The sequence below is a fragment of the Chelmon rostratus genome, chromosome 1 (genome assembly GCF_017976325.1).
Source record: "Chelmon rostratus isolate fCheRos1 chromosome 1, fCheRos1.pri, whole genome shotgun sequence".
NCBI lineage: Eukaryota > Metazoa > Chordata > Actinopteri > Chaetodontiformes > Chaetodontidae > Chelmon > Chelmon rostratus.
The window spans coordinates 16,658,599-16,802,777 of NC_055658.1; the positions used below are offsets into that span (position 1 = coordinate 16,658,599).

General features: G+C 41.8%; 5 protein-coding genes across 6 annotated transcripts; 2 read left to right on the forward strand and 3 right to left on the reverse strand.

The window, feature by feature from the left end:
* Positions 1 to 28,830: 28,830 nt before the first annotated feature.
* hnf4b (hepatic nuclear factor 4, beta) lies at positions 28,831 to 37,062 on the forward strand. The gene is made up of 10 exons (XM_041938039.1): positions 28,831 to 28,936; positions 30,360 to 30,531; positions 31,544 to 31,638; positions 33,288 to 33,394; positions 34,028 to 34,183; positions 34,326 to 34,413; positions 34,556 to 34,708; positions 36,319 to 36,576; positions 36,701 to 36,784; positions 37,019 to 37,062. The coding sequence occupies exons 1-10, from the start codon at positions 28,831 to 28,833 to the stop codon at positions 37,060 to 37,062; spliced, it is 1,263 nt and encodes a 420-aa protein (XP_041793973.1).
* Positions 37,063 to 56,355: 19,293 nt separating this feature from the next.
* crispld2 (cysteine-rich secretory protein LCCL domain containing 2) lies at positions 56,356 to 72,053 on the reverse strand. The gene is made up of 15 exons (XM_041935166.1): positions 71,886 to 72,053; positions 69,286 to 69,639; positions 68,046 to 68,164; positions 66,282 to 66,414; positions 64,395 to 64,510; positions 63,843 to 63,943; positions 63,562 to 63,756; positions 63,419 to 63,479; positions 63,259 to 63,325; positions 63,042 to 63,172; positions 62,821 to 62,864; positions 62,637 to 62,709; positions 62,180 to 62,255; positions 61,115 to 61,245; positions 56,356 to 58,197 (listed from the first exon to the last, which is right to left on the reverse strand). Exons 2-15 carry the CDS (start codon positions 69,553 to 69,555, stop codon positions 58,146 to 58,148), a joined length of 1,569 nt encoding a protein of 522 aa, XP_041791100.1. The 5' UTR covers positions 69,556 to 69,639; positions 71,886 to 72,053; the 3' UTR covers positions 56,356 to 58,145.
* A 5,415-nt stretch (positions 72,054 to 77,468) lies between these two features.
* On the reverse strand, positions 77,469 to 101,741 carry usp10 (ubiquitin specific peptidase 10). Of its 2 annotated transcripts, none has more exons than XM_041934339.1 (15): positions 101,510 to 101,741; positions 93,586 to 93,654; positions 93,178 to 93,223; positions 92,715 to 92,774; positions 89,365 to 90,612; positions 86,353 to 86,444; positions 85,812 to 85,921; positions 85,667 to 85,725; positions 85,480 to 85,583; positions 84,914 to 85,013; positions 84,155 to 84,335; positions 82,952 to 83,117; positions 82,209 to 82,353; positions 81,289 to 81,354; positions 77,469 to 80,675 (listed from the first exon to the last, which is right to left on the reverse strand). In XM_041934339.1, exons 1-15 carry the CDS (start codon positions 101,528 to 101,530, stop codon positions 80,488 to 80,490), a joined length of 2,655 nt encoding a protein of 884 aa, XP_041790273.1. In that variant the 5' UTR covers positions 101,531 to 101,741; the 3' UTR covers positions 77,469 to 80,487. The 2 variants fall into 2 exon arrangements, with proteins under 2 accessions (XP_041790273.1, XP_041790265.1); XM_041934331.1 differs by having other exon boundaries at positions 89,365 to 90,615.
* A 1,307-nt stretch (positions 101,742 to 103,048) lies between these two features.
* Positions 103,049 to 105,320, forward strand: marveld3 (MARVEL domain containing 3). The gene is made up of 4 exons (XM_041941111.1): positions 103,049 to 103,121; positions 103,531 to 103,734; positions 103,894 to 103,991; positions 104,462 to 105,320. The coding sequence occupies exons 2-4, from the start codon at positions 103,541 to 103,543 to the stop codon at positions 105,070 to 105,072; spliced, it is 903 nt and encodes a 300-aa protein (XP_041797045.1). The 5' UTR covers positions 103,049 to 103,121; positions 103,531 to 103,540; the 3' UTR covers positions 105,073 to 105,320.
* A 5,489-nt stretch (positions 105,321 to 110,809) lies between these two features.
* phlpp2 (PH domain and leucine rich repeat protein phosphatase 2) lies at positions 110,810 to 141,369 on the reverse strand. The gene is made up of 18 exons (XM_041939466.1): positions 141,089 to 141,369; positions 136,596 to 136,729; positions 127,585 to 127,775; positions 126,858 to 126,983; positions 123,332 to 123,486; positions 120,784 to 120,930; positions 119,384 to 119,614; positions 117,835 to 118,037; positions 117,614 to 117,674; positions 116,805 to 116,900; positions 116,067 to 116,222; positions 114,396 to 114,596; positions 113,949 to 114,111; positions 113,727 to 113,857; positions 113,415 to 113,528; positions 112,625 to 112,819; positions 112,257 to 112,488; positions 110,810 to 112,096 (listed from the first exon to the last, which is right to left on the reverse strand). The coding sequence occupies exons 1-18, from the start codon at positions 141,361 to 141,363 to the stop codon at positions 110,810 to 110,812; spliced, it is 4,098 nt and encodes a 1,365-aa protein (XP_041795400.1). The 5' UTR covers positions 141,364 to 141,369.
* Between the last annotated feature and the right edge of the window lie 2,810 nt (positions 141,370 to 144,179).

Sequence of the window (144,179 nt, forward strand, 5' to 3'; positions counted from 1 at the left end):
ATTTACAATAACTTCTCAGTCTAAAATACAGTATTAATGCAGTAAGAGAAGATCCTTGCTTGCTGGAGGTGTTATTGGAATAGCTGAGTACAGTAAGGGACCTTACTCATAGGTTGTTGTTCTGCCATGTTAAAACTAAAAGCCAGTGCCTCTCCTCTCCTCTCCTCTCTGAAGTATTACTGGTTCCCATTAAGCCTCAGCTGTGATATCTTCTCTTCCACAATCACAGCAGGACTTGGTAGCCCAGGATGCCCACCCACACCTCTACTTTCTCGGCAGCCCTTGATTCTAATTGGCTCAGACCAGTCGTATGCCTCTGTAATCCCTGCATGTTAATACTCCCATGGTAGCAATCTCTCACCTAATGGACGCACAGTGAGAGGCCTTTTCAACCACATTACTTCTTATTGAGTTACGGAGCCCCATCGTTCCAAATAAGACAAATTTAATTGAGCGAGTCTATAAAAATCTCTGTGCTGCTGTGAAAGACCTGTTTCTTGGGTTTATTTATTTATTTATTCACTGTGTTTTCCCGCCTTGGAGAGCGAAGCCCTGCATGAGGTACAAGGAAATTAGGTTTATTCGACTCCATACAAAAAAAAAGGATGCAGAGGAGAAATTCAAAGGTTCCAAAATTAGATCAATGGTCTCAACAATCAATCAAAGGCAGGGTTCCTCAGGTATCAGCACTGGTTGTAAGTTCAAAATGAACCTTTAGAACAGCAGGTACGGAGCCCACTCTTCAGTGAGCTACGCAGGGTGTGGGCCCAAGCTGTGGAAAAAGCAAATAAAAAAATACAAGCACAGAAAAACAGGCACGACAAAGATGTGATATTACATTAATCTTATTTTTTGTGTCTTTTTTAACACACTCTTTCCATATTCAGTAAGGTACTTGTAATGGTTTAAAGGAAGAAAAAAGGCAAGCAAATTTCCATTTCTTTTATGGGTGCAAGTGCAAAAGACGTATTCAAAATTTATGCCAGACAGAGTTGGTGAAATGGACAGACTGTCAGCCAAGGGTGTTTTAAAGTAAAAAAAAAAATTACTTTGGAAACTTTTTAATGCAGTATCTGTAAAAAGTATGTTTGTGCCCTGACTTTCACCCATAATACACATAATCCTGTTATGACTACTGAAGATATTGAGCTCAGCGTGATACTTCAGTGATTAACCAAATAAATATTTCATCCAGTGTAAAAGCTCGGGATTGAATAGAGCTGAACATTAAAACACTGGCCTTAAACTCGACTGACGAGAAAAAAGTGTGATAATAAGAAGAGAAATGGCTGGCGTACACTAAGGTAATCCTACCAACAGAGTGCTTCCCCCGTGAAGGATTTAACTTTTCCCAGCAACTAGATAAACCAGATATTATATTGCAGAGCAGAATATGTGTTGGCGTGTGTGTGTATGCATTTTGCAGTACAGGTAAAGTGTGCGTATGTGTGTGCTTGAAGGGGCATAACCTCTGTCTCCCGTTAGAAATGCTGTGATGATGGTGGAGAAGTCTATAATTTGCCCAGGAGGATTTTGCCGCCTTACCATATTTTGAAAGAAGCTGAATTAACTTTCTGTCCATTAAATCCTGTATCAGGACATATAATTCCTTTTCTATTCCCTTTTCTCAACCTTTTAGAAAAATTTCTATCAATCTCATTTTACGCATGATTACAGTTTTAATGAATGATGGTCAGTGTTATTGCTGGGGTTAATGTCAGCTTTCTCTTCTTAAATGCTGGTAACTGGGCTAAACACTGCTGATAAAGCTCAAGGCTAGTGACTGAGAAAAGACCTCAAAAAAAGCAATTTGCTTTCTCTTAAAAGCATTCTTACATTATTAACATATATGAATCATGAAAATTTAACAGTTAATTGCCTATTACATACTCCGATTTATCTAAACTTCAGATCAAATCCCCCTGATGGATTTCATTAAATGTTAAATCAATCCACGATTGATCTCAAAATTCTTCTTATTAAGTCACTTGCTCAAAACGGTCAGTTAATAAACAACCAGTGCAGAACCAGTGCTTCCCCCTTTTAGTTTTTTCCACAATATCAAAGGGAGAGAGAATCCCTAAAAAGATTTCATGGAGTGCAAAACCTTATCATCACATTTTATCAGATCTAGGTCTCTCTGCCTCTCCTCTCTATCACTGTAGTGCTATAACTCTCCATATCCTAAAATGCCTTGTTACTTTCTCAAACATCAGCTGGGAGCTTTTTAATAGCTAGTAAGTTAATCAGCACAGTCAATTACTGAGCTCATCAGGTAAGCTAAAGTGACTTCAGCTGCCACATTTAAAATGGGAGGACAAATTTTGCAGTGGAGCTATTAGAAATGTATCCAGCATGCATTTAGGCAGAAAGAAGATTAGGCTAAGAGTTAGGAAAAGAGTTTGAAGTATAGTGAAGTAAAATATCCTTGAAATCAACATTCAAATGCTCGTGCAAGATGAATACTAATGAACTTTAGAGAAGGGACTGCTGGAAGAAATTGGGAATGGGGCAATTAAAGAATGCCTGGAGCAACTTTACAGAGGACAAAGCATCCAGTCTTTCTAATTAAATTCTGTGGCAGACACCTGGCCTTTCACCTCCTCCTCCATTTTCCCTGTGCTCCCAAGTGGCAGTCACGAAGAGGGGCGTCTCAGAAGCTTCACACTCATCTTCTCCACTCATGCTGCAAGAAAAGCCCATCTTATTCATGGACAAACGCTCCCAACAGATCTAATCAGCGATGGTGGACTGGGTCATGGAATAGATAGGTATCACAGTTACTATTTACCCCACATCCCTGGCACCCGCAGGATTATTTCAGCACAATAAGTCTAAGTCAAAAGTCAGCAGCTATAGTGACAATTCAAACTAAGCTGAGAGACCTGTTTTGAACCTTCAACAGCACCTCACTCATGTTTCGATGGAATTTCTCTATACAGCTGTTCAGAAATCCACAGGGGGTAAACTATAGTTTTGGCCAGAGCCTTGTGTCAAGTGTGGATGTCACAGAGGTTCATGCAAAACCTCAAATCTGAGACTGACACACACCACACACTTTTGGCACAAGGCTGGAGAGGGCTGAGGCACAGTGCCTGGTGATTAAAGGGAACACAGAGTCCAGGATAAGTGAGGTTTCACAACCTTGCTCCCGCAGGGATCTCTTAGAAGTACAAGACAGTGAGGAGGAACAACTGTCAAAGGGAAGCGCCCTGGTAATGGTACGGAAGTTAATAAAATGAGGGAAGGTAATGGAAATTGGTTTTAAACCACTGGCCACATTCCTTCTGAGATAGAGATGGCTTGGGCTAATGAACCCTGACAGCCTATTCCACAGCAGTTCCACACTTACAGCACATTCACCTCCAACACGGTCTCCTCCCACCAGCAGGACAAGCTAAGGTAGAGGGGATAAAGTTACATCTTCACACCGATTAACTACTCCCTGTTATCTAGTTATTTAACACTCAATCGAACTTGGAAGGATGCAGTGGCAGCTAAGTCCCTCTCACATCAAATACAATGACAATGCCCTCATTCTGCACTATTAACTAAGTGTTGGTTGCCCTAAATGGCAACCTTTACTTAACATCAAATGCAAGACAACAAGGCAAGTCACCGTGAACATCCCAAGATCTCAGCCATGTTCGCTTTGTAAACTTAAAGAAAGCTAACATTGCCACACACCACCAAACCTGTACAGCAAAGGTTTTTAAACTACTACCTGCTCTAATTTCTTACTTGCAGAACATCGTACAAAAAGGCTGATTTGTGTTTTCCCTTGTTCGACTGAGGTTAGGTGGAGGGGTGGGAATCACAGAGCAACTAATGATATGATACCATCATGATGGGTTGACCACGATAATGATGGTATCACAATGCAGAGACACTGCAATACTTGATACATTGCAAGACAATCACGTGTAACTAAAGAAGAAAAAATACCATTAAAAAAGATAAAAAGCAGGAATTATGTATATATTCTCTGCACTGTGGTGTCAGTTTTATAGAATTTGACCAATGAGATGAAACAAAGGAGAACGAAAAAGGGCACAGAATCTTAAAAATTAAAAATTAAAAATAAAACAATAAAAATATCAATAACTGGCTCCAGTGTATCACTTGCATATCGTAAGAAGAAGTAATATGATATATTCCTGCATCAATGTTTTGTCCCAACCCTAGTTAGGAATGATGCACTGATCTGATATAGTGGATAGAATGTAAGTCGTATCCAGCCTTATCAAAAGGATTAGGCATCGGTCAGATTTGACTTGATTCACATGACATACTGTGTTTTTGTCAAGATGGAACAGAAATTTAAAAACCTCCGCTCCACACAGAGAGAAAAAAAAAAACAAGAAAAAGAAAACTGGCACCACATCTGTAGTATAAGACACTGCTCTGATTTTAGGGATGAAAATCAGTATCAGGAGACTAAAACTGATATATATATATCAAAAAAAAAGAAACTCATCTTGTTCATTGTAGATATGATCACTCTCAGACATTTGGGTACTAGATTAGAATTTCCACTGTTCATTAGTGATTGGTTCAGACCTTAGGTGATCTATTTACCGCAGAGATAACTATTTTTAGAAAATTAACTTAAGGCTTACCTAATTTTTTTTAATGAACATTCTTCGGGTTAATTGCGTTGGTGCTACTGTGTGAATGAATAAGAGCAACTGTGTCAAGGAAGAGGAAAAGACACAAACCCAGAAGTGAATCTGAAGTTTTGCAATGATTTTATACTGCAGGTTCTGGAGCTGGACAGTGGATTACCCAACTCCTCCAAATTCAACAACTAAATACGTTGTTTGTCCAAGCGGCAAGATGAGATCATTTTTATGTGCCTTCCAAAACTGATAAAAATCACTGCTGAAAAAGACATTTTATTTTCCGATGCAAATAATTATTGTCTTCCCCAAGGTACACAATTTTGTAAACTTCGTTGTAATGTTACTATTTAAGTTTAAGTCAAAATACAGCCATAACTACTGCAACAAATCCAGTTTTTAGGAAACTGAATGGATCATATTAGAAGTCAAGCCCTGTATCACTAACTAAGGTCATACTGACTCCACTTTTTTTTTTTTTCAGAAAGAGCTGAAATGCTTGTCCCACATTAAAACATACTGGCCAGGCTTTGTAGTTGGTAAAATTGAACACAGAGCTGGAATGAATATAAAATGGGAAGGACAAGACAGAAGGGAGGGGCAGATGAGGTGCAGTTAATCTATATCATATGGCAAAAAGCGCAAAAAATTTTGGAGGACAGAAAAAAAAGAGAGCGAGGTGCTTGAGCACACTCATGTGCCTGCCCACTAATACTGCCCAGCTTCCCTCCTGCAGTGCACTTCCTCTAACCTCTCTTCTTCCGTCTTCTGTTTTTGTTCCAAGGCAATGTGGAACTAATGCATTGTTTATGTCCCCCCAAAGACAACGTCTGAGGTGTTCTGCTCACGCAACCCATCTTTATTTGTAGACACCTAGACCCAAGAGTGATGGGAGAAAGCTGTATGCAGGGCAAGGGCTATGAAAGAGTGTTTCACAGTGTTTCCAACCAATTTGAACAACTGATAACTTATAAAATAAGTATTCATTTTTTCCAGATTGAATATCAATGAATTTGATATATTGATACACAACATTGGCTCTTCTGCAGGACAGCCTCCATATGCAACGCGAACACATGGTGTAACTAGCCTTTTCACTTATTCCATCAGAACACCTGACTCCTCGCTACAGCCACCAAGTCTTCAACAAACTCACGTCTTACATCTGCCAATGTGGTTGCACTTCTGAGACCATTGAAGTGATGAGCTCTTGCTGGCGCGCTGCCTTGCTCGCCCTCTCTCAGAGGACCACTTCAACATGCTTATAATGGTGGGAAAAACACTGATTTTTATAAACTGCATCCACATTTTTGGCAATTTCCACGATATTCCGCATTTTACAGTTGAATATGATGAAAAAAAAATTTACATCATGATGATGGCAATCTGGCTTGTTGACGTAATGATGTCATACCATTATGCATTGCAAAAACAAGCATGACTGAAAGCAAAAGGTAACATTGCTACAAGCTCCACTGTGAAGGAGTTAGTTCCAATAACCGGAGCAACTTCAGTAGGGTTGGTTACAAAATATCAGATAAGACTGTAACAACAAAAGGAGGCAACGCAACAGACTTATGTCACCACCTCAAGCAGAAGCTATTCTGACAGCTATTGTGAGTTCTACACCAAGCAGACAACAGACATTAGCTCAGCATTGTATCAGCAAATCTGTGGTAAACTGTACGCTGTAATTTTCTGTTATCATCATGAATATCATTATCACAGAAATATCCTGAAATATCATGATAATATTTTAGGGCCACATCGCCAGTTTTTTAATTTTTTGTTTATTTTTTAACAGGCAAATCTGTTGAAATCAGACATATTGAAGTCTCACTCCTGTTTATTTTGCAATGTGTAGGTATGTAGATATTTTAAAAGACGTTTATGTTAAAATAATATACAGACAGCATGTCTCTCGCCAAAACTGACATTCAAATGGTTCAAACCCATGTGGTTTTTTAGAGGGAATATTAGCTACAACACAGAATCCATCCACAATTCTACACACATCTTGTAACAAAACAAAAAAAATCATTAACATCAATTCAATAACATTCAGTACTTCTGTCTCATCCTTCTGTGGTTCAGAGAGCAGCTGTGCCTTTGTTTTAGTTGATGGAGGGAAGCTGAACATTTTTGAGAAAGGTCTAGTCAGTTGCTTTGGGCACAGACAGCTTCTTTCACGGGACGTAATGCATGCTCTTTCATGATTCTCTTTGTGATAAGACATAATCTAAGATTGCATACACTGATAGGTCCTCCTGCATGTTTGATATGAAGACATTGGGGATACAGCAGTTCCCTGATACTCAGAGCATCAAAACATAATCTTGTCCCAAGTCCCTTGAACATTCATAAATAAAATATTGACTAACTGAGACCCAAAGACAATCCCTACCACACCACAGTGGCAGGAGAAGCAAGCATGGCTAGTCATGAGGAGGGCAGCCAAGAGAGAATTTGAATCCAAGTGGTGTTAGATAGTTATACTTAATGAATTGGAAGCAGGAGCAGTTTTGCTGGGTGGTTGTGCCTCAGGTTGGCCCTGACTCAACCAGACCCAGCCTTCAGAGAAAGGTGCTCTGTCTAATCTGGCCTCATTTTATGCCTCTTTAACCATGACCAATGTATTTTAATGGCTGTTTCTTTGACAGATGCTCAGTTCAAATTATTCCTAACTGGAAATTTGTAGGAGTGATATTAAATATCCTTCAGGCCAGGCTGCCTAAAGAGAACATAGGAACATCAAAAGGCCAAACACTTCAAAAACTAAAACTAATGATCCTAGCCCACCTCCAGGGAGAAGGAGGGCTTCAACTTTGTCCAACATCCCCCTGGCGACAAAAAACATCACTCCTTTTAATGGAGATTTGACCATTGCCCCAACCCTGCTGCATTTACAAGTGATTTAACATGAGATACATAATGTGTATCTCCTTATCACTGAATCCAGAGGGGAGCAGTTAGGCTGAATATGTACCATCTTATCTGGCACATCTATCCTTGTCTTTGCAAAATAAAATCTACAATGCAACTATACAAAATGAGACACTATAGAATTTCCTTCTCTCCAGCTGTGCTGTAGCGTGCAACTTTTTGACAGCATCTTCAGATAACGTTTTGGAACTTCTTTGCTAAATCCACAGTCTGGGTCTACTGTAAAGTACTCACCAGTGAAGGAGCTCCACTACCACTATGAAGCCACTGCATGTGGAGCATATATGACGAGGTGAGAGAGCAAAAGATGCAGTCAGAAAAGGAGTGAAATAATGAGAGCAGGGGAAACAGCTGGCAACATTCATCTTAAACCCTGATGGGAGCCGACGGCAGCGATTAAGCAATAATAAACTACCCAACCAGCAGTCATGAGTGGGGTGACTGAATAGACACACCTGGTCAGACAGTGCAGAGGTGTGAGGGCTGAGAGACGTGAAAGTGGTTAGACTGGATTGTACTGGACTCCACACAGTACAAGAGGGTAACCATCAAAACTTTTGTTTTTGGTATCCATTGTATTTTGTGTTCAAGTATTATACATGGCACTAATAAAGGTAACTCACCGGGGTTTTACTGTAACATGCACTTTTAAAATCAGACAACAAATGCTACTTAATTTCAGAAATGCATGTATAAAAGTACAAATAACATATATTGTATTTACTAAATGTTTTCAGGCAGGAAATGGGAAATGGTTTTCTCACATTTTTGTACCCCCAGAATATAAAACACCAGACTCTGCTAACACATAAAGACCATTTCCTTTGATGGATTCCCAGAATGTGCCATATAGTACAAAGACAGAAAAACTGAAGCATTGCTGTAAAGAATAAACTATGCACATTAGTGACATTTTGAAATATTGAGTGAGTCAGTGAAATGAATGGGCACCGTAAGCTTTGCTGAGTTTTTTTTTTTTTTTTTAATGAAGTGCTTTCTTTCACAGTGAAAAGCCATATTTCCTTTCCATAGGCAGTGGGGCTAAACAAAAAGCAAATGTTAAAACTCTATTCCTGTGAAGCTGTGCCGGGCTTTGAAAAACAAAACCTACACTCTCCAGCCTAGAATCACCCACTGCTTCATGAGTCAGAACAAATACCTACAAAGATTAGTACAAATAATTTATGGCACTACTACTTTAAACACTACTGACATGTTTTTGTTGCACCAGCCGCACAGCCAAGAGAGGCAGAGCGCCTGACAGTAAACTTTCAGGCACCGATTTCGAATAAACAGAGTTTGGTTATTCCAGTGGAAGCTGGTGAGGGAAGAACCACACTCAGGCTGTCCAGCCAGTGTGCTAATATTTAGTTAAAGGGATGCTATACAGAGACAGACTTAACACAATGCATTCCATCTGGTAACTCCCAGCCATTTTTTTGCTTACCAATGCCATTGCTATACTAATTCCAAAGATCAGAAACACAAATACATAAAATGACAATATGTTTAGCTTCAAGACTTTTCATGGTGTAAGTCAAAGAGGACAAACAATGTTTTGTTCCATGGCAAAGTAAAGATAGACATCTACTGCCAGATGTCACCACAAAACTTAGATGCCAAAAAACAAATTTCTTCTATGTTTCAAGTTATTTCATATTTTCCAATTAAAGTCCACCCAATGTCTGCTGGCCATAAAGAAGACAAAATACTACCGTGTTACTTGTCATGGAACAACATTTCAGAATGTACTCGCCTCATGATACTTTTCTTAATGCTGGCCACTTAAATATGTTTGCTTGTTTGTTTGTTTATTTGACAGGACAGAAAGAAGTCTCCATAATGCTGGCATTGTGTGTTACTGAGAACTTCGCAATCACCAACTGAGGGTGCACAAAGCCACAAGTGAACATCATGCTGCCAGTCATCTATAATTCAAGTCTTTTCAGCAATTTCAAGTAGAACCAGTTGGCGCTCAGAGACTAAAATGTTTCAGGACTATGCCAGAGAGAATCTGAGCCCTCTGGGGCCATGAGTCTATAAGAGTTTGGTTTCATCCAGCCTTTTAAAGTCAATCAATTCAACAGCCAATTGTGCTGTGTGACCAATTTTAAGGATTTCAGACAAAATCTGTACTATTGCAAACAACAGCAGCAGGCCATATTTATGTAACAAAACTAAAGTCAGCTTCCCCTGAAGGAAATTTTCAAAAATCTTAGCTATGGCTGCCTGGATGTAAACCTGTAAGTATTAACCCGGAACAGCTGTCCTTTAGCCCTCGAGAACTCCAGGGTCCACCATCAGAAGAATAAGCTCACAGTCCTGTTAGCCACATGCCGCATGTATTTAATTTTCAACATCTGCTGCCTTCATGCTTCTATGCTTTCCATTCCCACTGCACATTCTTCACAAATTCAGTAGCTTCCTTCTTCTGCATTTGTAAATGTTGTTGATCGTGGAAACCATCCATGTTTACTTTAAATCCCTGGCCATTCCTGGGCCGGCTGTAATTACCTGCAGCTGTTCACTTTGCTGCTTTCATTGGCTACATCATTTAAACAGTGTTTTCAGTGTGAGTTATACATTTCTAACACATTGCATAAAAAAGTCTGATTGTTACAAGCACTCACAAGATGCATCACAGCATTTCACATTATTTTTTGACAATTGTCACAATATTAGCACCCATTCACAAATGGCAGCATAAATGTTCCTATCATTTGATTTTACACCCAGCTGTAGCTATTTGGTTGACCTCTCATAAATCAGTATAATGGCCGAGTGAACTAACACACTGTCAGATTCAATATACAGCATGCACACTACACATGCTTTTATTGCCAACACGATGTCAACATCACTATTCTCCACAGTACAGAAAATTCCACCCTGGAGACATCATCTGTATGAAAACTTTGGCATTTTTCTTTGATTGTCGGACTGTTGAATAACATGTTAACTTATCCTCTCATGCCTCTAATGTTTGACTGCAAAGAGGGACGAGAGGGGTGAAATAGTGGGAGAGAGACAGAGAGAGAGAGAGACAGACAGACAGACAGACAGACAGACAGACACATAGAAGGAGAGAGACAGACAGACAGAGACAGACAGACAGACAGAGAAAGAGATAGAGACAGACACATAGAAGGAGAGAGAGAGAGACAGACAAAGAGAGAAAGAGAGAGGGAGAATCTCTTAAGGAGCAGTCAGCTGCTCTTTGCCTGAGGACCTTGTCTGCTCTCACCTGCTCTGTTTGGCGGCAGTGTAACAGCAAATTTTACACCGTCTGGGACACAAATTGGCATTCTGAACACTGGTTATTCCTCCAGTATAATCTAATTAAAAGACACTGCCAGTGGGGCAGGAATCAGAGCATTATAAAGTTTGACAGACAGACAGACATAAAAGTATTTGCAATTTCACAACATACTGGGCACAAGTCTAAAACTTCAGAGCCTTGGCTGGAAGAGGTTTGGGCTAACTGAATTAGTCCAACTACACGCTCAGTGGTGAGTGTAAGCACAATATTAGGTGCTGAAATATGATTTAACCATATTTTCAGCTTTGAAGTCCAGCCAAAGATTTTGTGACTGACATTAGCTATCATGCCATGGAAAGATGAGTGCTCCAAAGGTGTTTTTATTTTCTTTAAAAGCATGGCTAAGTACAGGGTTTCCTGGTCACATTCCAGGTTTGATGTTTTTAAGTAGAGGCACAATGGAAAAGCAATAGAGAAATGCACAACACGACAACTATACTGAAGGAAAAAGCTGTAAAAGTAAAAGTTGATATAATGTCTTTTCGAAATCTACTGCAGATACTACAGTCTATTTTTCATTTGAAATCCATTATAGATGCATTCTTGCAAAAGTACATTCTTTAGTGTTTTTACCCCGTATTTCTGTTCACAGGGTCACAGCATGCATTGTGCAGAAGACAGGAATATAAGCTGCATCTGACAAAAATAGGCACTCACTCAAAACATTTGAACGATTTCTTTAGGTGAGCTGACCGGACTGAGATGATGTTAGACTGTGGTAGGATATTAGATTCAAGAGACAGAAACATGGTCAAACTCCACATGGATACAGTTGGGGCTCTGGTGTTAGGGTATCACCAGCCACAAAATGATATGTAGTATGAGTTTTTCCATTTTAACTGATTGAGAAACTCTATAACAGTCCTAATAAAACACAGTGATGGTCAACGCAGGCTGATTCACTGATGTCTATTGTTGAGAGAAGCCTCCCACTGGCAAACTGCCATTGTCCATTCTAGTGTGCAGTGCCATTTTCAATGAGGAAAGTGGTCACCGTAGCAAGCTCAATACTAATCATAGAAATGATTAAAAAACTGTTAACCATTAACTAATTATGAAAATGCAGGTATCAGCAGGTATTAGCCAAAAGCTTGCCCCAGGATTATGTTTAGCCAGACGACCAGCCAGCTTTCTACAGCTAAGGCCTCCCTTTCATTATCCAACCCAACATTTTTTTATCCATCACAGAAAAGTAGTGGATTCAGCCAGACTGTCTCCTGCGCTGGCACAGAACAAAGAGGGTGTGGAGATAATGTGAGACTAGGGTCAGTCATTCTATTTTTTCTTGTTAATTCACTATCAAGCTTGACATAAGTGAAGTGCGGAACAAGCTCTCTTGTCTCTGGCCATAGAAAATATCAGTGAATACTGTACAATGAAAGAGACAGTCAAAATCAAGCTAAGTGGTAATAAAAACATCTTTAAAATGTCTTATAAGGCAGGTTTGTAGTGTCTTATCACATCTACCCTGCAGTTTAAACTCCACAGGCAAAAATACTGCATGCTTTGACAACAACCAATAAAACAATATAAACCACTTTAAGGACAATTGTACTTTTAGAACAGGAGAGTGTGTGCATTTTTCCCTCAAATCCCTCATCAGTTGAGTCTCTGAGAATTAAAAACAGTGAGGGTAAAAAAAACATAAAAAAACACACTTCTAAATGAGACAACATATAGCAACAGCTCATAGCACAATGTGGGACCTCCTAAGAGACTATAAATAATTATTAGGCTCCCCAAAATGTCAAGCAGTTATGTGAAATCTTAAAGGCAATAGTAAAACAAGGCAAGTAGGCCAAAGACATTTTATGTAGTGGATAAAATACAAAACATTTCAGCAAGGGAGATGCTTCACGGAGCAGCATACAGTAAATCCTACTACTCTGGAAGCATGAGACAAAAGCTGTCAACATAAAGACGAAATACACATCTCATATTTTGCCACTGGAGACAAATGTGACCCCTGTGATTGTCCAAACAATGACAATACATCACTATAGGCTGAAGGTGGAGCTGTTCAATTGAACAGTTGTCCTGTAGTTACGGATCTGCACACTATTCCCTTAATCCTGAGGTTTGTGATAGATGAAGACGTCTGACCACCCTGGTGTAGTGTGAGGCAAGACCAAAATGAGGAAGCACCAGAAAAACAAAGTGAGGGATGGCAAATGTTAATATTTTAACTACACAGCTACTAACTTGTAGTTCTAAAAGATACTATTATCGGATGATGTAGCCTCTCAAGGCAAGACTGCAACTTGTATAATACGACCAGTCAATGTTTTGACCCCATATCAATGAAACACAGGTTGACTGAAAATCACAGGCTGGAGGGAGTCAGGTTGAGGCCAAAAGCAATCCACTTGCATCTCTTCCCAAGAGATCCCTTGAGAAATCCACAAGACATTTATTTCCAGAGAAACCACCTTCAAGACGCATACCACTGCACCAGTCTAATTTGGTGGCACAACAACAATGCCTTGAGCCAATGCAGAGTACACCACTCTGAGTAAAGCCAAAGTCAGAAAAAAAAATGCAAAAACTGATTTCTTAGTGGTACAATGCAAACAGAACACTGATGTATATGCATGTTGGAAAAAAAGAATCAACTGTGAGACAACATGTGCCTTTTTATGCCGTTTTGTGCAGTGTATGCACATTTACCCAAAGTAGGTTGGCATTTTTAAATGGCTACTTTTTTAATTTGTGCAATGTATATGTATATGCAGTAGTGCTGGGGTTGGATTTCTTAATCTCTGTTATTTTTGCTCTATCAAGGTCTCTTCACATTGGTGTCTAACTTTTTGCCAGAGGAGACATTATAGAAAAGATTCCTCTTTTTCCAAATGGTCTGGAGTCCACATTTCCTGAAGCCTTTTACCCTGGTCACCTGTCATTCAAGTCAAATGCTCTGGACAGATATAGTCCATCATTGGAAGGACGTACAGGGATTCAGACAGAAAACAGCCCTGTGTTTAAACAGCACAGGGGGCTGCATTGGAGGGGGCATGTTGTTGAAGGTACTGGTGAGACAATGACATATGATCCAGGAAGTCCAGCTGGAGTTAAAGGATTCACGAGTTCAAAGACTTATCAGGTTATGAAACTGTGCACAATGGTTATAATACTGAGACACAGCATTGTACAATTCTGGAAAGTTATACAGTCCAGCTTTTCTATGTTTCGTCACAATGATTGTGAGGTAAAAAGAAGAAATAAAAGAAAATTGCCACGATCCCTGCATTGGCACCAAACTTAAAGGCTCAGTCACTCTGAACGCAACCTTACAATCTACTTAGTTCAAGCACTGATAATTAACAAAGTCATGAGAGGACTGGAGAAAGGACTGTTAATTTGAGTTAATTTGAGTTAGGTTCTGTGTGTGTGCAATGATAAAAAGTTTAGTCAATGACTGAAGACCCTGCGATAACAACCGAAGCATACCGTAGATTAGGGCTGAACAATTATTGAAATCGTTTTATGGCAAGGTGCAATATCCAAATCAGAGGAGCTGCAATTTTTTGATAAAAGTGTGTCACAACATACTTAATAAATGAAGCATTGTAGTGCTTGTTGCTGTTGTTCCAAAGCCTCAGAGCCATAACGATAATAGTCACTATCTTCAGTCTTAAACCAGGATACAAGAAGTTCCAACACCATGCGGCATACAAGCAGATTTTTACGTTGGAAAAGATAATCTGCCCTGCTCTCAACTGTGACAGAATACGTTAATAGCATACTGCGAGTTAGACAAAGAACTCTACTAAATCCTTAATCATTGATCACCTTTGTCGAGCTGTTAAGGTTGATGATGTAGTTTGCATTCTTGGAAATTCATGTATCACCAAATCTGCCAAAGCTTCATCAAATGTGATCAGATCTCCTTTCTCTGGCAGAGCAGAAACAATAAGCACAATTAATTTCTTCGTACACTGTGCGTGAAAATGAGTGTGAAAAAACCTGAATGTAATTGTGTCTCCATTTACTATCCATCAATATCTTGTAGGCATTGTATCCCTTTCTTCTTTTCATAATTCCACATGGTAAATTTCCTGAGACCCTAATGAGAAAGAATGAAAGAAAACCAGAGCATGAAAATGGCTACTGGGTTTCCTCTCTATCCCATTCTCCTCAGTCTGTGCTACGGGAGGGTTTTTTATTAATTTTATTTAATTATCCCACAAAGCTCTTTTTTACACTGGGCCATCTCTGCCTGTGTCCTACTCCCAGTGTGTGAGCTTTGTAATTTAATAAAGCTTCATTTAAAAGAGAAGTTGATTAAAAAATTAAGCTCCAGTGATCTCCACAGCCTCGGCCCTCCCCATTTTATGAAAAGATCCAATATTTCATATTATGAACATGTCGGGCAGAAATTATCACCGCAGGACAAGTTAATGCTTTCCATACAATCATACGACAATGACAGCAAACCCCACTACGGAGAATGTCCCATTAAAATGTGAAGAATTACAGGAGTTGAAACAATTTCACTCCTTTACTGTAGGTCAGGCTTTTTTTTTCTTTTCCCCTTGTCCCTGCTGTCTGCCTATCACTCACGTGTTAATTTTTTCATTCATAATTCATATTTTCCTACTTCTTCTGACAGCAGGCAGCTGCCAAAACTTGCCTTACACGGCTGTGGAGGAGATTTCTTATATTTCTACCTCTTTAGAGCGAATGATGACACTGTACTGCAACACTGGATTGAGGAGAAAGAGAAATTCCAGCCTACTGCCCTCTGCTTGGTTTCACTGTAGAAAATTGCACCAACAGCATAATTACTTATACTCACACAGACTCTTTGAAATACAATCTCCCTAAGTTATCCCATCTGTGCAGCAAAGAGTACACAGGCACACAAAGTCAGTAATACAGAAAATGTGCACACTGTCAATTCCTATTGTAGAAAAAAAAAGAGGAAGAAAAAAGAAAAAGATTTTGATGATAAATGTAATATCTACACTGCAGCTTAGAGTTAAATACCTTCTCACTGCTGGAGAAACATAATCCACACAATTAATGCTTGAAAATTATAGCCTGGATCTAGTGGCAGTTTTGAACCATAAGTTATTGATTTGGAAATGAAAACCTGTACTCTTCAAGGTTAAATCCAGTCCACCCTCATTACTGCTCTGTCCTTGAGAGGCCCGCACCAGGGCTGCTGCAAGGAGCAGAGAGGACTGCTTTAATGAAGGTGAATTTAATGGGATTTAATGTAGCTGGGGGCAATGGAGCAGCAGAGATATGGTTTTAACAAAGAGCAAGGGACCAAGGGTACAGCCAAGAGAGCAGCCATTTTCCTTTCTTTTTATTTATTTTACATTTGGCCGAGCAGAGTAAAAGCACACCACATTTTCGTCTGACTCATCCCAAGAGTCAGTGGTTACACTTCTGTAGTCAGGACAACACAGGCCTCTAGCTTTCCATCTTTGCATTCACACAGATATTGTATAACAAGGCATCATTTTAACGGACTTGATGTTAGAACTACGATGTTTAACGGTTATCCAGGATATTTAAATGTTTATTTTTGCAAGGTGCTATTTTTGTTTTTTATATCGCATTTGAGTTTTAGATATTCAAAAAAAGTTTTGCTTTTTTTTCCCAGACATCTAATATCTGATCTTCAGTAGTGCTATCAGCATTAAAGCACTTGTGGTAGAGTGTTTAAACCCTGCATGAAGAAAAAGCACACTATTGACTGAGTGTTGAAGATAATGTGATTCAAGACAATGTGATGATGCAGGCAATATTCCATATTCACAATCATGCGTAAAACATCTTGAGGGAGTCCTGCAGGGATCAGTTACAATTTTGCTACATAAACTTACTAAGATTTGTTCTCTCCTCTCACTGAGTAAGTATTTTTGATAGACTAAGCAGTTGCATCACATCATGCCTCTCCAGTTCAGCACTGTGCAGGTGCCTTAGGCTGCTTAACACAAAGCTTTAGGACAAGTCCTACTTTTTTTTTATTTTCATAACCTGGTTCTATTATTAATTGTGCAGAGCTCTCACAAATGCTGAATCCCATTTGCCTCATGCAGCTTGGCCCTTCAGCTGCGGGGTCATGATCACATGGCTGTGCCTTCAGCCTTTGTAAGCTTGATGTGAACAATGTGTGCTTTCTGCAAATAACATTAAATGGCCCGCTCCTACAGTAATGGCCAATAAATATGCCAAACTCTTGAAAAGCAAAAAAAAAAAAAATTACTTTCATACCTGGTTTCGAAACCCTTGCACATTCATTTCTCTTCTTTTTTCTCTCCCTTCTCTCCCCGCTCTGAAGATCTGCTGGAGAGCTGACAGGGTGCTAATTCACAAACAGAGAGGGGGGAAAGCAAAGATGTGATTACAAATGCCAATGCCACGATATAATTCATACACTGTGTTGTTATCAGTAGCAATTCTTAATAATCATACTGGGCCAACGGCCAAACTCATTACTGATCATTGCCTCCCCTTCCTCTAGAGCTGAATGTGGTATAAAAACAAACTGCTTCTCCATCTCTCATCTTCTTCCACAGTCTCTCATCAAGACACAAGAAAAATGTTTTTATCTTCTGCTTTAAATAATACGCTTTACTGCATTTTAAATGCTGAATCACACTGCTGATACACCATTGTAGGTGGCAGCTTAAAAAAAAAAAAAGAAAAAGAAACATCCCTGAAATAAGAAGCACATACTTTAAGATATATACCTAGGGTACATGACCACCTAATCAAGGCATGCTTTTCAAAGACACTAACCCTCTGCTAGGTCCAGCATGTGTGAATATGATATTAGAGCGGAGGGCACTAGGAAATGAGTAAAGGGCAGAGGCTATCCGGTCTGCACTTTTTTCTGCCCTGAGACATTTGAGGAACAAGCTAAGAGGCTTGAATAACAGGGGTACTAACCCCGGATCAAGGGTCACTTACAATTCACAGTGCATACAAACAAGCTGCTGCATATTAAGTCTGATAACAAGGCAATTACTTGTGCACTTGCATCCCGTATGAAAGTTATTCCCTAACTAGATGGTGAATTTAAGGTTCTGCTTAGCATCCTTCTGCCTGCATGATCATGGTGACACTCAATTTATGCTTCAAACTAAATGGTTGCAAAAGAAAATCATGCTATCTTCCACTATAATAATGTTAACACAAAATCATATATAAAATACATGGATTAGTTCATTACCAGTTTCAGGTTTTACTGGGCGAGTGCTAATTATGTGATTGAGAAGCATAAAATGTTTTCTGAGAAACTTTTAAACTTTCTTAAAGAGCTCCCCCACTGCCCCGCAACCAGGAAACCCCTTCCAGATTTTTCTTTTTCTGAATGTCATCTTCATTTTTAAGTGGACTTAGGGAACCTTGTCAATGCCAGTTAATTTTTCTAAATTACTAAAAAGCTGTGATAGCTATAAAACAAGCCACATTGTTCACACATCTGCATTTTCCATTTAATCTTGGACTTTCATTGGTGCTGTCTGTAATCCCTCAAACATGACTAATGGGAAACATTAAGTACAGGTTTGGGAACAAGTGGTTTTAATTAAAATGCTGGTTCACAGAGGACCCTGGAAAAAGGATTTTTTTTTTTAATCATTCTTCACAGTACATTGTATGTTTTGTTTTATTTGCAGTCGTGGACACACTCAGACCTCAAAAAGAAAAACAAATTACAAGCATGAAGAAAATGATTGGGATTCATCCACAGTTCAGTAATCAAACCACATTTTCTCCAACAACACTTTGGAAACAGCAAAAATGCAAAGACAGCTTCAAACTGTTCAAAACCTGACACTCACAGCCCCAACACTTTTGTTGATGTGGGGTTTCCTGTTTACATAAGAAAAAAAGCCTTTAAAACAGATGGATGGCATATGAAAGCATCTTGAGAAAGCCACACAAAGATTTGCTTTATTAATTCTGACAAGTAAATAGGCAGAAAGGGTTCTCCACTTGAGCCATCCCTTAACGTCTGTTAGCAGTAGGCAACCCACATCTCAATTTACTTATTCAACAGCACTTGAAGAAATTCAGTCTCAAGGTCATGGTGACACCATGATCTTAAGACTTAAAATAAAGGATGTTATGTAAGGGCATAATCACCATAATCACCAACAGCTCTGACTAGAGCCACTAGACCAAAAGCGCTGAGCTTTGATGTCACCAACTTGTTTCATCACTATCAAAGAGTGGGAAAAAAAACAACTTATTTATATCCCAAGAGGATAAACAATTTCAGACGGTGCAGGGCCACACACAGCTCTTCTGTGGGATAGGGACTCTAGTTAATATTTCTACATTTTTGGAAATATGCTTATTTTGCTTTCTTGACGAGAATTAGGTCAGAGGATCCATACCACTATCATATTTGTGTGGTAAATATGAAGCCACAGCCAACAGCCAGTTATCTTAGCTTTGGATAGAGACTGGAAGTACTGTAGGTAGCAACAGTCAGTAAGGAAAATATTTACATAAAACAAAACCATTGTCACAGAGTGCTTTAAAAAGGATAAAAGGGCACAAGATGAGAACAGCATAAACATTACAACAGGGGAAAACAAACAAAAAAACAATTAGTAGCATCACACTGAGACTTAAAACACCCACGAGATTTTGCTGACCTGACTCCCAGGAGGAGACTATTCCACAGTCTGGAACCCAGGACAGCAAACACACAGTCCCCTTGTGTTTTCAGTCTTAATCAAGGTACAACTAGCAGGCCTTGTTCAGACGACATGAGGAGCCTAACAGAGGCATATACCATTAGTAGTTCACCAATATACTCTGGGGCAAGATGATTCAAAGCCTTATAGATGAGTAGGCGAATCTTGAATTGAATCCCAAATTGAAATAGAAGCCAGTGAAGTGGCATCTGAACAGGGGTGATGTGAGAGCCATATGAGGTCATAGTGAGTAGTCTTGCAGCAGAGTTTAGGACTAACTCTAACTGCCTAAGACAAGCGACTCTTGTCTTAGGCAGGAATAAAGAGCATTGCAGTAGCCTCAGCAAAAGGAGACAAAAGCATTGAGAAGCATTTTCAACTGCTAAAAAGATAACAGTGGACATTTTTGAAACATTCCTCAGAAGGTCACAGGACTGAAAAACTGTCTTGAAGTGTTTCAGCTCGTAGTCAATAGTGAAGACTAGGTTTTTGGCAAGCGATGTTCAATCAGTGGCCAATGAACTGAGATGTGGGAGTATGTTAGTAGAGACCTGTTCTGGGGTGAAAACCAGAACTTCAGTTTTACTGTGATTTAACTGAAGAAAAATGTTGAGATATTGAGTTACTGATCTCGGCCAGACACTTGTGAAGAGTAGAAAAAATTTGAGAGGTCACCAGGCTTAATGGGTAAGTAGAGTTGTGTATCATCAGCGTAGCAATGCTAGAACACACAACCAAACTGACGGATCAAATGCCCTGAGGGGAGCATATATAATAACAATAAAATGGGTCAGAGAACTCACACTGAGAAACCACCACAAGTTAAAGAAGAACAAATGGATACCTTGTTATCAGTCGATAGAAAAAGTTTCCCGTTTCCTATCCCATTTTTCTAGCCAATCGATTACAATAGGGTGATCGATTGTGTCAAAAGTCGCAGACAAATCTAAAAGAACTAAAGTGGCAATGGCAACTGGGGTCTAGCTAAATGAGAATACCTTTCATGACTCTCTGAACTGTGTTTTGACAAAAGCCTGATTGGTATTTATCATAGATATAATTTTCTTCAACCAGCTGCAGAAGTTGCTTACATTTTTGAAAATCTTGTCTGCAAAAAAGTTGGCTATAGTTGATTTAGTTTAGTTTACTTATAGATGTTGATATGCTAGGATCGGTTTCTTTGGAAGGGGCTGAACTTTCATTTTAAAGGATCATGGAACATGACCTGAGGGACGGGTTTAAAATAGCAAGCAGAAATGGTCCAATAATGTTAATGGCTTCTTCCAAGTAATCTGGGAGGGACAACGTCAAGGGGGCACACGGTGGAGCAAAGGTAAAATCCCTCAGGAAAATGGGAGAAAACTGATCAAGTATGACAGAACAGGTGTGAGATGGCTCAGTAGGGGTGTTGGGATGGGACTGAGGGACATAACAAATGCTCTTATTCTTTTGATTTTGGAACAAAAAAAGGGTAATAATTTTTCAGTCTTTCACCAAAGGTGAGGACATGATAGAGGATGAGTTGTTTAAGAAGCGGTCAACAAATTTAAAGAGAGGCCAAGGATTGTGTTTGTGTGTCATGAGGAGATGAGTGAAGTAAGCAGTTTGTGCATTCTTAATTTTTTGATTCAGCAATATCAAGTATTTCCTTTGAGTATAGTGGACAAGTAGTCATGTGGTTTTCCACCTACACTTGTCTACAGTCTCCTTTCACAGAACGGTAGTCATCATTTATCCAGGGAAATGAATTGGCTTTAAAAACTGATTTGGTCTTGAGAAGGACAGAAGATTTTAGAGCAGGCACACATGCATTATTAGAACGGTTAACTGTGTCATCAATATGCGAAGATGAGGACCCACCTTGATCCAACATAGAAAATGTGGCTATAGACTCTCTGTTACAACATTTTACGGTGCGCATCTGGGTTAAAATGGATGAAAAACAGTATCAAACGTAATACATTTATAATCAGAGATAGAAATCTTTCAGTTTTAGCGGGATAAGCATCATCCCCAAGGCAAAAACTTGGTCAAGGGTATGCACACTGTTCTGGGTGACCATTTACATGTTGTAAAAAATGAAAAGAGTCAGCTGCACAAATAAAATCACTTTGTTGTATCATCATCATACATGGAAAGTAAAATCACCAACCACAATCACTTTATCATATTTCACAACCACAACAGGAATAAAATTTAGAAAATTCAGACAAGTTACTGTTTGGTTTTCTGTGGACAGTAAATGACAATGCAACATAAAAGTTGCACCAAAAGTTTCATACATATCCTTCCTTCAGCCAGGTTTCACTTAGGAAAATGAAATCTAATTTCTGGGACAAAATGAAGTTATCTAAGAAGAATGTCTTATTACAGAGGGACCTGACATTTAACAGACCAAAGCTGATAGTGGGGACTTCAAAGTCAGGAATGTTCAGGAGTTAGAATTGTGGGCCTAACCAGATTAGAATGGGTTTTAGGTACTGAAATATAGTGTTTGTCTATTATTGATTATGACTGGGATGACAAAGAGGCTCTCTTGTTTGTCACAATTATTTGGGCTGTAGGGGGAGCTGGTGGTACAAACAGGAGGTGAAGAGGTCACTGGGGACAAAGAAGAGTACTCACTGACCGGCGTGTATTCCAGAGCTGTTGTGGAGCAAACAACAGTCAGTCAGTGACGTGAGGCTGAAATAACTGCATGAAAAAATTTTGCTGAAAGTGCATGTAAGCCATGGAAACTGGGGTGGATACCATCTCTGCTGAAAAAGGGAGCTTGTTCCCAAAAAGATTAAAAGAGAGATGAAACCCACTGGTAGCTCAGCCCAATGTGGGAACAGGGTCTGAGATGAAGACAGGCTTTCCACAGTTTGTGAGTTTGTTACAAAGAAAACTAAAATCCTGGTTGAAAACTTTAGAATGATGCTTGGTGGTGTCATTTGTGCCAACATGGATAATAATATTCTGAACATATGGGTATTTTCTGAGAAGACACAAGATCGGATGTATAATGTCTAAAATCTTTACACTGGTAGGCAATTGGCCACTGCAGTTTTTGATTTAATATGTCTGATGATCAGGGACGTAGGAGTGTGCAGTGGGGGCTTGCAGCAAAACGACATGGTCACAGGCTGGGGGGCAGCATGTCCGCCAGCTGGTTCTGAGGGTGTAATAACCAGCTATAATCAGTGACCGAGCAGCCGAACAGTGCCGCCGGAGCAGGGGGCACTGGCTGCAGGGAGCAAGGTTGGATGGAAGTCTTCTGTCAGCGGGGGGAAATCCTCCTTGTCCTGAATGCCTTGCTGGTTAGTGAGCGGAACTTCACAAGGAGAAGGACATGTCGGTGCCATTCCTTCGTACTGTAGACCAAGGCATCTGGCTAGGTGTGGACTTTACAGTTTCTTTACTTTAGCTCCCAGCTCTGACCAGAGGTCCTCAGCAAAGAACTGGGCAGCCAGAATAGTGGGGTCCGGCTCAGCTTTAGCTGAGGCAGTAGCAGCACCCAATGTAACCAGGGAAACAAGGAACCATTCTGCTTCCATGATTTGGTAGAAACTGGAGAAATGTCCTTGCAGCTCAGCGATGGTTTGGGTGAAGCAAAGGCAGCAGTCACACCCGGATTGACAGGTAACTGGTTAAATGTTAAAGTCAGAAAAAGGCTGAGAAAACACAGAAAACAGCTACGACAGCAAAGGCTTTGTTTGTGTTGAAGTTATGAGTTGAGCTACTTTAGGTGACGGTACAGAGCAAGACTTACAGGCTAGGATTCCACAACAGGAGTTCAGAGCGATGCTCGTGCAAAGGTAAGCTGACTCTGTAACATACTGGTACAGGCCAAAAAACTGGGCTCACTGAGCTGACTGAGATTCTGGCAGGTTCAGTAAAATCTGACTGTTGTCCTCAAAGGTAGAGGGAGAGTCCGGTTAAAAGATGACTGTCAGTAGCTCACAATTTGGCAAGATCTTAGCAGTGCCAATAAAACTGATAAAGAGCTGATTTAAAACAAGGGGTTAAAATTAATAAAAATGGCAAAATTACCTAGAGTGTCTCAGTGAAGAGAGAGAGAGACATATTGCGTGTGCATGAAGTCAACTGTGAAGAAAAAAAAAAAACCTACCTATAATCACCTCCAAAGCTCACTACTTTAGTTAAGTGTAAAAGCTCTGTTTTGTGGTTTTACAGGGGGTTATGTGCCAGACTATTTCCTAACTGGGTGCAGTGACTTCCTGGAGTTACCACTGGCTGCCTGGCAACCTATGTCGTATCGCCCAACCACACTCCCAGTAGTACACAGCCCATACTTTCCTCTGTTCATCAGCGCGCTCAGTGGCCGACAAAGCCATTATTTGGTGATTTGCAATTCAAACAAAATCTGCAGCATTCCAATTACTATATTTGTGTCTTCATATTTTATGGTAGGACATGATTTACATGAAACAAGATTAATACAATGGACAAATTTAAAGTTATGGAGGAGCACAGCAAACCAACTGTTTGTGACTAACTACTCATTTTGATTTCCCTTTATTGACCTTTTAACTCATTGTTTATTCTTTTTGTTCCACAGTAGTTTCAGAATGTTTTTTAAGTCATAAAACCTGCAATACCCAGGTATTGTTAACTGGATGCCAAAAACATAAAAACACAGGAATGCAGCCACTGGTATGATACGGGCTTGTCAGAGTCATATAGCTAACCACAAGTTAGCTTGAAATCAACAGCCTAACTATCAAACAGACACAAAACGCAGCATTAGCAGTTACAGTGTCATCCAAAGGGTGTTGAGTTTGTGGCACACCAGATGAATGGAAGCCTGGTCCACTTACCTAGCTTCAGACAGGTTTCCTAACTCCTCAGACAGACCTGTTGGACTGGACTGTTAGCTCGCCAGATATCAGCAGGACCTTCAGGGGTTTCGCTGCCTGTTGACCGGCAGGTGTCTCACCGTTCTGCTTGTCCTCACCTGTCTGATTTAACAGCTGGTTATAGCTCAGTTTCTTGGCCTTCAGTCTCATGTAAAGTAACGTTAAACAGGTTTTTCTTTTCTAACATCGGATAATTTGCATCGACGAACAGGCATAGCTAGAGCTAGCTAGTTGAGCTTAAGCAATTTTTTTTCTAAAAGTAACGTTAAAACGTAAATTTGAAAAAATAACAGCGGGTGACAACACTTACCGGTGTTTTAAAGACACTTTCCGGTTTTCTCAGAGACTTTGCTTTCCACCTCTAACAAAAACTTGTCCGTCTGCGGCACAATAAGGAAGGTTTTTTTACTTCTTAGCAAACTTGCGACTATTTCAATTAAGCCAAAGACGGCGACCGGAAGTGACGTTTTGTTTGGCCGTTGAAAATGAAGCAAAAAAAAAAAAATATGGACGTACGTACAAAATAATGTTAATTCGTATCTTAAATGATCTGGTAAACTCATTCTGTGTAGATCTTTCACTGTTATTGTTTGGCTAAACAAAATAATCTGGATAACCGTAGAAGTCCTTACTGTGCAACCCACCAGCAATGTTTTGTTTCATCTTGATAACAGGGTCAAAGTTTGCCTTTTCATCTTCAATCTGTGATTCTGTAATCATCAATGCAAAGCTGTGAAGTGTCAAATTTAGGATTATATTCAACTGGGACCAGAAAACCAAGACACTGATCTGAGAGAAGCCACCAAACAAGAAATGTTGATGTGAAAAGTAAAATTGAAATAGCTTTTTCTCAGGAACCTTGTCTGACTTGTCACACTGGCTAGATGTGTACCTGAGTGAAAAGAGAGACATATGACATTCATGAGAGAGGTGCACAGTTTTGCTTCTGTGGTTCTTATTAGTTACTTAAGCACAAATAACCAGTAACACTGTAAGTGCAAGCCAAATTTGGGTCCCTTTTTAGAGACATTTGCAATTCGTTGATGAGGGTCGGTGTTTCCATTATATTCCCCGGTGTTGTTACAGTGTAGTGTTACCACAAAAAAGCTTTTTTCTGTTTCCATCATCTGGTTCTGCAGCTCTAAGCTTCCTCAAGTCTGGTCCTGTACTTTGCTGTTAACAACATCCATCCCTCAACACTGCTGTGACAATAGGAGTTGCAGAGCGGCAAAGACAAAGCACTCGTCACCCTTCTATGGTCTGTATGTGTCCATCTGGAAAAGACATTGGAATAAACAGATTGTAGACTCTCTCTCTCTCTCTCCCTCTCTCTCTTTCTCTCTCTCTCTCAATGCCTCCCAGACCTGGTGGTGTCTGTGACAGGTCCTCTCCTGGTGAGCAAGCCTCCATGATGAATGGCCACCTTTCCACTCTTTATCGCCCCACTAAATCATGCGCTTACCATGCTTTTATGACCAATTTTTGCTGCTTTGTTTTACTTCCCCCCCCCGTTTTTTGAATGAAACTCCACAGGCTGTGGTTTCATTTTTTCGTACTGTTTCGTACATCATATTAATCTGTGAGGGTTTATCATTGCATTGGTATTCAGGTGGAGATTTGAGATCTAGCTTTATTAATCAAATTCACAGAGACAAACGTGTCAGGCTTTGTTTGGCCTGGAGAAATGCTCCATAGAAAATGCTCTTAAGAGCAAATATTTCCAGAATATTTTATTTAATTCATTTAGTGTTTTTTAACATGTATCTGTTATGCAGCACTCCTGTCTTTTATTTCTATTGTGAATTCAGGAAAAGCATAAATTATTTATGTGAGTGAGGGTCACACTTGGAGTTAGTCAGAGCCCAGAGATTGACAGGCAGACTGTATACCAGGGCAGGGGAGAGGGCCTGAGACTAGACAGAATATTCTTCCTCCTGCGGGTGTGATAAATTACTAGACAATGGAGTTTGCTCTGTCTTTATGGATGTCCTGTACCTGCTTCTGTCTTATGAATTCCTAAAACAGCTAATGGTGTAATTTTGCATGTATTGGGATTGGGATTGCAATGGATGACAACATTTTCATCACGGTTAGAGGGGTTTTTTTTTCTTTTCATTTTTAGTATAGAGAGAGACCTGCTATTCATGTAATATATATGTATGAAAGATGAATAAGAAGTCTACATCATGTAACTTGAGACAAACCAATGAAAAGAGGGCTTAGAGAGTTTCCAGCCAAATACAGGGCATGCTGGGAAGTAAGATTATAAGATAATAATGTTTCATTTAAGAAAAAGAATCATGGTTATGTCAATACAGCTTGTTACGTTTAATCAATTAAAAAATGCATCAATTAATATTACCTAAAGATTGCCTTCATTTATGTAAAGATAAATAGTTGAATGAATGCTGAGACTTTTCCATTACGCAGTATAGTAGTAACTGTGTGTAGGAACACACAATAAATATGAAGTTGATCAAACCTCTAAAAGTGTTTTGTAACTATCTCTGCTCCTGCAGAGATTCAAATTGTGGCTGTTTGGTCAGATATGGTGTACTCTTTCCCCCCCTAGTGGACAGAGAAAATCCTGAAAGATGTTCATCTCTATGATTGATTTCATTATCCACGAGCATTAACCAATTAATACAGATGGACAGAATTAAATCTAGCACTTTTTTATTGTAATTGATTAATATCATATTCAGTCATAACAAATTGTTAAGAGTTTAGAAGGAGAACTGTGTCGTTATAGTATGCAGTTCATAACCTATTTTCTTATTTTGAAGGTGATGTTTTTAGTTTCACAAGCCAGACAATCAACAATCATCTGTCATTTTTAACCCTTTCCTGATGGAATATCACAGACCATAGAAGCCTACTCTGCAGTCCTCTTACGACTTTGAGGTTTTGATGATCTATCAATCACCTAAACAAAGCTTGAGTGTGCGAGCCACTGCCAGGGGAGGTCTGACCTGCGGCCTAGCGTGACATTCAAGGAAGGAGTGCTATTCACCCTGGAAATCCTATTACACCAAAGTATGATGGATATCAGTACTGAGAAACCTCATATGTGGTCTGACATATAATTTGTTATAATTTGTATAAAAAAAAAATGGTATGACCACTTTCACCCCTTTATCCCTGTCTTTCACTTTTTCAAAACTGTCCCAACACGCACACACTAACTCATATTCATAAGATCAAGATCTGTCTTGTATTTGAGATCACACAGGCTACCGAGATGTTGATTTGGCCATTTTAATGAAATAAAATTGATGGTACAACACTAGATTATAACACAGAACATAAACATGTAGAGTTGCATAAAATAATTTCACTTCCTGAAGCGTAGCATGATTTTGCCATGGAGCTCATTCTTTTTACCTCAAAAGCCAACAAATACAAACTATTTCTTCAAGTTTTCAGTGGATGAGTAATGAATGCACCGTGGTGATTTATCTGTTTTCTGGGTGACAAATGTATCTTGGCATTTGTAACAATACAGAGCAAAGTTTTGCTAAGCCATAATGACTTTTCTGAAGTTTCAATAGTGAATCAAAGAAGTATGGATTCACTTCATTTGTAAACATGTTGTGGGACTCCAAGTGCTGATCAATAACACCCAAGATATGATGACATGCTACTTATGGGCAAAGGTGAACAACAGAGCGAAGTCTCTCTCTGTCATAAAATTAAAATACTCTTTATCAATGCTATGGAGACGGCGACACACTGTAAGCAAATGTCACCCCCTGCGATGAGGCCTGGGGTTGTACAATATCACTTACCTCAAAACTAAAAGCAAAGATTATTCAGGCACCGTCTGTACTCTTATCAAACGTCTCCCACTCTGTGCTGCATCATTCTTCTGGGTCATATTGATTGTGCAAGGTAAGAGAATACCATGTAAATCTTCAGCTAAAATAAAATAAAAGACATCCCAGCAGGCAACCTTTGGACTTGTCTTTGACTTCATTGACTTTTGTGATGACATTTATCTTCCTGATAGTCATGAATATACTGTATTGTAACATGTAATTCACATGTCTTTCTCACAGGTCTTGTCTGTTTTCAGTCCTCACAGTGAATTTGGTTTATCTGTCTCTGAACTCTCCCCTTTATATGTTTTACTGATAAGAAACCAGCAAACAGAAAGCGGGACAAATTTCAGTCACTGGAGTGGACCATCACAGAGCAGCTTTTTAACTCCCCGCAAAAATGTTAAACGTGACATTGTGAAGAAGTTCAACACACAGGGAGCGGATCAAGACGACATAAACAAAAGCTGCCAAAAACTGGAAGGAAGGGAAGGTTTTCGGTCCATAGATGGGATACCTGTGATGAAGAGGGACTGAATTCATGATCTGGAAGTTCTGCATATCAACCAGTCTCAAAGCCCTCCAAACCATAGAGCCTCATGAACCATGAAGCTCACTGGGACTATGATTAAAGTGGAGTACACCCATGGCAGCACAGACAGCGAACATTTAAACAACACGATGGTGAGACCACTGCAAACACATACAACAGGTATGACAATTATGACGAACTTCAGTTCAGAGTTGCAGCTAACACTTATTTTTATTGATTAGTCTGCTGATGATATTCTTGATTAATTGTTTGATGTAAAAGAATATCCACCTGTGGCCCCTCACAATTTTCCAGAGTCCAAGGTCTTTAAAATTGTCAGTGGTCCAAAACCAACGGACACTTTACAATGATATAAAACAGAGAAAAGCAGCAGCTAATTACAATGGAGAAGCTGGAAGAAGGTAGTGTTTGGCATTCATGCTTAAGAAAAGATGTAAACAGTAAATCAGTGATCAAAATAGTTGCAGATTAATTTTCTGTCCTTCAACTAAACGTTTCAGTATTCCACATTAGTTTACGTTCTGATCTAATTTCCTTCATAATCTTATCCTCTGTCATCATTATAATTGGGGCTCTGCTGAGTTGAATTAGGCCCTTTCCTTGCCACTTTAAATGGAGAAGCTTTACCAACAGGCCGCTCTTCAAATCCAGATAACTGCGAGGCAAATGTATTCTAATCTCTTAATTCAATCTAACTGATCTTTGACCACAGAAAGCATTTTCCTTGTTAAATTGTAATCCCTAGCTGCTTCATCTCCCTAAACTAAATATGCAATTTACATACATTATAGCCTGCGGTCTGTACAGTGCAGGAGCACACACTGCACCATAAATGTGCATTTGTCAGTGCTTTTAAGAAAGACAGTCCTGCGGCAATCAAACACCGGCAGGATGCGATTTAGAGCAACATGGAAGGAGACTGAATTTAAACAGAGCGCCCAATGTAAAATTAGCCAGAGGAGAGCAGTGGACTTTGGCTTGCCACTGACCTCTAACTGCTTTAATTAAATGGGGAGTTTCCTCTTCCTCTTGAGTTATAACTAGCAGTGCTCCTCCGAGGCCTATGGCACTGGCAGTCAAATGGAGCAGTGATATCTCTACCTATAACCCTGCTTTTATCATTATCACCACTGCTCCTGCCGGACCAATGAAACAGTGCCCACGTGATTCCTCAGGGGCCGTGGGTACACAATCAACACCTTGCTGCAAAGTTCTGTCCATGTGCAAGGTTATTTCTGTTCACAGAGGTGGAATAAGATTCATTATGTGCCTTCGTTGATGAAAAGGATCGTGAATGATCGTCTCTGTCAAGGTGCCTGTCCGCTCTGAACGAAGCCGATGTTCTCTCAGCCATGTGATCTGTTTCAGATGCTTGTGGGGCTTATTAGTTTAGACTCCAAGATATTTACTTATTCATTAGCAGCCAAATAAAAGGAGTCCATGTCTCAAAGGTCACAGAGAATCCCACTCCCTTACAATGCAAATGTCTATCACTTGTCTCCTAGTTAAACCTTTCCTCAGGCATTTTCACTGTATACTGTAATGCTGTATTTTATCAGGCACGTTGTCTTCTAATTGACAGACTCGCCAGTGTCAGCACCCGCCTCATCGCTCTCGCAGCCTGATGGAGGGAGGACTCAGTGTTCCATCTGTGCAGACAGAGCCACAGGTAAACATTATGGAGCATCCAGCTGTGATGGCTGCAAGGGCTTCTTCAGGAGGAGCATTCGTAACAGCCATGCTTACAACTGTAGGTGAGTAGACCCTCCTCAATGCAACAGATCACCTTTCAAAGACATCGGTTTCATTTTTTATTAAATATTCACAACTGTATTACGATAAACTCTTTGTAACAGGCAATACACAACAGGAGCAATAACAATGACTCTGAATTTTTAAAAATCTTGTTAAAGTGGAAGTGAGCGGTAATTCTATGGTGTCAGTTATCACCCAATGCACAGTATAGGGTGAGATGTATCACAGAAGAAACTTCACCTAGCCATAACAGGAACTAGTCCAGGCATGGAAGCAATAACGTGTACGTAATGAGAGAGGACTCTAAATCCATGGTGAGATATAACTGGGGTGTCTTACTTTCCCATGTGAGCAGTTTATTGAGCAACACTCTGCTGACAACAGATTCTCTCATGTCTTAGCTTGCCTCAAACAGTGTGCCTGAGTGCACAGAGAGTTATCAGGTCACAACGTGTAAATGATAAAGAACAAAAATATGACTTCAATATTCAACATGACTAACTGTGTCTTCCTCTGTTAAAGGGGAAATCCACTGTTTGTTTAAAGGTTGCAGGAAAAAAAAACCTTGTTTCTTTGTGGCTGTGGAGGAAGCTGCACGAAGCCTGATATATGGGCTCAAGTGATGTCACTCGAGTCAGCTTCAGTTGCAGAGTTCAAGTTTGAAAATGAAAAAAATCTGAGGGTGTGAAGTTAGAAAGAAGTGATCACACCAGTCCTCTGCAGCCCGCTCCTCATCCCCTGATAGAGTAGCACACCTGAATATCTGATCAGATGCTTGGTAACTGCACTGTGGGTAATGTAGGCACCAGGATTTAGGAAGGAAGGAAAAAGAATGCATGGACAATCAAAACATAACTCTTGTGCTGCAGCACCAATTTTGCAAATTTTTGAAAAACTGTCCATCGTGAGTCCAACAGTGTTTTAGAAGTGCAATGTTAAATCTGTGTAAAAACTCTTTAAGTATAATGTCGCAGCTGTGAATCTGTGTTTCTACACTGCATATTTTTTCAGGTTCAACAGGCAATGTATTGTGGACAGAGACAAAAGGAACCAGTGTCGCTACTGCAGACTACAAAAGTGCTTCAAGGCTGGAATGAGAAAAGAAGGTCAGAGGAGATATTTCAAATTTTTTACGAAGCTTTCTTTTTTAATTTAATATGGTGTAAAAATGTAATTAATGTCATAAACCACAAGAACATGCATTAATGGTTCAGATATACATTCAAAACTTTCAAATTCACTGTTCACGATTGGCATTGAAAGCATGTCATGTCTTACTTTTAGGGAACAAAACAAGAAGACCAGTGGTGGTTTGATAGAGGAAAAAATATTTTTCTTTCTTTCTAGAGCAACAATGAGTGTGCCGTGGATTAATTTCCATGCATGTGTTTGTGTGCTGTGTGTTTATACCTTTGGCCTTATCTTCCATTGACTCCAACAGATAAGGAGGGACGAAAAGATGTAATCAGAGGAGCGATGAATGGTCTCTACACATGAATAATCACCACGGCTGAGCATAAGCAAATATTTGCTCTGCAGTTTTCTGGAAAGATGCAGCTCACAACCCCCTGAAGGGGGGGCCAGGCACACTAATTTAAATGTTTACATAACTAATTTACCCCGGTTTGCATAAAATGCTGTAATATCACTTTAACATTAGACCAGAGGTACATGCAGTAGAAACACACAAGTAAAGCATTAAACAAGCCTTGTTTTGTAGATTTCCTCTGAGCACACTTCCTGTAACCGTTCCCTCCAAATCCAGACTCAACTGATGTTCCACAGAAGATTAATTTTGGCACATTGTCATGCAGGACCATGTCAGTGAAGCACAGAGGGAGCCTCCCGCGCCTTCTCCTCCTCTAGTTTGATTAATATGCTCCTGATTGGTCGCTGAGAGGACAGCTCTGATGACTGATTACTCTGACACTCGGTCCTGTTGTCTGACTTTGCAGAGCCATATTGGAATCAGTCTGCAGCCACCAAGATTGCTCTGTTTCTAATGACTCTCACAGAGGGGTCATCAACATGTGATGGCATCTCCTGCGCTAAACATAATCCACATCATCAAGCATCCAGGCGTCCACGCCCATTTTTTTTTATTGTCAGTGGCAAATGCAAGAAGCTGTCATCAGCATCGGACTATCAAATCGAGATATATCAAATCAAGATGGGTCTACACAACAGGATTAAAACATTACCTTCTACAACTTTGTTTCAGCGCACTACATACTTCACAGGGTGCATCAGAAAAGACTTTCTCTACATTTGTCATCTTCTCTCTTTACCGCCACCTTTTTTCTTATCAGGGAGAAACAGAAAGAATAAGATGAACAGTATTAAAGGATGAGTAACAATGTGAAATTAAAATTTACGTTTCTTTATATTTTAAACATTTCATTACAATGTACAAAATGGAAATGTCTACCCATTTATATCACATCTCAACATCAACTCCCAAATTATTTCACATTAAAGGCGGTGATGTTTAATTACATCATATTATTTTACATCCTGAAACATGTACACTGAAGATTCTCGAAAACGCTTTGCTAATTTCTGCCACATTTGCAAAGTAGGCACCATTTGGCAGGCTAATGCTGGCCTGAACTGCAGCTTCAGTGTAACAGAGGATAGAGGGACCTTGTGGAGGCAAAGAGTAGGTCTTTTCTTTCAGGAGATGTTTGCAGCAGAGGTTATGTCTGGAGAAGCCAAGAAACTTTTCTGATGGTTCTTGCCTCTCTTTAATCTCCAGCTGTGCAGAATGAGAGAGACTGCATCAGCAATCACAGAGCCAAGGGGCAGACAGTGGGCACTCTGTCTATCAGTGTGCTGCTGCGGGCAGAGGCCAGTGTGCAACAGGTAACACGCCGTTGCTTGAGATCCCACACTTGCATTTCTCATATATGCCAGCCAAAGGATTCCTTCCCTATTTGTGGAAGTCATGCAGATGGAGGCCAGAGAGGGAGATGATATAGGTTACATTTTAGACAAGCAGCCATTCAATTCTGTGGATGTTCTAGCTGTAGGCCGGATTCAGTTACTCCTTAGAAATTACAAAATTGCCGAGGGACCCCATCTAATCATAGCCCATTTAATTGCACCACTAGGTCTGGGATTGTGTGCCGATGTTCAATTACCTTCAAATGCTTAATAACAACCACATATGTGCTTTTGCATGTAAAAGGGAAAGCACAGAAATAATTTATATGATTGGCAAATGAGCTACTATGGCAGATGCAGCTGGGCTGTTTCTTTTTCTCCATCCAGCATTGTTTACTGTTGATCCATTTAAAAAAAAAAACCTCCTCTACCTGCCTCATCTTGATTTAACCTTCACAGCTCTCTCTCACACACCTAGCAGCATCATCACCTTCCTCATCCCCCATTTATCTCTCTCCCCCACATACATGCTCACACACCTCGTGGTTCATTCCCACATTGCAATATCACCTGAGCCCACTGTGAACTCACACTTTACTTTGACGCTCTCAGTTCCCAGCTCCGGTCTCACCCAGGAATCATGACATCAACACCAAGAAGACAGCCTGCATGGGAGTCATGTTTGAGTCTATGAAGCAGCAACTCCTCCTGCTGGTGGAATGGGCGAAACACATCCCAGAGTTTTGTAGCCTATCGATAGATGACAGGGTACGAAGGACTGAATACCTTTTAATTCTTAAAGCTGTTGCTGACTTAATATTTGTTTCATGCTTTGTTTTTACATTTTTCAGTTCGGTTTTTGCATGTTACAGCTGCATGTGACATGAAGCCTGTGTATGTATGTGTGCAGGTAACCCTGCTACAAACCCACTCTGCAGAACATCTTATCCTGGGGGCAGCAAGACGCTCTTTACCGTATTGCAATCTCATCCTTCTAGGTGGGACAGATTAAACCTGCCTCTGGTGCTGTGCTTTTTAATTCCATTATTCAGTTATGTGGCAAGCATTTAATGTATCTACAGTTATCTCCAGGCTGAAATATTTTGCAAATGAATGGATTTGTTTCTGTTTATTGAGCAGGTAACGACTTTGTGATCCCCCTGAGAGGTGCAGAGGTAGCGGTGTCCAGACTGGCTTTCAGAATCCAGGAGGAGCTGGTCAAACCTCTCAGAGAGCTGGGCATCACAGACAATGAGTTTGCTTGCCTCAGAACCATTGTCTTCTTTTCCCCAGGTCAGTCTGTGATCAGGTGGCTGTGGATTGTAATTTCTGTTCTGCCTCTACAAAGAGTAACTTTTTTTGATGTCCCCTTTGGATCTGTTTCTTTTCTTGGCCGTTTGCATCTATAGTTTAGTCTGAGTGGTCTTGCTTCAGTGTGCTTTGGGGAGATTCTCTAATAATATCAGGATGTGGTGAAGGAACTAGTCCTTGGCTGGCAGCAGAGGTGGCGGCCTGCTGAGTTAAATGGCCCATTTACCTGAGGCAGGAGCAGTGGAGGCAGGCTGGAAGACTGACCCGAGGACTGAATTGACAGACTGATTCAGCCCAGCAAAGATACCCACCATAACAGTTATGCCAGAACTTTTCTTAAAATATATTTTCAATCATCCCCTTTAAAAGTTTTTTATTACACTGTTTCTGTAAAAAAAAAATACTAGTGTGTTGTTTTCTTTTATACCATTATACCATGCTGCTCTGTGACAACTTCATACACAAAGTCAGTCTTTAAATAAATAATCAGATCTGTCAGATACATGGCATATCTGACCTGATCAGTGCATAGTTCCAGTATGCAACATACCACAGAACTTATTGTGTATAATGATTTTAAGACCTATAAGGAGATGGCCACATGCAGGGAAACTCCTCTGTTCTAAATACCAAGCAACAAGGCTGTTTCATGTTGTAAAAGTAGCTCTGATGGTAATGATATAAATGATATCAGGGTGACCAAAGAAACATCTTTGTCTGGACATTTAGAGAAGGGTCTTACTTTACTCTTATCAGGAGGTTATTTCTCATTTTTATCTATCATTGGACTCATGGGGCTCCAGGGGCTGAAGCAGTGATTGGTTAAAAGGTGTCCTTGCCTGTCGCATTAGAAACCCAGTAAAAAAATTACAAAAAGGAACATACCATGTTTGATTTGATCAGATCTCCTACTGGCTAAAAAAGCAAAACAAACACTGGTACTTCTGCATTATCAATATTTATCAACCTCGCATAACTGAAGAGCTAAATCCAATTTTTGAAGCAAAACTGTAATGACCATACTACATACAGTCTGCTAGAAAGGAATCTTTCTGCCTTATTTTCTTCTACTCGATAAAAATACTTGGCTTGATTTTTAAAAACAGCTTCCATGAGGACAGTGTTGAGATCTTTTACAGGATTTGTATTTCTCAACTCATTACAACATCATCTGTACTCTGTCTTTCTCTAAGGAGAAAAGGATGCCTTACAGTCAGATACTGGAAACCACAAAGAACTCCTTTAACTTAACTGGCTACCCTGAAACTGTGATTAAACAAAAATGGTGTTCACATATCTCTGAACTTCTGCACCTGCAAAAACTTAAACCTGCTTTTCATTATCATATAAAACTATAATATGGTACAATTAAACCATATCTCTTGACTTCATTCACCTGTCTGTCTCTCATTCAGCAATCTCTGAATCTCTATTCTTGTCTTACTGATCTTATCTCCATAGATAAAATCCTGCCCCGCCCTTCACTCATTGCTAATGTTAACATTTCCCTGGTAAAAACTTTACTTCATAGCCTTTTCTTTACAGTGTACTCTGCACTCTTCAGCATATGTCCTCTTACCTTCATCTAACAGAGTGTCCAGGCCTGAAGCTCCCTCAGGTGGTTCGAGATCTGCGTTTCCAGGCCCAGCTGCTGCTCAAAGAGGCAACATGTGAGCAGAGGGGAAGGTTTGGGGAGCTCCTGCTGATCCTGCCTCCCCTGCAGAGTGTGGCCTGGCAGATGGTGGAGACTCTCCAGTTAGCACAGCTATTGGGTGAAGCCAGAATGGACAGCCTGCTGCAGGAGATGCTGCTGGGAGAGGGAGCCAAAACTCAACAGGGTAGGAGATCCTGCTACAGGATTTACCTTGACTTAAATTAGACGGCATATTAAACATTGAACTGTACTGAACTTGAACAACAGTCATGACTGAGACATTATTATGTCGTCTGCCTCAGTTTCTCCTCTTCCTTCAGGTGATGGCCTGACTCAAGACTGGCAAAATGAGCAAAGACCTTCTACAACAAATGTCACCACTGTCATCTCTCACGTTTCAGCATGTGAGCCCACACAAATGAACCTATCACAACAGTTTTGAACATGCACCTGGCCAGATCAGCTTATATTCAAGCAGCTTTGACTTTTCATTCACTGACAATGTAGATGATTTTATTCCAACTGTGTTTTACCACCAAAACGAGAAATATATTCACCTCAGCACGTAGTGGGTCTCACGTTCCTTGAGAACCCTCATGTGGTAAATGCCATCGTTGATGTCTGTCTCTCTCACACAGCTCTTTCAAACAGCTTGCCTGCTGCCCCCACAGACTGGCACTGAGGTGTACAGACATGGAGATGCTGCCAGTGTGACCACAGCATACAAGAGGCACCTGTCCACACCAAGAAACACCTCAAGAAACAATAACAAGGAGCGGAGGGCTGTTACGAGCTTCAGACAGTACACAAATATATGCACACACAGCACATTCACACTGTGCACACATGCAATTATGCATACATACACGTAAAGCGACCCACTAATTGGAAAAAAAAAAACTTGAGAGTGATGCAAAAATGTGTCTCACAGGTCGAGATTATTTGAAACAGGAACACATGAAACACTGAATTAATGACATCTAGCATGTCACAAAGGCACATTGATGAATAAATGCTTCATCTGGAAAGTGTGTAGAATAAAACCACTGACAAATGCAAATAGGTTAACATTGTACTGAACTATATCTGTTATAGTTTAATCGTTCCTACAGTGTGTTTGACTCTGACATAGAGCTGAAGCAAAGGTGCAGAAACTGTCAGCAGAGGGCGCACAACGCCTGTTCAGAAACACATTTGTTGGTCCCTGTGAGTCAAGCTTCTCTCCACAAATAAAAACCATCACTCATGTTTTTGTGGTTAAAGATTTGTCATGTAAATCTGCCTGGAGAAATGGTTGTATTTCACAGGTGTTGTCACAATAGAGTGGATTTCAATGCAAAGAGAACTAGCTGTGGATAGAGAGTCCACCTTGATGACTGGAAAGTTGTGAATTATGAAGTCACAGTGAGGTGATGAGGGATGAGGGGGCTCAACAGCACAGAAGCTCAGATCAGCTGCAATGACTCAATATGTCTGGATGACAAAAATGTGCTCTTCATAATGAAATCATTTCTCTTTCTGGCTAATCTGTTTGTTTTCATATCTTAATTACTGAGTTTCTATAAAAAGGGAAAAGAAACCCATCCTTGGTTCTGCCCTGAAGCCAATGGAAACCATATCCACAACAGTAGGTATAATCTAAACAACATATTTGTTGTTAATTCCACTATTCTGAAGATCAAAGCAGCATAAAAGATATTCGATGTCTAAATAGTGACGTGGTCTCTTTCCATTCGAGACAGTATCAGGTCTGAGCCCAATCAGTAGAGGAATCTCTGATGCTGAAGTTATATAACATTATATAATGACATAAAGCCAAGTGGTTCAATGTAATGAGAGGAGAAAAGTTCACATTTCACTGACTGACATGTACAGTGTGTGCTTGGCTTGCACTCATCGGCTGCATACAGCACATTAACTCATACAGAACAGTCAGATTCCTCTCAACTGAAGACAAACTGCTGTAGCAACGGGACTCTGTGGAGGACAGCATAGACAGATCACAAGGACATCCACTTACAAGTATGAACACACAAGGGACGCTAATTCATCACAAAGGAAACAAAGTTTGATATATTTTCAGCCTTTTCAGCCTTTTTCTTTTGCCTCTGAATTTGTTTGGTTTTCTCTGGGTGCTTTCCAGTTTACTGCTACAATGCAAAGACATGCAATTCAAGTGGCTTTGACTCTATAAATAGCCCATACTTCAGATACTACACAAATATGAGTGTGTGAGAACATGGGCAGATAACTGAATGCACCTATTGGACACAGGCGCAGACGCCCATTGGGTCAGGGGGCCCCAAAGCCAGTGACTCTCCAGTGCCTGTTATCAGACTTTTTGGAGAGTCAAAGAACTCAGCAGGGACATCACATTTGTTTGCTTATGATCCTTTAATATTGAATATTTGCAGATGGAGAGTCTGATTTATTTTTAGTCATCTATATTTAGTTTAGTTTGGTAGTAGAGCAGCACAGTGCATGCTTGCAGTAAGTCAAAGCTGAAATTAGCGAAGCAGTTTGAACGTGTTTGTCAGCTGAACAGCGCTACTTTAAGAGAATATAACCAGAACCACAGAATTTATATATAATATAGTATTTTGTATAGTACATTATTATTATATCAGCAGCACTTATGATTAACCTTCAAAATGTTCCTGGGGCCAGTACCTTTTATCGTCCGTGGCCAGGGGCTCATCGTCTTAAAATCTATCCATCTGTGTTGGACCGTGTGATTGACCTTTGACCTCTCATGCAGCAGGTGCTTCCCTGCTGCTGTAGGCTCCATCCTGTCAAGAGCCTGATTGCAGCTTGTAAATACACAGTATGACAAGTGGACTAATGGACCAATAAGTGAACAATTAGTCAGCCACAAACAATCTGTAGATCAAAGGAACATCTTTGTTGTACCTGACAGGAGTATTTTTTCATCATGGCTGGTATGCATCACTTCCCCATTATCAGCCACAACAGAGAGCAGAGCTGCCCCCTCCTCCACCCTCAACTGATGTAACCTTCCTGTTCCGTGTGCTACAACTGGCCTTTGCCATCACTTTCATGGATGAAAAGTTAAAAATGAAGACTGATCTGATTTTAACTTGCTAATCACAGCTCTGTCTGAGATTCAGTTTAAGAGATCTGTGTCAGCCTGTACTCACCGTAAGCAGGAAGGGGAGGACTGAGAGGTAAAACCTCTTCACTATATCATCCTGCTGGAGGAAACTTGGAAACAAAAGCATGCCTGGAAGCATGTCCATGATGGGCATTTCTTCTGTAAACAAAGTTGCGCTCCATATAATCTGTTTCTCTCACAGCAGGACGTGACAAGCTAGGCCAGGGTTCCTTTGAAACCAGATTAATAATACCAACAGGGCCACCTCATTGAATACAGTCTAAATATTACACAGGTGAAACCCTCAGTGCCTCAGACTGATGCTGTCAGTGTTATCATTTTGAAGAGGTTAGGGGACTTTAATTGTACAATCATACAGCATCCAGGCTGAGCAGAGGTGACTGTAAATTAAGTCTAAGATCAAAGAAGTCATTGCTTTCCAGCTGACTAAACGTTCCTCAGGTCGCAGAACAAAACATGCCAACTCACATCCACTCAAACAGGTAATTAGGCTTTTAAACAGGAACATGAGAAAGTTGAAAATGGGCTCCTTGTCATACTCAAGTTTCACTGTTTGTCACCGTTAAGAGGTTCAGCAGTGACACCGCTGTGATGTTGGTTTCCTTCCCAGAGGCCTGCTGTGCTGGCAGTCTATTGATCTGTCAGCTCAGCAGAGAACACAGTGATCAGTGTTAAACGCTGAACGCTCGTTCTCAGCTGTCAATGTCATCCCCCCACATCCTGGGTGGAATGAGTCCAGAGGCAGGGCTTCTGTCTCTACTAACGTTGTTCTTTCACTCCACAGTATGCAAACTCTTCAGGAGGCTGCCAAACATCTCGGAGCTCCTTGGGTATCTGCTTCAGTATAAACATTGCGCAATCTCCAAATGCTGGCTGCAGACCTGCTTGATCCTCTCTACTGAAGGGCATGAACGGCTTAACTATGCCACAGTATTATTGGATTATTCTTATGTGGAAAGGCACTGAGGTAAGAGCGGGGAAACAATGACATCATCAAATCAGAGGTTGTTAAAATCAAATTTGCATGTGTCCCAGTTTAGAAGTCTTACATTAAAACCAGGAGAACTTCTGAACCTTGACAGTGTGCACCACATGAAACAAGCGAATGATAAACAGTGCAGATTACTTGAAAACTGTCTTTCTAAACATACTGAGAATGGAATAAAAGATTATTGTGGTCACTCACATTTTCAAAGCACTTTTGTGCAGACACACTCCCACAGCTCACAATAACAATGGAAAATAGTTCACAGACAGCAGCTGAGTACACCTTCTTGCTCTTTTTGAACATTCGAAACCAAAACAAAGTAAGACTCCAAAACTTTCCACCTCATGGCTGATTTCCCTCCTTGACAATGATATTACTTACTAGAAAGCACATGACCTGCAGGTAAATTTCAACATTGTTAAAGTGAAATGATTTGCATTGGATTTTGTTTTATTTCTATAACGAGGACCTTAGAGATAACTGTAGGAACTTCACTGAAGAACTTAGCTTCTATAAACTATTTGGTTTTGATAAAAAAAAAAAAGTTGTCATGATTTACTAAAATGGCAAATGTTGCAACTAGAAGTGAGAACTATTTCAGAAATGGCTCAGTCACTGTACTGCTACAGCCTAAAAATGAGGGGCAAGTCGGCAGAGCAGTGAGAAAAATGAGACCAAACCTGTGAGAGAGAAACAGAAACAGTGGATCAACATTTGCAGCTCGAAGGCTGAAATCCATAAGGTCAGGAGTGAATTAGATGAGTCCACTGCTGTCAGTGCTCGTGGATGAGATGCTGCTGAATCTCTGACACAATTCAATAAGTCAATCAGGGATGTTTCTAAAAAAAAAAAAAAAAACTGTTGTAATCAGTGTTATCCTTTCACATGATCTTATGATGGGTATGGAAGTTAGCATTAATGATCATAAATATTCATCCCATAATAAACACTTCTGTCTGCTGGTATGGAAAGACAGCATGTGTCTTTCTGCCCAGCGAGGCCGGTGAAGTGCACAGTCCCGATGTTTTCTCTGCCCTCTCAGGTAGTAGAGACAGACAGCAGTCTTCTTTGTGTTATGGATTTATGACTGGAAACCGCTCCATCTAAATATAGCTGTGCAGAAAAGCTGCTTTCACCGTGGTCTGAATTTCAAGCAGGGACCCTGTAAGGAGACGCAGCACTTCAAGTTTTAACCTGAATGTTCAACCTTAGGCAAATTAGCTGAAAAACTCTTCAAAAAAGTGATTTTTTGAAGTACAAGTCTTTGCTGCAGCAGAGATATTAGGCAAGATAAGATCTGCTGTCAAACTCTTGCAAATTATCCTTCTCAAGAGAAGATGGGGTCATCTTTCACCCTTCAACCCTGACAGTAAATCCAAACAAAATAAAGGTGCTTTCAACCCTGGAATCATCCTCATAGTTTGCAGACTTGTAGAGTTAACAAAGACGAGAACAGAAGGAGTGTCTGTTTCGAGTGCTATTAGAAACTTAAGTGTACTGTATAAATTTTGTACGACTTGAGTGATGGAGACAGACAAAAACTAGGATGCCAGTGTACATTCAGTCTTCAAACAGTACTCTGCTCAGCAAACTATAAAGTGCAACTATAAAGTGATCCTCACTAAAGCTGCACAAGGTCTGTGGTTCAAATGCAGTTTATAAGCTGGCCTCAAAGCCCCCTTATCTTAAACATAAAGTACCAAAACAAACTTTTAAGCATCCTTTTATGTGAGTATAAAGTTTCATGAGGATCTTTTAATGGCTTGCCTGGCCACATTATACAACAAAGCAAACAAAGAAAAGGGGACTTTTGTGTTCCTGTGACACCACAATACTTCTGGTTTGAAGAGAGAAGACCCACATTTGTACTATAATGGCTATTAGTTGTACAAGTGGTGTTTAAAACATCCCATTTTACTTGAGCTATGATTATGCTGATGACCTGACAGGATAAGAGGGGACATTTTAGACTGCAGACGTTCTGATGCGGTCTTGACACTCCTGACCTCTGACCCCCTGGGGATAAAATTGAAATAACCACACTGATGAATGTCTCACAGCCTTGAGCTTCTGTCTTAGAAAATCAGCCATCTATACAGTTTGTTAGAAAGACAGTTAAGTCATGAATAAAAGTGTTTTCTGATCTCTTGTCTTTGGAGCTGAAACAACTGATGCTGCCGTTCCTATTGGTAGAACCCATCAGATGGAGCTGGAAAGAAAGACTGTTAATCATCTCACTTTCCAATCAGAGTCCTATGCAGTTTTCAAGATTTTCACAGTGCCGTTGTGCAGCTGTGGCTCATGACGCACTGTGTGTGTGTGGAGAAGAAGACGCAAAAGCAGATTTCTCTGTCCACTGAGCATGAAGCATTTCCTTTGATGCAGGTGATGTTTTTCAGTTTAAGGAAGTTGAATGTGAAATAATGGCTGTTGTATGCGTGTCAAAGGTCCCCACTGTGGGCAGTGGTAGTGATAACAATTTGCGCCTGTGTAATTTTGTAATTTTGACCCATCTTTGTTGTTTTGTGTAATGTAGATACTACCAGAAAACAAGCTTTCAGTGTGTATGTCTGCTCCTGTATTATACTGATGAGCTATGACCAAACCACCATTCAAACTGTGCTTTAAGAAAGTCTCACAGATAACAATAAATTATGTCAATGTTTGTTTTTATTCGCAAATTCTGACATACATACATACACTTGAGCATGCATATATTCATGCAAATATTCATGCAATTAGAACACAATACACTCACATATTATAACTAGGAATTAAAAAAAACAAAACAAAACAAATACAAGATACAGAAGCAAAAGAAAATGAGGAAAACACCCCTGACCCCCTGACAAAGACCCTGCAGGTCTCAAATTAGGGACGCAGAGCAAAACTGTGGAGTCTGCTGGAAGGCATCTATCATGCAGGGCAGATCTCATGGTATATTCTGCAACCTAACCTCTCCTTAGAGTGTTGCACACAGTGCAGAAATTTAAATTGGATTAAACAGTGCATTATGAGAACCCTGATGGATGTGCTGCAAGCATCCTTCCCACAGAATGTCCAAGATCTCAGTGCCCATTTATTCATCCCAATAATAATAAAATAAAACTTGACATTCTTTTGAAGCTGCATTTATGTGCACAACTTAACTGTTATGTCATCAAAAAGGAGCATCAATAAACACAGTCATAAACAACGACATGTAAACAATTACAAAGCATGAGGATCTTATCCACTCCGACCTCGCTGTATCGTAAACAGCATAAACAAGAGGTGAAAAGTGGCAAAACTGATTTAATTATGTTGTGATTCAAGGCTGATTCATTCAACGATCCTCCTTTAAGTGTGTTTACAGGCAGTGAATTTCATTACATGACACTGATATCCCTGGCAAAAGCACGTCAGGCACAGAGCTCACAGAAGGCAGCGCTCACCAGAGCAGCCTTTGAGCTCTAAACTAATAACTGTCCAGCACAGTTCAGCATAAGCTGGCTACTGCCGCTGTGTTGACCTACATGGTTTGTTTGGCCGAAGGAATTCTGGGCAAAAGAGACAGAGAGGGGTGACGCAGGGACGGAGGAGCAGCTGTGTTTGCTAGGACGAAGGCAGTTTCTTCCCTGTATACTCTCAAAGATCTCCACGATGTGAGGCGAGGCTATCCACACAAAACACACACAGACACACACAGACACACACAGAAGGCACTGGAGGTGTGTGATGCAGTTTAATAAGTGGAGGTTGGATGAGAGGCAGCAGACTTTCAGGGCTGGTAGCCACTGTGACGCAGAGGAGCCCTGAGAGAGCACCTGCTTATATAGAGACACTCCAGTGGGACCAAACCTCAACACAACTCAACACTGGCGGTTTGGGTTTTTCCACTGCATGAGAAGCATGCAGTGCAAAGCACGGTTTTTGCACAATAAATGGAGCAATTAAGGACAGCACAGATCAACTTTTCTCCATGAGATGTGCCCTTTGGTGTGTCCTTCCAGTGCGTGCATTAGTTTCTCCAACTCAACACATCATGCAAATTTATGTCACGGTTTAGGAGGGCCTCCAATCTGGTCACTGGCAGTGGATTGCTTGAATGTCAGATTTGACGGAGCGGGTATTAAAATGCTGTGGTTTGGGCTCATCGGGAACACAGCTGGAGAACAGACGTGGACTCGAACTAACAGCAGACTTGATGATCTTGTCAGCGCACTGAAACAGAGGACTATAAAGTCCGTGGAAGTACAAATAAAATATGAAATGCTTCCTAACAGTCATCCTCTACGGGCATTTTAAGGTTGTTCTATCCTAGTGAGGACAGGTGAGCGCGCAAACAAAATGTGCAATCCATGTTAACAAACAGATGTGTCGCAATTAGATTAAAGTCAAATGAGTTCCAGTTCCACGTTCGGCCATGTCACAGTTTAAACTCCTCTAGCTCAGCAAATCAGACGACCTGCAGTACCTTTGGATCTGGCTCACCTCTGACAACTCCAGTCTTGAACAAACACACGCTGTGCACAGTCTGATGTGACTACCCGCCTCCTTTCAACACTTACCAATGCCAGCGTTATGTTTCCCATCATTCTTGGATGCTTCACAAGGAAAACAGAAGAAAAGCAAGAATTTATTAGCTACAGCACACTTCACCTCAATCTGGCACTTTTTTTCTTTTTTTGAACTACATCTGACCAAAATCTGGAAACATGCGTCTGACCTTCTGCAAGAGAGTTTTCTGATCACATAAATAATACAAAAAAAAAAAAAAAAAAAGTGTCACATTCTACATTCAGAGGAACACCTTGTGCTCAGATGAGGGGTCATTCTGGAAAGATTTAACAGCTTGGTAATGATTGTGTTGCAGACAAGGAAGACGCTCAACGTACGTCATGTCTTTTTTCAAGCCGTTTCACGCAGAACTTGACTTGACATTTTGTCTCCAGCGTAGAACAAAACTTTCCACCGAGCTGAATCTTAATTGTCAATCAGATGTTTTTCCATACGGGCCTCGAGACTCGGGACCATTCAGGAGCTTAGGCTGTCAGGATGAGTCATCTTCTAGGTCTCATCTTCAAACAGATTTTATGGCTGTATTTTTTTATGCGGTGAAACCAGTTTTTTGTTTTATTACTACTGTATTTGGGTTGGATGTATTATTACTTTTTCATTTTGTTTTGAATCCGTGTCAGCCTTTTTACTGTGTGTCTGATCGGGCTTTCACTTTTTTATTGTTTTAACTGGTCATAGAGGTCTTCCGAGAAGGCAGTCGCACCAGCAGCAGCAGAAGTATCTGAAATGAGAGTGACCCAGAACATGAAGTACCACTTTTATTCTCAGCAGAAAAACAAAACACTGATTTTGGGGGAAACAGTGCGATGTTTTATCTGGATGGCTCGTCGTACGGATTGTTTACTACATTCACTCCTGTGTTACATAATCACTTCAGAGACTCGTTAATTCTTAAACGGGGGCTGATGACGGATGATATTGTGATGGAGAACATCCAGGACAGCAAAATCCACAGAAGTACTGGAGCAGTGCTAAATAAAAGTTACGTTCTTTTTCCTAGGATGGACATACAGCTGTGGCGCAAGGGGAGGACAAATGCAGGAAGACAATGACAGACTGAAAAACAGAGACGTAGTGTAGTGACAGGAGCAGAAGAATGTGTGTGTCAAACTAGCACATGCAGCTAACTAACCGCCTGCCTTTTTAAAGTCTGTATTTCACAGTTTCAAAGATTTCTTTCTGCTATATTTAATGTCAGATGTTTATGCAAATGCTTTGTTTTTTATACCTGAACTTGAATGCAGTCAGACAGGAAAGATGTTTGTCAAAAATGTTTGTCAAACTCCGGCTGCCTCAAGGGTTTGGAGATGAAGCCGATGGATTGGCAGCCTCTGGAAACCTTACAGGTTCATGACCTCCCAGATGTGACCAGGTTCATTTCTACCTCCCTGTTTCTTTACTGGCCTTTCTTTGGTCTTTGGTCTTTTCATCTCCAGTAATGAGTGCTAATGTCCGTCCTGTCACACATAATATGTGATTTCTGCCTCTGGTCTAGTGTCTAGCATCCTGAGTCTTCTGTGTCCTTGATCCTGTGGTTAAACTTCAGCTTGGTTTGTCTTTCAGTGCCAGCCCACCATTGGACCTTTGCATTGGTCCTGTGCCAGTGCCAGGACCAGGACCTGGTTAATTTCCTCTCTGTGGGAGATTTTGCACTCTCTGTTGCAGTGCGACCAGTGCAATGAGAAATATACTGAAGGGGCTTTGAAACTCATTCATTGCTGTTCCAGCTGGATCTAGTGTTTGTTGAGAGAAGAGACAGAAGCTTCTGGCCATGTGCAGACTTTGGTGATCTTAAAAATTAAATCCAACGCAACCTTTTCATTGATCGCTTAGAAACATATTCAACATCTACACCTCGATGGCATTAGAAGGGGGGCAATGAAAAGAACTCCATTCATCACTCCCCATGGCCATGCTCATTGTGCCCTCTGGACCAACCGGATGTGCCGTTTGGTTTGCTCTTGCTGTTTTGCAGGCTAATTGGTCGTCAGAGCTGCCCATTCTCCAAGTCCTGTGGAGAGCATGTTTAGCAGGTATAGCAAGCCCTATATGCTGAATGTCAGGTGGTGGCGTCCAAACAAGCAAGTTAACAAGTCCTTTGCTATTTCAGCTCTGTCAAAGCTCATCTCAAGCCCTGAACTCTGGTTATTTGTCATTTCTGAACACATATTAGTTCGACCAACACACTGCAACCTCTCCAGAACCAGGAGCTTCAGCCCTGTGCCTTCATCTCTTTCCATCTCATCCCCACTGAGAGAAACGACAACATAAGAAACCGGGAAGTGCTGGCTGTGAAGGAGACTGGAGAGGAATGAAAACACTCACTAACCGGGGCAAAGCATCCTTGGATCTACATAAATACACCTAAAAAACTCATTTCTCAGAGGCGTGCATTGGCCATGTGAGGGTATGCACGAAGAAATTACTCCTGTATCACAAAGTGTGGCCACTGATTGTTCTAAATTTTCAGTCAGACAGACGTGGAGGGACATTTGCTGAGGAACGCAGTACTCTGGATGGACCCCTCCACTGTGACAGCCTGTGTGTCAGTCAGACAGAACTAATGAGTTCCAGGAAAGCATCTGAAGCAGCACTCAACGCTCCCCTTGATGTTGATGTGCGTCAGCAGGCCTGTCAGGATGGCTTCACACTCGTGTCAGCAGTCTGATCTCCGGTAACTGCTCACCACTCACTGCAAAGAGACAGTGCCACAACGAGTGAGTAAGTCGGTTAGCTCAGACGTCAAAGTCCAACCGCCACACCCAAAACATAATTTATGGTTCTCGAAGAGACAGAAGCAAGTTTTTTTTCTGTATTCTCTCTCGTCAGACTCATCGTCTGAGCCAGATTTCAAATATAACTGCGCTTGTTCATCCAGTCATCCACCCACCATCATAATTGGTGACTATCAATTACAAATACAAAAAAAGAAACACTCCTGGGTTATGTTTTATACTACGATAACACATTAGGTGGCTCTCTTAACAAGAAACAGTGCATGTCAAATGAAGTCCAGATACAGCTAGAGAAACATTCCTACTGAGTGAAAGCTGTTCACACAAAATCATGCATAATTACACAAAAAAAGCAAACTTGACATACATTCATCACAGCTGTCTGAGCCTCATGTGTAAACCTTGATGCGAGTCACTGTCAGCCTTAAATAGGAAAACTGACAGCTAAATTATTCAACGATGGCCCACATACCCATAAGCTCGGGAGTCTTTCACAGTGTGTGTAAAAGCAAATAAAATGTGGGAATTATTTGATAAATTGTTGATAAAAATGCGAGCAGTTTGTGAGCAGCACCCTTCAGTCAGATGCCCAAATCCCCAGCGGAAAAGCCATCAACAAGTCTAGAAAACCTGTCTCTCACTCAACGTTGGCTTTTCTGTCTGGGAACCCAACCTTTCCCAGAGCCCCAACAGCACTGCTGCGCAACAGGCAACATGCAAGGGACTTTCAAAGTCTGGTATAATAAACTCACGACCACAAGCTGGGACTTGGGCAGGGAGGTCTGGGCTGACATTTGTCTTGGCACGAGCAGTCAGTGCCAGCGTTAGTGCAGATAGCCCGCTGACATCAGTAACATGGGAAAAGTGGCCTCAGGGCATTCATTGAGATGCTGATTCGATTTGGATCTATGAGAACCCATATTAATGACCCAGGACCGGCAATGAGTCTTACTGACAATGCTGCAGCTGCGGAGGATTTGTATGAAGTGATAGCCTGTCTGTCATAACTGACTGATTCCATTAGCAAACATTGCAGCTACTTATGCGCAGTTCTGCTCCACTGAATACACAACACATCCTCCAAATATATAAAGCAGTCGCTGAAGCAAACAACCAAGGAGCAAAAATCTAAATAAATAATGCAAAAACTGCTTATTATCACCACACATGACGTGTTCCACCACAGTGCTCCTCATCAGACTAATTCTAACCCAGACTGATGAAGAGCACCTAACTCAGTCAACAAACATTGTGTTGCACTCAGAGCTTTCACTGTGCAGACTGTATTGGTGTAGTTTATTCTACATGAAAAGATACAAAAAAACATGATTTGAAGAGGTTGTACAATGGAAATATGTTCATTTATTGTCTGAAGCTTCATTAATCCATTTTTTATACAATACATGTTTTGGACGTGCTGACTGACTGCCAGGGGCAAAGGTGTTGGTTTACAGTGTAATATGCTTTTAATACTGTTATGTGTGTTGCTCTATTGTTAAAATGCAATTAATGTTAGAGGGCTGCAGAGGAGTGGCAACAGGGGAAGGACCCAAATGCAGACAGTTGAGACGGCAAGATGATGAGTGGTTCAATAATGGAAAAAGCCTACAGGCTGGTACAGGTAGCCAGGTGAACAGGTAGGTCGGTAGGTGCTGGTGTGTGTTAACATTCAAGCATAATTACAGCAAAGCACAAAACCACAAAGCAAAATATACACAGCAACCAGGACGTACTGACAGAGTCAACGTAGAAATGAGCCGGTTAAGTGTCTGCGAGGTTGACAAGGAAATGAGATGCAGGTGACGAGGTGGGCGGGGAAGGCGATGAGGAGACTGGGACCAGGTGTGTAGATGTGTAGGTGGGTGGGGCAGTCAGGTGATGTGGAAATCTGGAGGAAGGATGGAAAAATGGCAACCGTAAACATGGCTGTGGAGGAGGGACAGAGAGACAACCGTGACCAAAAGCATGTTCCTGGCAGCATTTCCTATATATTCCTATATATAGTCCAGTATTCTGACCATCAGCAAAAATACAGCAGAGCAGTGGAGGTCTAACCGGTTCATTTCTCCCCACCCCAGTTTAAGCCATATCTGGAGTGGAAACTTGGTCTGAATTTACGACCAGATTTGAAATAATATCATGAACCTCCATCTGCCCATTGGAAGAGATTGGATCTGTGTGCACAACACATCTAACCACTGTCAGTTACGTAGTCTGCCCAAACTTCACCGTTTAGAGACCGACTTCTGCAAGTGCAATGGATGCATCACATGTGCTCTGTTGAACATGTTATGAGTAATGGCCACTGCAATGAATTGAGGTTAGAAATTACAGGTAGAGAATCCTTTTTTCTCAGAATTGGGGAAGGTCAAATTTTCGTTGGTTATTTTTTCCATAAGTGATAGAGACGGGGGAAATGTAGATTTTCATTTTCTGAGTGTTTTTTTCTCTTCCATTGGCGAAACAAGATTGACAGAGACAAGCACTGCTGGAGGGGCGATTTATGACCTCTTCCAAGATGCAGCACATATTGTACTCTGCAGTATGTGACACATGGAGAGGGAGGCAGTGGGGTTATGTAACGTAAAGAAAAACAGGAATATGTTATGCGCTCAGTCACTGACAATTTACTGTAAGACCACCTGGAAACAATCAAGTTTTAAATGTGTGGAACATGTCTAGAAACAAATATTATGCAATCTGTATATTATGCAATGTCCTTGAAGTTCTTATTCTTTTATCAGCATTTTCACACTCACTGGAATATTGTCAAAGCGCCACTTGTTTCTCAAAAGGAATAAATTCTTTCAAGTCACAGTCAGATCACGCACCACCGTTACTCGCTGAGGGTAAATGTTTCTAGATTGTTTTGATCATTGCTGTCAGGACATCAGACTGATCGGTTATACTAAGAGCCCATAGAAGGCCGGGGTCAATTTCATCCAAACTCTCAGAGCCTCTGCACAGAGAGAAAACTTCAAGACGCTTGCCAAATTGTCTTCTTTCTTCTTCTTCTGTGGTTCATTGGTTGTGTACAAGCACAAACCCTCTGAGGACAGAGATATTTAAACAGACAATAACACCGGCCCTCAAGGCTTGTTTACCTCACCTTAGCTTTCAGCTTCTCAGTGCTTCACTCGGAGAAAAGTGGTGACAAATTCTTCTGCCACACACTGGAGTCATACATGCATTAAGCAGGGCAATAACTGGCAGGGGAGCTACAAAAGAAGCAGCCAACCATTATCGGCATGTGATTATGTGTCGGCTCCAGCGTGTGATGCCGCAAAACAAAACTGAGCTTTGAGTGTGCTCTTTGTCATGACGTCCATTACGAGGTTCCCTATATTTAGGCTGCTTGACTGTCAGCAGGTTTATGAAACAGTTCTTCATGCACCCATCATTAGCCAAATATTGGACTCATGGGAATCCTTTGAGTCATGTGGAGGAGAGAATGAGGTCTTTTACCAGACCTCATCATTTAGGACCATTATGAAAAGCCACCGTGGAAAAAATGTTAGCTTCCAGGGCGTTTTCTGTCCCCAGGACACATTGAGAGATTTCTACAGGCTTCAGCTTTATGTTTATGTGTTTTCACGTAATATAAACATAAATCACTTTTTTCAGTATACATAAAAGTTCAAGACATGCGAAAACAAACAAGCCTACGAGAACAAAAGACAAGAAATTCTGAAATGCTGTAAGTTATAGATTGCTCACTACTGCATTCTATATGGATGCATATACTGTATTATATGAGTAAACAGTTTAAACACATGTGCAATCAATAGAAATGATGTTTAGCTACAGTAGCAGAGCGGTTCTAGGGATGGCATTGTCGGTCTGTTGGTCAGTCAACCACTTTGGTCCAGACTGAAGTGTCCAACTTTTGGTTGAAAAGAGATTTATGGTCATTCATGGTCCCCAGGGGATGAATCTTAAAACATATTGGCTTATGGATCCTGTAGCTTCACTATGAGGTTGACGTTTTTGTTTTGAAGTGAAATATTTCAATATTATTGGATGGATTGCATTGAAGTTGGTACAGATGATGTCCAGAGGAAGATTTCAGTTTCAGATTTTGTCATCTCCAGATGTGTTCATGTTCATGGTTTTCAAAACGTTGAAAAGTATGAATGAAAAGTCTGGTACACCTAGTGGATGGAGCCAATGTATCAATAATCATCAGATTAAGCTGCAGTTTATGAAAGCTGCATCTCTCTCCTTAACAAACGTAGGATTCTCAAACCAAGGATTAAAGTTGAAATTCTAAGATTAACCTAAAATCGGTTCATGCTCAATGTCAAAATACAAAAAAAATATATAAAAAAACGCTGAACTATCCTTAAGATGAATATTGGATCCAGCATCAGTGATCTCTGTATGAAGACCTTCTATTGGAAGAGAGTTTGATTTTTAGAGCTGAAGAGAGACAACAATCATCTCGTCACTTACTGACGGAAACACTTCAAGATGAGTCTTAATCACATATTCATCTTTGAATAGGGAATAAAAGTATGTCTTCAAAACAACATGGATTATGGTTTAAACCACAAACTGCTGCCTGCTGAGCGAGGCGTGTGTGCACACACTGTTGTGTTTCATCCGTAGGCTGTGAATCTTCATCACACTCTTCCCAGAATGCAAGTGCTTCACTAAGGAGAAAGAAAAACTGTCTGCGTGACTGTATACATCTACCGGGCAGCAAGGCTTTGTTTAACTGTTCCAGTCCACATTGGTCGACTACACACCATCACCGCAGATTCCTCATCATCTCTCTGACAAACAGCCTTTGTTCTCTTGCTTGGGTTTTGCCTCCTTCTGGGACAGAATTCACACCAAGCCCGAGGGAACGCGGCCAAGGACTCACTGCGGTGGCTCTCATGGCGAGAAAAAACAAAGCTGACCAATGGGGGATACATTACTCTGGAAAGCATTGTCGCATGAATTTCCCTGAGTGGTTTGGCGGCATCTGTGCAGGATGTTGTCACTTAAAATTCTGACATAAATTCTTTATGGCTTTGCAGAAGTAATAAAAAGTAAAACATTTGGCATTACCTGACAGAAGAAAATGTTTTATTGCCACATACAGTATGTAAGGCTCTCTATGAACCGATTCTCCTCACCCACTTTGTGCATTTCTGACATTAAATGTATGGATTATGACGGGCAAAGCAGGCAAGAGATAAATGAAGGAGACTGACAGAAGACTTGCTAGTAGCTCTGTGAGGCTGGAATTCTAAATTCCAATTTCAGCCTGCTGACATGCTCACCATGATAATGCTACCATGTTGAAGATATCATATTTACTATGTTTACCATCTTTGCTAAGTGTGCTAACATGCTAACATTTGTATTTTTGGACCTGATGATGGAAGAGAAGTCACCAAGATGAATGTCTGGAATGAACCCAAGCAAAATTGTTTTTGCGGTTTACTCAAAAGCACAAATGTTGACCTGCAGCATGATGAAAAGTCAGGGGACCACCAAAATCATCAGAATTCATCATCCGGGAGCGTCTGTAGAAACTGCGTTTTCACTGGAGAACCGAACACTTCACTGGAGAAGTAAAAACTTTGAGCTGCTGGTGGTAATAGACATAAAATGTAGGCATTTCAAAGTAATTGGCATTCACAATGGACATTTGTACTGATTGCCATGGAAAGATATTTAATTACAAGTCAAAAATATCATCCTCATGGTGCTTAAGTTTTGTACTGACCAACAGTGCAATCCCTGGAAGATGAAGCTAAACTGAAAAATATGATGACGTATATCATCAGTTACGCAGCCAATACAACGCTACATTATTATTTCATGACTCATTTAAAGTAATAATCTCAAAGATTTTCATGCGAATAAATGTCTCTTAAATCACTGTCTACAGAGGGCATGCAAAATATTGCCTGCCCAAAATGCTCCCATGACTGGCTGCAGCTACTTAGCAGTGAAAAATGAGTAGTCAGGATCCCAACCGTTGTCTGCAATCTAACCTTGACAACTAAAAAACAGTATGTTCCAAATGATGTTCCAAGTGCTCCCAGTAGATAGATGGCTCTATCCTCCTTTCATAACTAGAAAACTTATCACATTTTAATGATGAACAAGTGGGCCAGACACAGTTCTGTCATAACAACATCAGCCACATCTCTGCTTTGTCTGTTTTAGAAGGTGGTGCTTCTAATTCTAGGCTCTCTAAATCTAAAATTCCTCCACACAAGCTGGCTCGTACAAACTGGCTTTCTTGAACCCAGGCGCTGTACAATAAGGCCTCTCTGACCTTCAATCATATTATCTGGACCCTGTCCAGTGATAAAGATCCTGCCTGGAGGTCCTGTCTGGACTATATGAACTATACTGCAATAAGCTCTCGTCCTGCCTCGCAAAACTCCAGTAATAAAATTCCCAATATTAAAGTCTGGTAATAATACTGTTAGCACAGCCGCGCACACGGCTGTCCAGCTATAACCATGTTAAACTTCATGAGGGCACGCTGGAGGCTTCTTAGTTGTTCAAACCTGAACAGTGCCTTTGAGTTGTTATTCTGATTTCACCTACGAGATGCAACTCCATTTTCACTCTCAACAAAACGTAATTCCTGATTCTGAGTTATTGTGCAATGCTGCATTTTTCAGTGACTGTCATCTCATATCTGTGTCACCCTGCTGATCTGCATGAGTCAGATTATGCGAGGGTGAGTCAAAGCCATCCCAGAACCACAAACGTCAACCCCTCACTTGAGGAAAAGTATAGGGATAACCATTGTCATTAGAATTCATACAATGTCACGGCAATCTGCTCCTTAGCTGTCGAGATATATCACCAGAAACCAAAACTGTCAAATGCATGGTGACGTGAGAGGAAAATGTCAGAGTAGCATTCATCTTCTGGACCGCGGCCTTAAACGTCTGGTCTGGCAATCCATCTCCTTCCTTATTGTTTCCTTTAAGTGCTACAACATGTTTATCTAACATGCAAATCCATCGAGATACTGAGATGTTCTGTCTCATTTCTGTGTGTTGCAAACAAGCTTCAACCAGACGCAGTGCTTTAGCATCTTTCCCTTTCAACTCAAGACTCTTTACGGGGGCAGCTGGTTGATAAAGTTGTAGCGTTGCACTCTTTATGGTACGACAGAGATGCTGAGGGGGCACTTTCTTCTCTTAAAGCCGTGCATTGGAGCCTCGGTGTCCGGATGACTGGAGACAATTACTTCCATGTTATGTTTCAGTGGATCATTGGGAACACAACACATTCAGTTAATTTCCTGTGATGAACCGACGATGATTATGAAACTATAAGTCATCTTAGAAAATCCTTTAAGTGATGGATCAAGTTGATCAGAAATGAACAAATGTTCCTTCAAGCTGTTTTAATGACTTTTTGACAAAACAGTCGGAATACGCTGCGTCTGTACATCTGAATGAGGAAAATAAAGCATATTGGTGAGCCTTAACAGGCCTTAATGACAATAACAAAACAAAAAGGACAAGAGAATCCAAAGTTGGACTGAGCTCCTGAACTTTTTCTCTGAGCAGTCTGGGGATTTACAGGGTGAATACAAATCTTTATCTCCATTGACAATGGGAGTAAAACAGTCATCCCACAAGCCAACCGCAGCTGTTTATCGGTAAGGTGGCCAGAGTCATGTCCAACCAGGGCTTAACTGAAACTGAACATCTGCCTCTCATAAAAGCCCCGGAGGTATGGAGGATGGATTATTAGTGCTTACAAGGTTGCTCTGGTTTCTCTCTCTCGGCCATTTTCCTTCCTCCCTTCCATGTCTCTCCCCCTCTCTCAGGCTTGAAGCAAACGAGGCATTTATTAATGGCATATATACAGTGATCTTATCATCTCAAACAGCTGTTAGGTGACAAAGGAGAACTTCAGCCTCGAGTTTGAAATGGGAAATTGCAAGGGTCGTGAAATTTAAGCCGAGTCCGCGGAGTTTCTCTCTTTCTACTGAAATCATTCCTCCATAAGCTGAAACCCTATTGGCAGATTGTGGACGTGGTCCTTGAGTGAAAGCGATTGCTTCAATTTATTGTTCCACTTTACTCGGCATTGTGTGTGTCCGCGAGAAGCAGAGCCAGGTTATGAACATGGTCAGTGATATTCTTCCAAAGATAATGGACAAATCCTGGGTGGCCTAGGTCTAAGTTTCATTCATAATGCATGACATACACATCTCAGCCTGATGCTCTGGTCAGCGTAGATTTAATAAAGTTGTGAGATCATATTTCTAGCAGTTTTTCCCATGTTTTTCACTCAGGACCCTGAGGATACAATAATCCTTGTATTTGGAGTTGTTTCAGTTCTACGAAAATAAAAAGGAACTCTTGACTTTTCAAGGTCCATGAAGTCGAAGAGAAACGCTGGATATCCTGGTTAGTTGACTTGTCCAGTTAGGCTACGCTAAACAAGGCGAGGCAGTTCCCAGGGCAGCGTGTGCAAAATGCGCAAAATGCACAAAATGCTCTAACACATTGTCAGCACTGTACACAACACTGGACAATCTTTTACAGAAACAGAAACATGTTGCTTTTTTAAGTCATACTTTATTTCCAAATTGTGCAAAAATATAGAACCCATCCTAAACCTGTATAAAAACAAGACAAATAAAAGAAATTCACACATTTTAATCATATCTTCCTGCATAAAGGATTGTTCAGAAACAAAAAAAATCATTGTATTTACAGTTCCCTTAACTTTACAAAACCCATTTCCCATACAAATTTGCATATAGAAAAGACATAGATGCCTGGCGTAGCGATAGGACTGAGGTAGAATAAGGAGATAAAGTTGAAATATGCTTGAAGGAAGAAATTTTAAAGAGTGATTTTTCTGGCCAGGTATTTGTGACATTTTTTACAATCTTGTCCTTTAGCTCTTTAGCGTGTACTGTTTTTAGGAAACTGACAGATGTGCAACAAGGCTTAATGATGCTACGATGTATGTGGTGTTATTTAGGAACCCAACTCGACACACCAGTCCTGCAGCGCAAACTGGACATTACATTTGTTTTGTTTGTATCCCTGAGGGATGCTTACTATGCTAAAATGTAAGTGACAATTTAGAGACCTAAATCAAGACGTCAAGTGTAAAAAGATCAGAATAACAAACTAAAAAGGCATTGCTAATTCAAATCAGGACAGTACCAACAGCAACGGTGCTTCAGTCCAGTATAGTGATAGACATTACAGGTGTCTGCATCTTGCATGTTCCAAAATGCATGAACAGCAAACACATGCACACATCTCAAAATATGGTCTAGTCTCTTCACATAAAACTCTCTCTTTACCTGAAACACGGGACACATTCATCTGTCAGGTGGGGGCGGGACAAATTTAGCATTTTCATATAACATAGTAAACAGGAGAAATTAGGAAATGAGGAAAGCACGAAGCAATAATAAATATAAAATGACAAAAGACTGCTTGTTATTTTAAACTATCTAGTGTCTGTGATTGTTATATAATACATCCATTATATTCTGAGGACCAATCTGCACCAGCTATCATGTACCACACAGTGAACCTTGCAACGTAACACCATCACTAAATCACCTCCACATGTCTGCCACTGAAGCGACACCAGCCTCCTTAAGGGAAATGCCATCTATCTACAGCAGTGCCTGCTGCTTGTATGCACGCCCATCTACCACACTGTTCCTCTCCTTTTGTTTTCTGCCTAACATGTTCTGGTCTACCCAGCCAACACAACATCTTTAACTTAACCTATAAGAACAATTTAGACCCAGATGTGGCCTAAATCTTCAAGAGCGAAAAGCATAGATTATCCAGGTGAGCAGAAAAAGGCAATAAAACAAATCAGAATAAACATAAAAATGTTAATATATGGTACTCCATTTTTAAAACAAACAAAATATCATATATTCTGTACACAATGATTAAATACAGTGTGATCAGTATACATTCCTGTGTATGAAAACCAATTAAAATTTGTAATAAGAACATCAATGTAAACAAAATACTTCCTGTAAAACATGACTAACTCAAAAACGTCCAGCACCAGCTGTTCAACGCATCATAATATATAAAATCATTCCATATTCACAGATTAAGTAAATATGTCTAAAAAATATCCATATCTGGAGTTAAAAGCTGAGAAAAATAAAGGTCCATCGAGATAAGGGAGAATGAGTTTTACTGGGTGGCTACTGTTTCTGAACTAGGAGGGAAAAGTCTGTCTATCGATCTGCTGGGACGTTCTGTTTCCACTGAGGGCACAGAGACAGATGAACAGCCGTGGTATCCAACCTGCGGGCACTTCCTGCTCTTCAAGAGCAGCTGAGGTGACTCTGTTGGTCTTTGGACTTCTGAACCAAGGTCTCACTCCCTCACGGCAAAGACTCGGAAGGAGGCTCCCTCCGTGTTGCTCTTGCTGCAAACAGACAGAACAGAAAACCCGTTACACTTGGTAACCGCTGCCACAGATGCAACCACTGCCTATTGAATATGTTAAAGGAGCACTGCAGCCATTCAGGGGGATTCTTCTAAACATTGGGGGAACTGCAGGAAATAGATTGGAGAAGAACGGCCATGACTCAGCAGAGGCTATCCTGAATCTTTAAATGCCCGAGCCCTCCCAGCAGCTGACTGCATTAAAAAAGTGCACAATCATGTTATTCACAGCATCTTTGGGGAAAAAAGACATCCACCAAACGTCATGTTGGCAGTATGACTCAGTGTTTCTGAGCTTGACCTTTTCCAGCTACCGCACGTGTTAAACTTGATGACTTTGTAATTACAGTGGTTCATTAGGGGGGAGACCTTGAAGCTCCGCCATGATCAATAATCACGATGGGCCTGCGTGATTGGTATCAGATCGCGGATAATTGTCCGTATAGGAAAACACTGACCAAGTGGCTGACAGCATTTCCATCCTCGAGTAATCAGATAGGCTGTGATTACTTCCCCAGCACCAGAGTGCAGTCCAACCTGCCCACACTGCCATGATGTTGGCACATGGCACCGACTCCCTCTCAGCCGTTTATTGACCTCCTATCCCAGTGCCCTGAGTGGGGCCTTCGCAGTCCTGCATTGGATTTCATAGTAGTCAGACTTGGATTATTTTGGCCACTCAGCACTTTGCACACTCAATTGAAATGCCTGGGTAAAGTAAGCAAAGATCCCATGTGTGGCCCATCCACACACCAAACCACACCATTACTCTTACAACGCCACATGCCAGCAGAAGTGGCCACAAGGGCTTTCTTGCCCGAGCTTAGTCCACTGGAGCTGGCCACAGACATGAGAGTGATGTGAGAAACATGGCGTGCACGCAGGGAACCCACTACATGCAGCATTACAGGAGACATAAATCAAGGTAGGGCGCAGTGAATAAAAGCACCTTTCTCAGCCATATTTTCGATTCCCTTGTCAAATTTACTTGTCTCATGTTACTACAAGCTTCGTGTTTTCATTTGCATCTCAAGGTTTTCTTCACCACACTCCCACCGATCAAACATTAAAGCCTTAGCTGAGCAGATTATCGAAGACAAATATTATTTTGTATCTACACATTATATAACCTCCAACATATAAAATTCAGTTATTCAGTTTCAGTTTCCGAGCACAGTTAAACGTAACAGGGTTGGGGGGTTTTTTTAATCTTTGAGTTTTCAGTATTCTGTGAGGAAGACTTCAATGGAGCGATGCCTCAAGACGGCCATATTGGCTCGGGCTCCAGGCCTCCTAATGCACGTATTAAATCTATCGAGGCAGGACGTCTCTCCACAGTTAAAATAATCACAACTCCCTGAATTTTCAGCCAATTATGACACAGGACACTGTTTCCGTATCAAAATACTTCATCTTATATAGATATTAACACTTTGAAGTGGATAATTAAGGACTACTTGAGCTGTTTGACAAAATCTAATTTTCAGCACCTTACAGATATGTTACTTTAATAAAACTGTTTATCTCTTTGTTCTTTACCTAAGATATCTCAGCATCAGGTCAGTCACTTAACTTTATTTAGCTTTAAAAGAAGAATTACTTATTGTGATATATCAAATAATAAACAATCTTGTAAAACAACTTGTCAACTATTTAACTTAATGTTATTTCCGTTGGTTTGACACTTCTTTCGCCAGAACATCCAAAAGCAGCACAAAAGTATGCCGTTTTCTTTAATTTCGACAGGTCAAGACACACATCGCAAGCCCAAATGCAGCAGCTGCTGTACACATCTGTTCTACTGACCTTCATTAGAAATAGTGACGGACAATATTTGACAAGGAGCATGGCTGTCCAAGTAGCTGTAAACTGACATATAGAACACCAGCTCTGATCAGTGTGAAAAATGTTAGCTGCTCCTGGTAACTGCTGCCACAGCCTCCGTGTCATCAACATGTGACTTTGTGGCAGATGTGATTGGTTAGAAAACAAGTCAGCAACCAGGAATGAAGGCTGAATGTACCCCATGAAACAGAGTGGCAATCACTGCCCGCTCACACAGGTGCTCTCAGTCTTGCTCTCAGACTGTGTGGCTGTGCGCAGACTTAACTGACATTTAGCTTTGATGCAGCTGTTGGTGTGTGACATCTTCTATCTTTACCATGGTTGTTAGTGCAGTCAGTTTGCTGACCTTTAGGTAACTCCCTGCATAATTCTAACCACCCAGAATGAACGAAAACACCTGAGGACGTGCAGGGCCTTTAAACCCCCTCTGGTTGAGAGACTTCACTCCATTTATTGTAAACACCATGTGGCCAGTGGTTCGAGAAAACATTACAACATTATTCAGGAATCCTAACCAAACCATACATAGTACCCAACTCCTCTGAGACACGAGCTGATTACATGTTGTACTCCCCAACATGCAGCAAGTGCTTTCAGAGCAGCCATGTTTTCACAGAATGTGTTTGAGATGTCCCCCAGTGGCAGATTTGTAAAGTGCTTGTACGTGCCTGTGACTAGTGAAAACAAATTCCCTTATTTCCTCAGGCTTTAATACTTAACTGATAGCTTTCATTACAGCTAAGGAGGCTTTGCGGTTTCACGGCTGCCACATGGTTTCTTGCTGATGGAAGCTGTCACACACCACGTCCAAACATGAATGGTTGTTCTCATTTTTAGACAAAGCTTCTCTTAAATACTCTGCAGCTAGACAGCTTGGAGCCAAATCTAAAAATATAGATTTCTGGAACTCACACTATCTGCAATGTCGCTTGATAACCTACAACTATTTGACGTGGTGCCTGATCCCTCTATCTTTGTGCCTTATAGTGCAACAGCCCTCATCTGGGAAAGACACAGTAAAAAATAGTTCACCACAAGAGACTGAGCAGTACCTCTCAGACTGGATGCCATTTTTCAGGACTCCAACGTAGTTCTTTCTCTTGTCCAGTGGCAGAATGTCCACCAAGCCGCCATCTGCACTGATTACCCCTGCATGGATGGCTGCTTTGCAAATACTGGAGCTCTGTGAAGAGAAAGTGTGGCATACAGGAGAAATGCTTTTTACTTTATTGGCAATTACAAAATACATTGCAGTAATTCACAGAAACACTCACACACACACATCCAAGCACTTGTTTCACAGTCTGAGTCAACACAACAGAGCAGCTCTTATCAACAGTCTGGAGCAGGATCATTAATTTCTAGTCCAAACCCAGACCACACTGTCCACACACCCCTCTAACATTTCTAACCAGATGGTTTATGTCTCACATTGAACCACCATCCAGCCTCTGCTCCGCTGGAGAAACATATTTTGGGTGTCTGAGATTGTGAAACATTCTTGCGCACATTTGCCACGAGCTGCTTTATTCTGCGGCTGTCGTAAGATGTAAAAGTTGAACGGACGTCATCAGAGGGCAGTTTCATCCCCGGTAAAAAAACCAAAAACAATTAAACACCTCATTGGCCTCATGTGACTGTGCCAATTTCGCAAACTCCAGAATGATCCACAAGAATCTGATAAGTTTTAGTCTGGAGTCCTGATTTAGGTGAATTTGCAGTGATGATGTAAAGCAGTCTTCCTGAAGCTGTTTCTTTCTGTGCCTCCTACCTATGAGACACAGGCACTTAGTCTGAGATAATGCCTGAAAAAGCCTCTGAGCCGTCAGGCCACATGCAGGGTAATACATCCCTGGCACTCTCTGGCTTACCTCACCATTACTCCCATTCTCCATGAGCCACATTAACACTGTGATTCAATCACTTTCCATAGCTACCAGCACCACAAAGCCACTCTCACTTCACCGTGCTGCAGATCCACGTATCCTTTCTTTTCTGTCTGAGCGACTCGATCATGACCGAGAGACAACAAAGAGCGCAGAACTGGAGGACCTCGGCGTGATCAGTTTGCAAAAGTTCATTCAGAACATGCACATTCAAAACACTGTCTTACTTACGTCTGTGTAAATGTTATTTCCGATCACGGGTGACCAATAGGAAGGCTGAGTCTTGCAGTTGGTTGGGCAGAAGATTCTGAGAAACAAATGGAAACAGATTTTTGTTCACATACTTTAACACCCACTATTCAGTGTTAAATTAGTATAAAAATGGTTTGTAAAACATTATGATAGGTTCGTTAGAAGATATAAAGTGTTTATTAATGTACAATATTTGTCAACAATTTTGGGGGGTTAATGCGAAAACTGTGTTTTACTACACTGTCATTCATTATATACCAGCATCTACCTCTGGGTGCCCACAGGATAAGTTATAGCTATTGACAAATGCATTAACAAACACATATGGCTGCTTATAACTGTAATTTTGACATCTGATATGATAATACTATAAGGCAGAACCTATACTTTTCTCATCATATCATGCTGCAGACAATGAAAAGATGTGAAAAGGCACCTGGGACAGTATGAGTTGGGCTTTTTGAAAGGGCAGATTTCAGCCACTGTGGTGTAGCAGTCAGCGGTCATCTCTGTGGCAGAGAGAGAAGAGAAAAACACTGAACACACCTCCAGCTTGTGTTGGCTGACTGTGTGAATCATGCAATCATGACTCTAAGCTCTTCTTAGAAAGCTTCACTTACCTTCCACTTTTGCCACCACAAAGGCGTTGCCGGGTTTATATTTACTGTAAAGGATGCAATAGTGTTTAGAAATCAGGAAAGCAAATGGTTCTCAGAAAAAAAAAAATCCAGTATTGCACAATATGTGAATCATAGAAGAAGGGAAATGCCTTTCACAACTGTTGCATAAGTAAAGAGATTTCAGCCTATTTGGGAAAATTAGGCAGAGCACATATATCTACCTGAGGGACTCGATGCCATTCTTTGTGCCTCTGACAAAGAATGGATACTTGTCCGTCCTTGTGACGTCGACCAGGCCTCCATTGTTGTCAATGACACCAAAATGGATAGCAGCTCTGCAAATGCTTGATTGCTGAAACAACAGAAAATGAATGCTTATGAATATGCACTTACAGTATAACTTCCTGCATGGTGAAAGATGTTTGCTTCATGACTCACCACATCGTAAAAGAGAGTTCCCCAAACTTTCCCTTTCTTATTCAGACAGTTAGCAGGACAGTTAAATCTGCAAAATGAGTTATAGACAAGGGTGAGTTGATATTGGAGAGGACGTGCATGGTAAATAAATGCGAAATAAACAGTCAGAAAATCACCTGACCTGTTGCAGGTTGCACCTTTGCACTTGTCTCGCAGTCTAGTCTCACACTTGATGTTCTGAGCTGCAAGAACAAGTCACAAAATTAGCAAAGAAATGTGCGAAACATGACGACTAAGCTTATTTTTGATCCCGCCTGTGGCTACCCAGATAGGTGTTGCTGGGAGTCTTTGAAGACGGCGCCCTGGGTGTGGCCGGCTTAGGAGTGGAGGGCTTGGACGCTGGTTTCTTGGGAGCAGACGGTTTAGGTTTGGGGGCAGGTTTGGCGGTGGTACGAGGCGGCAGCGGAACCTGAGGCTTCTCCACCTCATTCATGTCCTCTGTCTCGGAGCGCTGAGAGTCTGCAGATGGACAAGCGGACAGGGTTCAAGTTGGTGACGTGCTTAATGTTGACATCTCTGATTGAAAACCATGTGGGTTTGCTCACCTTTGTAGCACAGGTTGTTCCTACAGCCTCCTCCGTAGCTGGGAGGGCACTGGGAACAAGGGCGGCCCTGCTGGTATGGAGCTTCACCGATCCAGTTGCCCCTGCAGAAGTGAACAGCGGAAAGCTTGACTAAGGTGGAAATAAATCATCAGTCAAGTGTCACTGGGCTTACAGCCTTGTAATTACTTCAGCGCTCTTTGTTCCTGGTCAGGGCTCCTAACAGTCATTAGTCCCACAAACTAATAAAAGCACTCCTCGTTGTCTCTCAGGTAGTTATATCCTGTGGGCTGTCTGGAAAACAAGCGCCTGCTCAGCTCTTATTTTCCTTTCCCCGTTCCTTCATTATTAGTTTTCTATTCTGACTTCTGGGGGGATTTTAATGACCCCAGTATGTCACACAAAAACGTCTCGGACAACTGCGGCAACAGCACAGCGATATTAGGAACACACACCGCAGTGTTCAACAGCATTGTAGGAGGGAAGAATGTGAACTGGAGTCTAGAGAGCAGAGGTGTGGATGAACAGTGAAGCATGGAGGAATGTTGATCTTACTTTGGGGAATAGTTGCACACAAGGTAAACAGCGTTTTCCCATATTTCTCCCCACACGTCCATCCTCGGACACACGTGCACAGCACAGCCCACTCGGCTCGTGGTCGCCCAGACCAGCTGTAAAGAGGGAAATGAAAGAAAGGCTGGATTTAGCACAAGATGGAATCACGGACACATAGACCAGTAAGCTGTAAAGCTTGTGGCCTAGATTCCCTGCCTCACTTTTCCCACTGCCCCGTGGTCCAAAGGAAGCAACTGGATTGGAGGTCGCGATTAATGGGGCTACTGGGACGTGTGCCCCAGTCAGACCCAGTCTGCCCAGCTGTCACACAATCTTGATCATTTTCATCACCCTGTTCAAAGTGGAAACAAATGCAAGTTGGAAACAAATACCTTCACAAAACTGTCCAAGGTCAAATAAAATGCCTCATTTAACACAAAGCTGCTGCAGTGGTGTTACAGACGAATGATGTGCCATTTGACGGCAAATACAACACAGCATGTTCCATGACTCCTCCTCACTTTCCTCCCGAACTCTGAAACATGTGCGCTGTCCCTCCTCAGGAATGTTCATCTTTTTTCCTGGTGCAGTTAGAGGCCACTGGAAGCAGTGAGTCAGCACACACACCGATCAGTGCTGAGTGCTGCTGGTTCGGCCCAGCCCACTCGCTGGCTCCAGCGGGGCTAGGGTCTGCCGGCAGCTATGGAGCAGGACTGCCTGGACTGCAGCAAAAGAAAGGCGGAAACAAGGTGATGATGCTCAGATTTGGCACCGTCTCCTCTCTGCAGCATCTTCAAAAAAATCCAGGTCAAGCAGCTAGGGGTGTCTGGTGCGTCTGGAAATGACTACCAGATGGCGGTGATCAGGTTTCAGGGTGAAGGCAGAGGGAGGAGCCCGGATGTTTCTGTAAACTCATCCCAGCAGCTACAAAGTAAAGTCTGGGGGAAGACGAGGCCAGCTCACCCATTTCTGTTTCCTTTTGATTGATTTCTCCGTTTTCCCATCCACTCTGCAGCTTCTTCGTGTCCCCGCACTCTCCTCCGTTCCATTACTTGCATCTGATTTTTCTTCAAACATGCTTCTTGTCACTGTCTGCCAGTTACTCTATCCATGCCTGTCACTTAACCCCTCAGTCCCTCCACAACTCTGCCCATAAATACTGTGAAATATCATACAGGGTGCACGCCACCTGTTGTGTTCTAACACCGCCCTGCAACACCTGTCAAGTGACACACGTTCTGTATTACAGATAAAAGAAGGCACGACCTGACACAGATTTTTGCATAAATATAACAGAAATTATAGAAGATGGTTTAAAGAGTTGAAGAATATAATTCAACCTAATACGACACTGCACCAAACTGGCTGCCAAACTTTTCATCCAGTTGCAATAAGTGATGAGGTTAAGCTTATAACTAACAGGCAAGAGCTTCGCTGAGGGAGCAGTCCATCGATTTAGCATTAAATTGCCCCATACACGATGCACAGTGCAGCAGAACTAGAGACATTGTCTTTTTTATTTCACGCTTTCTTCATCCTTGTTAAAATCTTCCACCTACATTACCCACAACTCCACCACTGACACTTCAGCTGGAGATTCTGGTGCGATAAGTTAACAGCGGCTTGATTTAGCTTGACTTTAGTTTAGCTAGCCCTGAGACGAGACCCTCAGATTTTTTTAATTTTCAAAAAAATCTCAACTGACGCTGACTCAAGTGACATCACTTGAGGCAATTAATCATCCTTCACAAAGCTTCTTCTGCAGTAACAAAAGGCTTTATACACATTTTTTTCCTCATAAGTAGTAGGACTCCCCAAGACTTGCAAGCAGACTTTGATGTGTAAAACTCTGAACTCTTCCCCCTGTTTTTTTTTTACTCCTCTTACCTGGGTGTAATGGGTGCACATGGGCCCGGAGCAGCGCTCTGGACACCAGGGATTGCACTCGTGAGGGTAGGGATAAGTGTAGTCTTTGACCTCGTCGTACCAGGCCTGGACATGGAAGGCAGGAGAGCGGTATCTATAGGGAACACACACACACACACACACACACACACACACACACACACACACAGATAAACAATAGGCTCAGTCACTGGCCATCCAGGTACCAGGGGCAAAAAGGGAAATATCTGAGGGAGCTGCCAGGTGCTTTGGCCAGACTTGAGAAACACTGCATGAACCTCCCTGCTCCTCCTCCTCCCTTCAGGCCTCAAATGATGAGTCTGAATTTGACCTGGCTCACAAACCAGCAGTAAGCCCCCCTCCATAACAGGGGAAATCAAATCAGGTTGAAAAGAAAGAGGAAAAAAAAAAAGCAGAATCAAAGCAAACCTAAACATGGTCCCAAAGACTAACACATCAGTCCGAGCTCCTATTATAAACATCTCTTTTTACGGTATTGAAAAGTGCTGAGCTTATAAATGGAGAGTGGAGGGGGAGTGGAAAACCTCAGAGTTTGCTGGCACAGGAAGAAAAGAAGGGAACGGGGAGAGAGGAAAGGGCTGTGAGAATGAGAGCAGATTCCTGGAAGGGCACCTGCTGCGATAGCCATACACTGTCATGCACAGAGGCCCACTGTGTCCGTCTGCTCGGACACACACACACACACACACACACAAACATCAGCCTTAAAACATGAGCACTGGCTAGCTCTGCCTTGCTTGTGCTTCACACATAGCAATTGAGCAAGTTTTTTTTGAAAGGAGCAGATGGGTTCAGACTGATTTTGATATTTCCTGCTGCAGGCGAACACTCAGTCACTGTCCCTTGCAGGAAAAGAGGAAGTAACTGCCTTTTGCAACACTGAAAGCTCAGAAAATACTCACAATAATGAAAGAAGAAGAACATCAATCATCATCATCAATAACTCTAAACTACTGTTTGTGCTGCTGCCTGTGAATCAAAGTCTTTTTTTGGTACTGACCAGAATCTGTAGGCTCCATAGGTAGGTATCCAACGGCAGGTCATATCTGTAATCTTTTTGTTATTTGCTAAGCAGGATTTGGTTTATACAGGGGGAAAGGGTTTAAATGTCTGTATCAAATTGCATTGCAATCCATCTACATCAATCCATCAGCCATGCTGAAGAAGTCTATTTCATATACTGGTTGGCAAATAGTCACATGGTCGTGATGCCATGATTAAAGGTTTTTCCCTCTGGAGCGCCGCAGACTTCTTTAGCAGTTCTAAACCAGTAGGATCCCACAGCTGAAGAGCGGAGGGACACAGCTCCTTCCATTGCCATCCCCAGAGCCACGTCGCTAGCATGGCTCAAAACCCCCTTGTCTGATCATAATCACCTTCTGCAAAAAGGTCTGCAGAGGATCTGGACCAGAATCTATTCGTTAACTTAAGCATTTATTAATGGATGTACAACATTTAGAACTGCATTGAAATCAAACAGAAAGGACAAACAAAGGGACTGCGCTCTTAGAAATGTTGTGTGGCTAATCAATATAGAATTACTAAATGGTTTATTAACCAACGCTAAAGCTATTAGCTACAAAAAACATGTTTATATTTCTTGAAAATCTACCTAAAATAATCATGATGCTCAGCCCTATCACTGATAAGTTTTCACCTGTGTTTACAGATTTTTGAGGCTTATGCACAACATGGCTTATGAGTATGTGTGTTACTGCATCTCACCTTCCCCAGTGAACAGCCAGGTTTTGTCCAATAGACATGAGCAGGTCCTGGGGTCCATGGTCCCACTGACACACCTCTGACCAGTGAGTGGCGGATCGCTCCAACTCATCATCCCAAACCTCAAACATAAAAAGTACATCAAGTTTCTCACAAGGAATTCACTTATTTCAGACAACAATGGGAAGACAAGTTATCTTTCACCTGCTGCATCTGCTGCAACATAAATCAGCACATCTTGTTCTGACTCAGTCGACACCCAACCTGTTCGAGGCCTCTGCTCCTGCACTTCCTTCCTTCCCTGTGAGCTGAAACTGAGCTGGATACAAGTACAACATTAACCTTAGACGGTGACATTTGAGTGGAGCAGCTGGCGCCTGGCCCTGAGCCACTACAAATCTCTAGCAATCACAGCTGAATTATCCACATTTCCTGAGTGGGTTTCTTTACAGCGGTGGAAAGCCGAGAAGACACCTGACTCCTGCCATGGAGGGGGGGGGCGCCACGAAGGTGGAGGACTGTGTACAGCATGGCCCCTCAAAGCACATCTCCTCAGTAAATTTCCAGCCTTTTGGTGGTCGCTAAAACATGCACACACAGACACCACTATAACCCCAAGCACCCGAACACTAACACAGACACACAAACTGCCTGTTCGCTGGAATTTGAGCGAGCACTGGGCAGAGTAAATCTTCAGACGCTTTCCTCCCCGGCCATAACCGCACTCCAGAGACACACAGGCCACCACGGCTTCTCTCAACTTTATGGACCTTGTGGTTTTCAATAACCTTCTTTGTGTCTCAACAATAATCCCTCTCCTACTTTACCCACTGATGCGCCACGTGGTCCCAAGATTTTCCCTTTACCTAGCCCTCTTCTCTCTGTCCCGCTTTGACCCAGGCCTCCCTTGCTCGCCTGTCTTCTCCTGCGCTGAGCTGTTTGCAGGTAGGACAGAGTCAGCATTATTATCCTCCTTATAAAAGAGCAGCACAGCAGGCTGGCAATAGCTGGCCATCATTACTGAATGTTTCCAGCAGAGAGAAAAGGTTGTTTTTATTGCAGCAACGCCACTTTTCTAGGTGGAATAAAACCCTAATCACCAGCCTCATTTCAGAGCTCAGTCTGCTGACACATTCAAACAAAGTTGTTTGCGAGGTAAAGCCAAAGGGAAGAGTTGATAATTATCTTTGTTGATTAAGAGTAATAGCGAAACGGGTCCTTGGGGCAATGGGACAGGTCTCACCATGTACTCCATGTTGGAGGCAGTGGGGTAGACGCCGCCCCTCAGCTTGTTGTGCAGCTGGAGGATCTCCTCACGGTCCGACCAGCGGATGGCTCGTCGGGTCCTATTGCCAGCGGTGTTGCTGGTGCTGTTGTAATCCGCTTCCTCCTCGTAGCGGCTCAGCAGCTGCCTGAGCTCCTTGGAGTCAGGCAGGACGAGAGAGGCCGAGTCCCTGACGCAGAGCAGCAGGAGGGAGAGGACAGGGAGCCAGGACATGACAGCGCAGGTCATTCTGAAGCTTCAGAAGTCTGGGGTGGACTTTCAGACGACAGCAAACTGTGTGTGAGCGCCGCTGCTCAGGGTGCCAGACACAACCTGCAGAGAGGAAATGTTTAATGAGTCTTTCCACACTGTGTGAGCCAACGAAGCAGAGTACAGATTACAAAATATGGCTGACAGATTGCTAAACTAATGCAGGAGTCACTTTCTCTGACAATTGTCAATTGCATGCACACACACACACATGGAAACACGCAGTTTTACAACATTTTATAAATATGAAAACGTGCAAAGAATTGCTCAACAACACTTCCCATCAGTACCTGCCTCAGTTGTTTTTCTGACTGGGCTAAATATTGCTATAGAAATGCACCAGGCTTCATTATATTGTTATAACTGATGAAGGCACATGCTGGTGAATAGAAGACTGACTCCCTCAACTCTGGATTTTTTACTCTCAGTGGTTCTGCTCTCTGTCAGTTTGTGGCTGTTGCATAAAAACTGTTTAGTTTTTTAGTAGTTGCTAGTTCATCAGGTACGTGAATAGAATCTGTTGCAACACCAATACAGCTTCCCTGCAGAGTGCTTCCTCGGAGGAGCTTTGCATGTTTAGTTACGATCCATGTGTTTGGTCATATATGAGGCTGCGTGAAAGGTGTTTCTAATATTCTGTCCACCTCCTGTATGGACACCTCTCACTGTAATGCAATCCAATACGAGACTTCCTGCAGCCTCAACACATCGAGTTTACACAGATAGTGTGATGTATCATAAATGATACATGATCTGGCTTCATTATCTTGTGATGTTATATTGTAACTTTATCACTACCACTTTTCTGAGTGTGCAACACTTTACTGCTGTTGTCATTTTTTTAACAGCTTCAATTACTTTCCCATAGACACAAAAAAGCTGTCTGGTTAGCATCATTTTAGTCAAAAGCCCTTTAAAGAGCCTCTCTACCCAGGAATAATATAGCTTTAATAATGCCTGTTATAAAGAGCAATCTAAGGAAATATTACGATGACTTTGCTTTGGACTTGTTGCACCGTGGTTGTATAAAGTGTACTGAGAAATACTATCCACCTCTCCTCAGCTCCTGACTCTCTCTGATTATTTTCTTACCAAACTGAGCAGCAGGGTGGGACACTGAGGAGGCAGACCTGAGCTCAGGTAGACAAGCTTCCACACTGTCTTTGAACAAAACACTGCATTCCTGACACATCCAGGAGCAATACTCTGCAACTGACCCTGGGTCTGACCCCCTTCTGGAACAAGCAAGAGGGATGACGTCCAAGATTGGAGCTAAACTAAACCTTGCAAACTCCCAAACTTTTATAAAGAGCGAAGAGCAGTCGGCCAGTGTGATCAGAGAAGAGAGAGAGAAAAAATAAACCGAGCTCCAGCTCGCACTGGTTGTTCTTATCCTTGATTCCCTTCACCCCTTTCCCTCTGGCTGAAAAGGCAGCTTGAGGTCTGGCACCGGCTCTGTGTCAACATGCTGTGCCAGCTCTGGGCACTGCGAGCCAGCGGGAAGCTCAGGCACCACACCCTTCTCCACTGCCTGCGCCCCCTTTCTCACACTGAACCTCTACCAGCTCCTCTGTCTGGGCCCTTCTCATGGCTCTCATGAATTTTATACCCGAGTGGCAGACAGAGCCTCGGACACACGTGCATATCCACAGCTTGTCTGTGGGAAGTCTCTGCCACTCCTCCTGTCCCATCTGAAGAGGGACTGACCTCCTCTCCACCTCACCACAGGTTGAGTGTCAACACAACGCCTATCACATTATAATCTGTCTGCTTTATATACATTTCCATAGATGCTTGCTCTCTTTTTCATACCAGGGAACCCTTTAAAGACTCGTATCTACATTAGACTGCCCTTCAAAACTCTAAAATCCATGTTTTTGGGGGTAAATGTGTCTTTTCGTTCTATTAAATGAAGCAATACATTTTAAAATACTTTCCCACTTTACTCACAATCTTACTGCCTGCACTGTATGTAGTATTTTCCATCATGGTAGCTCGCTGAAGCTCTCCCATTGACATTTCCTCAGTGAGGCTGCAGACTCACAATGAATGGCAGTGTGTAGCCAGCACCCTCTTTCACACTGGCATGGTTTGTAACCCAAAAGTGACACGATAGACATAAAATAGGCTGAAGAAGAAAGGTCATTCATGCAAAGGTGTGTCAGTCATGAGGCGCATCGTCCACAGGGACGCAGTTTATCCTCTTATTTCTGCAGGGCGACCTGTATTATAAAACATAGGCTCTAACACAGTGCACATGAAAGCTGCAACACGACAGGTCGCAAATAAAAAAGTGTGTAATGTCTCACCTCGGTCTCAGTTAGTGTCCAGTCGCTGGGATACTCGGGAGCCGTTTCCTTTGCGCGCTGGAGAGCTGCGTTATTCCCGTGTGAGAGGACCCGGCTGCGGCTTGTTGGCGCTGTTCCTGAAGCACAGAGGAGCCGTGTGACTCCCGAGCAGCTCGGAGCGCCTTATATAGAGAGGGAGACCCCTCAGGAGGAGAGGGAAAAAGTGAGTGTCTCTCCTCACCCCCCCCCCACTCGCCAGCCTCCCTGAAGTAATCGGCTGTGTCCTTGGCAGAGCGCGCGGAACGGCGCGCACGCTGACGCGCAGCCTGATGTCAGCAAGAAAACTACAAATGCTGTAAATCTGTCAGAGGAGTCAGCGGCCAAGCAGTAAGATCATCACCTCTGAATCACGTTTGGGTGACAGTTATTATCCAGATATGTGTCTTCACATCCAGCTGCGGACACGCAGAGAACAGGGAGACCCTCAACAGGCAGAGCTAAAACCACTACGGTGAAAATGTACAAAATTAGTGGACTCCATGACATTATTATCATTATAATGGGCTCAGTAAGTCGTAACTATTGGCTTTCTTAATCATTCATAAATCATAACGATTATATAGATATAGATTAGTTACAAAGACATCAACAATTTTGGGTTGCCAGGTTGTGAAAAATCCATCGATCGTTTCTATTAACGCGGTCATACATGCTGATGGGTTTCTTGTTTTCTAATATCAAGGTAATATCATATCATGGTTTTTGAGTTGGCTGCAACTACCATTACAGATCAATTACCCACACATCCACCCGTACGGATGGTGAAAAAAAAACAGTGAAAAGATAACACCATGTTACCTGCTATTCTAATCCGTGCACAAAGTTTTGTTTTGATTGGGTGAGATCTCAGCTCATTTTCTAGACTTAACTTCACTGTTTGCAGGATTGCTAATCAAGTGAAATCAGCTTTTCTAGTGAGCGACATCACCGTCATTTGGATATCCATCGCATGAAGGTTTAGATCATGAGTAAATACGCCATTAAAACAATTCACATAACTGCATGACAGGTGTTCGAGAGGATCCAGGGTCTCTTGCTTTGAAAACAGGCTTCATCACGCGTCACTGTCGTACCTCCTCACTCACCCTGCCCAGAGCTCGCTGCGCTCTGACCCAGATAGTTCACATTTTATTCCATCATGAGCCTGATTTCTGTCTGAAACATCTCGGATGTTTACAAGAACACGGCCACTCAGAAGGAATGTCAGCAAGCTGAACCCTCAGACAGATTTTCTTCCCACAAGGGCTCTGCCAGTCTGGGCTCTGCGTTCAGTCGAAATAGATGTTTAACAGGAAGTCTGGCCCATCGTGCATCTGCTCTCTGTCTTAAATGTCCTGCAGAGATGCGAGCGGGGGAGGCTGTGGTCCGGAGTGAGATGTCTGCAGGACAATCACATTTCAGAGACACAAGAAGAGAAGAGCTAAAGATCGAGCTCATGGGATGACCTCATGAGGTTCATTACCAAACACACTGCCTGGAAATACTTCATATACTAGTCCTGGCTTCCCTCAGACAGCTCATCCATTGTGCTGTGTAGTTTTTGGAATATCAGGCAATTCTTCATAGAAGTTAAAGCTGGGATTGTGATGTACCAATTCATATAAATAGCGATTCTCTGATCTAGTGGATGATATTTGCATCCATTCAGATGTCAAATGCACATCAGCTAATTTCCTTCCAAAGAATATAAGACACAGCAGTGCAATCAGACCCTGACAGTCTCTGAATTGGCTGCAGCTTCCTTTACAGATCTAGATAAGTAATAAGTGTGACAGATTCCAGCATATTACATATTGTTTTACACAGTTCAGTTTTTGTGCGTCGACACTGAGTTTTGATCATATTAAGGAGCCATTTACATTGAACATGATTGTAACTCTGTCCACGTTTCTGACAGTCTGCGTGCAGGTGAATACTGATCATTTAATATCTCAGCCACTTCTTCACAGGCGAGTAGTCGAGGATGAGCACAGTTTGGTTTGTGGCTCTCTGAACTCGCCTGCAGGCTGGATTCAGCTTCTCCACATGGTCACTGCTGATGGAAAACAGTGATATTCATCTTGTCATCTTTACCATGATATTCTTTTTGCATTACTAACTACTGAGTGACCTGGGTAGAGAACACACCTGCACACACAGAGAGATCAGACACCTGGATACGCCACATTATCCTGGTTTCTATCAGAGAAAGACGTTCACACGGGAAAGATAACCAGGATACACTGATTGTTTTCCAGGGGGATGTCAAAGGCTGCAGCTTCATATGACACGTTTCTGATTTTAAGAAATGTAAGTTTAACTTTCAACCAGGTTTTCTACCGAGTAGTTTGTGGATGCTTGGTCTGTTGTTTTGTTTCATTGTGCCCCACAAACACATTTATTCTCTTTGTGACTGCAGTAAGACCATCCACAAACACCAGGCACCGATGATCCGTGCTCTGGGAAACTGTCAAATTTTGCAAACTCTTCATTCACAGACCTTTCAAAACACAAATCTGGCATTTGACTGAATGGCTTCCCATCTCGTCTTATTGGCTTTTTACCACACTGTGAATCAGAAGGATGAGTACATCTTTACTGTTAACTTTTCAGAACGCTATTGCTCGACAGCGGCACATGATCTGAATGAGTGGATTTTCAGGATTATGGTTTTTTTGTTGTTGTTTTTCTGTATTTCTCGGCTCCGAGCACTCCCTCGTGACAAACGTAATCATGTGACTCACATTCGCTGTCTGTTCAAATGTCTAACGGGACGAGGGTTCTTCTTCTCAGAAGTGTTATTCACTACTCGGCTGCATCAACCCAGATACATAATTCATACCAGGCCAAATGGAAACTCACAACTCTGTTTCAGTCTCAGCTGAAGACAACCGAAGGATTACACAACTCAACATCCCTGTCTTGCTTATGTTTTGACATTACATAAGCTTGAGCAGGTGAAAACCTAGTTTTTCTTGTTGTGTTCAAGTTCATATATATATATATGAATATATATTGTTGTGTCAAGTTCATATATATATATGTATATATATATTAATACACGTATGTGTGTATATATATATACATGCGTGTTTTAATATATATGTGTATATATATATATATATGTATACGCACACACATATATACACACATATATACGTGTATATATATACAAATATACTGTATATACACATATGTATGTATATTTATTAATTGAGATGACAGGGGATCGTGGAGGTCCTAGAAACCGGTTGCCATATTTACTTTGCTTAGAAACTTTGGAGTGCTGGTGGACCTCTAAACAAGGTGCAAGAAAATTAGATGCGGTTGGAGGAAAACTTTGGGGACTGAATGAAGAGACCATATGGTGTACGAGGCTGATTATAAAAACAAACCAGTTGGTGGATCGCAATGGAACAGGAAATGCACGAAAATCACTCCAAGGATGAAGAGGTGATGGAGGCCCAGATTCATCAAATGTAAGCACACAGAGTCATGAGGCAGTCCAGAGAGCCCTGCATGTAACTGCAGCTTTAGAGGTTTGTAACATCTTGAATGAAGGACCAGCACCAACGGAGCACATGCCGGGCATTCCAGCTTCAAGGCCAGTCGTTTCACCAAGAAACTTCATAAATAAAACAAGATGTCTGAGTAAATGTCTTCTAGAAGGATGAACACAAGTCTTCCAAAAGGTTCTCCGTCATTTGGTGTTTTGATGGTAGTGGAATCTAAGAAGCTGGGCCAAAACCTCCCACGTGTGCTCACTTGGGTTAAGATCGGGTGATTACGAAGCCACAACACAACCTTTATTGCAAAAAAGGTTGCAACACTGTGTAAAACAGAACGTGATCATTTGCCAGCAACACGTTTCAAACAAGTTGGGACAGGAGCAACAAAAGACTGGGAAAGTTGTGGAACGCTCCAAAAACACCTGTTTGGAACATTCCACAGGTAAACTGGTTGATTGGTGACAGGTGATCATCATGATTGGGTATGAAAGGAGCATCCTGGAAAGGCTCCGTCGTTCACAAGCGAGGATGGAGCAAGGTTCAACTCTTTACGAACACATGATTGTATACAGGATGCTACGACGTGAGCTCAGGAACACTTTGTAAAAGTGTTTGCAAATAATTGCATTCAATTTTATGTTGTATACAGCGTCTCAACTTTTTTTGGAATCATGGTTGTGGGATTCACATTATATTCATACTCTAACCATTCTGTGTCCCTTTCTGAGCTTTATGCAAGCATCTGCATTGGTACCCGTCAAGGAAAACATCCATAAATATGCCAGTTGGGGCCTTTTTATCCCCTTAATACAGTAGTTCTTGACCTTTTTTGCTTGTAACCCCCTAAAATAAAGCAACACCATCTTGGGACCCCTCAGTTTGGACATGAGTTCTCAGCAGTAACAGGTCTTAACAAGTTAAAATATGGATCAGTTCACAACATAAAGCAGCAAAAATGAGAATAAAGTCACTCAAATCAAATGTGACCCTTAAGATTTAACTTTGGGATAACTATTTGCCACTCAGACCTCAGAACAAAAAAAAATTGACTAACTTCAATATGAGTGTTGTGAAATCTGCATCCACCAGCCAGATGAGATGAGCTGGATCTCCTGGCTCCACCGCTCCTCTTACTCATTACTGAGCTGTGGTGGTTACTGCTTGGTTAAGTGCAGGCTTTTAATGGCTCTCGCCTGTCTATTAAACATGAGTGACAAACAGTCATAAACTGGTGTTGGCACAGACTGCCACGCAGATGTGACAAGGCCTCACTGTTCTCATCTGCTGCTGCATGTGGTTTGGCTTTGTTGCCCAAAGAGAGTATTCAACTTTGGGTAATTCATCTCCGCTCTGAACGATTATTTTCATCTGTGGTAATTAAATCGTCTAAGTGGCACAACAGCAGGCTCTTAGTAGAGAAACATAACACGTAGTACTCGTCCCAATGTTGTTGCTCTTTGCTCTGTACCCCAGTGGATAATGCAATAATACAACCAGTCAAATTACTGGCTTGTGTTGAAAAACTTGGCTTATATGCATTTTCAACAAACCACTCAGAGCCTTAAAAGGCCCGCGGGGCACAACACACACACAATCATCCCAGGCTGAGGGAGACACTTGTGAGTATAGGTGGTCTATCGGTGGGTGTCCAAACATGTAATTTGCCCTTCAGGCTGCGGGCCTGTATAAAAAAGAAGTTCTTGTAGCTGCCTCCTGACATTAACAAGAAAAATACTGCACTTGATTGTAAGTTTGAGAGCAAAGCCACATTTCAGTGGATGGCCAAGCTATAGAAAGGAGGGAATAAATAGCAAGGAATACTAAAGGGCAGAAAAACCTTACATGGCACATTTTTCAATGATGGGTCTGCTTCCCAATAAAGCAAACAGAGGCGAGCTCGGCCTCGGCCTGAACGAGAGCACCGCGGACACTGAGGCAGCCAGCTAGACCACAGGAGGGGGAGATACAACATGCTGCGAATACTACACATAGCATACGTTGACATACAGGAACAAGAGAGCAATTAGCAGTGTGTGGTAGACCAAGACGCTGTGGATCGTTTTGTTGTTTTGGTTTATTGTGCACATTGTTCTGTAGGCCAGTCCAGAGTGTAGAGACTGCAGATGTTTTCGGTATTTACTGTATTATAAGAAAGCCAAGTAGTCTTCTGACTACACTTCATTAGCAAACTGCTTTTTGCACAATCCTTTATTGAACAATTAACAAAATAGAATGCTGGAGGCTTAAAATTAAAAGACAGTATAGATTTTTTGTTTTTAGGTCAAGATCCCAACAATTCCCAGCAGACAATAGTGTTAGGAGCACATACTGAAAAGAGACATTATTGAAGCATTTCACCAGCACATTTCCTGACCAGCCATGAGAGACTGAGATAAAACTATACAACAGAAAGCTCAAGGTGTCCCAGCTCTCAAAACATTCTTCAAAAGGGGAAAGAAAATATGCAAATCTACAAATGTCACAGTTTGTGCAGAAATGACTACAAAGCCAGTAGCACAACTGAACTATCATTAAAGTTCTACATGAAGATGTTCGCATGCCTGTGTGTCCTGCGTGGAATGAGTCGTGGACTGTGACTGAGACATGGCTACAAGACCTCAGATGGAGAAGGCAAAATAAAGATGGACTATATACTGAGGGGAAGGCAGTCCGGCCTACATAATGTTGTCCTTTGGTTTACTGGGAAAGGTTCCTGACTTTGAAACTCACCAGAAAAAGTCAATTGAGACTGTGCACCACATAATGAGGCTATGTCACATAGAAGCTAAAAATAATTCAAATCTAACGTGAAACTGTAATTTTGATAAAAAATGTGACTTAAATTGAATTTCAAATTGAAGACTGAACCTAATCAGTCTTTGTGAACTTGCAATCAAGTCCTGGACGTGACATGGGACGCATTAAATTGAGTTAAATGCTTAGAGTAGCGGAAAACTGTTTATCCACTGCAACATCTCTGAAGCAGGAAAATGTGGGACAACCACCTTCTCGCCTGTGTACCTTGTTTTAATTGATGGACAACTACGTGTGATTAAGTGAAGCCTGTCAGAGACAAAAAGGAGGATTTTTGTGGATAAAAGTACACAAGCCTAATTCATGTGGAAATACTTGCATTTTGTAAAGTGTTAATACTGTAATTCTGATACTGGTGGTTGGAATGAAATGGGCCTTGAGCGAAAAAAAAAACAATTAGAAAAAGAGAAAATGACAAAATGGAAATAAATATCAAGCAAAGAACTAGTTCAATTTTATTCATAGTTGTGCTTTAGCCTGTGTAATTTCTTTTCAAACACCAATTCAAATGCAAGCATATTTTTCTGAAGGGAGCGAGAGCATGGGGACATCCAATAAATGATCAATGACAAAAAGAAGAAAAAAACAAAACAAAACTAAGATCGTTTAGTAACTCAAACAAAAATCATCACAATCAATGAATGATCCAAAAATCAACATCTTCAACAAAAGCAAACACTATCTCCTTTTGTGCATGTGACCAGGGTCTTTATGCAGAGCTTAGCACAGATGTAGTCCCACGTCCCCTCAACACTCAGGTTCCCTCCACTAGGAGGAAATGCTGAGCCACAAAAAAGAGTAAATACATAGGTGTCAGGTACATTCCCCTAACTCTTCACAGACATTAGACTTGCTGTTGGCGCCTGATTAGGGTTAGACTTGTACACTGAGTGGAAAAACATCACACACTGAACCTAAGGCAGCCCCCGCTTTCTGCTGAGTTGGGGGGTAAGAGGGGTGGTGTGGCTCAAAACTACACTGATAAGCCACCTATACACAGGTGGAACCTTTAGACAAGTAAAGACAAGGAAAAAAATGAATGGATAAAGAAGGAAATGTACAAAGTAAACAAGGGCAGGTTTTGCAGTGGAATCTGTCTTGATTGGTTGCCATCTCTCCAGTGCAAGAACTGAGTTGAAAAACTTGTGCGGTCCTTTAGGACCCAAACAAGTTTTCAGTCAGCTAGATTTTTATATTTTTAGTTGTTTTTTTTACATTTTAATCTAAATATTTGCAAAAGACGCATTTGCCTGTCATATTGTAATCAATCAGTTTATACTCTGTGCACAGAAGCTTATTTGTTATTAAATTCTAAAGCGCATTAATATTTTTTAGATAGTCTCTCTAACTCTAAACCCAGATACCATAACAAGGATCTCTCAAACAAGGAAGCTGTTGAGTTCTTAATTCAATGTACCACCTATCTTTTTTTTTCCCCTCGTTTTTGATGGCTCAAGTTGTACCTAGATTTAAAGCATCATAAAGGTGAGGAAATGGAGGAGGAGTTGTTGGTGGTAGAGAAGAAGGCGATCTGGCCTTGGGAGGAGAGACTCATGATAATGCTGGTGCTGGGCCTTTTCAATGCACTAGGGCAAATTCAAAATAGGCTTTTAAATTGCTGCAAACTCATTAGGCCAACAGTTCTCCTTTACTAAAAGGCAAACAATGAGATTTCTGGGTTATTTCCTTAAAAAGGTCATTCAAATGAGAGAAATAACCCCCGCAGTCCACTTGCAGCCTGTGGTAGATAGTTCTTCCTGTGTGCGAGTCCGCTGTTTGCCACCTGAGCTGAGCTGTGGGCTCAGCCAGAGGTGAGTCTCAGGTCCTAACCTGTAACCCCAACCCCACCTCAGTCTATTCAACAGTTCTTCCTTGTTGCTTTAAAAGTAAAAAAAAAAGAAAAAAGAAAAAAAAAAGAGGAAAAAAAACAGCAGTGATGCACAGAGAAGAGAGAGCAGTCACAGGGAAATCTTTATGAATGCAGCTTGTTTTCTCTTCTTCCAAAAAGAAAAAAGATACAAGGAAAAAGGTGTTGGAAAAGCTGGTTCTCAGGAAAGCGGGGACAGGAGGGAAGAAGAGGAAAATCTTGCAAGAGAACAAGTTGGGCAGTGTTCCTGTTCATTAGTTTGGTGTGTGTGTTCGTGTCATGTGTAGATGTACTGTAATGTCAACAAGTGCATTTTGAGCATGTGTATTTTGGTGTGCGTTTGTGAATATATTCGGGTATTCTTGCGTGTGTGTTGGGATGTGTATGTGTGTGTCTACAGCAGGTCGACGCGGCGGTAGTACAGCAGGTAGGCGGTGCGCTCGGCAGTCTGCTTCACCACCTGGTACTGGTTGATGACCTTCACTGTCTGGTCGTCAATGCGCAGCCAGCCGTTAAGACCAATGTGGAAGACATCCGTGGTGTAATGACCGCCTGTCGCGCTGTTCCCATGGTGATAGACAACTAATTAAGTTGAGAGACGGAGAGGAAAAGACATTAAACAAATGGGATATTGTATCTAAAAGACATGACTCTTCCATGACTTCAAACCTGGCACTGTAGTGTTAGCAGCTTTTTTGCCATGAGTACTTCACACTGAAGGTTGACCCACAATGCTAAAATAATAGATACCATCTTATCTATACTAAATTATTCTTTTAATGACTCTAATTCATTGATCCAAATCAATCACAGTTCATTAGCATAATTATTAGTTTTGGAAATATTCTTTTATTGTATTTAGCACATTTTCCTCTGTGTTTGATTAATTACAAATGGTTTTTACTCCAGCTGGGTGAAGTAATGCTTGAAAAACGTAGCAAAACAAGAATGTATTCCAAAAATGTTATAATCATTTATTATGATCCTTAAGTACTTCCTGATGTCAAATGAAGGGACCAGAAGTATTCAGGTTCAACACAGAGAGACAGAAAGACAGCCAGTCTTGTTATTTTGGTGGATGATAGAGTCACAGCATGGTCAATTAATAATTCCCACAGTGGTAATATGATACAAAAACAACATTACTTTTTGCAGCAGATGTAATATGTGCATGCACAGCAAAACACAAACGCACCTGCAAAGAGCCTGTAAGTTCTTTGGCCTTTCACAACTTTGCTCCGCACTCCAGAGGACAAGAGATCTGAAAGGAAATCCACTGATCAGACCAAGAAGCTCTAAAGCACTGCTTTCATTATAATTAAATACAGAGTGTGTTGCAACATGTCTTGTTGGTGGCCTGTTTAGATTTACACTGCAGGAAATTCAACTAAGACCTGTATTTTGCCTTCATGCTGATGTGGGGTACTAAAACAGCAGAGGAGCCTGAAAGCCAGCTGAAGACTTTGTGATCTTTTAAAAGTTTTTATCGAGTGAGGAAGGACAAACGCAGCAATCTGAGAGAGTTATGTTGAAAAACTGCAGCGACCACCGATTTGAGTTTCATACGCTATGAAATGCTACAAATTCCTGTTACATCATATATAGTGGGGGTCTTAAAATATACAAAATCTTATTTTAAAATATCATTATTTAAAATACACACTATAACATTGTCTTACAGATACTCCCTGAACCTTCCTCCCAGGATGTCTACAGCTATCTCACTTTAGCTACACGCTATGACTGTGCAATCTGATTTGATCACTGCATAATTTAGTTATTTTCATGAGTCACTCCGACACTGAACAGATCATCCCCCTTGAGAAAGGATTAGTCTTTCTCTGGGGAATAATCTTTTTCGGTGTATAAATTGTATTGACACGAGGTCAATTTGTCCGGCTGGTGGAATTAATTATCTACAGCTAAAATTGAGTCTGTTATGCGTTAAAATGTGATACATTGTTAGCATGTGTACATGTTTTTACATGCAGCTGGCAATCTAGTTGAGTTTCACAACAGTGAAAATTTGAATTTATGAACTTATGAAGTGTTGACAGCAGAGCTAATGTGAACATTGCAAGGGTCCAGGAGTGCTCAGTAGGGTTGGCTCCATACCTTTGCTGATTTCCAAGTCAACGGGGTAATCAATGTTCTTGGTCAGTTTCTGGCAGCCTCCAGTCTTTTCAAAAACAAATCTCTTGAGATGCAGCACCAGCACAGGGGGCAGCTCCTCCAGAGTCACCCGCCGACTGATCTCAATCTGTAAACAAGGACATAAAGATGAGACGAGCAGCCAGAGAACGTACTGTGATGGCAATGAAATATAAGCCGAGAAAAAGCAAAGACTCAAGAGTTTACTCGTAACTGCAGACCTAAGATAAAGCCCAATAAACTTCTAAACAAAACAGCAAAGACAATTAGACAAGAACAAAACAAGAAGGAACATTTTGTTGGGAATGAAGAGCTTGTTGAGCTCTTCAAAGCAGTGACTCATGAATCATTGCATTTTGGGACTTTTAAAAGTACGAAAGACAAGAGCCAGGCTGTAGACCAAAGTTAACTGTCTGCAAAAAGACAAAGACCAGATTCATAGGTTTATCTATTACAAAGATGCCCATTATACATCTGCAGAGCAGATGTTCCCTGACCAGTTGTTCCATCTTAATGCTCACTCACTGAACCATTTTCAGAGAAGTGTTTTCTTTAGTCAAATCTTGTGTACTAAGACCCAAGAACACAATTAGAATGTTTGTGAAGAACATTCAGAAATTCAATGAAGATGCATGCCTTGTACCACATTTCCCTTCATCTATAATGTTAAAACATCAATTTTATCTGAAAGTGTAGTTTGTTCATACCTCCTGCTTGGTTTTAGAAGTGTAGCCCTGGACTGACTCTCGTGCCACCAAAGTTTCTAGAGCCTCCTGGACAGTGCGGATCTTCTCTGACTGGATGTCCAGCTGCAGGGTAAAGAAAGGCTGCAGAGTCGCCGACTCTTTAGAGTTTTGTTGATACACCACCGATCTGACAGAGTGACAAAATACCAAGTTAGATATTAAAAGATACAAGAAACAGAAGAATATTAATGATCCTGGATGGCCTTGCATCATTAAGGCTGGTCAGCATTTGAAATATTTCAATGCCGAAATAATTACTTATTTCCATAACTTGCATTGCTGAGTATAAACAATAATTGCAGAATTGCACCTGTAGCTCTTCATGATCAACACTGGAAACATCAAATGACCTGACGTTATTAATCTTTCTAATCATAGCCTGATTGCAACATGCCTGGAAGATTTGAAAGGAAAACATCCAACATCCTGGCTGCAACTGATGGTCAAATGCTTCCTCTACAAGACTTTAATTGGGTTACATTAATTTTCACATTGTAACAGTGATTCACAAACCAATTACTCAGTAGAGTGTCTAAAAACATCCACGGGTTATTGCCAAGCTTAGTGGGCGGACACGCCACACTCTGTAAACACACACTCCTGTATCCCAAGTCTCTCTGGTCACAACCATTTCTGAGAAAATAATCCTTTAAGACACTGTGCAACCAGTGTAGACCAGGACTGTGCCAGACCAGAACCTCATAGAACATATTATTTAGGCGGGCTACACCCACACAAGTCCTTAACTTTCAGATTTGTCTGAAAGTTAAGACCTTTGTTTGTGAATGTGTGCCCCACGTCTTGCTGGCGAGACCTCTGACCACAATGGACCCACCGTGGCTGTTATTCTGAAGGACTGTGGTGCTTGTTGAACTAAAGCTGGAGATGGCTGGTGGCCAACTGATTTGTGACGCCACTATTAACAGAGCTCTTAAACTTTTAGTCCGAGGATGTCTAACCACTGAGGTTGGTGGATTAACTGGGAACAGAAGCCATAGCCAACAAGAGGACAAAGCTATGTTATTTAAATTTCTAAGAATCAATGCAGAAGGAAAATTAAACATTTAAAAAACAGTTCACAAGTTCCCAAACACAGGCCTCATTATTTTCACTTCACATAAAAACATATTTCTCAAACATCTTCACAACGATCTGTCAACGTACCTGATGTGCCCACCAAATATATCCGTGATGGGTGTGCGGACAAAGTCAGCCTGGCGAGTGATGGAAGTCTTGTTTTTGGGGCCAACTTGCTCCCACTCATCCTCACTACCTTCTTCCTCGTTACCAGCGACATCTTCCTCCACCCCTGGCAGGGACTCTGGCCCGTTGGGCGTAGGAGCTTCTGTTCAAAAAACGTGCAAGAAAACACACTTCAGTTGTCAAAAGACCAGAGCCTTGAAGTAAAATGAACTCCCCTCCTCAGTCTAACGTCAGTTTACAGATGGCAGGAAGTTCAACGGCACTTCAAATGGCACTGCGATGGCCAGATGATAGAAGTTACATTTGAAACTTGTGAACTACTCATTAAAGCTGAGATTTGGATTGGTGTGGTGGAATGCACATATTTATTGTAGTTTGAGACACTCTCCACCTTAGAGACATGTTAGGTTTGTCAGGCCACACTTGCTCAGTTGCAATGGCATCTTTATGAGTTCAGTAAATAACACATCAGCGTTCCTCTTACCGAACTGGTTGGTGATATTTTTCATTTTTATATTGTAATGAAAACCAACAACAATGCAGCACAAAAACCTTACTGCTTTATCTACTTTGGTGCAGTCTAATTATGCAGAAAGTAAAGGAATTCATCCTCAACAGAGAAGCAACGATATGCAAAAGCTGAATTCATGTAAAATTATCTGTAAAAACCCTTTCTGCCTTATGCATGGTTTTGATATGGACGTGGTAAAAGATGCTTACTCTCTTCCTGAGGCGAGATCAGTTTTTTCAAAGCCAGCATCTCCTCATGCAATCCATTAAGAGTGAAGCCAAGATACTCCTCCGCGTCCTCTTGTCGACCCTGCGAGTGGAGCACCAAGACATCAGCACCAATTAAAAACACTAAGAAGAATGCTTACGGTCAAATAAAACACTAGCGCATGCACATGAAAGTGGATTCGTAGTCATTCACTGAGTTAAAAAGACAGGAAAGCGCGTTTTACAAGTGAGACAGGATGAGTGCAAGCCTCATTAAAATTCAAAAGACAAACATCTCTATCAGAGAGTTTGAGTAATTTCGTTCATTAAAACTGAATCTGACCTGAATCAGCATGTGCAACACATGAACTGCAGAGATCTGCTTTTATTTAGGCGAGCTGTCAAATTCTGAACTGAAAAATGTGCATTAAAAACAATAAAAACATTCCCTTCGAGCACTGTATGTTCAAGATGAGGTGTGTTCAAAGTGTGATCATTAAAAAAGCAAAACACCTTGACGCATTGCTTTGCAGTGAATATGTATAAGATGAAGATGCAGCATAGCTCACCTTCTCAGAGAGACTTGACTTGATGAGAGTAAGGAGTCTATAAATGTAGGTCGGTTCAAAAGGGACACCGGGTCGAATGTCCTTAATGACCTTATCACCAACAGCTGTGGACACAAATCACATACTATCAGTGCTGCTGACAGAAAAGGAAATCAAATGTCTCCGTGCGTGCTGTCAAACATCTTACCTTGCTGTTTAGCTTTAGATGGCACAGGCATGTTGTTGAACTCATTCACCAGCCTTACACTGTGAGACAAAAAGGACCAATGGTGACATCTCTGAGCCAGACACATTTCAGCAGTTTGAGATCAACTTGCACAAATGCTACTTACAAGTTGTCTATCATGGGTGTGGAGGTACATGGTCTCTGCGTTTCATTATGCAGAGGAATGGACTTCATCAGGTGATACATGGGAGGGCACGCAATCAGGGCCTGTAGGGTCTGAGTGCTCAGAGTCAGGGAGGAAAATAGTGCGTAGGAAGCGTTATATGCCGAGCTGCTTTGATTTTTGTTTGATACCACTGGATGAATAAGTTCTAATTTGAAGTCTCTAAAAAACATCAGTCAATATGTTTTGAGCTTTTCTTCAGAGAGAAAATAGTATTTTTAGAGGAACTCTCCAGGCAGAAGCTGAAACTCAGTCCTCAGCAAGTGCCTGCCAAAAACAAACAACTACATGACACAGAGCCACAGTATTTCTAAAATGCATACCAGCTTGCTTGGGACTTGACACCATTTATCCTTTGTAGTATTTGGCTTATCATCAACACAAGAATATAGGCTACCCAATGCCAAACATGCACATGTGGTAAACAATGCTGTAGGGTTAAAAAGTAAAAGTTACAAGTGCATCAAAAAGCGTGAAAGGATACAGCGTTGATATAGCACCAGTTTCCCTTGTTGATCAGTCCTCTCGGCTGCAAAGACACTGGTTTATGTATCAACTTCACATTCTCAATAAGTTCTGGGGATTCAAACAAACACAACGTTCTTAAACAGGTAACCCCGCACAACTCCAACAAACAATGAAAACCCATGTCAGCATGATTTTGTGAGTGCATACTTTCAGTCGTGAACATGATGATGCAGTGGTAAACATAATAGATCATTGCTGGATTTTCATTTGCACGAAACAAATGTTCCTCATTCTATTCCTGCCTCTTGTGACAGCACAAGAAACTGTCTGAACAGGAGTAAGGACTTGCTGTACCACGCCTAGGAAGGGAGACTGCCATTCAAAAACACAGCTCCCATGGTAACGTGGACGGTTTTACACGACCGATTTATAAAAACATCAATAACAGTCTCTGTAGCTGTCACTACATGACCAAGAATGACATTTCATACATCATTAGCACATTTAACCTTGTGCATCCTTCCCCCTCTGTTTACAAGCATGTGCTCAACTATTGCTTTACAAAAAATGCATAATCAGAACCAAGCAATTCACTGAGCTCCTTTTAAACTGGAACCACCTCAGTTTTAAAGTGGCCCATTTCTCTTTCGTTAAGGTTATGTAGCTCTGTTAATTATAACCCATTTATCATGCCAATGCTTGACTTTTTGTGAAACGGTGTTATTAAACATATCCTAAGGCAATGCGGTTTTACAGCAAAGAGGAAAAAAGTATTAAGTATTCAAACTGAGAAGTGCCAGTGGGTCATACTCGTCCACAAAGACTTTAATCACTTCTCTTGGAGGAGGAAGGTGCAGCATACTGATACTACAGACTGTATTAGGTAATATAACTTGAGTGCAGCATCGCGGGGTGCTGTATGAAGTTAAGAGAGCAGCTCTTCTTCAAACAAGTGAGTACATTATTTGTTTTTTAATGGATGGCTTTAGACCTGCTTATGGTCTCCATTTGAAATTCTACACACCTGTGACCATCTTCCAGCTCTGCCATGGACACTGGTATGCAAATATTCAGGTAGCTAAAGCAGCTCACATATAAAAGACAAAAGCCAATGTTTACGGCAATGCTGGGGCTTACAGCAGGTGATGCATTGTTTTTCCCATTTTCTTTCGATCCAATCAGTTTTATAGACTATACAAACAGCTGGTCTGTGGCTCTGCGCTGGTGTATTTCTAAGCACAGGAAGCTCTGGAGCAGACTAAACAACATCAAATGAAGACATTCAAATAAAAACTGCACAGAAACTTAACTGTTCAGTCCTCAAAACAGTGAGGACAAATTTCCATCTGCCTGTAATGGCATTGTCAATTACAGTCTGCTGTCTCGGTATGTTGTACCATTCTCCCACAGAAAACACAAGGAGTAGACAAATCAATATGACCTACTGGCACATTTCAGCACATGTGATGCCAGCAGTTCTGGCGTTTTAAATAACTGGTAATAACTAAAGGCTTTCAAGCTAAGGAACTATGTTCTGCAGCTACAAATATATACAGCCACAAGGTTTTCTTGTTCACAAGCACAAGCACACTGTTACTGTAAAATTAAACTATGCATCTCAAATTACACCTGATAAGTGCTGGTTACCTCAGAAGAGAGACAGTGTGCTGGAAATGTGCACTTTTCACTGAACAGGATTGTGTTTAAAGTGGAACTCAACACCTAAGAGAGACAGGTCTCTGGTATGTTTCCATACCCTATGAGAGAACAACCCAAATGTGTACATACATGCAGCTTAATCAGTAAAACTAAATACATAAATCTTAAATACTGCACACTGCTTTTAAGAAGGAGTCCTATTGTGGAAAAAAACTCATAAAAAAACACTTTTCACTTGGCACTCAAAAATACTAAGCATTTTGTATTTGTTTGCAAGTTCTTAAATAAACGACCCCCAAAGTGATCTCAAATCACACTGAACTGTGTTGTTTGTGTCTTCACTTCAACTGATCATTTTCCACATTAAGACAAACCACAACTGTTGGCAATAGCTTCTTCTCTTTGATTTTCTAGCCTGATCTGATCAATGTGATGTTTCAGAAAAATCCTTTTCTCCTCTTTTGGCCGAAATGATGTGTTTCACTTCAGTAAGTAATGATGCTGTGACTCTGCAGACTTACTCTTTGATTAAACAGCAAATGTGTCAGGCTACCATGTCCCAAAGAACCCAGGTACTCACAGGGGAATTGTATCTCCCTTTCTTGGTGTTAAACATCTGAATGGCCAAATTAGATTGAAATTGCAGCTAAAAAGGGAAGGTTTGGCTTTTCATAAGTGCAAAGAAAACAATCATATTTCACCGTCTCTAAACAGCATATTGAAATAATGGCCCAACAACCTCTTTTCCCTCTTTACATATTCCACTTAAAGGGGACACATAGGTATATTGTGGAAAGAAAGGTGCCCCTATGAGATAACAGAATCCCTTAATCATTTAAGAAAAAGAAATCATCCACCTGTGTGATAGCTTTCCCTGGGAATCAAGTATTCCCAGCGTACTTATAATGGTGTTGGCCAATTACATAAAGTGGGTTACACAAATGTGACTAATGACTTCATATTTGACAGCTATTCTGGGTGTAGCACCACCATCTAGTGTTCATTTCTTGAATTTTCTTGAACATGAATGCAACATGCATACAACATTTCCCTGCAGCCACGAGTTAATGAGCAATCTGAACAGCTTTAACTGAATAAATACACAAAAGATAATCAGCAGCAGAATATGAAATCTGGTCACTTACCACCTCTACTCTTCTAAAAGGTTAAACAAAGGTTTAAAAGCTGACACTCATAAAATAGGAATACAAGGAGTGGGAACAGTATAATTGTCTCCACACTGCCTCCAAGTGGAGGGGGTGTGAATTTAGCAGCAATGCACATCTCAGCAGCAAAACACTAAGCTGAACACAAAACCGGTATGATGGGCTATTTTTAAAGATATGCAATGAGCATCTTCATATAATACCTGCAAGCTTAGGGGCCATAGGATCCTCTGATACGTGGACAGGGCCATCTTTAACCTCCCCAACTTTTTCAGGCTGCTCTGGCGTAGCAAGGGAGGGAGGCACAACTTCCACAACATTCTTAACCTCCACGAAGGCCTGAGGGCCCCCAGGCAGAGGCTTGGAGTTGTGGAAGAGGCTAGCCCAAGATTTGGGGAGGTTGGCAGTAGGTGCAGCTGGAATCACAGGCGAATGGGCCTGCTCTGTCACTACCAGCTGGGCAGCAGAGTCTGGGGAGACCTGCTGAGCCTGCTCCCCAGTCTCACAGTCTTCTTTGTGTCCATCTGCACTGACAGGAGTATCAGGCTCTGCTAGCCCGTTGGCCACCCCACTGTCTGCTAACTCCCTTCCCTCCAGTTCAGTAGTCGTAATGGAAGTAGTGACAGAGGGGGTGGCCACAGCAGCTGAAGGAGGAAGAGGTGATTTGGAGCGGGGGCTATGTAAGGTATCTGAAAGTTCGGGGCTTTGTGGAGCCAAATGATCTGGCTGCTGATCTACAGTCCTTGGCCCCTCTGTTACCTCTCTGCTTTGCGAAGAGGATGAAGAGGAGGAAGTTGCATTGTTGCCATCTGATAATGAGGCAACTCCACTTGTTAAGTCCAAAGAAGAGTCATCAGGGCTATCACAAGTCCTCTGATTGGCAGTGGATGTGGGGGCAAACTTGGCTGCTGTCACCGCAGCTGCTGATGTAGCTGTCGAGACAGGTCCGGGGGTGGAAAGTTCCGCCCCTGACAATGCCTTACTGTCCAAATCTTCGGCAATGTGGTGTGGGCCACCTAGTGCATGTCCGTTCACCAGTGCTGTCATAGGCGTCCCATCTGCTGCACTGCTGCTGTTGTTGTTGTTGCTGCTGCTGCTGCCAGTTGATGGGTCCAGGTAGTTGTAATACCCTGGCGGTCGCTTTTTCTTTTTCTTCCTCTCTCGCTGTCCTAGGCTGCCAGGGAGTCCATCCATGTCCTGGCAGGCCTGGTGATTGTCCAGGGCTGAGGCCTCCGAGTCGGGGCCATCCAGCGAGTTGAAGTGGGTTCCATCAGGGACATCGGCTGCTGGAGGAGCAGTCTGTTGGGCCTTCTGGGACGACTGGCAGCCCAGGATGAACTCTGGAGCCTGGGGATTGAGGGTGCTCGACACCTTGTATAAAGGATCGTTCACCCCAATAGGCTTGGAATCCATCACCTCGTCAACGCCAAACTCAATGCGCTGATAGTCTTCTGCTGCAGATAACATTTCAACCAATTAGAAACACAAAACTTTATCTTTAAATACAGCCTAAATCTAAAAATCAGACACTGTACTATTATACTCTCTGCTACAGTTTGTTAAAAATCCTTTCTCTGAACAAATATGCCATCACCCAAAAGGGGTCATGGGAGCTCTCTAACAGGATCAGACATACCAATAAAAAGAAAAAAATCCTGCTGGACCTATTTTTGGTTCCAACAACTACTGTTGTGTCTACACTTAACTAAACCACATTCCTTCTGGGCTTATGTGGATCCCAGGAATTTTGTGAACATATCCAGAAGTGAGGTGATCCATGATTTATTTCCAATTAGGCAGAGAGAGACAATATGGACTTGGGGCTTGTTTTATTTCCTAAGCAGTAGCAGTCATCCATCAAAAGATTAGACTTGGAGAGCTGTGACAGATGTATATGTGGTCCTAATAAATTGTTAATTTTGTTTGAATTGTATGCTACACAGTGTATTATATACAGGTACAGTATATACTAGAAATACAACTAAATGTAAAAGATTTAAACAAAAACCTTTTTGCCTAAGTAGTCAAACACTTTGTGCTGTTCGGGCTAAACTGACACCAAATCAAAGCATTCAACATTTTTTTTCTCTTAGTAGTTATGACTTATTGTTTTAATAGAAGTTGTGCTTAGTTTGTCTTTACATGTTGAGAACAGGTCACTGGACAAGAGCTAGATGGACAGAACGTAACTAGGCACAGGGGTTTTACTGTAACTCCTCACTAGAAAAATTACATCTAAAATCCCTTGATAAAAAAAGTTTAGGCTTACCAAGACTCAATATATATAGATTAAAGTGATGAAATATAGTTCACAAGCAAAACAGAACAAGACAAAGGATGGTATACTAGAAGATATAACAGGCCTACCTTGTCCATTCCTGTATGGTACTACCCACCTTCAAACATTAAGTTTCATACAATACTATTTTATAAGTGGCCAGGTCCAGTTTGGAGGATTCAAATATTTCCAAACGTGCATTTATAAAACTGTGATGGCAGGGTGACAATTTATATTTTCTGATTTGAGACCGAGACTCAATGTGTCATCCATAAAAGTAAATGAGCCATATAATACACACAGTTTGTATTCTGATAGCGACATCCGATCAACATAATTATTAAAATGTGTTATTTTTTGCTGGTGTGGCAATTTATTCCAAATGAAGCCAATTTGTTAGTAGTGCAATCTGTATAAATGTTTACATTCATAAATATCCCGAGTTGTGAAATGAAGTTGGAATGAAAGAGATGCATTTCAAATATCATATTTTAGAGACAGGCCAAAAGTGAAACGGCCTAAATACATTCATAATTGACTGCACATCAAGTACTTCTTATATTAGCCTGCTAAAGTGTTACTAACTCCTTCCAATGTAGAACGACAATGTACACAAGCAAATGCATGTCATCGCTACTAAACAAATTGTCTTGTTAAAATGTGTTGCATGGCAGCTTAAATAGTAAATGATTATGCAGGGAGAGGCACAAAGTGAGAAGGTGAACAGGAAACATTAGTAAGTGCAAATCAGAAAAATCATCCGAGAGACTTTTGTCATGACACAGCAGACTGGTCATCCAAACTGTAAACCCTGATGTTCTGCACGGGTTAAGTATGAAAACAGCAGTTACGTCCTCTACTGGGATTAGATCTTCTGTTAGTGTTACTGAAACCACACTTCACGGCAGTAAAATGCATTCAGAAGTAAAACCTTAACCATGTAAGCTAAATATATACACACATGTTAGCAACCACATAAAACCATCACTATGCCCTTAGTAAATAAGCTGTGATCGTTAAATCGAATGGAAATTCAATCTGATTTTAATTCAACTCTGAGCCCTGCAGTGGTGAAAATGCATTATATGCAAGAGAAGATAAGATACTTGACAGTATCTTGAGCATGCAAAGCTCTACAGATTTTACCAACAGGCAAGAGAAAGAATACAGGCGCAAGGTTTAGAAAGCCACCAGTTTTTGAAACCTGGATTTTGAGTTTTACAGCAAACGTACAACAGCTAGTCAAGCCACAGGGTGTCAGACTCCTCAACTCACCGCAAACCTGCAGTCCCATAGACTCCATAATATAAGGTACAGCAGGAGTGCAGTAACTTCCTAAATAATCAATACAAATCAAGGTAAGGCAAATGTCATGTGCAAACGGGTACCATTTCAAAGACAGGTGGCTGCTATTACATTTTTAATTTGGTGGTTTGAAATTTAAAGAACGAAAATGGCTGATGTATTCTTAAAACAATAAAGGTCAATGTCTACTGGGATTTGTAATCCATGCTAAACAATATACATACACTTGGGTATAACTATATGCCAAACATCATCACATGAAAAGTATCTCCCTGCCGGGGAGTCTATCTTACTTTTTAAAAACCTGCTTTGAAAAACTACAGTGATGTCAACAAACATCATGAGAATAGTCAACTGCTGAGAGAGGGCAGGGCATTTTGATTCAAATCCATTTTTACAAGCAAACAATTTAGTGTATGTGAAATATACTTACCAGAAGACTGAGAGACACATGGGACTTTGTCATTGAACGGAGGAAGCTGTGAGGAGACAAAAAAGGTATTAGCAAAAGAAACACTAAAAGGTTAAAAAAAATCAAAAAAGGGTGGTAAAATAGTTAAAGTTGTTTTTGACATGTGACAGAGCCTCAGCATTGGGATAGACTACCAATGGAAAAAATATGTACGCTTAATATTTAAAGGCCATTTGAAACTGTAGCCTCAGTTCCAAAGTAGTGTTTTACGATTGAGTTTGTCAAAAACTCATTTACATTTCCCATGAAGCCTGTTGCTTCCTGTCAAAGTAAACTCTGCTGACTAGATCTTGTAAAAGGCAACCATCATAGCCACCCATGCAATAATGATTTGCTGATGTAAAAACAAGTTGTAATCCCGCTCCTTACCTCGACATAACATCGTGGAGTCACAAAAAACTGATTGATCTCATCAGGGCTGAATTCCCCGAAGATGTACTGTGGGACGAAATCAATATAGACCATTAGTTTATAAGAAAGGCAATATCATAAATTTCACTTTTGTCTAATTTTTTTCCATAATGTGATACAAATTCAAAATTTGGAAGTTTATCTTGAACTGCCTGAAAGACCAGGAAAGTAGTCGCAAAATCTGAGATCATGTATTCATATAAAGATCAAATCAAGAGAAAAGTAAAATTTACACATTGAAAGATAATGCCCTCCATCTCATAACTGGAGCTTATTCAAAAGGCACAGTCATTGGCTATCTAGGTACAAGGGCTCTTATTAGTCAGTCATCATCCAGCCAAGACTGAAATGCTATCTTGTACAAAGGTAAAGCACAACAAGAAGTGATGAGTCATGCAGTGTTACACATAAACCGTGAACACTAACAGCTCAGATTTGATACCAGGACTGTTTCAGTGAAGTAGGTTTTTGAGTTGTTAACATGGGTTAATACAAGGTACAAGGTTCATGTATTTATCATTCTACAACACAGGGCTGTATAACAACATGACAGTTGAAGTCCATTTATGCTACTTACAAATCAAAATGATATAAGTGGATTAATACATAATAAGTCATAAACTTTTTTTTTATAGTAGAGTGTGGAAGATGAATTGAAAGGTCTCACAGCCTGAAAAAAGAAGCTGCTCTGTAGTCTGGTGTTACAGCAGCGGATCAGGGTTCCCCACTCTTTCTTTTATGTTCCAGGACATTTAGTCATGATCTAGATGGTATGACAGACAGGAATTGTGCCAAACACTGATTTGATCCTCTTTGTGAAAGTCTGATTTGAAAGAGTACTGGGGCATAACCTTAAGATGTTTTAATGTCACTGCTTTTACTACTATCTCCTCTTGCTGTTGTTAGTTGTTGAATTTCTTAACTTGTTTAAATGCTTTAATATTATTAAAATTTAATGATTTTCTATAGTTTTTTATAGCATGCCATCATTGTCATTGTATTTTGTGCTCTATGCTTGGCAATGCTATGTAAATTACATTCAACATTATCATTACTACCAACTGATAACCTACAACTTTGCCCAGTGATAAACTTTACAGACCTAAATGTACGTTTCAAAGTTAACCCAGTTATTAGCTGTCACTGACTCTCATCAGTTTATCACATCATACTTTAGCCCGTTTGGCTAGTAATATTAAGAATTGTCTTTACCAAGGCTCATCACACCTACTGTGTGTCAAAGCAACAAAAGTTGTAATATTTCATGTCATGCTATTGTCCATTTCACCATAACTGTGCTGCACTCCATTTGAAGAGACAATGCCTGCAAAGTTTAACCTTTTTCCATGTTTTCCTGGACACGCTCAATCCTGCAAGTACTTCTGTATTGCTTGCCAGGCGGCAACAGGGTGAACAGGCGGAGCAAGTTAAAATCAAGACTTTAACTTTGTCAACATGTCCACGAGGTGTTTTTTATGTGTTACAAGACATATCATGCACAAAATAAGCAGTCAACATCTTGGCTGAGCATTTCCACCTTGGAACTTTAGTAGACCAACATCAGTCTTACAAACATGGATTCAGACAGCCAGCATTTCATATGTCACATACCTAACAACCAATCCTTCCTTGCGGGGTGGGACGGTTTTGAAGCAAGGGGTATCAGAGTAGAAGCTGGGTGTATTTAGGTATCGGTATTTTGCAAGTTAAGCTTCACTGTTTTCAAAATAATATCGGATGTGTTGTTTTTTCGGTTGTGAAGTTGCAAAAGGAGAAATGGTGAGCCTTCATATATTACAAAAGGAAAGCTACGGCAAACGATACTCAAGAAAGTTTGTCAGATAGCTGAGGATCTGATGAGGTTTGTGTGTTTGACGAGCAGAGTCGAAGCTGGTGGCGGCGATGGAGGGGTGGCTGCTTAGATCCGCGCACACGACATGAAGAAAAAAAAACTTGAACTTAATTTTGATGGACAGAGATATTAATCAATGCCAGGAGAGGAACATCCACATAACAGCACCCGTGGTCGATTGCTTCCACACTGAATACTGCAACATTTGTCAAATTAAGAGATATTTGTTCAATTACAAACTACAGACTCAAAAATGACCACTGAATTGAACAGACACCCCTAGCGTGCTTAACAAAAAGTTACCAAATGTAATTACTCCAGTGACACTATTGTGTTTATTTTGTAAACTGCTTGTATTTATGTGGGAATAACCTAAATTCAGTTACTACATTGACAAGAACTGAAGTCATTTGAGTTTCCTTTAATACCTGGCCAAGAACACTTCTCAATACTTCTTCTGGTATACCTTGTTAACATCAGCAGGCAAATTGGTGCTTATGCCAGAGGTCTGCCATGACTGACATATGATTGGAAGGATGAATGATGAAAACACTGGTATAAAATCTTCATTTTTCAACATGTCTATATTTATGTATCATGTATCAGACAGTCTGAATAATAATCAACTAATAGGTTCTGTAGGTCACCGCTCTTTCCGAGTCTGAATCAGACTCGGAAAGAGCGGTGACCTACATGCATGACAGATTACCTACCTGCAGGCAACAACAAAACAAACCATTTAGTTAGCTTGAAGGCTCTGGATCTCCCCTGCCACCATACGCATGGGCTTCAAATTAATTAAATTAAAACGTAATCCATACTTGTATCCATCAGGTTAACCAAAAAGTTCTACCAAGAGAACTCAATTTGCACTCAGTGGTGTCTGTGTGGACAACCTTAATTATTAGAGTACCAACAAGTTGATAAGAAGGCATTGACGCTTTAATTAATGGTGGTGGGTAGGAGAAGAATTACACGGGTGTGTTTTGGAAAGAATGACACAAAAATAAATAAATCAGTGAACAGTGATAAGCAGTGTTGCTCAAACCATCTCCCATTTTTCCATCATACCAATTTAGTACATTGTTTATTACAGTTACCGCTCAATGACATCATAGTTTATAAAATAAATGAAAAAATAATCAATAACTGTAGTTGTGCTACACCCCTGCTGACAAATGGTCCTTCAGGGGAAACACTGCACTGTGCCACGTAAGTGTCCACATGTGCATGCAAAACACAAAGCAATGGAGAGAAGTTGAAATGAACTCACTAGCCATGCCGTTAATCCTCTCAGTGCAACGTGAAAGGGGAGGCACAGAGAAAAGAAAGTGCAGCTCAAGCATATGTAACTCTTTGCAAATGAGGCCCCACGCGAGGGCCCACATTGCTGAAATGGCACTACAAGCGACAAACAGCCAGCCATAATCCAACGGCCTTGGGATGGCTAATACAATCACAACAGAAAGAATGTCCCTTTGCTTCTTTCTGCAGGCATGCCACACGTACCACACTAAGCTTCCCTTGCTGTTCGTTTGGACTGAGGATTACAACAAATTAGCCATCTGTATGATTTCAACACAGTTTAGTGACGACACCACAAGTGCACACACACATCGAGGCAATAGGAAGGGCCTAGCATAACAAAGAGCAGGGCAGGAAAAGTATTACAATATGATGTGTATAATCACTATTCATACTTTCTCTTTACAGATTTCTGAGCTGTAAGTGAAAATATCTACAAATGTAGGCCTGAAAGTCTGAAAGTCAATTAATAATTGTCAACAGCTTTGACCAATATATACATGAAAACCCTAAAACTGACGTTAGGGTCACAAAAAGGTCACATCTGTGATCTCCACCATGTAGCAGAATGTAAAAACTTTAATCTTGACATTTAGCCCAATTCAGACACTGTTGCTAGCACCTGACACACAAAGCAATTAACTTGTTATCTGCATCCCAATCGCACAATACAATAACAGACCTAGGTGGTATTATAAAATAAAATCAAGCTAGATATTCTTCAGATAACTCTGAAAAGTGTTTTGCAATAACCTCAGAATTTTTGTTTACTACCTATCTCTAAAAGCATATCAATATATAAATATTCCAATTTAGATTTTATGGATTACAGTAAACATTTGTGTATATTATACAACAGAAGTGCTCTTCGGATAGATTCAGAAACTCCCTCTCTCCACATCTTTGGAACATTGGATTAGGGGAGGTTGCATCCGGCCACTTCTGTCACTTTTCGAAACAGACGAGCCGACATGCACACCCACTTCACGCAATGACTGGCCCGCTGTGTGTAGGTGATAAAGTTCGCTGGGTTAGAACTTCTCCGTCCTGTTTTTTTTGGATACAAGACTACATTTTTCGTGTGTACAACCAAGCGCAAGACTGTCTGACAAAGTGTGCAGTAATCCCCAATTTTAACCAACATTACGTGTCCCCTCTCTATGATGCCTTTTACACTCTGTCTTCAAGTGTGGCCATTCAGATCAGGTATAAAGACATTACATTTCCAATGTGGTTAGACAAAGAACTTTACGAACCATGACTTTTCTAATATAACACGGCAATAACACCCCAAAAAATCTGATTGCTACTCAAACAATCTTTGTACTCTAACCATAACTGGGGATCCAGGCAGCACTACAGTGTTTGTTCTCTTAAATCAGAATGCAGAGTTATTAATGGACAACTTGGCTGAGCACAAAAATGCTGCAGCGCCACTACAAATAAGGTCAGACTAGTTTACAATGAGTCTCTGGAGCATGCCTGCGCCTGCATATTGGTGTGATGTAGTAATAGGATGACATATGATTACAAAGCATTAAACAGAGAGTAGTATGATGCTAGAAGAAAGGAATCACTATCATTTACTCTGCTTAAAGACTCTGCTAGGCCTGTAACATAAAAGAATGATATTAGAATGACTATCCACACTGACCAAGCTGCCGCTTCATTAAGAACAAAAACACCAGACAAGAGCCCTGCTATACATTTTTTTTGTATGTTATAATGCTCAGGACATTCAAACTTGAGGTGTAGACTTATGGTTGTAGTCAATTTGGAGGCGGTAGTTTGTTATGCTGTTGAACTGCATTGTGTTACATTGAGAACGGTTTCTAATATTTAGTCTACTCTTCATGACATACATAGGTTGGCTCATAAAGGGCTCTCTGCTACCATTGTGTGGCATAATCAATGTTATGTAGAGCTGCAATGATTAGTCAAGCGACAGAAAATTAATCTGCAACTATTTTGACGATCCACTGCTTCAAGCTTCTGTTTTTTTCCACTCTACTAATAACAGACTGACTATCTGGATTTTGGACTGTTCGTCAGTCAAAACAAGACAAGACTGAAGACCTTGGACTCTGGAAGTTATCACTACTTTTAGGAATTTTATAGACAGAATGATTGATCTGTAGACTAATCAATACTGAAAACAATCATTAGTTGAGGTCCTAATTTTGTGTGCTGCAAGATTTTCATACTCAGTCATGTGCTGACATTTATGATCTTGGCATGCTTACAAATGGAATGATACCTTTTTAACAATTAGCATGTTAGTGTGGCATCTCAAAAGACTACTGGGAAGAACTTGTGAGTTTTACATAAGTCTTGTTGATAATGTGTGATGGAAAAGAGGGAAATTTGACCCGTGGGAAATCAGGGAATTACCACAATGTCGGGATTCACACTACGGTGATCATTAATGTTTGCACCAAATTTAATAGCAACCCAAGCAAAAGCTTGTTGAAACATTTCAGTCTGGACTGAAATAGCATGACTATAAAGTTATGCTACTCAATTCTGTTTATTTATTGTTTCTATATCAAACAAATATTCGCTATCAACGGAGGCCCACACTGTCGCATTTATATTTAATTTAATAGCAACCCAAGCAAAAGCTTGTTGAGACATTTCAGTCTGGACTGAAATAGCATGACTATAAAGTTATGCTACTGAATGTGTAGCGATACTTCTGGTGCATTCTTTGGTGCGTTTTCATTTGTGTATATGTGGCATGACTAAACTGAAAACGTTAGAGAACTTTGATGATAGTGTGATTTGTTTGTGTATACATGTGAAGTTTTCTCAAAGAGGGTGGTGTAGACTCACTGATTTATACTTTGGGAGAATGTTGGGCTTAACTAAACAGAGACATTACACCCAAAAAAGGAGGATGTTGCAGTAATAGTCTAAAGTTGCAATTTATTTTTTGTATCTGCAGATGCACAACAGTTATGATAACTATTTCCAGAATGACCTGTTCTGCAATGTTCATACTCAGAAGATATATTCCTTTTCCTGCTGGTGTGTCTTGATCTGCTGATTATTTGACTGCCCCACCTGTTCATCAACTTTTCTTTCATGCTTTTTTTTTTTTTTTTTTTTTTACTTCACTCACCTACGTAAGCTTCATTTCTTAGACAAGTAAACCGACGTGACAGCAACGCTTCCATTAGCCTGCAAAGTATTTTATATGAGGGAACTCAGGATAAATGGCTGCCAAATGGGGCAACTAGACCAAATTAAATAGCTGACAGAGGCCCAAGCTGCAAATGTACAGCCCCGTCTGTCAAAACGTAATTGAAACTATTTAGACTACTTGTCTATGTCAAGCAATTTCTTCTGTGCCATTTATACAAAATATGGTAATGTCCCATCATGATAGGATAATTCAGTATCAGTGGGTACAAGTACTTTCATTCATATGACAGGCCAAATATTCTTTGACTGTTCGTCAAATGAAACACCAAAAAGCTTTCTGAATACGCTGAGACGGGTTTCCCCATACGTTTTCACTTTGCCGAACAGTGAGCCAATAGAAACACTGAATTTCCAGGGCAGGAAGAAGCGTGAAAGCATGCAGAATTAAGTCTTCAGTGAGGTTTTTCTTCCTATGGTCGTTAGCCATGTACCGATTCTTGAAATGTCAGCCAGAGCGTTGAACCTGGTGCTGCCTGTATTCCTATCTTAACTTTTTATTTCATTGTGCGGATTTTTGTCTCAAGTCAAACTTTAATTCAGTAAACTACTAGAAACTTCGGGTCTTGCATGTCTCTGTATGTATGGCAAGACTCAAAATGGGCCTTCCCACATGATGGCTAACTTCCTCAGATATGACACCAAACTTGCCAAGTTGCCTACAATCTCGCTCACACGGACACAAGCGGTGTAACGCCACACTCGCCCAGCAGTGTGCAAGCTCAATTCTGTTTATTTATTGTTTCTATATCAAACAAATATTCGCTATCAACGGAGGCCCACACTGTCGCATTTATATTTAGCTAACCAGCTAGCGGACTGACTGCAAAGTATAACCACACCACCTGTGCAAAGCTGTTAGCTTGCTAAAAGCTAAGTGAACATAACGAAATTCTTATATCCTTGCTCAGAGCTGCTTCGAAACGGCAAATGATCACATGCAAAACACCCCACAAGACCGTTATTACGCTTCCTAACTACCTAGAGCAAAATTAATTTGCAGTTATTACCAGTTATGAAAATATGCGCTCCTGGAAGGCCTGTCGCAGCAGTGGGCAGGAGGGCCATGCATACACGCAGCATTTTTCTATGTAACTTAGCAAAGGGAAATAACCCATGACACTAGTGGTATCTCTCACCAAAGTGTCATTAACATCAGATTAAGCACGATTTCATGCCATTTAGCTAAACGTGGCTGTCATACCTTTAAAAACTGCAGCAAATTGTACCACTGTCTCATTTGAATGGAGGGACCTAGGGCCTGTTAGCTACCATGCTGGTCGTGTTTCAATGAGGCTTAGGGGGGCATTAGCAAGCACTTTTTAGTACTTGCATTTTCAATGACACGACTAGCCAGGTGTTTCAAATAACAACACTCTCCTGGCCAAACTGCTACTATGGTATGGAGCAATTTTAGGTGAGAATGTTGTAAAATGAGGGACGGTTGCCAGTCTATAAATAACGTTACACGGCGTGGAGCAGGAGTTGTTTTGCAGGCTAACGTTAGCCAGCTAGCTTAGCTACCTGGTTGCTGTAAGAAGCCATGCTCCCGGTGAGATTTTCTCTCCTCCGCTGACAAGATGAAAACTCTCCCGGGAAGGTGTTGAAGGTTCGTAATGACAATTACACAAGGTGTCCTACTTCGACGTCATTGTCATTTTTCCAACGTTGTCCTGGCAGTCGTAAGATTTGATCCTGGTAATGCATCAGCACTTCATGCTGCTCGCCTTGCCGTCACCGCCATTTCTGTCTAGCCTCTTCCTCGCTTGCTAACCAAGGCAGCGCGCGGTCGGTTGGTAGTGGCAGCGTGAGCCCAAGGAATAACGACGAACACTTCCGGTGACGGTTTGCTCTATAAATTCAAAGTAAAAGTCTTCATCTTTAACCATTGATAATTTCCTCCAGTGATGTACTGTGGCGCGTGACATCTGGTGTGCAGCAACACATTTCAAAACTTCCCTCCAGTTATTATCACATTATATCGCACAATGGGCACAGTAACTGTATGAGTTTTATTAATCAAATTTATTTAGGACAACTTCTTTAACATGACATGGCCTCATGATCCGGTGAAAGGAGGCAGCTGTCTTTCAGCTGACTTCATCTAGATTGAAATAGTTTTTTAACTGGTCATACAAAATTTTGATTAACTTCGCACAAGCCACTTGACAGTAAACCCAGAACTTTTGGGGCCCCTGAAGTCATGGGGCCCTCGGACAGTTGCCTGCTATGGCTGGAAATCCAGCCTTGCTGCAAAACTAGGTGAACAGAAAAATCTGGCCTGTTCAGTGTAACAGCATTCAATAATTAATTGTGATTGCAAATAATTTACATTTATTGATGGGTTCCTGAAGAAAGGTAAACTTCAGAGGAAGAGGAGGGACCTCTATTTCTATTGATGGATTGCAACTGCTAGAATTAGATATTGAGCTCCATAATCTCCTTGTTGTCATGACTTGTATCAGAGAATTGCACAAATATACAGTAACAAGTGAATGTATAAGTGCCGTGTAATTACATGGTGTGTGAATGAGCATGGCCTTAAGGGTAATGGATTAGTCACGCTTTCAAATAACATTTATTTTGAAATGTATCTATGTCTCGGAAATGTTGAAAATAATGTCATCGACTACTGCCACGAGCTTCACGATTGAAGCGTGACCGCGTGCGCTGTGGTGTGCGTTCACGTCCGGGTTGGGGCATGAGTCGCACATTTTTGTTTTTGCAAGTTGAGCACGACCGAAACAAACAATGTGTCATGCGCTTCCGGTTTTTATTGAACTCTCGTGAAGTAGCCCGTGTCATATTTGTATCTAACTGACAGGTGAAGTAAATGTAGCTGTCTGTAGTCTGCTGTAAACAATATATAATGAAGTATTTACAATGCAATAAAACACATTCATGTACACAAAGCATACACCCTACACTTTATACATTTGAAAATGAGACTAAAAAGCTTTAAGTAGCGGTAGAAGGTTTACTGTGTTTTCCAGAAATTAGCACGAAACTAGTGGGCGTGGCACAGCACAGGTGAGTGGCACGAGAAGGAATTCTCAAACACAGGAAGCAGGTAGAGGTAGTCTGTTTGCTCACGGTGTGAACGAAGACACGGCAACACGGTGTACACAGGCCAAAGGTAGGACAGAAATAGTGTTTCATCACGATATTATAATCGAAACACGAACACGAGCGGTTGCTACGAATTGTAGAATATGGGCTGGTCTCCCATGTTGACATAAAGTATGCAATCACGTAAACGTCTGGATTAATTTGTTGACTTTATGTCCCCTTTATGTTTGTTTTCTGAAATGTCCGTGGGGCATAAATGTGAAGTGATGGTGATCACCTTTTGTCTTGCTTGCTACTTTATGAATAAGGACACCTCTGTGTTTGGTCCTTCACCTCACCTGGCCATTAATCTCCCATTAAATGGCCCCCCATGCTGCTTCACTGTCCACAATTGTGGTTACAGAGATGCAGGCCAAGTGTCCACTTTGTTTATGAGGGTCTTTAATAGGATTCATGTCCATAATCTTCTTTTGCAGGCAGAGGACAATGCCAGAGAGTGGAAGACACCATGAGAGGAGAGATGTGTACAACAGCAGGGACTATTCACACAGCGGAGACCACAATTCATATGACCCCAGAGGTCGCAACCAAAAGCTAAGAGACATGGACGAGAGGGGCCTGGCTGGGGACAGGAGGGCCAAACAAAACAGAGACCACAACCATGAAGGGCCCTCGAGACTGTAAGGGACTTTCTATAGACGAGTTCCTGTATTCACTGCCTTGTCTTCCACTCACACTTTTCACCATATGTGGCACAGTTATTTATATTTTTATAGGAAATGATTCTGTAAAGACATAATGAATTCCATCTCACTGCATATATGCTGTTGTCCCTGTAGGTCCAGAGAGACTTCAGTGTTTAACTCTGAAGGGGAGTATTATGAGCGACAGCACAAGCAAACGCTCTACAATCTCAGATACATCCTGTCGACTAGAGGCAAGTTGGATGTAATGTCATTTTTTTTCTATTTATTGTGGTCTCTTTTTAATTACATATTCCCTAATTTTGCTTGACGGAGCACATGCTCTAAATTTGCCCTGTATGTCATACCATTAATACACCATAACATTATGTGATTTACCTTTTAAGGGCTGAGTTGGAACAAGAGCAGGATTTTTGTTTTTACCCTTAATTTGTATGTAAAATGTAAGAAAACAGTGAAAAATGCCTTTGAGACTTGAGTTATTTATTAAAATGTCTTGTTTTATGCAGGCAACTGTCCAAAAGATATTCCATTTATCATGATATATGACAAAGAAAAGCAGCCAATCCATTGATCAGAGAAGCTTTGAGCTGTGAGCTAATATTTGGCATTTTTGCATGAAAAAAGTCGTCTCTGGTCTCGCTGCTTCATGTTGCAATACATTCATGTCAGTGTTGTGTGTACTGGATCCTCTGTCTCGCAGGTCTCTGCCAAATTATGGAGCTGTGTGTTAACCTGCTTATCGTCATCTGTGCTGGAGTGCCATACAGCAACAACGGGGGTTACCGTGACCTGGCCAGCCTCGGTGGACTCTACCATTATTACTATGGTGGAGCCAATGCCTTCACTGGATCTGATGCAGATAGGGTGAAGGAGCTGGACCAGCTGTTCCATCAGCTCAAGCGGCCTCCGTACGTCTTCACCATGGCCTGCGGCGGGGTTTTGATGATCTACGCCTGTGCCATGCTTGCCCTGGGGATTTTCAGGGTCCCGTACCGCTGGCCCCCTGTGCTGCTGGGGGAGGCTCTGCTGAACCTCCTGATCGGCCTGGGCTACATCCCTGCGCTCGCCTTCTACTTCATTAAGCTGCAGGAAACCTACAACGATCCCATCTGTAAGGAGAGAGAGCAGATGTACAAGAGCAAAGGGCACAAAGGCTTTGATTGCCAGTTTCACGGTGCAGATATCGCAGGAGGGCTCTTCGGGGTGCTGGGGGTGTTTGTTTTCGTCTTTGGTGCAGTGCTCGCTGTCAGAGCTTTCAGGTCAGTGCGGGAGCTAAAGAAGCAGAGGACAAATGAGGACAGTCGTTTTTAAGCTGGCTTTTCTCCTTGGGATTGCGCAGAAATCCCTGCGACGAGAAAACATGCAAGGTCTTGTCATATTGGGTGTAACTGGATAGTCACTCTTGTTGAATCTGTGAATTTGTATCTACTTTCTATGCTTTGAGGAAGTTTTTTTTTTTACTTGATTTTGTAAAATGCTTTTTTTATTTCCACCATTCTTCCAGTTTACATACCTTTGTACTGTTACATATATGGATATAATAAACAACTCAAAGTGTGTATAAATCATTATTTTATGACACATTTTTCATTAATTTTGGCCACAATAACTACTGAGAAACAGTTTGAGTCTCAAAAAAACTAATTTAATTAATTTACTTTAAGAACGAGGTTGTCTGATGCAGGAACAGTCCCAAGGGGATCAATCTCTTTTTTGTTCCAGACAGAAACTACTGTGGATTCCTTAGATCTCAGCCTGTTGATCATTAATCCTGGAAGTTGGATCCTGGCACAGAGGGTTCAGTGTTGTCTTGTGACATTAAGTTTTTATTTTGTTTTGATTTCTGCATTTAAAACTTTCCATGGAATGAATAATGATGGTTCTTCCATTTGTTCCTCTCTTAGGTCTTACATCACGAGGAAAAAAACCAAACATTTAAGCCTATTTCTCATTCATTTGTATACTAGGGTTCAGGATGCCATTCTGAGCTCAACCAGCAGATGGCAGATCTACTGTGTTTAGGAATTTATTCATGACTTCAACACATCACCACACAGTGATTAACGCTCTCTGCTCTGATTCATTTTCTTGATCTGGGTTCTTCTTCTGTGCGTTTAGGCTTTTTGAAAGAACATTTCTGTGGAGACCGAGGCAGATATATAAATCCTTTTCTGTTTCATTATGGCTCAGGATTTTAAAATGAATGACATAATAAACTGGTCTTGTGCTGACCAAAAAAAGCCACTTTGATGATATTTATTGGCATGAAATCATCATAAAAATGGTGATCAAAGTGGACACTGGACAGACACAAATTCACAGTAAAAAGTTTTATTGCTACTTGGCTTAAAGTTAATTCAAAAAACAGCTTGTCTGCTCAAAACTAATTATAGCAGCATTTCAAATAAAATAACAACCGTCTTCCACTCTCAAAGTTCAAGGGAGTGCAATTCTGTCTGATACACAGCAAAAGTGCTCATTGTTAGTCCTATTCCTAAATGATAAATCTTGAAATCATCAAACAGAAAACCAATTTTGCGCAGGAATCTGCATGCTAGAATAAAAACCTAAAAATATTAGATATGCTCCGTTTTGTACAAATAAATCACATTTTCAATGTACTCTATGCTTTTATGTTGATTTATATTTAGGGCATGCTTTCAACATTAAATACAGTTATAGTTAGTACCTTCAAATAAAGTACCATAATGAGTGACAGTTTTCTGTAGAATCCCAATCACTTTAAATTCTGTTAGTGGAGAGGGAAATATAAATTTGCATGAAACAATGAAGTACAAAAATAAACGTCGGCTTCTTGGCATCGAGAAAAAAATATTCAAGCATTTCTAGAAAATAATGTACAGAAAGGAACCGTGAGATTAAACCATGGCTACTTTGGTCACATGTTTAACAACCGGAACATCTTCCATCACTTTCATTCACCATATTCACGCAGAAAGTTCAGTCAACCTGTTATTCACACGGGCATGCATACACTTACTGTACGTGTGCACTGAAGCTTCATGTAACGCACACACACACACACATAAACACGGACAGTTCGCAAACATGGTTGTACAGGGAGCTCATTCAGTTGTGCAAAGAGGAAATGATGCCTTCCAGTTAACAAATGAGTCAGCAGTTTAAAAAAAAACACTGACAGTGTAGCCCACTCAATGCACACACCCTCTATTTTGGGGCACAAAGGGGATTATGAGCATTACACTACTGGACCCCCTCCACTAAAGAATTAAAGGGAATATTTTAAGCCAATGCACTGTACCCTGTGCTCCCTCTTACTGTAACTGCGCATACAGTCGGCATATGTACATGCACACTGATTAGTCTACTGATGGATTATTATTCAAATATACTTCATGTCGGAAATGTATATTGGACAGGACAGTGGGTGAATATATGGGATTATCCAGGAGACAGACTGGATGGATGAACAGTGAGTGTACAACTGGATAGAGAAACTGACCAGGGCAGGGCTGAGGAGCACTAAATGTAGCAGTGCGTACAATGCAAATGAGCCAAAGGAGCGGACACACTCAGAAAATAAAAAAGGAACGATGCAACTTACACACACATCTCAATTACATACATCATACATACATCAGCCAATATTCATTTTCAGACATATTGAAAACTATGATTCTTGTAGTTTCAGATGATAGAAAATGAAGCTCTGATACACATGTATATATACTGTATGTACAGTTGACACTTTGCATATTTGTATGAGCGAATTCCAAAGATCTGCTGTGAACACCACCATTTCGTATTAAACCTTAAGTAAAGTTCCACTTCTCCTCTCCAGACGTGTTTCAGACGTGTACCAGTATTATTCACAATCATAATCTGTCTTATAGCCTTTCTAGCTCCTCCTGTGGCAGGTGCACGTGCAGTGCCCATCCATGTCTCACCGCCATCTCTCCAGATGCATGATGCCATGTGTGGGTTCTGACAGTGGAGGTCTGGCCGCAGTCAGAACCACAGAGAGTCCCGGCTGTTTGGCATCTCAGACACTGCACAGCCTCATCAATAAAGTGACTGGAAACAAATTCTTAGCCTAAGTGTAAAATATGGTTTCCTATTCTTCACTTCAGAAACGGAAAAAAATGAGTCCTGAATTCTGAACGAGCATAATGTGGACAAGACTAGCTCCTCGACGTGAATCATAGTAATTATCGTCTTAGACTACTGTTTTCATCGCATGTAATTATATATGCCAGATATTTAGAAATCAATTAGCCTCGTGTTTCAACCAAATATCAATACTAGATATAAATGATGCAAAATATGCACAATAACTGTACTTCCTCACTTTCTGCCAGGAGGGGGCCCCAAAAATTAATATCTATGTAGAGTATGAATAATGTAGACAGATAGTGTTTGATAGTGTAGTGTATAGTGTAGCTAGGAACGTATATTAAGTATATTAAACTGCTTGTGGTGCTGATGTTGAAAATTTAAATATCAGTCAAGACATTCTGTAAAATTCAGATGCCATTGGAAGCAAGCAAAAAAAAATCCCTTTTTATAAAATAAGAAATGTTTTATCATATCAAAAACACACCAAAAAGTGACTGTTGTTCATTAATTGTCATGTCACTTTATCATCATTTCCGTTGGCTATGTATTCTTAAACAAGAGGTGATATGTTGGGCCGAGGGAAGCCACGATAATCCCAGCACACTGTGTCCATCAGTGTCTCATATATTAAACTCAAATATATGTGACTCTGAATGTCACTATTTTCTCTGTACAAAGTGCTTTTAACAGTGTGTTTCTTTCAAGAGACAAAAAACTTGCAAATAACAAGGAAAGATTCAGACTCACACATCAATTAAGGCTTCATCACTGACGTATCACTCAGTCCTGTGGAGCAAAGGAAGGATAGAGGGGGGGCTGCTGTCATAAAGAACACCCCCAGAGATAAAGACCCCAGTCACAAACAGAACGCGAGTGGGATGAAACAAAGGGCCTCTCCTTTCAACAATACTGAGTAGTGTTACTTTAAGGCTAAAAGGGAACACTAAAAGGTCCAGCTATGCAACAGCTGTGGAATGCAAGAACTACACCACTACCAACTCGGAGTGGCAACCAAAAATATACATCTGATGTAGTAATCACTGACATGAGCAATTGCCCAACTTTGGCCTTCTTCTAACCACAGCAGCCCCAGCAGAGCTGCGTTCTCTTTTGGCACAAGGTGGGGAGGTTTAGGGGTGGACAAACTGAGGTTTCTGGGGCTGCATAATATTTACCTGACAATTCAAATAATAATAACGTCATGTTCCACAGCTTACTTTCAGCTGAGAAGAACACGATTGGTCCTAAAAAAAAAACAGATAATGCAGGAAACAGTAAATGATGATACCAACTGCATTACTTACTCTGAACCAGTGTGTCCTTATTGCAGTACCTTACACTGCTGCTGCATGAATAATAATCACTGTGTGAGCTGAATTCTATGGAAGCACCACCCACTGATCACGAGACAGCATGCATGCAGTATGTGTGAGAGAAAAAAAGAATTATATCAAATTATGGCAAGACATGATTTGCTTCTATGTCCCAAATGTCTGTGCATGCTTGTGGGCTCTGTCCCCTAAACTCTGCAGCGTCTTGTGTGCACGGACAGAACACAAGAAAACAGGGTTCTGTTAATAATGGCCTGAAAATAACACACCCCAAAAATCATCTGGACGTGTGGGCAGTGCATTAGAGAGCTGAGCTGAAAAAAGATTTGCTAAGAAGCTAAGTAAAAATGTCAGTAACTGAATAAGCCTGTGAGAACAAGGATGGATGTTACTCATTTCAAAGGGTAGCAGCCTCCAAAGGTTAGATATACCGAAAGGTACAATCTTAGTACCAGGGTAGATATTTCATAACATACAGTACATACAAATACTGCATCTATCCTTCGTCTCTTGTAATATTTCACTTTTGTGCCTTGACTGGTTTGTTCTGACGAAATGAGACATCCTGGGGTCTCCAGTGACCATAGGACTGACTAAATTTAACGTAAACTTTTTAATTTCCTATGCGTTTTAAAGAGACCATTTGATCATGCACTGTCACAGATTAAACTGTTCAATGGATTTTGGAATTCTACAACACATCCGCTCTGTACAGTTGAATGACTTTGATATTATCTTTGACAGCTATTCAAAACACGCCACTCTAAATAGCAACACTTTTCAATCTTGATCTCAGAAGCTCAAGCACAGCACGTCGGTTGGCTGCTAGTTGTGAGTGTGTGCTGTGCTGTATAGAATTAATTTATCCTATATAGAAGATTCTATACATACTGTGTGGGAATGTTAAAAATAAAACCCAACCGTAATGGTTCTGGCGACGTGAATGCAGTTAGTTTGTCTTCACATCTTCCTTACAAGCATTTGTACTGTCTGATTTCCTTTGTAAGCCACAGGAAGAGGAGGAGAGCAGAAGCTGTGCCAGTGCTGGTCTCTTGGAGACACCGTCCCTCCTCCAAATTTAACTAACAAGCTCACGTCCCCAAACGGAGCCTGGATGTCCGGGGGCTCGAGGCTGAGTCGTCTGCAGTAGGCACTTTTTCAAGTTTCAGTCACAGGGCTTCTCTCCAGGACCTGAGAGACCACGGAGCCCCTGGAGAGGAGATTTGACCTCACTGAACACAATCCCATACACGCCCTCATGATTGCTTGCTTTCCAATAAAGGGAAATGTTGCTGACATGTTTAAACACATGAGGTATCCCATTTCAAGTCAGGCTTGTTTTGGTCTATGGTCGCCATTCTTTTCACAACGTCATGCTATGAACTGGGAACTGTTTCCTTGGATACTCAGACCATGCACAGAAACTTTTTTTTTTACCTCACATTAATGGCACAGCCTCACTTACTGACTCTGTGTCCCACAGGTTTGTCTCGTCCTCACAGAAGGTCTGAATGGCAACTTTAGTTGGAATATCTCACATGTATGAGAAAAATCTCATCTTCTCTGGAATGGCACGATCACAGAATTGCAGCCACACGACACTGTGCTCTGTCCCCCCTCTAGAGGGCGGTATCATAGACTTCCTGCTGCAGGATGGGAACTGGGCCAGGACCTGGGACCAGGTTGGAAGCAAACGCAGGGGGGTGCGGATGATCCCACACTGCATCTTTTAAGCAAGGGGGTATGGATGTTAAGGAGGGGCCTGAGACAAGAGGGCTCTGACCCCTTAGCTGCTCCCTGACTTCCTGCTCCAGACTAGGAGGCACAATGAGTTGGTCCTCAGGGTCCTGCTGTGCTGGGGCAGTGAAGTAGCCAGACTTCTTCTTAGGAGCCTCCAGGGCCACCTCAATGAGATTGTGACTGTCCTCAGGGGCAACCACAGAGCCATTGGACAGCTTCTTCCCAAACAGGCTGGATGTGGAAGGCGACTTCTTTAGGTCGGCAATCTCTCTCCCACATACAGCCAGCAGGCAGCCGTTTGTAGCAGAAACCACCACGCTGTTCTGTCTGCGCATTTTGCCATTGGGATAGTCAGAGCCTCGCTTGTCAAGGTCCAAGTCTTTAGGGCTCTCAGGGGCCCCTGAGCGCAGCTGAAAAGCACAGCAGTGAATGTCTACCTCCACTTCTAACTTGCTGCCATTGGAGATAACGCCCTCCAGAGGAGCTTCGTCATCACTGTCCAAGCCGTTGTCAGACTGGTTACTTGAGAACGTGGCACAGGAGGGTTGCCGCTGGAATAGGCCTGGGTGGGTTCCCGGCCCAGCTGAGCCTGGCACCATGATCCCACACAGTGTAGGAGCAGGGTGAAGGCTACAGCGTCTCTCTGGGCGGGATGCAGGACCAGAAGATGGGTGCTCGTCTGAAGCGGTGGACCCCGCCTCGCTGCCCACCTCTGACGCTGATGTCTCACTGTTGAACTCAGAGACAATACCGCTGCTGGATGAAAGGGTGGCTGGGTCAGTAGGGCCTGGGGTCACGGATGCAGGCACAGGGGTGGGAGGGGGACCCCGTGGTTCAGTGGTGGAGACGGGCGGCTCACAGGTACAGCTGTCCTCGCTAATGTGCAGGGACACGACCACAGCCTCGATGTTGTCCTTGCAGCCATAACTCTGGGCGAGTGAACACAGCTTCTTGGCAGCTGCGCGAGGATCCCGCACAGCCTGCACAGTGCACACGGCCTCCTGGTAGGAGACCCGTTCAAACAGCGCTCGATTCCCCAGGATCAAGAACTCATCCTGGGAACAGAGAGGCTCAGTGTGCACCCAGGGCTTTGGAAGCACCCAGGGAGACAGATAAGAGCAGCCCAGCAGGCGAGAGCAGCATGTCACTCCACTCACTTTGTTATCCTGTAAAACAGAAGTGCCATTAGAATTGTAGATGAGTGTACACCTTCATAATACATACACCTCTGAACATGACAATGCACATTAACACTAGATCAAACATTCTGCATAATGGCTCTAGTGTAAAAACAGGAATCCAGCTTACAGAGAAGCTGTGCATTACCTCGGTAATAATGGCTTTACTGCGCTTAACTCTCTCCATCTCCTCAGTGCAGTTCTCCAAGCTGTAAACCTTAGAGAGAGGTGCCGGTCGGCCATCCCGGCACAACACTGCCTGGCAGGTGCCCACATTGGCCACAGTGAGGCTTAAGTAGCCTCCTGGATCGGAAGGCTCGTGGTGAATATAACACAGCAAGGCAGAAGCACCCAGTTTCTGGCCAGCCATACCTAGTTTCCTGTCCCATACAAACACAAACAAAGCTGCTGACAAATGCTGACAAAGTCATAGTACGCAGCCAACAAAAGTGCAGTACGAGTGTGTTTATTAGATGTATTAATAAAGACTTGCATTAACAAAAAAATCTGTCTTACCTGTGTGAGGTGAGGAAAGTGTTGCACATGTACACACTGTCGACACTGGAGTGCTGCAGCTCCTCGCACAGCACATCTCCCATGGTGCACTGCAGCAGCCGAGGCACTTCCTCGTTGCGGTCTCCGTCGAAGATACCATAACATGCTTCCACACCGTCTCCAAAGCGGTCTACAGCCAGCACAGATACGCACAACCTGTCCACAACAATACATGGGCATTAACGAACAGATGACTCAGCACCTGGCACGCAGAGGTAAACCTCACACATACTTCAGCATGCAACACTGCAGCTCCAGGAGATGAGCAAGGGGTGGCAGCTGTTAACAGACACTGCTGTGTTGCCCCCTGTGGTGGCCATGACCCAAGAAGAGCAACCAGGCATATTGGGCTCTCAACAGTGATGCACTTTGCAACATTGTTAATTCAATCCAATGGAATTATTAAGACTCACTTCACCAGCTACTCGGAAAAAAAGGTCCATTGACCACTCTGATGCAAGTGTTAGGTGTCTGCCAGTGATTTAGATACTGATTCAGTGGAAGACACCTGCTCTGCGCTTGTACAGCAGCATCCAAACAGACAGATACAGTAGATCCAATGCACCATAACAAGATTTAAACATAGGAGGAAGTGACAACCTAAAGCTATAGACTACAAAGACTGGCTGAAGGATGACACTGCATGAATGCTTTATGAGTGTTGCCCCTTTACACACAGTTGAGGAAAATTAAGTTCTTTATTTTCACAAACAAGCAAAGAAAACACACAGGAAGACAAATCAGTGCTCACTTGTTCCTTTGGCCGCTCATTTCAGAGTAACCGTGGTTCCATGGAGTCGAGGCACTCAGCACGTCTCCTGCTGTCGTGGTGGACTTCTGATCTAATTTGAGGGTGGTGATGTGACTAAAAAAGGAGAAAAAATACAGTAGGAGATATTATAGATGATGCATCATTTCCTGCACCTGCAGTAACACAGAGATATTACATTCTTATATGTTGCACATATCCCTCCAGTATGTGTGCTGCTTATAAGTTATATTTAATTGAATTTCAAGGAGGTACTCGTAACTATGTTAAACTGGTTCAGGTTTTGTGACTCACCTGAAGAGGTTGAGGGTTTTGTGTTCCAGCATCAGGCTGCTGTTGCCTGTCAGGTCGAGCTCCTGTAGCGTGGCAGGCAGCGAGTCGGGCAGCTGGATCTCAGTCAGCTCATTACAGCTTAGATCCACAAGCTACAAATGTACAAAACACACATGAGCGGACACAGGCTAAACACAATCACGCACTCAGTGGTCAGGCAAATAAAAGCAGAACGAGTCTGACCTTGATCTCCGGCAGGTTGAGGATCTCTGGGAAGACAGTAATGTGATTGGAGTGTGCTATGAGGGTGTGCAGTCTCTTACAGCTGGACACAGTGGAGGGGATGGTCTTTAGCTTGTTGCCACTTAGATTGAGCTCCTCCAGCTGTTCCAGTTTACTCAACTTACTAAAGACACACAAATAGAATACTCAGATTATAAATATTACTAACTGTAAATAGCCTCTTGGGCTCTCAAAACATACATGGATGGCTTCACAGAAGGTAGAAAGACAACAGATGTGCTGAAATAAACCAACTGATACAATGAAACACGTGACCATTAAAAGGATTGAAGAATGAATGGATGAACAGGAAAAGCAACAAAACAAGTTCAAATGACAGGAGCACACTATAAAAGTGGGGTTTATAAGAATGACCTTTTTAAGTAACATCAAAGCCAGGTAACACACCTGGCAGGGAAGGAGAGCAGCTGGTTGTAGGCGATGTGAAGGACCCGTAGGTTCTGGTGTCCAACCAGCAGAGCACCGCAGTTCTCATTCAGGTTGTTCCCCGTCAGGTAGAGCTCCTGGAGTGTGCTGAGGCTCTCCTCTGATTGGCTGCTGGGAGGAATATTTTCCAGGGCATTGGCTGACACATTTAAGTATTTTAGGCTGTGAGGGACGGCAAATAAAAATAAGACACGCGTTAGATGAAAAAGAAATGTACACTGCACATTATGTCACAGCCGGGATTGCATCACCCAATCCGGTCTCATTTGTGGTGGGTTTGGAGAAAGTTCAAGCTAAAAATGTGAATTTATGCCTCAGCAAAGGAATCATTGTAGTGGGTGATATTCATGTCCAAAATTTCTGAATAGAGTTTCTTGGACTCTACATTTTTTGCCAGGAAGTACAAAATAATTCAAATAACCTTCTTTTGCAAATTTATTCTTGGAGATGAATAAATCTATCTATCTATCTTTTTTTCATGACCTAAACCCACCCAATGCAGAATGTATACAACAGCACATATTTGGGGTCAGAAATGAAATGTGGCCAAATGGAAGTTGACATCAGCCCCTGTGATGAACATACTATACATTTCATCAGGGTAACTGCCAGCTCTAGAAACATTACAAAATGGGAGATATGGGATTGTCGCATCTAAGGTCCAAATGAATCCAACCAAACTGAAGTGATATTCATTTAAGTAGCAGCATGATTAATATCACGTTATGCCACCTGTTATGTACAGACTATAGGCCACAGAGTGATCTGAGTGCAGGGATAAACATGGATGGTTGAGGTGTGAGTTTAAGGTTGATAGTTTTTAGGCTTTAAAGCCTCTTTTAGGGGCTTTTTCTTATTTCCATTCCATTCTTATTCTCATTGTTCTGAGAATGTTACAACTAAACACAGACTGTTCATCTATCCCTGCCAGTGGAGCATTGCTTCACATAGTGTTGAACCTGCACAGAGAGGAGGGGTGACAATTTGAGCCCCACTGGTTCTTATGTAATTGCTGTTGTTAAGCCATTGTCTGTGCATGTCACATACTGAACAGTCATAAAACCTGTCCTTCTGATCCAGGAGGGAACCTAGTCACGCTCTATTTTTGAAATGGAGTCAAACATTATTAAAGTACAAGATGGCGACATCTTACTGGCCTTGTGGCTTTTTCAAATTCAGTGCCCACACGAATATGAATATGTGAAAAGTGTTGGTTGTCAGTCTCATTTCTGTAGCCACATGTCGTTTCCATCAGTTCTGAGTGTAACTGCTTTCCCTTGTGAGCCGTGCAGCTCTTAGACAACATATCAAGAAACCCATCATGCACAAAGCAGTCACTGCATCACGTCTCAGCATTAGAGACAGTAAAGCACATTAGAGCATTTGAACTGCTAATGGGTGTTAAGTGATTTACCACACAGGAAATAGGAGGGTAAATGAAGCTCCAGTTACGGCCCAGAACACTCCATCTTGATCATGATCAGAAACAATGAGCTGTAATACAATAACTGCCAACATCAACCAAACAGGTAAATGCTTAAAAGCAGAGGAACCAGCTGCTAAAGGACTCAAGGAAGGCCAGAAAAGGAAAAAGAATGATGTGCAGGGAGAAAAAGGGGCTGACAGACTCACTTTAAGGCCTTGTAAAACAGACTCTCAGGGAGCTCGGCTAGCTTGTTGTGCTGGAGGTCTAGAGCTTCCAGAGGGATGTGGTCAAGTAGGTCAGGCACTCTCTGCAAACGATTGTTCCCCGCCAGAAGCTTTCTCAAACTCAAGCTGTTGAGCAGTCTGTCAGAGGCCAGAAGAGACATTAGACAGAATAACCAAAAAAAACATGCTAACAAATACATCAATGACCTTTTCAGCTTGGCTGCCTAAACAGAGCCACAGAGCGGCTTTTTATTCTCTCCTGAAACCATCACACAGGTCATGAGAGGGTGCAGTGGATAGACAAATATTATCTCATTTGAAAAGCTTCTCTGGTGTCTCGTTCAGATGCAAATGTCTGTGTTGAGTGTTGACAGTGAATGATAACTCTGAGCCAAGCACTATAGGATGGTCATATTTCACAACTGCAATAAGAAGACATAAACTTCCACAAAAAGACTGACACCATCCGTTGTATGTGTGCCTTGTTCTTTCCATTGTTCCACAACCATAACAAATTCTTAACGTGGACATCATAAATTGGCAATAGAGCGAGCAGTTAAAAAGCATGACCATGTGTAATGTGACACCTGAGCTTCTTATTCTGGACAAGATGGCCATGTGTTTATTACACGAGGCTGACTGCATTCAAATTATGCAACATGAAAGATAAAGGGTTCAGCGGAAAAGGTTCAGGGTTAATGGCAGAATAAGGTCAGTGACCTGGAAGGGAGCTCAGACAGGAGGTTGTGCGTGACATCCAGCATCTCAATTTTTCTGCAGTCGCACACCCAGTCCGGAAGGTACTCCAAAAGGTTCCTGTCTCAACACACACACACAAAGTCACACACGTTGAAAGAGACAAACACAAACACTTGAACTGAGCACAGTTTGCATTTTGCTTTTTAGAACAGATGAGTAAACAGAGTTGAAATCATAGTAAACAGGAGGTGGAGACAACATCCTCCAGGGTTATTTAAGCATGCAAATGGTGTGTGCATTTTAATAAATGCTAAAAGTTAGTTTCCATGGTCAGTCCTGGAGGTTCACTGATGTTTCTCACACTGGCAGGTGTTTCATCTAATCTAACCCCTGACATACTGTAACATAACTGTGCATAATTAGGCCTTCAGCCTGCATAACAAAAATGAAGTAGGATGAAATGCTATTTAAGGTTTTTTTGGTTCACTAACTTAAAAAGGGCATTTTCTAACATTAATAAGGACTTTTTAGGGGCTCTTTGCATTTGCTTAGAATCTTTTCATTGTAGCACAGTAATTTATATATTAACTTTCATAGCTTTTCTGAATTACGATACACTGGGTAGATTTCACAGAATATCTGTTTTGATGATGTCAGTTAGTGATTGTCCAAATCAGCATTCACATTCATTTACACCTCCATTAAGCAATGTGCAGAACTAGATAAATGAACAATAAGATACAGATCCTATTTTAGCCTTCAGAGCGTCTGTTAAACAAGTCTGTGAACACAGAGGCCACAGCCACTTCTTAGTCCCAGCCAGAACTCACTGTGATAGGTCCATGTGCGTCAGCTGGTTAGGGACCGGATAGATGTTGACTGTTGTGAGGCCTGTGGGCAGATAAAAGCAGCAATTGGCAGCTAAACATCTGAGCCATTAATATGTGTGTTTACAAGTTGAATGTATCACTGGGGAGATGGGCCTTGACCTACAGACAAACAGCCAGTGAGGCAATAATAGCAGCTAGTTGACACTTTTTGTTTGACTCACGGTTGCTGCTGGCATGAAGCATGCGCAGTGTGAAACCGCTGAGTGTGAGAGTCCCCAGCTGGTTGCGCTGGCAGTGCAGAGTCTCCAGGTTAGAGACAGAGCTCAGGTCCAGTGAGTCCAAGCAATTGTCCCGTAAGTCCAGCTGCGTCACCTGGCTCACCGCCTCACGGTTCTCACTTTTCACCCGCTGCAGTCCATTCAATCTGCATTTAACAAGCAATATAACAGATGAAATATCACTGGTTATTCCTATTGAAGAAAATACATTAGGGTGCCATTAAATGAATGCACTCTGATGTGCCATACTTGCTAAAATAGACCAAAAAAATAGCACTAGTATGGTATTTAGGGTTGTTACAAAATATTGCAGATATGGCCTTTTTAGTGACAGATCATTAGCATACATTCTGGGAGAATGTCACAACTATTGTACAACATAGGAATTAGTAATAGTAGCAAACATATGTCCTGAATAAGAGCAATAAGATGTTTTTTTTAATATTGTGATGAGCATGCAGAAAAATGAACAAATATTGTAGCGCTCTTTGGGATCAGTCAATGTGAATTTGAAAAGGATGGCTCAAGTTCCACACCTCGATCACTCAGGTTTCATTAAAAATCTAACAAGATATTGTGTTTGCTGGATGACACACTGGGACCACTCCATTGTTTCTCCCTTTCATTCACTGGGAACAACTTCTATTAACTTTTTTGTCAGACTCATCTATATATAGCATCCTACCTTTTAAAACCATTCCCCGGTGGATAACAAAAAGCAGAGAAATTCTGAGTTCATGACTGCCAGGTAAGGTACTGCGCTGAGATCCAGGCTCTCCCTGATCCCTTCTGTCCTGTTAATAAACAACACCTCCTCTTTTATGAGAGCCACCGGCCCGCTAATCCACCACAGATGCACCTTGCCCTTATAAATATAGTCTGCCACTGCCGAACCGCAATCTAAAACCCAAGGTTGAATTATCAGCCAGCTGTAGGCGGAGCAGTGGGTGCTGTGTGATCCTCAGTAGGCAAATCAATGAGAACAGTTCACCCATCCCTCATTAACCATCACAGAGGTCTCCTTGAGCAAGACACTTAGCCCCCAGCTGTTCCTGTGGAGCTGCTAAATATGTATGACTGTTGTTGTAGGTAGCTCCCAGGTGTGAATGTAGGTGTGAACCAGAACAACGCACAAAAAAAGCATTAGCACTCAGCAAAACCTGGCGTCTATAAATACATGTTTAATAAAAAGGTGAGGCTTGGAGGAGCAGTGAAGACAGGAGGAAGGCTGAGGTTCCAACTAGTGTTTGTCTCAGGATGTTTACCTTTCTGTCAATGCCAGAGGAAGAAATAAAAAAGAAAAACTTTACAGACAAACGGCATTGTGGGAATATTCTCCACCTGTCTGCAGATTCACTGAATGACTGACAGTGTTTGTGTGGGGGGTCCCTTTACATTACATCTTACATTTTACATATTGATCCAGCAGGGAAAGAAGAGACAAAGGAAGTGCAGAGGCTGAGAGCTCTTCATCCCCTGGCTGGCCTCTTACCGTAGGTCGATGTTTTTCAGGTGGCTCATTCTAGCCAGAGTACACAACTCCAGACTCTCCACTCTGTTCCCAGCCATGGCCAGCCTGTCCACTGCACTCAATCTCTCCAGCACAGCAGGGATGTGAGTGAAGTTATTAAAGGAGAGCCCCAGGCTGTTGAGCTGGGACAGGCCACCCAGCTCTTCAGGCAGGGAGCTGAGGTGGTTTCCATCCAAAGACAGCGTCTGCAGGCTGCAAGATAGAGAGGAGAGGGCGTTCATGTTTTACTTTCTTTTACTTCCACGAGCAGTCAGAATATCTGCTTGTGTCCATTTGTAGTTATGCAGCCATAGTTTACTGAGCAGCATCCTACATTAAGCAGGTCCTCGGGATGAAAACTGCCTGATTTAGCTGCTTAATCTGATTGTATAACAAAATATTTTAACTTTGTGCACTTCACTGACGCCATTAAAACCTCAATCCAGATTTTATGAGAGCATTAATTATGTGTGCAGTGGCCTAAAAGCACAAACCACAACAACTGTTTTTTTTATAAAACAAAAGCAAAAATTCAACAACAATACACTGAGATAACATTGCATTTCAGAAAACAGGAATTACAGGAAAAAAAATGTTCTCTTTCTCATTCCTGATTGAATATTGATGAAATAACTCCCAGATGAAGAAATGTACAAAATTACAGTCAGTTTCATTTATACAGCCCAAAATCACAAATCACAATTTGCCTCAGGGGGCTTTGTAATATGTACAGCAAATGATCCTCCATCTGGATGAGGAAAAACTCCTCAAAAAACCTGGGATCCCTCTCCCAGGACGGACAGACATGTAATAAATGTCAAGTGTACAGAACAGACTAACCACAAAAATGACAGCAAATGCAAATTCTGATGATAAAATTACAGATATATGTAGATTGTAAAACATGTGTGGAGAATAACACTTGACTTTCTGTTTTGCAACTTTGTTTTCAATGATGTTTCCATTGAAACACTGGTTCTCTAAAACATCTACGACCTACAAAATGTAGCTAAAAATATATTTTGTTGAGATTTCTTTCTGAAATGTTGTCATGGTTTGCACTTCAAAGCCACCATTCATGTGACATACAGACAGATTATTTTGTTTTTATGAATATATTTGCCTTTTGTGCCCTGTGCACCTATATGTACTTCATGGTGTTTGTTACCTTACATGCACAGATATTGTGACCTAAATTGCAATTTGCGCAGGATTTAACGGTGTGCTTGTCTTTGGGATTTACTTCTTACAGAATTACTTGGTGAACTTTTCATGTTCTTCTTCAGTTATTTATCTACTTCAGCTTATGTGTTCCTGTACTGTGTGCGATGTATGTACGTGGTCTATGCACAGTATACTGTATGTGTGTCACTGTGTCATACCTTTGTAGGTTGCCTATCTGTACAGGGACAGTCTGGAGACTATTACAGGAGAGGTTTAGTTCAGTCAGGGTGAGGATCTCACACACACATTCAGGGAACACACCCAGACGGTTGTGAGACAAGTTCAGGCTCTTCAGCTGGGAAAACCTAAATAAAGAGAGAACAGCCTTTAAAAAAAACACTGTAACAGTGAGTGAAGACCAACATACTGTGATGTGCCTGGATGTGCCTCCATCCACTGTCTGACGTCACGTTCCAATGACCTGCTCTATTCCAGCACAACAGAAAATGTAAAGCAAAAGGTACATTAAAAAGGTAGGGTGCTAACTAACAACAATGAAAGGCTATGGCTTAAGCTAAGTTTAAACAATGCAGTTTTTATTTGTTGTTGGTAACATAAGGTGACTGGTCACGTACGCTGTGATGTTCAGAAAGAGCAGTGAAAATACAGGAAGAAGAGACGGACGAGCAGCAGCATATTAGCTGACCTGCTACTGTGGTCCACATTTTCAGTGCACTGTCACGTCTGCAGAGCTATTTGTTGTGCCTCAGGAGAATGCAGTGGGCAAAGAATGTGTATGAAGAGATGTATGGCACAACTAACAGCTAGGACTGAACACCAATTGTTGAAATCCAGGGCGAACACTGTGGAAATCAGATACTGTGGATTCATTCCCCACAAGTTCACTGAGGGAGCTCTGTGCTGTTATTTGTGCTCTGGGCTTGCACCATGTTATTAAGAGGGCTTTGAAAGCAGCTGGAAAAAGTCAGTCAGTGGCTCAGCAGGCAAGAATAGACAGTGTTCACATTGAAAAAGTATTTAAATGACCCCTGCCGGTGCCTTAGTATTACCAGTGCACCAACAGAAATACATCCTCAACATAAAATTCTTATATGTGCGTGTTTACACATTTGTAGCGCATGTCCAAGAGACGAGTGGTGCTGTGCCACTGCAGAGTCACAGCTTCCATATTAACTCCACCTTCCTCTTGTTACCTTAGGTCCTGTGAGCGGTGGAGGTGGCTGCCGTGACTCACAACACTGGTCAGAGTGCAGACTATTTCCTTTTATCTATGCATGCTCCTTCTAAATATGCCAACGAAACGGACGCCAACAATGGAGGGGTGCCAGACCCTTAAGTTTTAATCTTCTTCTTAGCAAGTAGAATAAGATTGTATATAATGTAATGCAGGACAGGACATACACCCAGCCAACCAATAATGCTGGAGGGATACAACAGGAGCCAGAGGGGTTGGAGATGAGCAACACTTGATAGCGATGCATCAGCTGATAAATCCATCTCATTGAAACACACTGCAGAAAGCAAAATCTAAGTAAGATGAAATCTTACTCTGATATAGCTTCTTACCAGGCAGTTTTTATGCTACAGCGTTTCACTTGTTTCAAGCTTTTACATCCTTAATTATCATCATAAAATATTACAACTTCTTACTGAGATTTTATTACTGTTTCTAACGTATCGCTTGAACCTGGAATTTCCAGAATTATAAAGCTGTTTGATCAACACTCACAAGCACAAAACCGCTTCGTCAAAGTCAGAATTTCTTTGTATGCAAATTTTTATTTACTTACTTTTTACTGTTAAGACAACAATAGGTTATTTGACACTAGATACTTCTACTTGCTAAATTCCTGTCCCGTTTCATGAGTGAAACACGAGTGAAATCTGTTCTGTTTCCACACATATGGTATAGGTTGTGCAGCATATGACATGCTTAGATAAAGAGCATCATAAAAATCACAGCTGAGTAGCTGGAAAGGTGGTGATTTTACTTGTGGAAGGCTGGTGTGAGCGACATACTGCAGTTCTACTGTAACATGCTTCAAGAGCCAGAGAGTGTATGTTTACAGTATTACTGCAGGAAATGTAACAGTAAATTTGCAGGGGTTTAAAAAAACATTGTGCAGATATTATCCTTGGAAAATACAGGATAATACAGCGCTGTTTCACTGAATAAGACTGATAATAACAATAAGTTTTCTGCCCATAATCTACTTCCTGCTTCCTACAACAGAAAGCAAGTGAGATGTCAAGCACTGCCCTAGCAGACACAGACACTTCTTTAAGTAAATATGACAGTAATTTAACATGTTTGTTGCATGTCTGAATAAGGTCCTGAGTCACTTGCAAGCAAAAGTCACAAAGGCAAGCTTACGAGGTTGTACCTAACACTATTAGCATGGCACAAGTCTGAGCGGAGTGGAGTCAGATTAATGTGTAGGCTGCCACAGCACAGGGGAGAAGTAAAATATAAGTCTTGTCCACCTAATTTGGATCACTGTATAAATTTCTCAGCCTATTATTATCTGCTATGCTCAAAGAAAATAAAATCAGTTAAATAAACCATGAAACACAGTGAATGAGCTGAGGTCAAAACACAGGGTCAACTACAACATAGTGCCCAAAAATAGATCACAGATGTCTGTTGTGCCAAAGCATACTTCAGCAAGGCCATGAGGGCGTGATCCCAGGCTCCTCTGGCCGTCTGTCAGCATAAAATTCTTCAGTGAAAGGTTGCCTGATTACCTGGGGAGATTGAGCAGGCCTCCAGGCCCCTGAAGGCTCATGAAGTTGTGTCGCAGGTTGAGGTGGGTGATGTCCTGACCGTAAAAAAGATATTCAGGCACCGCTTCCAGACTGTAGCAGGACAGGTCCACCAGGCTGACTGTCTGAGACACCACCTACACAAACACACACACACACACACACACACACACACACACACACACACACACAAGAGTTAAGAAGAAGACATTTTAAACGTTTAGTGCTTAGAATGCGTTCTACTACTTAGTGTTTGTCTGTCAGCCTCACACCTTCCACATCACAGCCATAGCAAAACTGGACTTCACGCACACGTGCTGTCAACTCATACTGAGCTGCCTGTTGCTGCAGTGCAGGCAAATTTCCCCACTATATCAAGACAATAAAACTCTTTTCCTCCACGCAGCCTTCAAATCCTAGAACTATTTCATCAACACAGTCAGGTGGCAACCACCCTAACACCTCCCGCCTTGTGGTGAACTCCAACCCAACATGGTATACACCCAACAGCAGGGTCCACCATCTGAAGAGTTTTTACCTTAAGTGAGCAGGGACAATGGACAGTGGAAGCAGCTATATTGGCCCCAGATTACGCAAGCAGCCTGCTGCCTTGCCAAGACATTACTTCAGACAGACAGTGCCCCACTTTCCAGTTCAGTGAAGTTCATCTTCCAGGGAAACACAGTGGTCATGAATTAAAAGAGCAATAGAGTAACTCCTTAATATGAGCCAGTTCCAGTCAGAGCTTAGCAAACATGTAGACAAACACAGTGCTGCCTGTTTTTTGAGCACACCTATTTAAAACTAGTACAGCCTAATACAACAAGCCTGCAATAAACCCTACCCTGCTGAAGGTTGGAATGTTTAGTCTTTGTTGATTCAGTGTTATGGTCATTTTGTAGGTTGGAGTTTGTGGTGCTGTTGAATTGCATTACCTTAGGCTAAGCTAAGTAAGCTCCCAGGGAATCAATGCAAGACACACAAAGGCCTCACAAATAGCAAAACTAACATGTCAAGGAGTGTTTCATTGCATCTACCGTACATGTGTGATTTTGCGCTTGTTTCAGCATAGTTCAAACCTCTCACAGCTGCTGTAGCACGGTCACGCAGCTTCGTCTCACGTTTTTCATGTGCAAGCCGCAGCGGCACAGATCCTCCATCATCTCCGAGATGACTGTTTACAGGCCAGCCATCGTTGCAGGCTACCTCGCAGTGCTCGTGCAGGCCAGGCTGAGGAGAGTTTCCTCCATTAACTACAGGGCTGCACACTGTGCAGCAACCCAGAAAATGGGATGGCTGCTCGGCAGAGCGTGACATCACGTCACTGCTTTTAGAGATGACAAACACAAAACTGCTCATCTCCCACAAAACTACTCATCTGCCAGCCACTTTGAAAGAGCGACTCCTCTTTAAAAGAGCAATTAAGTGATGTGAGAGTGGGACGATGGACACAGACTGACAGAGAGGAATTTAAGAGGGGCAGAAAGAAAAATAGAACAGTTTAGCTGTTTTGGATGATTTGCATAGTAATTAACAAAGTGACTGTGAAACACTGAAGCAATATGACAGAGGAAGAAGACACTGAAAAGAGAAACAGCTAAATAAAACCTCATAGCATGAACAGAGGTTCAGCGATTTTCACCGGTTACTGTGGTCCTCGATCAGTAAGTCACCACACATCCATTGTTCAGGAAATCAGATCACGTCCTATAGAGCTCAGAAACCAGGACCCTCTGCTTTTGTGTGGTTAACTAACTTGTCCAGGTAGCGCGGCTGACCACAGCTACAATTATCACAATCCTTGACGTGCATTCTGCCATGTATGCCCCCGCAGTTCCACATCACATTAAAAATCCTTTAAAATATGTTTACACCACAGCTCAAAAACAGGTAATCTGACTGCTTATGCAATTTCCTCAGGAATATCTGGTGCAGCCAGGCAGTGCATGATTGACATCTCCAGTCCTGTTTGCTGTTAAAATCTCATGATGCCACTGACATAAACATTGACAAGATGGTGCAGCAGTTCAGCCTCCTCTGAGCAGCTCCTGACTTTTTTTAAAACTAAGGAGGGTGTCAGTTCCTTTTCTGGTGTGATAGTTACTGATTAATGAGTTACACAATAAATATTATTCACTGACTTAATTAACTGCACATATATTTTAGCTGATTAGTGATCAGGGCTGTGTTTTTAATGCAGTTTATACAATAACAACTAACAAATCACAGAAAATTATGACTGGCAGGATACTGTTAATGCAATCTATGTTCTCGTTTACTGTATCGCTACCAAATTCACAGCCAGTGTCAGCAACACAGAGCACTTGTTGCAGAATTAGAATGCAATTAATCTCTTATAATAGCTGTTCTTCATTGCAGAATTACATAAGACCATAAATAACATATTTACACAGCAGTCATGAGTCCCTTTTGGGTTTTGAGAGAAACCTTTCTTTTGCAGTGACTGTCATCTGGCAAACACTGATTTTCTTTAAATATTTAATTTAACATATTAAAATGTACATTTCCTCTCATTTGTTCTAGACTGCGCAAATTGCAAAATGGCTGTTAAATGTATGTAACATTAACATTTTAAAGATTTAACTAATGTACAGAAATATATGCACCCTCTGACTTCCTATAACGACAAATACTAATATGCTGCTCTACCACGTATCTCCACACTTATCACTCTCTCTCTCACACACACTCACACACACACTCTTACAATTTATGCAATGTAGCATAAACACTGGCCCAAATCCACCAAAAACCTTCATCAGTCATCATCCCCAGTCTCCATAGAAACCTCTCGTCTAAGTCTCAGCCTAAATACAGTGCACTAACAGGCTACTCTATCCCAGTAATCCATACCACCACGGCAGAGAGAGATCCTGGACTTAGCATGAATCTGCAACTAATTGGATTTTCTTTTTTTTATCTGTTGGCTTTCTCCGTCCATGGCTAATTGTATGCTGGCTCTGCCTCAGTGGAGGCTCTCACAGAGGCTGTTCAGATCCAGGAAGGAGCTGCAGCACAATAGCCATTAATTAGGATATTAGAGACAAAGCAAGCAGAGCAGAACAGAAACAGTGAGGTTTTTTTGAAGAACAGCTGTGAAAACCTGGCAAAAATTCTCTGAAAGACACGCAGCACATAACACAAATACAAAAATGTGTTTGGGTCATTTTTCATCCTCTAACCACGGTGATTTATATAACAAAAGCACTGTGACTGAGGGCCTGTCGACTCAACAGAACTACCCTCTAATAGAAGTGAAAAAGATAAACTATGTGAATAGAGGTACGCTGTTCAATCAAAGCCAGACAACGCTGAGTGTCTGCCTCTGTGGAGCCAATCAGATGCACTCAGACAGCTGCTTTCTGATTGGATAGCTCAACAGGCAGAAGGCAACTGTCGTCCGAAGACCTAACCTCTGATTTAAGCACAAGGCCAGAGGGACTGACCGAACACAAAGTGGGTAACACACTTTCTGTCTCGCGCTTACTTTTGATGCCTGCCGATGCCATCGCTGGTAGTCTGCGAGTGTGTCAAAGTTGACAAAGTATGTCTGGGCCTGTGATCCGGCTGAGCTGAACATCAGACAGTGTTGCCTCCGCTTCACCTCCTCCACCTCAAAATGAAGACAACACACAGACGCGATGAGGAAGATCAAACACAAACGGAAAATGATGATTATGTATCATTACTCAGTGCGCAAGTCATATTGGTAAAAGAATAACTTGGTTTTCTGTCACCTTAACATACTAAACACCCGTGAGTTTTTAAAAATGTTAAAACATTTTAGTGCCGATTTCTTTTAGCTTAAATGTAAATTCAGTAACAAGGAATCTGCACAGTCTATAGCTGTTAAGCTTTGAGATGAGAGGTTCTCAACTATTTAATGCTAAAGGATGGGAGTACAAGGGTTTGGATTACAACAAAAAGCTTATTTTATTGATTTCTTGTCTGTGGTTCAAGGTAAACAGTAAAAAAAAACCCTGCTGTATCGCCTTCAGTTGACATATTCTGTGGCCTACATAGCACACAATTGAGATGCATTGCTTTAGATGAGAGGCTGCATGTACGGTGCTGCCTCATCTTTTTAAGTGATCAGCTGTATCCAGCCGTCTACCCCGACTGTGTTGTTGCATTGTACACTCAGCCTGGAGTGCGGGTTCTACTCTGGGGAAAGGTTAAAAACCCCACGTGACCTCTGAACGCTCAACCCTCACCTTTCCTCCCACCAGGGGCAGGATGTGCATCTTCCCAGTCAGGCTGTCTTTGACGGAGGCCACGATTAGACAGGTGCCGCAGAGGATGACCTGCCGCTCTGCCCACTTGTGCAGCTGCGACTTGCCCTTCCTGACGCTAAACACGCCTTTCAGCAGGGTCCGCTCCTGCTGGTCTGCATTCACTGGATGCTCTGGAGGAAAAAAGCCCACACACAGAGGTTAGTGTAGATCTACAGACATCAATCTCATGCAAAAGAACCCCCACCCCTCCTGTGATAAACACATTCAGCTAATTAACAGCAAATGGTCTGCAGTTACACAGAGGATGGAATCTTCCAGAATATGAAGTCATATAGATACTCAGAGTTCAGCATGATATCACCTATAGATTAGTCAGTCTCCTTAGCCTCATAATTCCAGGAAATGACCTTACATCAGCACATAGCATGGACACTGCCCTATTATTTCATGTACTGTACATCTGAAGAGTCCACTGCACAATAATAAGGTTGATCTTAAAGTAAGGGGAGGAAGGTTTCTCCATTAACCTCAATTATTAAAAGCTTTAAAGCCAAAGTCATAGTAGACTTCTGCTCTGACTGGACCCTTTGCAAAACCCCACTTTGTTGGGAACTGTGGGGTGGGGGCTATACCATTCATCCGTTTTCATATTTGTCAGGTGTTGTAAGTGTACACACAATGCTCAGTGAGCAGAGGTAAAGAGACAATATCACCAAGAGCAAGGTAACAGTCACAGAAAGGTTCAATAAAGCCAAAATATAGCTCTGGGTCACAGGTTGGGTTCTGCTCTAATCTGACAGTATCAGACAGGTTGGGTCTTTAAGACGTGAGTATGGGGAGGGCTCTGGAGTTTTGGGTATCAAGAGGAGTAAAAGCCATAGCGTCTTGATGCGTCCTTGCCCTTTATCTTGATTAGCCTACAAAGAATTGCTCCTCCTGCTCAGGTCTTAACAAATCTGGGATCAGACAGATGTGGAAAGGAGGAAATAAGGCAAACATACAGCAGTGGGTGCTGTCAGTGCAGTAACCATCAGGTCTACTGGCCCATGTCATGTGGTTCAGGTCTCAGGTTATGGTCAGTGCAGAACTCTAAGCCACAGCTTTTCGATGAATTTTTACAATTAAGGATACAAGCATTTTTCTTAATCTCTGACAGGCCTAAGCCTGGACGTGTGTGTGTGTGTGTGTGTCTGTCCACAGCTAATCTCATACTACTGGACCCATCAGCCTAATATTTTTTGCACACATCTATGACCGTATGCTCAATGCCCTCTCATGGTTGCAGCAATTAACAATTTTTGAAAAAGCTATTTTATTGACTGCTGAGGTTTACACCATCATTGACTGCTCACTCCCCACTCCTCTTAACAAGTGATCAACAATCAAGCTTGGAAATCTTCAACGTACCTGGTGGCCACGCTAGTGTTGGCAGATTTTTTTGTTGGCATTTTACATTGCTATTGATAATGGATCTGCATACTTTCTCCCCTTCATTCCACTAGTCCCATACATACACACTAGACACGCAGCCTGCCCTGTACTCCCTGTTTCCCACCCACATGGCCCCAGACACACCTGGCAGAGATCTGCACTCCACTGAGTGCACTCTGCTAGTTCTTCTTAAGATCACTCATGACTGATCCTCCCTCTCTTTACAGATCAGACTTCAACATGCCAGTCCACACATCAGAGCAGCACAGCAGCAGCTAAATGGTCAAGGTGTCCCGGGAATCTTGTATGAAGTCTCTCTCTCTCTCTACTGCTGTCCTTGCCAGGCAGGACCATCAGTCATATTTATGAATGAGTCAGGGTTTTGTCACATTAAACTTCACTCTTTTCAAATAAATTAGGCCAACTTGCACAGCAGGCAGGCTTAGCTGGCCAGTGCTGAAGGACACATCAGACAGTGCTGCTGTCTCTGCCAAGCTTCAAGTACACTCAGGTTAATGGCAGGTCAAATAAGCACAGAGGAGACACTGCCTCAGCCTCTTGTCCTCTGTTGTTAAATTTTCCTCAAACCAACTTATGCTCCCTCCCACTCAGAGGCTCTCACTGGCAATCTGCTCTCTTTCCCTTGTTCTGTCTGACTCACTAGTTCTCTCCACCTTCTCTTTCACTTCGCCAGGGTTTCCAAATGAAAAAGAAGATGCTCATGTTTTGTTTCGCCAGGAAAACTGATAATGAACAAGCTGAGTGCGTCCGACAACTAATTGGCTGACTGGCAGATCAATGGCAGGGACTGATCTTTGGGCGTCCCCTCACTCAAAGAGAAAATTGGAGAAGCAGGGTCAGTGTTGGGCAGCATGGACCTATGTGAAAAGGGACATGCCAGGAAACGAGACCAGATATCGAACCACACTGCTCTTTTGGTATGGACCTTAAAATGTTTGCTCAGACTTCATATTCCTCGTATTATTTTTGATAACGGTACAGAAACTCAGGTATTGTACTGGCACTATGTGCTATTTGGCCTTATTGGCATTATTTCTGTCATTGGCCTTTCCTATGCATCAAAGGGAGGAGATGAGCAATTATGATCATAGACTGGCTCTTAAATCCATGCAAGGAACCCACACATAAATCCCTTCTCCCAGCCTTGCAGAGACAGATGCAGCACATGTCGAATACTAACATTCTTTTTATCATATATTTAATTTGAGTATTTGTAATAGTAGTTTACTGTCAACAACATCAAAGCTTTACAGAAGGCAGCTGACAGCTGAGAGAGTGAGTTAGAATAAACCAAATATAATATATTCATTATAACAAGTAATTAAGCAAAACACTCGCCCACTGCAGTACCCACATCAATAAACTCATCATCACGCACCCACTCGCTACAAACTGACATAGGTTGACAGGACGCTCTCACTGGCTTCACGGCATATCACCAGAAACGAGCACACGCCACACTATTATGCTGTCAGGGGGCCGTATTCCTTGGAGCGCCACCTGCAGGATGCCGGCACACAGTTTGGTCTGGTTAATCAATGTTCTTCTGAACATCCATTCTTAAACAACCCTAAAACTAGCAAGCAGCGGTTTGTTGGGATCAAGCAATATCATGATCTCCCAGCTACAATCTCCTGCACCTTCGTCCTGCTATAAAATCACACCAGGCTCTTTCCTTAAGCTTTTCTAGAGCTGAACGACACTGGTCATCTAGCAAAGACTGAACATCAGATTCACAGCTAGAGCACACCTGAAGCACCTTTGGTTCACATAACAGCTCTGAAATGATTCGTCGATTAATCGATGGACATAAAATTAATCTGCAACCATTTTGATAATCGATTAAAAACAGCCAACATGTGCTTACTCCCACTCCTCCAATGGATTTTTTTTTCTTCTGTGTTTTTTATAATTGCGCACTGAATACCGGATAAAAAAAGACACTAAGACAATGACTTGATTCGAAGACGTCACCTTGGGGTCCGGGAAACTGCGATGGGCGTTTTGGGTTTTTTGCCATTTTCTGACACTTTGTGGACCAAATAGTTTATCGATTAATCTAAAAAAAAATCATTGGCAGATTAATGGATAATGAAAATACTCATTCGTTACAGCCCAACAAAGGACTGCTAAACACAAGGAGAAATCATAGAAACTAAAAAATGATTTCCAGCTTCAAATGGCAGTGGCAAAGCAATCTTCAGCTTGATCGACATGGTCTACCATGTAACGTGTGTGAGCGTTGCGGCATCCGCACATGCTTACACAACATATTGCTTTTTGCACTTCCGTACCAATACAACCACCTCATCTCAAAATCATTAGCCTATTTACACAATGTGACGAGTCCCAGCCACAATGAGACAACTTCTAAAACAAACACACGATATCCCTCAAGGTCTGTGGGGCTATTAGTTGCTAGGGAAACAGGCTGTTCACAAAGTCAAAGTCCAATCTGAGCAGGTAAACCTCTATACTCTGTCCAGCAATCTCCGCTTCTCTGCAGAAAGCCGGCCAGATCAATCCCATCCCACTGATGACAGACAATGTTGACCGTAGCCTGTGGCTCCAGAGGGGTTTGGTGACACGGTCATAGACGTTGTGTGACACTGTTTTCTATTGCGGGATGTTTTTTGTCTGAGCTGTGGAGGAGTCTGGAGGAGCAGGGCCACGGAGAGGCCGCGCTGCCTCCACTAAACTAATCATCAACGTGTCACACGGCCTCCTTGGAGAGGCCGCCAAACCACAGGGACAACGTGACAAGTGACAGATCAGAGAGTCGACTGTACGACTTCTTATCTCTCCTCTGTTCATCTCAAGTGTGGCTGCGGCCTTCACTTGCCAGCAAACTCAGTGTCATCTCACCTCACATGGCATGACAGATGAGCAACAAGGCCACAACAGGTCAAATTGTGCTCCCTTACCTCAGAAGAACAAAAAAGGATGGAAAAACAGATGTAGTGAGAGATGGAGGGGGAGAGAGAGGTGACAGGGTACTCAGTGAACGTCAAGGAAAAGTTGGCATCACTGTGACTTCAAACAAAGAATCTGCTCGCCTGCAAACCTCTTAAATAAATGAACAACGCAAAATGCTTCTATTAAAAATGATTCATTGTTGCAGTACTGACAAAGAAAATGACATTTACCTGAAAACAGGTAAAGTGGCGTTTATCGTGCCAATTTTCATCACTTTTGTCCGTGGCTCCTGATTTTGGTCTGGAGGGTGTTTGTACTTTTTAAAATCTGTTTTTAATCACATATCGGATGATTTCAGGGCAACTGTCGAGCATTCAGCTGAACACAATACACCCTGTATCCCAGAGCTTTATTGTCTTGCTCAAGATCGCATAGATTGCGTTAGCATGCAGTAGGGGGTCAGTGGGGGCGGAAGCACAGTCTGATTTGACTCAGAACAGCAAGCTCTTTTTGGCAGCAAATTCAAATTCAACCCACCACCCAGATGCCTCCTCTTGGTGGTCGGTGTTTACCTCTATTTAAAAAAAACCCCTTCCTTAAACTTTATGCAAGCAATACAATTCTGCTACCAAATATAGCGAGGCTGCAGTGTGCAGAACGCAGACGGAAGAGGCCCAGCTGAATACTGCTTTTAAATACAGATGACAATGAGGCAGACCATTAAAATGGTGGATGTTTTTCAGTGTGACGACAGTGAGTCGTCTGACTTGAAAACTGACCACGAGTCTAGGACGACAGACAGTCTTGAGGGCTTTAAATGAGAAAGAGGAAATCCTCGGGAGAAACAGAGCTCCATCACAGAAACGGAATATTACGAGGGGGAGCTGGCAGGAAACCATGAAGAGCCTGCTCTCTGCAGAGCTCTGTTGCTCGGGGCAATTCTGTGGGAGCCCGGATCTGAATACAATTTAATTTTTCTCTTAAATCTCAGTCTGACTGCTTCTCCACGTTTTGTCCCTGTAAACCAACTCTTTCTTCCAGATAATGAAGAAGCAACCTTGTGCTTGGTTATTCACTGTGATTTTAGTCTTCCTGTTCCTCCAGGACATGATTATTATGACTCATTGATAAACCCACTGACCCTCAGAGTTGTCTGGTTCACAGTACATGTCATCACAGCTTAGCACATCCACAGTCTTCACTTAGGTTTAAGTTCCATTTCCAGCTAAATCAATAACTTCAGGTGGGTTCACACTACTCGCAGACGACCTAATTCCTCCTGCTCTGACACTGACAGTGGGCCTGATGTGAGCTGTGCATGCCAGCTCCTAGGATGTAAGACAGAGATCACCCAGGCAGAGGTGGATCAGGGCCCAGTGGACAAGCGGCAGAGCTTACAGCGGGGCCACGTCTGTGCTGCAGCTGCATGGGCCGACACAGAGAACCACTGGCCCTCAGGTCTCTGCAGTTGTTTTCACTAGAAGTTTTTTTTTTTTTTATCAAGTCAGCATTTAGAGATGTTTACTCCCTTGTCCGTGTTTGTTTTCATCTCATCTGTGTGCCACAGCAGGAGGGTCTGTGTGGGAAGCAGGAGGGAGGAGAAGGTTCAAGATGACTTTCCTGAACAAATATGATGGTGAAGTTTAATAAATTACCTGCTGCACTGCACTTTGAAACACTCCCATGGCTTGAGAGAAAATAAGGTCGTAAAACAGAAAAATGCACGCACATGCAAGTGTGCACACCTACACATACTGTAAAAGCAAGACCATCTATTTGGATTTAGACCACTGACTTATCTAAAAAAATGACTACATGAGTAGACTACATGTCTACTTGTAGTCCTGTGCCACTGATTTTATGTCTATGCGCCAAGAGCTTTAGCCAAAGAGCAAATTTCCTCTTCACGCTGATTTATTTGAGTGATTTGGCCTGAAGTGGTAAACCTAAGTAATATTTCACAAGACAAAAGATGTGAGAAAGATCAGAAAATATAAACTTTCAGCTGAGATATGTTTATAGTTATATATCCTGTTATGAACAGTTTTCAGAGGGAGCATTTCTTTAGCAGAAGGAAATGCCAATGAAAACGTTGTTGTGTGGATTATTTGGAGTAACATTGTTTCTGTGGAAAGACAAGCTGCTCAATTTGCTCATTGCATTTGTTAAATGCAGAGAGCACCATTCACAAAAACTCCTTCACCTCCATTGTATTGTGCAGGGAGAACTCTCAGAGTACTCAGCACTAAACCCGAAACTGCCTGCATGTCTAGACACCCTTTAATCACCTTGCTGTGCCTCAGGTTTATCTTCCAACTGCTTTCAGGTTGAGAACAAGTGATGTAGACTCTCAACACCTACTACAGCACAGCTGACACATGCAGTGCACCACATCAGGTGATTCTTGAGCAGCTGTAGTCTTTACTGATGGACCACAGTTTCCCTCAGCTGCTTAGTCAGATCATTACCCCTGACAACAGCTGTTAGACATGCAAGCACCTGGGAGAAGGATCTCAGAATAAGGCTGTTGTAGTGTGTTTCAAGGATACATCACAGCCCACCTACAGCACCACTGTGGGTGGGAATGAAAAAACCAGGGTTACCTTGTGCCACACTGGTGAAGCTGCATGACAGGCTGCTAAACACCAGCACAGGGAGGGGGGAGGTGAGCACACTGAGGAAATTCACAACGCAACCACAACAACCTGCAAGTTATACTCCAGAACAGTCACTTCTTACTACCTCCCCAGTGCTAAGGGCAGCAAATGGACAAATCGAGTTGTGCTCTCCGCCTTGGCGTTGTGTCAAGAGGGCCCGAGTACCAGCCATGCCTGGTCTCTGGTCTTCTTTTCCCATGAGTTGACAAAAGGAGGCAGGAAGTCTCCAAGGGGCCTGGCTAGACTCTGACCAATGTGGCCTGACTACTGATAGTCGCCAAGACCCGACCAGTTCCCATGTTGGCAAGGGGCAAACAACAGTTAAGCTTCAACCGGACACAAAAGGACTGGAAATAATGCTGAGGCCACAGTGGGTTTAGATCTGACAGCTAAACAAACAAACATCAGATATATTATCAAGCGGACATAAAGACAAAGTTGTATTCATTCTAAAGAGGGCAGCTAAAGTCAGAAAAACATAATACTGCGGCTTATAATTTTGTTCTGATGAGTGATGATTATCACGGCTGTGCAGTGCTATGAAAGATAAAACAAGATGCCATGGTTACTAATTTTAGACAGAAGTCTCTGATTGACATCTTATGCTTCCCAACTGAGTGTGTCTCGGAAGCCTCACAATTATATCAAGCAGGTTAAAGTTATGTTGTGTCTGAGTGGCATGGTGGTGCACTGTTGCCTCACAGAAAGAAAGAAGGTTCTGGATTTGAATCATCCAGGACCTTTAAGCATGGAGTTTGCAGAGTCTTCACAGTCAGTTAGGATTTTTAAAGTCTCCTCATGAGTGCCATCATCAAAGACTTTCAATACGAAGCTGTTGAGCCTCGTGTTTAGCGCTGCATTTCAGCGCAGGGAGGGATGTGTACTTTGTGTGGGAGGAATTACATGTGAGCCCTTTAGACGCTGTGGTTTGCTAGGTCTTCCTCTTTTCTCTGGCACAGCGGCATGTGAGCTGTTCTAACCCCAAACATCATACGGAGTTCCACTGACTCAGCAGGAACGTCAGTCGGTTTATTAAGTGGAAACACATTACAGAACATCGCTCACCATTTACCCTTAATGGTAAATCCTTTAACTGCTGCTACTGTAAGAGTATCATTAGTCCGATGCACAGACTCAGACGGGGAGAGCTGGAGATGTCTGTGGGTTTATGTGGACTGTATTAAGACACATGCTTGTACACATGTCTGTGAAGATTCTCAGTCATCCAAGTCATGGTTTCCACAGAGGGTAGAATCAAGGGAAACTGGACTTTGTTGTAGAAACTTGAAAACATTCCACCTCACAATTAAGGGGCTTCTTCAGAGGTTAAGTACCTGGGACTCCCCACCAGTCAGTTAAAACTGAAAAAGCCCCATGGATGAGAGGCGAAACATTTTCAGATTTCTACAACCAAGTCCAGTTTCTCTTGATTTTACCCTCCTTGGACGCAGGTATGGAAAATTTGTCACTGGTTTCTCCAAAGAGTCACATCCATTCTGCTGCTGCATTAATATATCACACTGACACAGGGCCACTTAGTCACTCCAGCCCCGGGGTCATGGGAGCACGTTGACAGCAGCTTGTGAAAGGCAGCCCACGTGGGGATGGAGCAGCACCACAGGAAGAAGGATGGTCAGTCACTCATCATAAGGCCATGATGGCTGTGTGTTTGTGGTATCCCAGGCTATACTGAACACTAGAGACATCACTCTCATGGAGCCTCAAACAACAAATGTCTTAACTTTGTCCAGAGGAAAATCTTTGCTGCGCGCACACACACACACACACACACAGACGCACGATCAAAAGAGGATGTAATAAAAACCTTTTTGGAATGTTTGACCTGCTGCAGCCTGTTTTCAGGCCGTTGGGTCCATTTTAGGAGGCAGACACCAGGCCCCTGCCAGATGCCACTGAGCAGATAGTGAAAAGTGGGAATGATGGCCCCTGTGGGTCAGTACTCACCACTGTAGAAACGGATCAAACAGCTGAGGTCTGAGTTGGCTGCCTCTTTCTGCACTCTCACAGGGTCTGCGTAGCCCATAGCTGCCAGGTAGTCATACACCATCTGGAGTGGACGCTCAGTGGGGTCCAGCCTCCTGCAGGACAAAAGAAAAAGAGAGGTGGTGTAGGAACGCCAGTTTCTTTAGCTCGGTGTACATGTGTCTAAATTCATTTAGAGAACAGTAATGTTCACCTGTGCAGTTAGGCTACTGATACAATAAGAGAGAGAATAAGAGGATCTGACCAGTCAGACTCAATGACAAACAAAAGATGCATCACCGGCTTCCCTCCCACAAATGGTCAATGGGGCACTTGGCCAAGCAGAAAGCACTACTGCCAGGGGTTGATTGTGGCGATAAGTGGCGAGATGTTTGGAGTTTAGTTAAGAGAAAAAGATGACTTGAGATGTTTGACAGAGTTCAGGATGGTCATCTGGAGCCGCAAATGGACCAGACCAAACAGTGGAGAAAAAAAAATGCACTTCTGCACTTTAAGGACTCTTTCTGCTAATACCTAACAGGATGAATGTCGACCCTGAAATCTGGTACCCCTCGCCTGATGCAAGCAGTCTTTCACATAAGTGCTTACTGTCTGGCTGCAGGAAACTGGTCTGATAGCAAACGCAACTCATACTTTCACTTTCTCAATCAGCTGAAAATGGTCAAAACAAAGGCCCGAGGTTTACTCATGCTGACTCATCTCCTGAAAAGCTTATCACAACTGATAATTGTCTTGAGCCGTAGTTTGAACCATCCACTCTTGGGACTTCAAATGCATTTTCACTTCTACCTAACAAGGTGTTATACCATGAAGACGATGAGTTGATGTTCGTAAAGATTCATTTTTTATCTCTATTTTAATCTAGATCTGGACTGGTCAATCTGCCTGTTGATACCACCATTTTTACAAATATATCAGCGTCAGATGATGACTGACAGAAAAAGTGCTTGAGTTTCCAAACGTCACTGACACCCCCTACACCCAGCAGGCAAACAAATATCAGCACCCGTGCCCAAGCCAAAGGCCACCTTTCTCCTGTCGACGTTTATGATTTGAAGGATCATGTTATTTGATTTGAGACAGCTGTGGCCTCAACACCTCAGCACAGGATTTAGGCAGCTTCCAGCAGTCAGCAAGAGAAGGATGACTGGCAGTCTCTTTTGACCAGGTCTACTGACGCTGACTTAGCACAGATATGCCTCATTTATTCACAAATCCTCAAACCTTGGGCAATGCTAGAAGAAGCTGTTAAATTTCTGCAAAAATACTAACCAGTGGGTTCATCCATGTGCAGGGTGGAAGGTAAATTATGCAGCAAACTATGGAAATGTGTCTCTCACTATACAGTAGACGTACTCAGTAGCCCATGTAACAGAAACCCATAAAAACATGGTATACCCATTCACTTATATTAGCTAATTAGACATCTTTGGAATGTGTGGGTGACAATGGTTGATTAACATCTTCATCACAATTATTATTAGTGTGTGATTATTACAGAACACTCAACTTTTTAATGTAACTGTTTGGACTGTTTTCTGTTGTAGTTTGCTTTCTCGTTAATCATTTTTGTGCGTATTTATGCTGTTTTAGCTGCACTCGCCACATCACTGGAAATGAGGGCGTGCCCTCAATGATTCTTTGAGATTTAAATAATGGTTGAATGAATGAATGAATGATGGTAATTCCCAGCATGTTTACGCTCAACTTGAGTAACTGTCTAATCAGCCAAAATAACTGAAAATGGGTGTGGGCGTGCACAGTGTGCAAAAACTGACTCAATTTGCAAGTACAAAGAAGATCAGAGAGGTGCTTCCATTTTACTCATTGGCAGGAGACGTGATGCCTAAACAATCACAGACCATTTCCCAAGGTGTCAGTTTTTTTTACCATACCAAGCAAAGTGTTGGGGAAAGAGGTTGTTGTTACCAAAAGAAAGGGAAAATTCCCAACTGTGTAAACGTACTAATTAGATGCTCTGCTTGTATTGTACTGGAAAGTACGCTCATAAAATTGATGAAAACAAATCCACACAGCAGTCCAAAATGCAAATACAAGATCAATATTATCAAAATCATTCACCACCAGCTGCATTCTGTTCTGTTTCTGACCGTTCACAGTGCCTAATCTGTTCCAACCCTTCCCCTTGTCCAGCAGGTCTTTCACCCAGCCAGCACCCTTCATGATGAGCCCACAACATAACGGCCCTGTGTCACATCTTTGGGTTGTGCCTGACCAAGCTACAGGGGTCACCTGACCTTCAGGCACTCGCCTGTTTTACTCCTAGGCTGACTGCAGTAGCTGACACTGTGTCCCGAACCCACTTCAGGTTCTGTCTGATCCTTCAGAACCAGTCTTAGTGATCTTAAATTGCAATTGATCTGGTCTCTCACCTTGCAGACCGTAGAAAGAAGCAGATGAGATGAGATTTCTCTGCAGGGTGGCTGGCCTCACTTTACATTTCAGAGTGAGGTGCTCTGTGATTTGGGAGGCCCACGTTATCAAGCTGCTAACTACTCTGAGAGGAGCCGGTTGAGATGTCTGAGAGCCTCCTTTTGGAAGTGGTCTGGGCATGACAAACTAGGAGGAAACCCCGGGTATACTAGAACATATCGGAGGGATTACATATCCCATCTGTCCTGGGAGCACTTAGGGATCCCCAAGGAAGAGCTTGTGGCTGGGAAAAAGAACAGCGGACTGCTTTGCTCGCCCTGCTGGCACTGTGACCCTGACCAGGATAAGTGGCTCCAAGATGGATGAATGGAAGGATGGATGTCCTCCTTCAACTCCGCTGCCTCAGTAAATTTGTCTTGAGAGGGACTTTGTCTAAGTACAATGTTCCTTCAGGAAAGAACCCAGACCATGTCTTCTTGTAAGCAGCACATTACTACAAGCTATAAAAAGAAGACCGCTTCAAAAAGCTTCCATCCTCTCCATCATGCCCTCAGTTACAATTCCTTCTACAAAGCTGTCAACAGCTTTGTGTGTTTCAGATGCTCATTTATACTGTACAATTCAATGCAACCTTGACTTGTCTTTACTGTATGTGCTGTCTGGCTGCAGGAATGGATTTTGTCTCTGCACAAACAGAAATCAAAGGGCTCAAGTCACCAAAGCCCTGTTGTTGGATGTTGAAGACTTAAATATTAAATTTAAATCCACCTGGTCGTACTCGCTGGCAGGCTGCAATTTAAGTGCTGCACTGCTGGAATGTAAACTGGACCAACACAGTCTATCCACACGCTTACCAAAAGCCTTTCATTTATTACCAGGCTGCACTACTCTGCAACGCCTACAGCTTTCAATCAGTACAGATATAATGAAGTTGGCTGTTGGTTGATAACGCCATTAGCCACCAGCGTATAAAGTGATTAACAACCTGCAGCAGCACAGTGTCTGCAGTACATCCATGGCATGATCTTCCAGCCATGAATGCTCACTAACACAACAGTTTACAGTTCTCCACGTCAGTTCCACCACATGGTATTTTTGCTGGTATGCCACATGTCTTGTAAGATTTTAGGATTTTGTGCTGTTTTAACATCATTTAAAAAAAAAAATCAACAGACAGTAAGGCTCACACAGAAGACGCCATAAGCCACTGTGATTTAACTACATCTGATTTCTTATTTTAAACCCTCCTTTCTAATATCTTCACACAGGCTTTCCCAGAAGAGTGAAGGAGAAACGACACACATTCCTCCCAGGTCACGGATCAGTGAACCAGCTTTTTATCCTTTCACAGATAATCAAAGGGGTCATTTGCTATTTCTGTCAACACATCTTGTGATGCTCAGAGAGGTGTACAGTCATGTTCCCTGAGGATATCCTGGATCAGGTGCTGTGGGAGTATGGGATGTTGGGGGAAATGCAGCAGGTCCTCGGTGCTGTGTTCATGGACAGGATAGATAGATAGACATAGATGTGGGCATTTATTTTAAAATGTAATGTTTCTTAATTGCTTTTGTTAGATATTATAATGCACCTTTATACCCGCTGCAGCTATGTTTTTTGCATGTCTGGTGGAAGAGATGCAGCTGTCTAAACCAGCTGCAGAACAACATCATGTTTCACTTGCACTGCACTCGTACATCTGCAACCCAAAGCACTTCACTTCCATGTTGGTACATGAAAATACATTAAGCTGCAAGGTGTCAGATGCTTCGGGGTGTACAGCAGCGTGCTAAATAGATCCAGTGAAGACACAGATGAAAGACTGCAGCAGGCTGGATGCTCTGAAAGGGGCATTTCTAATACTCCTGCCATGGCCTTCGACCAAGGAAGGCACTAACCTCTGAACTACAGTTCATCTCTGGGCAACCATTCTAACTTTTTAACAACATTTAACATTTTATGCCAACTTGTTAGCATGGCTCAGAGAAGAGGGATCCATTTTCCCACCAGAAATGATAAGGTACAACTTTACTTTAATGACTTAACTTGCATGTATTTACCTGAGTAGGTCTCCATGGAGCTGAACATACAGTCCCTGTCCATCCCTCTGAGCACACAGCTCCTCCACTGTGGTACTGGTGGAGCAGAGCACCAACTGCAGGTCTGTCTGAGGGGTAGAGGAGGCCTGTGGGCCAGTGGCAGGCAGCTGGGGGTCCACTGTGCCCCCATACAGACACACACAGCCCCGCTGGGTGTCCCCCTTTAGCCAGTCCCGCTCTCGTGATCCAAATCTGGTCTTTCTTGTCACACAGCCACGACTCCCATTCCGCTTCATGTTGCGCTGCTGACACAGAAAGAATCATTTTAAAACACATCAGACACAAACCAGCGTACGACAGCCATGGGTTGCCTGAAGAGCTTGAAGGTGGTTCAAAATGTACTGCTGACCCTGCAAGAGGCGCTGTTCCACACACCTGTGATTGTAGTTACCAACTGGATATCTCAGTGATCCACTGACTCTCATCAAGTGTGGTTTTAGAGCTATCACAACTACAACATAAAAAGTTCTCAAACCAAAAATGCAACATGAAACATGCTGAAATTGTCCACGGGGCCAATCTATAACTTTGGGGAAGATTTATAGCAGACAGGAGTTATTACAAAAGGAACAGGAGGAAAACTCAACTATGGATTTCAACTGTGGACAAGCTTTTATTTCTTTGTACTTAATGAGGGGATCATAGTTGTAGACAGAATTTCCTGGTATCCACTACGACACTCGCAGAGACTATGCCTTAACAGTTAAGTTGCTACACGCCCTTCTTTCTGTACAACTGACATGAGAACTATATTAGGTGAAGCTGACACTTCTGGTGCAGTGGTATTTGTAGTTATAGAGGATTTGCTTTATTTTGTACAGTCAACACTACATTACCTGTGAAGCTTCTGTTTGCAGCGGTACACTGACCAGAAGCAAAACCCTGAATGTATTTCTCAACGTCACCTTTCTCTCCGAGGATGGACAATGTGACTGCACTCCTAACAGGAACCAGAATATCATGTTGTTGTTTGCTCTACTCACTTGTGACTTGTGTTCGCCGGATGTGCAGTAGCCTAATGTTTTTTTCCTGAAAATTATGCAATGCCAGACTATCTAAATTTGACATTAACAAGGCCTGATGTTGTGCTTAAATGCTAAAATGTCAGTAACATCAGATGCTTGCGAAATACTTCCATCACAGGCACAGCAAAGGCATTACAGCATGTCACCTGGTCCTGTTCTGATGCTGCATGTGGGCTCTGCAGTACACACACACACACACACACACACACACACACATACTGCTGTAGACTCCACATCTCTTGAGAATATTCAGAGACAAGATATGAACATTTGGTGACTTAAAGGTGTCATCTTTGCCTCATTCAGTTACAATATTCAACAAAGCTTTGACCAATTGGCTGCTGAGTGTAACATATCAGGACAAGGGAGAGAACCTCGAAATAAATCCAAGGGTCTCTCTCTGCAAAAAGGAGAGTAGTTCAGCGAGTAAAGGACTTGTCAGCTGGACCAGCACTTAGAGTGTGGCCACAGTAGTGTGGGCTTGATACTGGACTGGAGAACTGAGCCACAGAGTGAGAGGTTTCAATTTAGAGATCAACCACCCCCACTCAACAAAACACACACACACACACACACACGCAGAGTCGTGTTTCCAAACTTATGGGGACATTACATAGACTTACATTCATTTTCTGGAGACTTACCCTGGCCATAACTTTAACCACTGCTTGCCTGACCCTAACCGTTAACCTAACCTGAACCCAGGTCATCATTCTAAAATTCAGTGATTTACATTATGGGGACTTTCGTTTTATTCCCATAAGGTCGGCGAGTCCCCACAATGTGACTGTGTAAACAGATTTATGTCCCCACAGCATAAGTAATACACACACACACACACACACACAAACACAATGATGCAACATGTAATCACACACAATTGCACACTGCGAATTCCACAATTTGTATGAACTCCAACTTATTTTAGCAAACTACAACAAAAACACAAGCTCAGACACATCAACTGACTGCATGGACGCTTCTACTCAGAAGATGATGCTGCGACGAATGGCTGTTACGATCCTGGTCACAACTTCCCAGCAGCCCAAAGTGACGTTTTTAAATTAAGATGGAATAATTACTTTGTTGCGACCAACTCTCAAAAACCCAATTCAGCTATAACAAACAAACCTGCCTCATAATTACTTGATAAATGATTCACTAATTCATTGTTTTAATATAAACAGCTTTCAATTACTTTTCTTTTGATTAAACTATTCACTTAATTGGGAAGTCCTTTCACTATCAGCTGCAGTATTTGATGCCCAAAAGAAAATATATGTTATCTGAGTAGCTTGCCACATTCAAATTAGTTGCCACTTGTACATGTAATTGAATCATTTATTTTAAGCATGCCTGTCCAATGTTTTGGACTTTTAAAATGTGAAAATTAGCATATGTTAGGTCAAATAATAGACTGACTATATCAGTGGTTTAAAACTGTTTTGACGTTTGTTACGCCTCACTGAAACTGAATAATCTAAATAACTTGAATTTGTTTATTTAACGTTTTAACTCAATTTCTTTCATTTGAGAATTGTCTCCGTCAACCACATTACATGAACAAATGGAGTCTGCCCAGTCAAGTTAGTAGGTGGACCTTGAGTTAAGATTATTATTCGAAAGCTCTATTCCCAAAATCAAGAACAATCTTTCACTTTCACTCCTTTAATAGATCACAACTGGAGCAGCATTGTTGCAGAGGTTAGGTTACAGTGAAAGCATGCGGCACTGTGCGTTCCTCATCAGCGAATGTCAAGGTGCGGAGCACTGAACCACTGCTTGCTGCTGTGGAACTGCACACACGCACTGGGCAGCTCCACCGAGCAGCTCCCAGGTGTGGATGTGTGTCGCTGTGTGAACGTGAAGCTGGGCCACGCTTAATCAGAGCGTGCACGTTCAGTCAAGCTGCGCTGAGTCAGAAGGGAGACGCATATCTTTCTACCTCCAAATGACTCCGAATGGCCGCCCTGGCTCAGTTTTGCAGTCGGCTGTGGAGGTCCCTCGCAGACGTCATGATGCAACTG

Coding starts and splice junctions, on each gene's coding strand:
- hnf4b (XM_041938039.1), top strand. CDS start 28,831: ATGAAGCTCACTGGGACTATGATTAAAGTGGAGTACACCCATGGCAGC. Junction 30,532..31,543: donor AGCCATGCTTACAACTGTAG/GTGAGTAGACCC, acceptor ATATTTTTTCAG/GTTCAACAGGCAATGTATTG. Junction 31,639..33,287: donor GGCTGGAATGAGAAAAGAAG/GTCAGAGGAGAT, acceptor TTTAATCTCCAG/CTGTGCAGAATGAGAGAGAC.
- crispld2 (XM_041935166.1), bottom strand. CDS start 69,555: ATGACCTGCGCTGTCATGTCCTGGCTCCCTGTCCTCTCCCTCCTGCTG. Junction 63,944..64,394: donor GTGTGCAACTATTCCCCAAA/GTAAGATCAACA, acceptor TCACTTCTGCAG/GGGCAACTGGATCGGTGAAG. Junction 62,256..62,636: donor CCCAACTCATACTGTCCCAG/GTGCCTTTTCAC, acceptor TTTGTTTCTCAG/AATCTTCTGCCCAACCAACT.
- usp10 (XM_041934331.1), bottom strand. CDS start 101,530: ATGGCTTCTTACAGCAACCAG. Junction 93,655..101,509: donor TGGCTTCTTACAGCAACCAG/GTAGCTAAGCTA, acceptor TTCGTCCCACAG/TACATCTTCGGGGAATTCAG. Junction 85,922..86,352: donor ACTGGTGCTATATCAACGCT/GTATCCTTTCAC, acceptor CTGAGCACTCAG/ACCCTACAGGCCCTGATTGC.
- marveld3 (XM_041941111.1), top strand. CDS start 103,541: ATGCCAGAGAGTGGAAGACACCATGAGAGGAGAGATGTGTACAACAGC. Junction 103,735..103,893: donor CATGAAGGGCCCTCGAGACT/GTAAGGGACTTT, acceptor TTGTCCCTGTAG/GTCCAGAGAGACTTCAGTGT. Junction 103,992..104,461: donor ATACATCCTGTCGACTAGAG/GCAAGTTGGATG, acceptor TCTGTCTCGCAG/GTCTCTGCCAAATTATGGAG.
- phlpp2 (XM_041939466.1), bottom strand. CDS start 141,363: ATGAAGCGGAATGGGAGTCGTGGCTGTGTGACAAGAAAGACCAGATTT. Junction 117,675..117,834: donor GCTTCATGCCAGCAGCAACC/GTGAGTCAAACA, acceptor ATCTGCCCACAG/GCCTCACAACAGTCAACATC. Junction 112,097..112,256: donor GTAAAGCCATTATTACCGAG/GTAATGCACAGC, acceptor TCTGTTTTACAG/GATAACAAAGTGAGTGGAGT.